General features: G+C 38.3%; 9 protein-coding genes, 1 long non-coding RNA gene and 2 pseudogenes across 22 annotated transcripts; 6 read left to right on the top strand and 6 right to left on the bottom strand.

Moving 5' to 3' along the window:
- Nucleotides 1–336: 336 nt before the first annotated feature.
- On the bottom strand, nt 337–2526 carry LOC122302289 (pentatricopeptide repeat-containing protein At5g66520-like). 2 transcript variants are annotated; one of them, XM_043113479.1, is made up of 2 exons: nt 811–2526; nt 337–728 (listed from the first exon to the last, which is right to left on the bottom strand). In XM_043113479.1, the coding sequence occupies exon 1, from the start codon at nt 2524–2526 to the stop codon at nt 943–945; it is 1584 nt and encodes a 527-aa protein (XP_042969413.1). In that variant the 3' UTR covers nt 337–728; nt 811–942. The 2 variants fall into 2 exon arrangements, with proteins under 2 accessions (XP_042969413.1, XP_042969414.1); XM_043113480.1 differs by having other exon boundaries at nt 337–715.
- A 451-nt stretch (nt 2527–2977) lies between these two features.
- Nucleotides 2978–6033, top strand: LOC122302291 (nascent polypeptide-associated complex subunit beta-like). Of its 2 annotated transcripts, none has more exons than XM_043113484.1 (6): nt 2978–3127; nt 3213–3360; nt 3513–3661; nt 3777–3833; nt 4464–4502; nt 5738–6033. In XM_043113484.1, exons 2-6 carry the CDS (start codon nt 3293–3295, stop codon nt 5896–5898), a joined length of 474 nt encoding a protein of 157 aa, XP_042969418.1. In that variant the 5' UTR covers nt 2978–3127; nt 3213–3292; the 3' UTR covers nt 5899–6033. The 2 variants fall into 2 exon arrangements, with proteins under 2 accessions (XP_042969418.1, XP_042969417.1); XM_043113483.1 differs by having other exon boundaries at nt 3001–3127; nt 3293–3360.
- Nucleotides 6034–6573: 540 nt separating this feature from the next.
- On the bottom strand, nt 6574–23822 carry LOC122302285 (auxin response factor 8-like). 7 transcript variants are annotated; one of them, XM_043113472.1, is made up of 14 exons: nt 23666–23822; nt 23089–23591; nt 22789–22910; nt 22408–22506; nt 22219–22275; nt 21791–22112; nt 18722–18812; nt 18466–18630; nt 18259–18381; nt 17375–17450; nt 9153–9300; nt 7566–8587; nt 7282–7475; nt 6574–7067 (listed from the first exon to the last, which is right to left on the bottom strand). In XM_043113472.1, the coding sequence occupies exons 2-14, from the start codon at nt 23129–23131 to the stop codon at nt 6893–6895; spliced, it is 2637 nt and encodes an 878-aa protein (XP_042969406.1). In that variant the 5' UTR covers nt 23132–23591; nt 23666–23822; the 3' UTR covers nt 6574–6892. The 7 variants fall into 7 exon arrangements, with proteins under 7 accessions (XP_042969406.1, XP_042969408.1, XP_042969410.1 ...); XM_043113474.1 differs by having other exon boundaries at nt 21791–21875; nt 21954–22112; nt 23089–23804; XM_043113476.1 differs by having other exon boundaries at nt 21791–21875; nt 21957–22112; nt 22789–22901; nt 23089–23804.
- Nucleotides 23823–26036: 2214 nt separating this feature from the next.
- On the top strand, nt 26037–29040 carry LOC122302290 (psbQ-like protein 3, chloroplastic). 2 transcript variants are annotated; one of them, XM_043113482.1, is made up of 4 exons: nt 26037–26266; nt 26585–27233; nt 27377–27479; nt 28561–29040. In XM_043113482.1, exons 2-3 carry the CDS (start codon nt 26775–26777, stop codon nt 27470–27472), a joined length of 555 nt encoding a protein of 184 aa, XP_042969416.1. In that variant the 5' UTR covers nt 26037–26266; nt 26585–26774; the 3' UTR covers nt 27473–27479; nt 28561–29040. The 2 variants fall into 2 exon arrangements, with proteins under 2 accessions (XP_042969416.1, XP_042969415.1); XM_043113481.1 differs by having other exon boundaries at nt 26046–26266; nt 28583–29040.
- A 1714-nt stretch (nt 29041–30754) lies between these two features.
- Nucleotides 30755–46482, top strand: LOC122302288 (cold-responsive protein kinase 1-like). The gene is made up of 8 exons (XM_043113478.1): nt 30755–31331; nt 43651–44048; nt 44167–44286; nt 44608–44735; nt 44995–45208; nt 45304–45535; nt 45754–45904; nt 46024–46482. The coding sequence occupies exons 1-8, from the start codon at nt 30961–30963 to the stop codon at nt 46336–46338; spliced, it is 1929 nt and encodes a 642-aa protein (XP_042969412.1). The 5' UTR covers nt 30755–30960; the 3' UTR covers nt 46339–46482.
- A 122-nt stretch (nt 46483–46604) lies between these two features.
- Nucleotides 46605–51691, bottom strand: LOC122302292. Of its 2 annotated transcripts, none has more exons than XR_006240433.1 (5): nt 51557–51691; nt 49782–50001; nt 47846–47883; nt 47638–47721; nt 46605–47323 (listed from the first exon to the last, which is right to left on the bottom strand). It is a non-coding gene; the product is annotated as an uncharacterized LOC122302292 (long non-coding RNA). The 2 variants fall into 2 exon arrangements; XR_006240432.1 differs by lacking the exon at nt 51557–51691 and adding an exon at nt 50143–50482.
- Nucleotides 51692–51894: 203 nt separating this feature from the next.
- On the top strand, nt 51895–55760 carry LOC122302286 (annotated as a pseudogene).
- Nucleotides 55761–62735: 6975 nt separating this feature from the next.
- Nucleotides 62736–63628, bottom strand: LOC122305769 (protein FAR1-RELATED SEQUENCE 7-like). The gene is made up of 2 exons (XM_043118319.1): nt 63064–63628; nt 62736–62866 (listed from the first exon to the last, which is right to left on the bottom strand). The coding sequence occupies exons 1-2, from the start codon at nt 63626–63628 to the stop codon at nt 62736–62738; spliced, it is 696 nt and encodes a 231-aa protein (XP_042974253.1).
- Nucleotides 63629–68343: 4715 nt separating this feature from the next.
- LOC122305766 lies at nt 68344–76337 on the top strand (annotated as a pseudogene).
- A 1172-nt stretch (nt 76338–77509) lies between these two features.
- On the top strand, nt 77510–81889 carry LOC122302283 (cold-responsive protein kinase 1-like). The gene is made up of 8 exons (XM_043113467.1): nt 77510–78042; nt 79087–79484; nt 79601–79720; nt 80035–80162; nt 80418–80631; nt 80727–80958; nt 81156–81306; nt 81426–81889. Exons 1-8 carry the CDS (start codon nt 77672–77674, stop codon nt 81738–81740), a joined length of 1929 nt encoding a protein of 642 aa, XP_042969401.1. The 5' UTR covers nt 77510–77671; the 3' UTR covers nt 81741–81889.
- A 405-nt stretch (nt 81890–82294) lies between these two features.
- Nucleotides 82295–86893, bottom strand: LOC122302284 (beta-catenin-like protein 1). Of its 3 annotated transcripts, none has more exons than XM_043113468.1 (8): nt 85781–86893; nt 85191–85275; nt 84770–84866; nt 84247–84310; nt 84094–84150; nt 83039–83076; nt 82851–82932; nt 82295–82538 (listed from the first exon to the last, which is right to left on the bottom strand). In XM_043113468.1, the coding sequence occupies exons 1-8, from the start codon at nt 86891–86893 to the stop codon at nt 82449–82451; spliced, it is 1626 nt and encodes a 541-aa protein (XP_042969402.1). In that variant the 3' UTR covers nt 82295–82448. The 3 variants fall into 3 exon arrangements, with proteins under 3 accessions (XP_042969402.1, XP_042969403.1, XP_042969404.1); XM_043113469.1 differs by having other exon boundaries at nt 82481–82617; XM_043113470.1 differs by lacking the exons at nt 82295–82538; nt 82851–82932 and having other exon boundaries at nt 83042–83672.
- A 3755-nt stretch (nt 86894–90648) lies between these two features.
- On the bottom strand, nt 90649–92880 carry LOC122302282 (zinc finger protein CONSTANS-LIKE 2-like). Its single transcript, XM_043113466.1, has 2 exons — nt 92028–92880; nt 90649–91248 (listed from the first exon to the last, which is right to left on the bottom strand). The coding sequence occupies exons 1-2, from the start codon at nt 92787–92789 to the stop codon at nt 90889–90891; spliced, it is 1122 nt and encodes a 373-aa protein (XP_042969400.1). The 5' UTR covers nt 92790–92880; the 3' UTR covers nt 90649–90888.
- Between the last annotated feature and the right edge of the window lie 10686 nt (nt 92881–103566).

Here is a 103566-nt window from a genome sequence, read left to right as displayed (position 1 = left end):
CTAACACTCTTTATACAGAAAGCCTGAGGTGAAGAGGAACGGGAAGACCAATTACCATATACCTGAAGAGTGCAGTTTAGTGTTCAGGTTATTGTGTAGAGGGTGCTGAAGCTTATTGCAACAAGCACCTCCAAAGTGGTCTTTCAAATTCTGACTTTAAAGACTTCATCTATGGTTAGAACTTAGCACCAACATCAAGATTCAAAACCAAGCTTAACTAATAGATATTCTCATCTGACAATCATTAAGGTTTTCTTGTTTGGGGTCCAACACCTTCACGTATCAAACCTTCATATTATGCGAGAGAGATTATAATTTTCTGTCCTTTTTCCCCGATGGCCAATAACATTTTTTTTTTATGAATAAACAAATTTTATTCATGAAGGATTAAAACTTACAAGTTTAGCAGAACTCTAATTTTTACAAACGTAACAAAACGATGGGAGGGATAAAGAATATGAAACCTTGTAAAAGGCATTTTCTATATCTCTCAAGACTTCTCTTTTCAAATTTCAGTCAACAAAAATCAAGCCTGCCAAAAACCTGGTTTCCCCATTTACTTCAGGCAAGCAGCATGTCGACAAATTGATTCTTTTTCCCCTTAAAGGGAAATGTGGCAAAAAAGTTGTATGTTTCTTCTTCCCCGCAAATGAAGCAGTTTCTTTCTAAACAAAAATTGACGCACGGGTGTTGTATAGATGCATATCTCTGCATGCTAAAGAGGCATCCTGTCAATGTTGGAACAACGACATCACCGGAAAGAATACACACTATAAATTGAACTTTGAGAAAACACGTAAAAGGGCTTACCTTAAAACTGCAGACTGAACCAAAAGCCAAACAGATGGATAATCCAGAGGAACATAACAGTTCGCTAATAAAGCCAAAGCTTTCCTCCTCAATGGCAGCAGTGTATTCATCAATTCTCAGCTAGAATTCGATTTATTCATTTATCTTATCATCATCGTGATCATGCCGAAGAGACTTTAGGTGCTTGTCAATGCCAAGAGAGAATAAAGTGATCTTCTCCATCAGCAGATGCGACCTATCTCCAGCAACAAATTCACTGACCACCCCATCCACTTCAATCAAGCTACATCCCGGTACCTTTTTTACCTTCTTCTCTTCCATTCCCTTCCTTACCTTTGCCACATCATCCCATTTGTTAGCAGAAGCATACATGTTGGAAAGAAGAACATGAACCCCACCATGGTCTAGACTCTGCTGAACGAAGTGCTCAACCGTTTCTTTACCCAGCTCAAAATCTCCATGAACTCTACAAGCATTGAGCAATGCACCCAACACATACGAGTCTGGTTCCATTGGCATCGCCCTCACCACCTTCTTTGCCTCTTGTAGCATCCCTGCTCTCCCAAACAGATCTACCAAACAGCCATAGTGTTGGACCCCTGGCTCGATCCCATAGAACTGACTCATGCTATTGAATATTCTCATCCCTTCATCCACCAACCCCACTCGACTGCATGCACTTAAGACACATATAAATGTAACTTCATTAGGAATAACTCCTTCACTCTTCATCCTAATAAACAACTCAATCGCACTTGTACTCAAGCCATGATTTGCTAGGCCCGAAATCAAAGAAGTAAAGGCAAAAACATCTCTATTCGGCATCTCATCAAATACACAACGAGCAGTTTCAATACACCCGCATTTTGCATACATGTCAACAAGAGCAGTGCCCAACACTCTATCTAATTCCATCCCATTTCTATCCACGTAGGCGTGTATCCACCTTCCCTGATCCAATGCGCCAAGAAAAGCACACGCAGTGAGTGCTCCCACAATGCTAGCATGATTCGGTCGAAAACCAGAAACTTGCATATCGTTAAAAAGTTCCAAAGCCTCTTTGAACAAACCAACTTGTGCATACCCATTAATCATCGCACTCCAAGAAACAACATTCTTCTCCGGCATTTGATCAAAAAACTCCCGTGCAACCCTAACCAATCCACCCTTCACATAACCGTTAATCAAAGCTGTCCACGTAATGACGTCTCGATTTACGCTCCCATCAAACAATTTACGAGCTGCGCCCATGCAGTTACAAGTCGCAAACAGATGGATCAACCCGTTCTGCACAAAGTCATACGATTCCCAGCCCAATCTGATGACTTGGGAATGGAGAATTAAGCCCAAGGAGACATCAGAGAGGTCAGCACAAGCTCTAAGCAGGAAAGAAAAGGTATAGTTGTTGGGTAAGAAGCCACTCTCGAGCATATCCTTATAGAGAGACAAAGCTTTAAGGGGTTCATTCCTCTCGGAAAAAGCTCTGACCATGGAGTTCCATACCAATGTGGTTCGATGCGGTAGCTGGCGAAAGAGTTGGCAGGCGTGAGTTAAGTCGACGCGGTTGGATACTGCACAAAAGGAGATAATCTTGGTAGCGGCTTGAGGATCCAAGATGGCCCCTGAAACTGTGAGATGGGATTGAACTTGCTTGACGTGCATCATGGTAATGCATTGTTCCAACAGGAAGAGAGCTCTCTGACTACTTGCTTTCATGTATCTGGAGCCAAACCCGCCCGATTTGATGACGCTCGCAAAATGCCTTAAATTGGAACGAGGTCATCGACTCGGCCTTGAAGTGATTGGGCTTCCATGGGCCAGGTCAAAGTATAATATAAATTGAAATATAAAGCTTGTATTGAGATCATGCGGGGCCCACCAATATTTCAATGGGCCTGAATTGGGTTATGCTTTCTAATTAATGTTAAAAATTTAAATAATTCAAGCGAAATTATTTTAATTAGTTTGAAAGTCATTTAAAATATTTTATATCAATAAATATAATTTAAAATTAATAAAATTTGAGATAAAAGGTTTTTATTATCGGTCTTATTTTTTAGAGTGATGCTTTCTATATACCGAAACTTATATCTAATTGAGAATTTATTGATTTCGGATTCAGAATCCGAGATCAAAAGGGTAGGAAAAGTAATTAAAAGTTATAAAATGAGGGTAATAAGGGCATTATGAAAAAGGGCTTTTCTTATATTTTATTTATTGATTTATCCCCAAATTATTTGTTCACCGTTATCGTCATCAGGCAATTGGTGCTCTTCCTGCTCCGTTTCATTTTCAGCAGGACCTCATTTTTTCAAAGGTAATTTCTTGTTTGTTTGTTTGTTTGTTTTTTTTTTTTTTTTTTTTTTTTCTTCCAATTGTATATGATTGTTTCGGATTATTAGGGTTTCTGTCCCCGATTTAGGAAGTATTAAATTTATTGGTGATTTGTGGGGATTGGGAAAAAATATATTTCCCTACTCAGATGGATCGGGAGAGGCTCATGAAGATGGCAAGTGCTGTTCGCACTGGTGGAAAAGGAAGCGTGCGCAGGTCTCATATCAGATTCTCTCTTCATTCCCTCCTAAATATGTTTTGTTCTTTATCATTTTTTTGTGTATATCTTTGGTTTTTCTTTGGATATCTTAAGTTTGATTCCAAAGAAGTTCAGTTTAATTGAGTTTGACCTGTACTTTCGAACTTAGGAAGAAGAAGGCTGTTCACAAAGCCACTACTACTGATGATAAAAGGCTTCAGAGTACCTTGAAGAGGATTGGGGTTAACACCATCCCGGCCATTGAAGAAGTTAACATTTTCAAGGATGACGCTGTCATCCAGTTTCTTAATCCCAAAGGTTGATTTACCTACCTAAAATTTTTGCCTTTTGGACCGTGTAGCCTTTTCCTTTTTTTTGGATTTCGAATTTTGGCAACTAATGACTGATAATGTTGTTTTATCTTGTCTCCCAGTTCAAGCTTCAATTGCTGCCAACACCTGGGTTGTTAGTGGTTCTCCTCAAACAAAAAGTATTTTCTCATTCCTTTCTCGTCCTCCCCATTATATTTTCTAGAATGCTTGTACCTAACCCCAAGGCTTGGCTCAAGCTGTAAAGCCCGTAAAGGCTTGGTTTTAGTGGTATGCTCCCGTTTAAGGTTCGAAACCTAATGGGTGGAAACAATTTCTAGGGACCATTGGACTAGGGGATTGTTCCCTTGAATTTTTTTATAAGTAAACAATTGTATTAATAATGATAGGCACTTGTGGGAAACTCCTTGCCGAGACTAGTGCACTCTTGAGATTAGTCGGGATGTTGTTCTCGGACACTCGGTGCCAATAAAAAAAAAAAAATGCTTATACCTTTTTTCCAATTTTTTTCTCTATATTTACCTCTTTCAGGATGTGGACGAACATGGGCTGCTGAAATAGTAGCTAGTTCATTTAAATGCTTTGATGTTGCTGGTGTCTTCAAAAAAACTTTTTCCCAAGCATTTCCAGATTTCAATCCTTGCCATATAGTTAGCCTGTAATTGGATTCTGTGACTGTTAAAAGAGATGTTTCTTGGCATTATACTTTTGCTGCTGATTGCCACTGTTGCACATCTACTTCAATCAACTTTGATGGACAAGAGCTAAGACTTGTATTTGTTGTGTTTCAGAATTGCAAGATATTCTCCCAGGGATCATTAACCAACTAGGTATGATAGCTGTTTTCCTATTTTCATTGCACTTAAATCATGATTGTTCATCGCTTTTATAGTGCCAAGTTTGTATTCATCAGCAAGCAGTATTACAATTTACCTTTCCATCTTTTGGAAACTGTTACTAAGCCTCTTGTGACTTGGAGTAGAATGAATCTGTAAATCCCTACTCAATGTAATTTATAAAAAAAAAATGTAATTTATCATTTACCTTATATATAAACTACTCCTTAGGCATGGCTAACCTGGGTAAACACACCTTTAGTAGGTGATGGGTCTGCATTTAGTTGAAATTCCAATTTTTCCATCCTTGATGTCTCATTAGCATTAAGTGCTTCTGTTGTAATTAGGTGTTCTTTTGTATACTTCCTGTGTACACGGGTTATGCCTATTTCATTCGTATGAATAAAATCTTCTTATTACTTACGAAAAAAAAAAATGGAAGCATTAAGTGCTCCTGGTTTGGAATTTTGGACATAATGACTTTTTATGTATTCTCTAGTTTCGATAGAGAGTAAAAAATTAGGGCGTCTTTCCAAGATTGTCTTGACCTCTTTCCTTTCTCTAGTTAGGGTTATGTGATGTAGAAATTTGGTCCATTTCTGATCTTATTGTTTGTGTACTACATTATGTGCAAATCCTTGGGAGAAATATGGTATATACCTTGATCATGAATTATAGATACCAAGTTTTTGTAAGCCAAGAAAATAACCCTTGGATGATTCAGGTGTGCATGCAGTGTTGCCCTACATCCTTGGCTTTAGAAGGTCCCAAACAATTTATTTATTTATTTATTTTGAGGGTCCCATTGCCCATTTGTGAGCCAGTATTGAGCAAAGTCATTTAAACAGTATTTGATCAGTTGCTAATTACCAGCGCTCATCAATCTTTATTGTGCTCAGTAGCCCTACCTCCGCTGATGTCAAACACAAGGGAAAATTATATCATGTTAGTTCAAGATTTAGAATGGGAAGTCTCTTTTATTCACTATTCTACACATATGTGATTCAAAGAAAGATTGTAACGCTTGAAAAAGTGTGATGTCGATATTCCAGTGCTGATCTTGTAGTGATTGATAGCTGAAACGTTTTCAGAACCATTTGGCTGGGAATTAAATTTCCAAGTCTCTTGATAGAAAGTGGACTTTTTGAAAAATGAGTTTATTATACGTATGTTTGTTAAAGTCAATCCTAGTGCACTTGCCATTAACACATATGGGCTTCAATTTTCAGGGCCAGATAACTTGGAAAACCTAAGGAAGCTTGCGGAACAGTTTCAAAAGCAGCAACCACCTACCGCTGGACAGCCAACGCAAGATGATGATGATGATGAAGTCCCAGAACTTGTTGCTGGTGAAACCTTTGAAACTGTTGCGGAAGATAGTCATACTTGAGCTGGTTGTTGGAATGTGTCCTAATATCGTATCGCTTGGTCTTTCTATGCCTTTCTTCCCTTTGGCTCTTGTGATATAAACCTCGCACTCATCATGTTGAGATTTTTTTCAAATCCAGTGAAAGAATTGTAGAAAGTATGAGAATCATTTGAATGGCGGATGATTGGATCAGAGTCCCGTCGTCCCTTCCTATACTGCATGATTACTGATTCCTTTCCTTTCAGAGGAATGCCCAAGTACCCTTTGCATGTGATGCCGAAGTCTACTGCCGGATCTTGGTGATGTAAACCTCTAGGAGAAAGATGAGGAATTTCTGGAGAATGGGTTGGGTGGACCATTGTTTGGCGGTTGACATTCGCGGGACTGATGTCAACCGAACTATCAGATTAGGCCATGATATAACTGAAACAGTTATAGGTGCAGACAGATATCAACACATGAATGTTGGGTTGGGGGGGGGGGGGGGGGGGGGGTGGGGGGGCGCTTTTGTGAGAATACGAATAAACCATTTTAAATTTTATGGAGCTTTTAACGGTCGTATTCTCAAATATATAATCTCGGGCTCAACTTTTAATAGGACATCTCCAGTTTGTCACCCGACTGCTTAATCAAAATGCTCGATGGCATCAGGAAATCAATAATTCTGATAATTTCAACATTGATGAACACAGTAAATTGCACTAAACCGTGAGAATCCACTACTACTTTCATAATAACGGTACCATCGATATTGTTTCAGGGCATGAGTTCAGATTTTGATAGAAATTCAGTCCTCGGAGTTTTCTTGAAGGTAGCGAGCTAGCATTTTGTTTTTTTTTTTTTTTCCTCCACAGAAGTCGGGCCCATTAAACTAGTCTTATAGAAAGAGTCGTACAGTATAATTTTGGGACAAATTTAGATAGAATAACGAGTGTCAGGCACCAAACTAATAGATCCAATATTTGGATTAAACTTGGAACGATGTGAGGGAGCTGTCCAAATGCTTTTGTTCACCTCAGTACTCAAGCATGCCAGGAGACGGTAACCCTGGGACAAGGTCTTGAACTTCACCACCGTTGTTCAGCCTCTGAGCCACATGTGGGCTGAAGGATTCAACTGCTTGCTCTCCCATTTTATGGACATCATCAGGTGAAAGTATCTTGATGTACCAAACATTATTGACAAACGCACTGCACAAGACCACGACTATTTAGTCCACAGCTCAGTTCCATTCATTCAAAGGCAAATTCATATACATATGCAGAGATATATAACCAACAGGAGAACCACCCAACATAAACACAAACCACTTTCCAAGCATTCAAATTGATTGAGCCTAAGACATCAGATCGAGACAGAGACTCAAGAAAGTATGGCACATTGATTAATGTCACAAGTACTTACTCCCATGGGTCGTCTCCAAGGAGAAGCACATCATTCTCCCTGTCAACAAATACAAGCTGCCAGCCTGATCTAAGAGGGCCTTCCGACATCCTCCCCTCAATTCCAAACATCTGAGCCAGCTCCTCTCGCAGCTCATTATAGCTGCTGAACCGGGAGATGTCCAGTGAGCGCCCAACGGACCCTGATTTATAAACCTAAACAAAAACAGAGCATCATCGGGACAAGTCCTTCAAACAAGCAATAGTAGGAATAAATTGAAAGACCAACTAACTTGCAGCTCAGACCTTGACAAATGTCCGAGATGGGGTTGGTGGGTCAACTTGCCCTGCACTCCGCAACAACTCAGAAGAGTCTTGCACCGAACCATACAGGGAACTCTGAAATCCGGAATCCCCTAATGGCATAGATGTCACATCAGCATCAACTGAAGTAGCAAAAGTGGGCAAGGTGGTAGGGAGTAGAAGCCCTGATGAATCGATATTAACACCAAAAAGAGTAGGATTCTGGGAATCAGAATTGCAATTCTCTGGCTCTTCATTAGCATCTTTCCCAGGATATGGTGTTTGTGACATTGAATTGGCATAAGCATTAGTCTGTGAATGTGTGTACTTAGAGACCCAGGATTGTTGGGGTAACTGTTCAGCTAGCATAGACTGACCAACTCTGGAGAAGTTCAAAAAATTGCTACTCCCTTCAGGACAGAATGAACCGACCATATTCTGTCTAGGGGGAATAGATGCTGAGAACTTTGTGCTTGGATCCATGAAGTCTGCTTTTGCAAAAGATGAAGAAGGCACATTTGACTGCAGTCTTTGATGCAGCTGATCACTTCGGATGTGAACCGTATTCTGAAAGGCATGTTGCTGCTGTCGTGCCTGTTCTTCTTGTTGGTTGTTAAGAGGTTGCTGTATAAGGTGCTGGGGTATGTTCTCTGTTAAGACTTGGGTTTGTGCCTGCAGGATGTTACGAGGCAAGGTTTGGGTAAATGCCTCCGGTTGTTGTTGTTGTTGTTGCTGCTGCTGCTGCAAGAGTGAAGTATGGCTCTCTCGCTGTTGAAAATACAAGGGCTGCTGAAATTGCATAATTTGTTGCCTCAGGAGATCTCCACTTCCTAGGTTCTGCATTCCAGCAGCCAACATAGCTTGGTACTGCTGATTATGATCATTTCCAAACAAAGTTGGGTCCAGTCTCTGCTGCATCCAGGGAAACAAACCAACACCCTGAAAATTTAGGGAGTTGACTCCATGTTCTCCAGTTCCACCCCTTAACCACATCAACCCATTGTTAGTTCCTTCATCCCTGCTATCTGCAAAAGGCCATAGTGACATCATAACAACAATAAGATTCATAGCATACATGCCAGAGTTTACAATTTACTAAAACACAGAAGCATAATATGTCTGCACCCCAACTAAACATTATTGAGTAATGCTAGATGTTACTGATGAAAAAAGCGACCTAGATATAAGCCCCGGGCGTGCAAGTCTGGGGCAAGCCCATAGAAAAAAAAGAGGGACAAAGAGGGCCCCCCCCCCCAGCAAAAAGTGAATTTTTTCTGATTGGTCTCCATGTTTTTCAAGGGGCTTGCATATCCAAGGCTTGCACAAATCATTTTCCAATCACCAATCATTTAATAATGTAAACAGAGAAGAAAGTAACGAAATAAAGGGTCACAAGAATGAACACTCCAGTCACCTATCCGTAAGACTGACCTGGCAAGAAAAGTAACTTATTCAGATGCTTAGATTTGGCATATCAAATAACTAGACACAAATTTTGCCTAATTCAAATCTTAAAGGAAAGAGAAGAAAGAAATAAAAATGAAAACCTCATCACAAAAGCTGTATAGTTAATATTAAAAGGATAAATACCATGCAAAGATGAGACCCCAGGATGCCAGGGGCGTTTAAGTCTCAGGGGAAACAATGATGGATACATGGGGAAAGTTGTTAAAGGTTCAATTTCCCACAAAGACACCCTCGGCTGCCTCTCACCAGCTGTTGACTCATCCCAACCAACCTATACATAAAGGATGAAAGATGAAAAAACAAATCAAAACTCAGTGAATTACAACAAATGATGGGTAAAAAGCCTTTGTGCTATGCAATGGATATATATAGTTCCTCTATACAATTTTTTTTTTTTTTTTGTAAGTAGTTCCTCCATACAAAATAAACATGAATTTTACTAAGAGTTTAATCATTCAACTGCAGCCTCAAGTGTTTGCAATCTACAAGACAGAATCGATGGAAGTAGCAATGCACAAGACTCGGTGTACAAATTATTCCCTTTTTGCTTTGCACATGATCCACAATATGACAATGTATTACCCCTCACAAAAAGGTGCTTTTAGGTGTTCATAGGTGACTCTTTTTATTCTTTCATGATTAACTTCGCTATGTTTCTCTATGGTCTTCATAAATATTGCAAAAAAGTAGGACCCACACATATAGACCTTCACTAACTAGTAATTTAGAGCAAATTCGAAGGAAAAACTCTTCCCCTAAAAAATATAGGTAAATATACATAATTGCCTGTGACTTACCTAATTCGTGTGATTTGGGTGCATTACACAAGGATTTAGCCCGTTACAAGACAGATTATGTATGCCATCTTTGAAAGGCAAAAAAGTAGGCTGGACAATACCCTCTCAAATTATACAAACAAATTTATTTTATAAAAACCACTGGCACAAAAAAAATAATGAAAAATGGTAAATGTTGGTTGGTTGGAATGCTCTATTCTTTTTTAGTATATACAGAAAACTCATCCAGTTTTCCCAACCAAACATTTTATTTTAGCCAAATTTCTTGTAGGCCACCCATACTTTTTTAATTTAATATGACTTTCATTGTCCATTTACTAATTTCACAATATTCTAGTTGTTGAGAAAATTAGATTAAAAAAAAATAGATTCAAGGCTCCAATTAGTAAACAATAAAGTAGAGAAATGTGGCCAAAATATTTTGGTAGGTATGCTCAAATGATGGTCAATAAGCATCTCAATTCAACATACCAAAAGAAGATCATTTATAAAAAATAAATTCATCAGAGTCCAACCATTCAACAAGCACATCTTTGATCACGGATTCTAGGTTGCCTGTTTCCATGTGCCAACTTTACTTGTACACTAAACTCTATATCCAACAAGGAATTTTGACTTGGCAAAAATCATGTGAATCATGGACTGCTTTTATATGAAGTCTCTATCTCTTTGCATTGGCCATCCATGAGCTTACTATAGGTCAATTCAAATGTGGCCCCATAGCATGTGCTCTTTGCAGATGATATTAAGAGATGACACTACAACAGGAGTTAACTCCAAGTTGGAAGTTTGGAGCATGTTTGGTAAACTTTTTTTTTTTTTTGATAAATAAACAATTTTATTGATCAAAGAAAGGCAAAGCCTGAAATACAACTCTACTGGCCCACTTAGGTAGGCACACTAGAGGCAAGAAAGTTTTGAAGGGCCATGCCATTAAAATCTACAGCTATGGCCCATCTACAAAGAGTTCTAAAAAATAAAAGTTTAAGCTCCTCCAGCGATCTTTCCTGGTTTTCGAAGGTCCGATCATTTCTCTCCTGCCACAAATACCACATAATGCAAATAGGGATCATCTTCCACAAAGCTTTAATCTGTTGTCTGCCTCTTAAGCTTAGCCAACTAGCCAACGCTGCTTCCAAGGTTTTAGGTATCACCCAGGCCATCGCCACACAGGCAAAGACCTCATTACATAGAACCCTTGCTAAGTCACAATGCAATAGAAGATGATCTACCGACTCGCCCCCACCTTTACACATGCAACACCAATTTGCAATGATGATCCTTCTTTTCCTTAGATTGTCAGTGGTGAGGATCTTTCCCAGGGAAGCGGTCCATACGAAGAACGAGGCTTTGGGCGGTGCCTTGTTTTTCCAAATCTTTCTCCAAGGAAACTGATAATTGGCCTCTGGATTGAGGGCCTTATAGAAAGAACGGACTGAAAAAATACCTTTTCTTGCTGGAGTCCACCACATGACATCCTCTTGCTGGCTATCCAGTCTTATGGAGTATATGGCGCTGTAAAAATCTGCAATGCTACTTATCTCCTAGTCCTGAGCCGCCCTACTGAAGTTAATGTTCCAAATAATCTGTCCCCCCGATATTTCCATAACATCCACCACCGAGGCTTCCTTTGCACTTGCCAACTGAAAAAGAGAAGGGTACACATCCTTTAGAGCCCTATTTCCACACCACATGTCGCTCCAGAATTTTATCCTAGACCCTACCCCCACCTGAAGCTTAGCAAAACGGTTAAAAACCCCCCAGCCTCTTCTAATGTGTTTCCATAACCCAACTCCATAGGCGCCTCTAACTTCTTTAGTGCACCAATCCCCCCATAATCCACCATATTTCTTCACAATAACCAACTTCCATAGAGAGTCCGGTTCCCTAGCAAATCTCCATAACCATTTGCCTAGTAATGCCCGATTGAATACCCTTAAATTTCGAACCCCCAAGCCTCCCCCCGAAACAGTGCGGCACACCTGATCCCACTTGACCAAGTGGAATTTGAACTCGTCCCCCAGACCTCCCCACAAGAAATCTCGTTGGAGTTTCTCAATACGGGCTGCCACACTCACTGAAATTGGAAATAGAGATAAAAAATAAGTAGGTAGGTTAGATAATGTACTCTTTATCAAAGTGATCTGTCCAACTTTTGACAAGTACATTCTCTTCCACCCCACCAAACGTCGCTCTATTTTCTCAATCACAGTATCCCACAGCGAGGAAGCCCTCGAGGCACTCCCCAATGGGAGTCCCAAGTAAGTCATAGGAAAAGAAGATGTTTTACATCCCATAATTCTTGCCAACTGGCGAATATTAGAAACTGTCCCAATTGGCACCAATTCAGATTTTTCCAAGTTTACCTTCAAACCGGATACCGCCTCAAAACAAAAAAGTAAGGCCTTTAGGACTTGCACCTAACTTTGGTCCGCTTTGCACATGATCAAGGTGTCATCTGCAAATAGTAAGTGAGAAATATTAAGAATACCCCTATCCGGGGTTCCGATCGGGAAACCTTCTATAAGGCCATTCACAACCAGTGCCGAGAGCATCCTACTGAGAGCCTCCATGACTAGAACGAACAACAAGGGTGACAACGGGTCCCCTTGTCTCAATCCACGTGAGCTTTAGAAGAAGCCCACTGAGGCACCATTTATCAGCACAGAAAATTTTGCCGAGGATATGCACCAATGAATCCAAGCCCTCCACCTCTCCCCAAAACCACACCTCCTAAGTAAATGAAGGAGGAAATCCCAATTGACATGGTCATATGCCTTTTCCATGTCAAGTTTACACATGATTCCTATTTTCCCAGCTTTCAGTTGACTATCAAGGCATTCATTAGCAATTAAGACTGCATCTAGGATTTGTCTTCCCTTAACAAATGCATTTTGAGGTTGCGTCACAATCTTCCCCAACACCTCGCTCATTCTATTCGCAAGTACCTTGGATATTATCTTGTACACCCCATTCACTAGACTAATAGGGCGAAAGTCCTTAATCTCTGTCGCCCCCACCTTCTTAGGAATCAAAGCAAGGAATGTAGTATTAAGACTTTTTTCAAATTTTCCAGCCCTGAAAAATTCCTGAAAGACCTTCATAAGATCATCCTTAATCACCTCCCAACAGTCTTGAAAAAAGCCCATTGAGAAGCCATTTGGTCCTGGTGCCTTGTCCCTAGCCATTTTCCTCACGACTTCATGAACCTCTCTCTCATCGAAATCCCTTTCCAAGCATGACACGTCGCTCACATCAATGGTATCAAAATCCAACCCATTCAATGGAGGCCGCCAACCCACCTGTTCCTCTAATAAGTTCTCATAGAAATCCAAAACATGATTGTGGATAACCTGCTCGTCTCTACACTCCACACCATCCACTTTCAGCGCCTCAATATTATTATTTCTCCTATGCGAGTTAGCAATTCTATGAAAGAAACTTGTGCTCCGATCCCCTTCCCTCAACCACAATGTCCTGGATTTTTGACACCAGGACATCTCTTCTAGTAGGATCAACCTCTCAACTTCTGCTACCAATTCAACCTTCGTCTCTTTCTGTTCCTGAGTGAGTTGTTGTAGTTCTTGTATTCTCTCGATCTCCTGGATTTCTAGCAACTTTATTTTCTTGTTTTCCCCTACATTGCCAAAAGACTCCAAGTTCCAAGTTTTGAGATCTTTCTTGAGAGCTTTCAATTTTGCCGCAAAGATAAAGCTGAGAGTACCTTGGAACTGGTAAGAAGACCACCACTGTTTAATCCTATCCACAAACCCTTCCAACTTCAGCCACATATTCTCAAATTTAAATGGCCGGCGACCCTTGTGAATTCCTCCGCAATCAAGCAAGATAGGCCAATGATCCGATCCAATGCGGGGCATGCGCTTCTGCTAGACCTCCGGGAAATGGCTTTCCCATTTCGGTGAAATTAGGAACGGGTCTAGTCGAGACCATGTCTGATCATTAGACCAAGTAGAGGAGCCCTCTGCTAGCGGCAAATCCACCAAGTTCAAGTCAGATGCATTCCGAGAAAGCCTTCCATTGCACCTCCGGGAAATGGCTTTCCCATTCCGGTGAAATTAGGAACCGGTCTAGTCAAGACCATGTCTGATCATTAGACCAAGTAGAGGAGCCCTCTGCTAGCGGCAAATCCACCAAGTTCAAGTCAAAGATGCACTCCGAGAAAGCCTTCCATTGCTGGCCGCATTCTTCTAATTCCCGAGGTTTCACTAGGGAATCTCACGTCGTTGAAATCTCCGCCTATACACCAAGGGAGTTCCCACCAACTATGAATCCCGGCAAGCTCATCCCATAACAAACTTCTGTCCGTGTCTAAGTTGGGACCATAAACACCTGCAAAAGCCCACAAAAAGTTATCTGCTACTCTTAAAAGAGCATGCCACCGTGTAATTGCCTATGAAATCCTCAACCCTCTCCACCACACGTCTATCCCACATCACCACAATCCCTCCCAACGCCCCATTAGATGCCAAGAAAGCCCAATCTACGCGTACCCCACTCCATAAACTACATACAATTCCCCTATCAATAAATTTCAACTTAGTTTCTAGCAAACACACGATGTCCACCTTCCATTCCCGAATCATGTTTCTAATCCGCAAACGCTTGTCAATAACGTTAAGCCCATGGACGTTCCATGACACTATTTTTGGCTTCATTGAGAAGAGGCCTGCCCCTTCCCTTTCACTCTTCCCCTACTAGCGCTACCCTCCGTGTTCAACGACCACATCAATATCTTGAGTTCCCGATGCTTCTTCGCTTCTCCTTTATTTTTTTGTTTGTCCTCTGCTTCGATTGCTGTAAATAAGGCAAAGAATTGCTCCTCATATCCATCGCTTTTGATCCCCATCAATTTCTGAATTTCTTTTACCTTATGGAAAACCCAATCAGAAACATTGGGTTGAGATGGAAAACAGAAACTCAACGGAGTGGGCTCCTCCATTCTGGTCAGTTGATTTTCGTGGTCCTCCCCTTCCAAAGAGATATCTTCCATACCCACTTTACTACCCTCTTCAGATTCAACCGGATCCATCTCAACCGAAAGCCTCAGATCACCCGAACCTTCCACCTCCCCTTCCTCCACCCCAGTGTTACGAAATGGTTGAACTGAGAAATCCAATCCACCTTCCTCCTCTTGTTCTGTCGAAATCGGCATCTTCTGACCTCCACACTGCGGGAAAAGGCCATCCAAAGATACCAGGGTGAAGAAACTCAGGTTTGACTCTGGGTACTGTACACCCATGGCCGCCGGCACGTCGCCAGAATAACCCTCTCTCTCCGTCGGAATCGTCTGTGGGTTTGCCGGTACCCAGTCTGTCGTCGGGGAGCAAGGCACGATCTCGGGAGTTACCGAGACATCGTTGCTGTGTATCGGGTCAAGAGTTTGGGTCGCCAAGTGCGTGGACGGGCCGGGTATATTTTTAATAGTGGGCTGGATTGGGACAGCCCAGGCCCAGTTCCCACGAGTCCCCCTAAAGAGCCTAACGTGGCCGACTTGGGCCGAGCCTGGCCCCTGGCCTTATTTGAGTATTGAGGTTGGTATCCACCTTGCAACCCAACTTGCGGCCCAACAAACACCTGAGGCCCAGCTCCCAATCTCCCTTCCCTTATATCTTCCTCCTCACTCCCCCTTTTATCCTTTCTGAGCCCGACGAAATTCCTCAGTTCCTCCATTTCCTTCTGCATATTCCTTATTTGGCCTTGCAACTCCAACAAACGCCTGCTGCTCACCCACATTTCTTGCCCGACCATTGGCCTGCCATTTCCTGGACCCCGGACAGGTTAAGGGGCTCGAAGCACCACCCCGTCAGCGTCGTTTACGCCTGGCCTGATCACACCATGGTTCGGTTTCACCGCCGTGAGAGCCTCCATGTACGAATGGTTGGAAGGATTTCCTTCCCTTGCCCGTTTGTTCATCTGAGCCCCTAAAACTCTTCCAACCGGTTCCCTTATCTGAGTCATCTCCACCGCAAGCTCCTTGAGGTATCTCCATCCCCAGCCACCTACACTTCAGGGAAACAGAGTACACACTTTCTTCCTACCTGCCCGTACTCTGCTATCGACAGGTATCTCCCTTGGTTATTAGCACAACGTTGGGCTACAAAGCTCCTATATCCCTCCCTTACCACCGAGTATACCTCCTTTCTTCCCCCTCTCAAACATTCCTCCAGAGTTCTCACAAGCCACAGCGCTGTGTTGCGACACACCACCACCTCATATTTGTCCTTCCAGCCCTGTTCAGTGATGCTTATATTAACTCCCTCTTTCGCAAGCATGATTCTTTTAGACTCTACTATTACTTCTCTAGACAAAGCCATTCGCATCACCGTAGTAGCTACAACGTCGTCAACGATAGTCTGTTAACGATCACCGGAGTTCTACATGTGTACATGTTTGGTAAACTTGAGCATATGAAGTGAGAGTTTAGTAAAATTGGAGGTGGCCCCTAGAAACTAGCACTAAAGGGTTTCAACCTTAGACCTCGAGGAAGCATACTAACAAGACCAATGCCCTCACCACTTGAGCCAATCCCTAGGAGTTTAGTAAAAGTGAAAAACATAATTTAGGGATAGTATAATTTGATGTTCAATATCTATCAAAGAGCAGTCACTTTCAGTATATTGGATCAATAAATAATTCAAGGATGGGAGATCGAGAAAGATGCGACTCATAGAACAAGACTGAGATGGTTACAGTAAAGACAAGGGCCGGGAGTATTGGACGACCATAGAATACCTTTTAAATAGAAGGGTATCTTCTACATAAATCAGCTATACTCTACTGTGGAATATTGGAAGGTTAAGAAGCAACAGTTTTTTTTTTTTTTTTTTATCAGTGGTTAAGAAGCAACAGTTCATGAAATAAATGTAGCTGGAATTGAAATGAGACTCGAGAGAAGGATCAGTGGGAATATCTCAAGGGATAAAAGGCATCCATTCAAAGGCAGTGGTGACTCCTATCATGTGAAAAACAAGGGTCAGCTAAGATAGTCTTGTGTAGTGGTAATTTTTTTTGTTTGATAAGTAAAAGATAGATATTATTGATATGAATGAGATAGGCCAAAGCCGTGTACACCGGAAGTATACAGAAAGTCTTGTGTAGAGGTAATGAAGAGGAATATATTGAATAGGGAAACAAAAGAGCTATAATTTTAGATAAGATAAACTTTGGAAAAGAATTCAAAGCTTACTAGACTTTAATACATTACACAGCTTGATAGAATTTACAAAAAAAAAAAAATGTGAGAAAGTGGAATTATGACATCATACAATACTCGTTAAGAAATAAAAAACAAGCAACAAGTGCAAAAAGCATAGCCAATTAAAGTTGGCATCAACAAAGCTAGAAAGATATATACTGACATACTTCTTTTCAAAAATTAAAAACAGAAAACCTGGAAAGAAATCTGCACAGGATTATTTCCCTCCATAAGCACAAGACAAGAGATGTGCAGCATGGTAATTCAACAACGAATAAATGGTTTAGTGGACAATAACGAATACATGCATGCTATGATTAAAGCTCAATTACCTTGACAGATCTCCAATGAGAATTTGGCCAACGGACAGGATCCAGATCACTTATTCCAGTTATTGTACCCATGTACCTGGAAAAATAAGCCTTACACATCTGGACACAATTTTACAAATAATACAAATAGATGCAGCAGCCTTAGCTGCTACACCCTCAAGAGAGAAACAACATGCATGTTCTGTGGTAAAGCACCTATAACTGCAAGGAAGTCACCACAATCAAACGCCAACATGCAGACAAAATGTTTGTGTTAGTTTACCCAACATTAAAATGTAAGGGTCTTCGTATAATCATATTTGATCTAGTACTCCAACTAGTATTTGGAATTTATATAATGATTTTGAAGATTACTCAGTATGAGCTGCCTACGAGTTATGGCCTCATTAAGTTTGAGACAAAGGAATAAAAAGATTTTACTATTAGTTATTTCCTAAAAAGGGGATTGCAACAAAGTTTCATGGAGCAAAGTCTAGATGGTCTTTAAAAAAACACATTGTTTTGTATGAGCGGTTATGTTTTCCATCTTTAGCATTATTTCAGATTGAAGACATGTATGTCAGGCTTTTGGAAGCAAACACACTCAGTCAACCAAAGCAACTTGCCTAAATTGTGTAGATATGCATGTGCCACCTGAACCAAGATAATGTGTCACAGATATACTAAATCCGCCTCATGACTAAATTTGAGTACCCTCTTAATCTAAGCCACAACAAGAAACAGTATTATGTGGCAGAGTGCCAGCACTGTAACTAAGAAACTCATCAAATGTCTTACCAGATATGAAGGATTCTAGCGCATAAAATGCAAGAAATTGATAGATATGAACAATAACAAAAGAACCATCATCACAAGAAGATGAAATATGTCACGAACAATATCACCTTCTGACACTCGACTCTTCAGTCTCAAAAAGCATCCGGAAACGCATCCCAACTGATACACGTGTGTGATATACAGTTTTAACATACTTTGAAAGGGGTACAACAAACTCAGACGGACTGGCCCTGTACATAATGGAGAAGGCGCAACAAGAATTACAGAAGAAAATGAAAACCAATGAAGAACAAACTTTGAAAACTGTGTTGCACCTTGGGTTATAGAAAATAGTAAAACAGCTATTGGTTGCAGCAGCATGAGCAGCAGCAGCTAGGAGTCCAATGTGCATGCTATCACTCGATAAAACAGATGATGGCATCACAGTTTGTGGTCGAGTGGCACGGCGAATTCCCAAAAGTAGCTGATTTTTTTCATTCCTATTTATAGCAATTAACCAAAACAAAAAACTCAGGATTCCCTAGCACCAACCAAAAATCAATGCGGGAACAAAGTGTAGGAAATATTTACCAGATGAAGAGAACAGAATCCCCTGCAACAAGTCTTTTGGCACTTACAAACACACTCCAGCCTGTAGTAAGAAGATGACGTTTTGGCTGTCCTGCAAGATGAGCAAGAAAAGGGTGTCAACATGTTACACAATCCAACAGACCATCAGTGTACATTCAACAATAAAGTAGGAGCGCAGCTAGCTCATTTAAAGCTTTCTGATGATGGTCAGGAAACCCACCAGCTCTCATTTGTACCAAAAAAGAAAAAGGAACGGTAGCTAAAGCAAAAACCAAATCTCTGTCAGCCCATGGCTAAACAAATATTCTTCAAATTACATCTAGTGCTGCAGTCTTTGTGGAAGTCATAAACACTAGTAAATTTGGATGGTTTCTTCATGCTTGATGTGGTGCATTTGGCAAGAACACAACAGTCGGACTTTTGAAGACCATGAGAGAATGGTGACAAAAATTAAAAGCCCAATTATCTGGCACTCTATAATCAGATGGCTGTTCACAACAGCTACCAACATTGTAGTTTTTTATATTTCAGAAGTTTTTGCTCTTTTTCATCTAATTAATAGTTGGGCATATCCTTTGGTATACTTTTTGTGTACTAGTGTTACTCCCCACTATCTGTTTTAATATAATTGTAATATTTATCAAAATAAATATATAAATGAAAAAACAAACCCTCACGACAGAGTGAAAAAATCCTACACAGATTCCCTTCCACAGGTCCAAAAGTTTTGAAGATGGTCCCCCAAAATTTGATCCTTGAGCTGCTAGATCTCTGTTATCCGTTATCACCCTAATGTTCACACTTACATACCAACAATACGAGTACTACCACGCAACTCACTACACCTCAGAATATGTTCAGCTTGACCACAAATATATCCGATCACTCTCATTCCATCTTCAATATATAAATATATTTTTGAAAAACATATCAAGTTTGAAGTTGGAGTTTGTGATAGAATCCGGTTCTGGTTTGATGAGTGGTGTTGTGAGAGACCTCTTAATGTTGTTTTTCCTGTTGTTTCCAGTTTGGTTGGTAATCAGCAGGTTGCTGTTTCAGAGGTGTTGTGTCGTGTCGATGGGTCAGTACAATGAAATGTTATTTTCACTAGAAATGCACAGGATTGGGAACTTGATGAGATTGCAGGTTTTTTGAGTTTTTTGTATTCTGTAAAGATAGATGCAAATGGGAGAGATCGGTTGCTGTGGAAACACTTGGGGAGCAATAAATTTTCTGTTAAGTCATTTTATAAGGCGGTTGTCTGCTCAACAGCATGTTTTCTTTTTTTAAATGGAAGAGCATTTGGAAGGTTTGTGTGCTGTATAAAGTTTCCTTTTCTCCTTGGACTGCTGCTCTAGGGAAGATCTTGACGATTGATAATCTAGAAAGCGTGGTATGGTTATTACGGAATGGTGCTTCATGTGTAAAAAGGATGGTGAATCAATTGAGCATCTTTTTCTTCATTGTGAGGTGGCTAGGGAGTTACGGATTGGTATTCTTGGTAAAGCTGGGCTGAGTTGGGTTATGCCTAAGAGGGTGGTGGAGGTTTTAGCCTACTGGAACAGAAATCATAATAGCAACCAATTGGATGCAGCTTGGAGGATGATACCATTGTGTTTATTGTGGTGTGTAATGACAGAAAGGAACGACAGATGTTTTAACAACAGGGAAAGAGCAGCAGGGGAAATCTGGAATTTCTTTGTGTCTTCTCTTTTTCAGTGGTTTTCTGCTATTTTATTAAAGGTAGAGAGTGTTCACGAGTTTTTGTTTTCTTTTCAGCTTTTTAGAATGTAATTAGGTGCCTCATCTTGTATACTTTTTCAGTTTTTGTTCTCATCTTGTCTACTTCCTGTGTACATGGGCTCCGCCTAGTTTCATTCATTTCAATAAAGTTTATTACTTATAAAAAATATATATATAAACAAATTAAGTTCAGGATTGCCTCAGAATATGTAGCAGATTTTTCCAGCATTGAATAAAGGATTTTTTTTTTTTTTTCTTTTGCATCTCAATGGTGAAAAAGCCAGGCCAGTTTGTTGCCAGTAAAGTTAAATATCTAGCAAATGCCTCTTCCAAATAAAGTTATCAATCTTTAGCATGCCATATTTAATTTTAACACCCCCCCCCCCCCAAAAAAAAAAAAAAGAACTGATGTAAATTTGACACCCAAAAAAATTGGCACTGCAACCTACATACCCAACTCTATTAATCATGGTTTGTGGAAAGAACAATAGAAAGCATCATACAACTTGAAACATTTTAAAAAATGACTTACACATTCAAATTGATTAGCAAACCTCTCAACATAACTGAGTTTTGGAAATAAATTAAGATATTCGCAGAGATATTCCAGACTTTTTTTTATAGGTAAAATAAGATTTTATTTGATCAAGTAAATAGGCAAAGCCCAATTACACAGAAAGTATACATGGAGAACAATATAAATAAACAAGAACTAATGTATTGTGTTGGGCCAGACGCAAAGATACACTAGGTATGTGAATGCAAATTACTAGATGTTTCAATAGTTTTTTTTTAATAAGTAAGAAGTAAATTATATTGATATGAATGAAGATGTTTCAATAGTCTACCGGCATTTCAAGCAAATAATGCCCAGAAATAAGACAAAATTACCGGACCTAAAATCCTCAGCGCTTCCAAAATTTTATTTTGAAAATTCATGAAAAGCATGCCTCTAGAATATTAGTGACAGAGTTGCACAAATTATTCTAGCACTTCACCGTCAATAGACAATAATTTTTAAAAAGAATCACCATCAAGAGAAAGAAAAGCCACAACAACATTGAAAGCTAACAATCTTACCACATTCTTAGACTGGCCAATTGCAAACATCCTAATTTCCACCAGTTAAAATTCAAAATTATGATAAGAAACTTTTCTTTAGAAGCAGCAGCTAAGTATCACAATATATCATTTCTCTCAGGTTCCACAAATATATAGAAGACTACAAGCTCATGAAATTCCATTAATGGACGGGTCCTCTTTTGTTTTTTTGTTTTTTTTTCATTTTCTCGACAAGTACCACTATGAAAAGAAATCAAAATCTACCTCGAAAAATATGCCTAAACTTCCACTCGACATCATGGAGATCCCTTGCGATAAGTTCCTGAGCTGGTGGCTGTTGTGAGAAATCCTGCAGGACCAAAATAAAAAGAAAATGCAACAACATCCCACTTAGAATCAAAACAAAAAGAAGTGAAGTAACGGACACTACCAGTGGAGGGAAAACTTTCTCAGCAGCACGACGAGGAACGGAGAACCCTCCATGGGTACTTGTGTCACTCGCTGTCAATGTCTTGCAAAAGTAATTGGCAGGCTGCTTGCTTGGAATCCCCAATTCCATAGGGAGGAACGTATCCTTTTGTTCTTCCTATTTGCAGCATGGAGAGGAAAAAAGAGTTCCATTCCATTCAGATGAGTTTCCAATACACTATTAAGGGGAAAAAAAACTTGAACAACAACAAAACCAGGAATACCGGCGTCAAAGGCTGTAATGTCATTTGCGCATATACTTCATCCGTTTCCACATCAGCCTGAAATCCCGTAAATAATCTATAGGTGACTTAAAATTCAAAATTGCTTTTTTGTTTTTAAATTTTAAAGATAATAAGACACATCTCAATTAATGTAATTTTACAGCTGAAAAGAAAAGGAAGAAAACACACATGCATTGTGACATTATGGAGTTGACAAATCAACTGGGCTGGCAAGCTCGGGTAATTGGGAATGTGTCCATCAACTTCTTTGTTAGTAGTGGCAGCAACCTACAAGAACAATAACAATTACTACTTTTCACATTTCATATTAATCGCAAAAAATCGTACAACTGCGCTAGATTATGTACGTAATTCCTAAAAAAAAATCGTTTACGTAACAAAGTGCTGCAAATTTAGTAATGAGAAAATCATAAGTAAATTTTAAACTAGGCTAAAAAAGTGTCTTTTCTGGGGAAAAATAGTCCTAAAAATGGAATTTATTTTGTTCATCGAAAAGGGAAGAAAAAACTAAAAAAATTGTAGGGGAAGCGAATAGAAAAGATAAGCAACCTGCTCGCTATGGCCCTGAGGGAAGTAGACGACACGGGTCCCCGGCGTCGGTAGGGACACCAGCGGTCCAGCACAAGCATGCCACAGCTCCGAATTTAAGCTTTTCTTCTCCCCTGTTCCTCCTCCATATCCAATAACAAAAACGAAAAATATTTAATTACTAGTCCTATTTTAACTTCCAAAGCCAAAAGAGAAGCAAAATAAAGATAATACTAAAATAGGAACATGAAAATGACTTTAAAATAAAATATTAAAATCCAAAGTAGAAGAAGAAGAACAGGAAGGATAGGAGATATATACCTTCATGATCCAGCTGACTCAACCCCGATGTTGAAAGCTTCATATCCACCTTTCCTTTATCTCTTTCTTTTCTTGTTTATTTCTTTTTGACGGGGATTATTTCTGACTATAGAGATATTTATGCAACCCTAGCCCTCATTCATGGGCATACCAACATACCCAGCATAAATAAATTTTAGGGAACAAAAACTCTAAAGCTATGGAGTGCAACAAGAAGCCTAACTAAACAACCTAAAGCCATTGCTCCGCCTCTCTATTTACTAATTAAGGTCATTCCTCACAGTAGGCGATCTTTGAACAGTAGCTCAAAATGAAACCTAAAGGAGTTCACGGGAGAGGCATTTGCGTAAATTCACTCGAACTTGCACCCCAAAAGGAAAAGATCCGAGACTCCACTATCCATAAATAAACACAGCGCGTCGTTCGAGATCAGACCCATGGAGAGAGAGAGAGTGTTGATGCTTGAAGTCACAGACCGTTGAGCTCAACAGTAGGCCCTATCACTATCGATTGAGATTTAGAGTGGCAGAGCATTAGATTCAGGTGAAATATTTGAAATTGAAAGAAAGGAACTTACAGTAGAATAAGAAAGAGAGAGCGACGGAGAGAGGAAAACCAAGAACGCTACTTTCGCTCTCTTTATAAAGTGGGTGGGGAGGGGGTCCCGACCAAGCTGGAGCTGAGAGAGCAGTAGAGAGAGAATGAAAGGGAGAGAGAGGGGGGGGGGAAGAGAGGAGAGAACCGGAGTCGGAGAGAGTGGTGAGAGGAAGTGAAATCGAGGCCGTTGAGAGATCCGTACTAGAGAATCTATGACCGTCCATTTGAGAGAGGTGATATGACAGCAGGCATGTGCCACCATCCTTGCAGTGGTCCTTGTCAGAGTACGGATCATGTTTTAAAAAGGAGATATATTTGTATGTACACGCTGATTCACCGGACTCAGAAGGAGAAAGAGGGTATGAAGTCTCATCTTTTATTATTATCATTATTTTATTTTTTTATCCATGTAATGATTTTTATTTATTATCACATTTTTGTGTGCTGATAGAAAAATTATAAATAAATAATTTCAAAATATATCATATTATATAATTAAAATTTCATAATATATAATATTATATATCAACAAAACCTGATAAATTTCTTATAATTGTTGGGTTAAATTCGATCCCTATGAGATGTAAAACACAAAACTAAACAAGGTTCCTCTATAATCCTAAAAGAGAATACGGTAAAGATGTTTGATATTTCTTTAGGTAATTTAGAAGAGTACGTTGGAGTTCCGGCATAGATAACACTATTTGGATAGTGAGTTAAAATGGACGTTAAAAATTTAATAAAATATTATTATTATTTAAAAATTTAAAAAATTAAATTATTTATTATTATTTCATCTTAACTTTCATTTATAGTATATTAACTTGTTTCGTTATATAAGAGTAATATTGTAGCTTAGCAATCTTAATTTATTTATTTTTTTTCATCCCAAAACGTGGCTTTCCATTCACTCATTTCACTGTTTTATTTCTATCTTTATTTTTTATCCAAACGTTGATTTTATTTAATTTGATTATTTTAATATACAGATTGTTGTTTTTGAAAATAATGAAAATTAAAATGAAGCTATTATTATGATGGATTTAATATTTGCATTAATAAAATAGATTTGAAAACAAATAAAATTGATTATATTTTAGGTAAAATATAATAAAAAATACTTAAAAATAAATAATATTTTATTATTATATAAAGTTTAAAGAGATAATTCAAGGTAGGTTTTGAGTGTGATGGGCAAAAAAAAAATAAAAAGTGCGGGATTAGATAAAATTTGACTAATGGAATAATGAAACCGATGCTAATATTTTTAGAGCATTAGCATTGGTTTCATCAAAATTATTTCTAAAATTTAGCTGAAAGTATAAATTTTGAGTTTTTCATAAATTCAAAACTATTCAAATAATAATTCCATATTGAATTAGTCAAAATAATAATATAATATTAAATTTTTTAATGATAATATTTATAATTTGTTTTTCATATTTTACAACTATGCTAATCATATGTTAATTAATAATTTAATTTTTACTTAAATTATTATTTTTTAATTAATTTTTTTCCTCAACCTAATTTACAAAATTAACTAATTCTTGAAGATTGATTTGTGCACCTGACATGTGAACCTAATATACAGACCAAGTATAATATAGAAACAGATCTTAATATATCAAAACATTTGGGTCTAATATGAGTTGTTGGCTCTGATATTTTAGGTCCTAAAATATCACTCGTAAAGATGTACAATACATACATCTTTAAATATGAAGAAACACTTAAAAGTATTGTAGCTCATTTGAAGTCACTAGTATTTGAATACTCCAATTTAAATGATTTGATCTCTATTTCTTCAAATTTTGAGAATGAACGGATATTTGGCTAAACCAATGCAAGTGCTATTAGGACTAATAAAGTGATCAAATCCAAAAGTTGAATCCATGGACCATGGCCCCTAATTATAAGAGGGAGTAATAAAAACAATTGAGGTGAAAATTAAAGTAAAATTAATCTTTATAAATATTATGGGTTACAATTTAAGGTCTTGTTTGGTTATATAGATGTGATGAAATAAAAATTAAAACTCAAATAAAATATAATTAGAGTATAAATTTTTAATATTGTTTTTATTTTAATATTTGAAAATTTTAAATTATTTATTATATATTATATAAAAATTTAAAAAATTATAATAATTATATGAGATGAAATGTAATGAAACCAGCATCGAATTAAAATGTGTGGCTCTACAGTCACCACAGAGAATTCTCTAGTAATTATTTTTGTATTTTTTTTACATGTATTTTTTAATATTTAAAAATAATAATTTACAATATTATTAAAAAATATTTGTTTAATTATTAAGTAAAAAAGTAATAATAAAAAATAAAAAGAGCTACAAGCGAAAGAGTAGAATTTTCCAATCAAAATTGACTCACCGTAGACATAGACATAATGCGCACAGAAATAATAAAAAATAAGCGACGTAGTGCGCCATTTGAAAGTGCTGTGGATGAGGTGAAAAATCCCCTTTATCAACTAAACGAATCATTCCGCTGCAACAGCTCAAGCGCTCAGCCACCTCCCGTTAGCCGACCGGCTTCCGCCCTCTAAAGCAAACTTTCAGGTACGCGCAAACTCTCTCTCTCTAGGTTCTGATTATTGGCTACTACATCGGAGTTTATACGGTGGTTGTTTGATGTGGGGGCATTCGGAGAGGGGATAAGCTTACTAATCTGAGAGTTCTTTCACGTCGAAATTACCTGATGTCTTGAATTCACTCATTATACGAGCAACTGATTTAAAACAGAGTCAATTTGCGCAAATCTAGCATAATCTTAACTTGATCTATGGGCACCGTGTTTCTCGGTGAAGACAGATGCTATTCGTGAAAACTTCTACTTATTATCATAATGCTCATGTAATTATGTTAATTATTTTGCAGGAGGGTTTTTGAGATAGAGATGATTACAGATTTTGTTTGGAAATTCCTTATCCGATAGTTGATCGTAGGTGCATTTCTTTATTCTATTCTTTATATAAATCCTTGGGCTTCGTTGGGGAAATTGACAACAGAATTTGGAAAGAGAGATAATTACACCGCTGAGCTATATTATTAAGCATTTCGCAAGAGGATGATGGCATTTACAACAACCTTGGTCGTACAACCCAACCTGTCACGTTATCCTCCTCCGCCAACCTTCACCTGCTGTTTTAAACCGTCTTCTAGGTCCAGAGAGATGCCCCAGAAGGTCTTACTCGGTTCTAATTTCCGTAGAAGAATAGCTGGAGTAGCAGCAATAGTGTCAGTACTATTGGCCATTCCGGAGGTTTCTGATGGATTCGAGTTTAATATGGTGGTACCGGGTACATCGTACGAAGAGGCAAAGAGTGGAATCAGAGGCCATGCTCAAGCTTTGCTAGGTATAAAATCTCTGATAGAGTCAGAGTCGTGGGTAGAAGCACAGAAGGTGCTAAGGAAGAACTCGTCCTACCTGAAACAGGACTTTTATACCATAATCCAAGGGAAGCCTAGAAGTGAGAGGCCCGAGCTAAGGAAACTGTATTCCAATCTCTTCAATAATGCTACCAAAGTGAGTGGTGCATATAGTATTGTAATCTGCACTGGAAATGTCATCTTTTGGTGATAATTTTCCTCTTACAGAAAACATGCTCACTCTAGCCAAGTAAATCTTTTAAATTCACAGTACTTGATGATGTTTGATGAACTTTACAGCTAGATTATGCAGCAAGGTATAAAGATGCATCGCTTGTCTGGCAGTGCTACGAGAACATTGTTCTGGCTCTCAATGAGATTTTATCCAGAATATAATCATCAGGTAACTTGCCTAATCCTTTGTTCCCTTTTCTGATTCTTGTCCTGCGAATAATGAAAAGTATATGGGACATTAGGTGGTTTGTCAAAAATGAGCTCATTTTGGCTAGACTTGTTAGATCACCTTGTTGTAAAAGATGAACATGGTATCACCTTGTCATAAAAGCTAGCTGTTTTAAAGAATTAAAAAGAAAATAGTGGAATTTGAAAGTTGCTAACTCTTTTAAAGGTGCTAAAAGGGGTGTAGCGAGTACAAACCTTGGTCTCCTACATCTTACCCTTTTGCCAAGGGAGAAAGGAATGCAAAAAGAAAATAAAAAGTTGTAGAATTGACCGTAAACTAGCTGACCCTGCAGGATCCTGTCTCAAAGGTAGACTTGGGGCACAACTGAAATATGATTTTATTTGGGAACTAACACAAATGATTTTAAAAGAGGAAACTGTTGGAACAGCCTGTAAACTAATAATAATAGCAATAATGAACTTTTTGTTGAGAATATTATTTCGACTCTTTGTCCAAAATGTCATGGTTTTAGCTACATCAATTTATTTGGTTTTTTGAAACAAATAGCAAGGAATTTGTTTGATCACTCATGGGTCTTGCTAGATCATTCACGTGGTTCTTTGAAACAAAACGTAAGGAATTTGTTTGATCACTTGAAACTGTAAAAAAGCTCTTCATTTCTTTTAGGTGTCTCCATTTCACGAAATGAAAGGTCTCTCCCCCCCCCCCCCCCCCCCCCCCCCCCCCCCCCCCCCCCCAAAAAAAAAAAAAGGAGAAAAGAAAAAGTAATGCTTGCAATAGATCTGGTATATTTGTAGTCATCTCTATGCATCAGTCAAATTTTCTTTCTGCCAGCAACGAAAACACTTTATATTCGCACCCAACTAGTTCAAGTTTTCTATAAATTGCTGGTTCAACCAGGCTTGATTTGTTCTCCCACATGCATGGGTCTTATGCAGGAATTATACCAACTACCATGAACATGATCTGGTCCAGTTTTGACATCATTATCTGCCCTCTTTAAATTTTGCTTCTCTGTCTTACTGTTTATTTATTTATTTATTTAATTTATGTTAAGCAGAAAATTACATGTTCATATGTAGAAAAATCAAAGGACTGATCAAGTAATTGCTCTCAAAGTGTGGTGTGCCAAATCAAAACCGGGATAAAAGCAGTATTCTAGCAAAACAACATGCGAATTCCTACTTATCTAGTATGAAGATTGGCTGAGAACCACAGAGTAGTACAACACTTTATGGCCGTCCTTCTTATTCCATAATTTAGCTACTGGAAAGAAGGCAGTGGTTGGGAAGCAGCTGCAATAATAATGTTGGAGGATTCGGACATGGACCATCTGTGGGTCAATCAGGCCCTACATGAAACCCATGCGGACACCACAAGGCATTATTAAGCATATAATGTCTTCGGGGGCACTAACGGATAGGAAGATTTCTGTTGGGCCTCTTACATATATTCTCTAGGGAACATCTTTTTACCCACTTTCTATGTTTTGTGACATTGAAAATAAGTGAATCCGGGTGACTTGAGACCTATTGATGCCGCTCTATATTTTCATTCACTGCGTACCGGATGACATTATCTCACCTACGGTACTCCGATGACTTGAGACCTGCAAAACTGAAAAGAATAAATCATAAAAGCTTGATAGTAGTTTCCAACGGCAGAATGCTCCGATGATTAAATTAGTATTTTTGTTTCTTAAAAGTGCTGTCTTCAAATGCACTAGGTTTATCTTTTCATAGACAAGTGTGCTGGTTCTTTTCAATCCAGAAATTATGCTCTACATTTCCACCTTTTGATTGCATGGCCCTCGCATGCTTTTGATTACAGGCGCATGATCCTCTGATCTAACGGTTTTTTCTTCATCCTTTATGTAATATGGAAAACGTCAGTGTGATTGGACCTCCTAATCTTAATTGTGGACCCATCTAAATCCTAACTGATCAGACTCGGAGGGGTCGTGTTGATGATGGAATGATCACTTTGCTAGAGAAGAAGAGAGTGGAGAAACACTCAATGACCCAAGACTATTGCGCGAGAGGAACAACTCGTTACCAAAATTTAACCTTACTTTGGTGGATGACGGCTGGACATCATTGATATTATCCAACCTTTTGACTTCTTGCTGAAACAACTCGACTTCGAGGCAACTTGTGGCCTTATAATCTTACGTCCTTATCCTTGATACATGCGTGAGGAGCCATGTCATGCTTTTGTTATGGTGAGCACTGAGTTCGCTACTTGGTTAATGATCAATTGAAACTCTTAAGATTTTATTCATACTAATTAAAGAACATATATGCATAAACCAAATATACAAAAAATTATATAAGAGAGAACACCAAGCTAAAGATGATGAAATATGAACAAGGAATAGGATGATGATCGATATGATGGACTAACATACTTAATTTTTGTGTTATAATTATTAGAACTAGAATTATTTGTGTTAATGTAATGACTAATACTAAATATAGTTATGAGTTATACAAATGTCATGTATTCATTTTGGAAAAAAAAAGTGAGATTTAAAAATTGAGAAATGATAGTTATAGTCGTGAATGCGCAAGTACTAAATAATCATTTTAAAAAAAAGTAAATAAATATGAGATTCACATAAAAAAAATTTAATAATGAACTTTACTTTTTTTTTAAAACGACTACATAATATTTGTACACTTTATGACTATGAGTAATGAATTGTATATATCATTACTCAAACTTATATTAGAATCCATTTAAAAGGTACGGGTTAGTTTGAGTGGTAGAGCATTTTCAACGTACTTTATTACTATTTATTATTTTATTAATATTTATTACTTATTTTTTACTATTTTAAAATACTATTTAATATTTTATTATTATTAATTTTTTATTATTTATAAAATATTTCAGATCACATCAGTACCCAAATGTAACCTAATCTCCAATGCACAATAGGGAAAAATGTTGACTTGGACCTCGTGCCTCACGCCATAGACGTGGCAATTAAACTCCTGCCATCCTCTTACTTCGGCTAGACTTGGGGATTGGAATTCTTACTTTATTTTATTATTATATTTTTATTTAAAATATAATAAATTATTTAATTATTTTAAATCTTAATTTAACTTTTTTAAATTTTAAAACATTAATAATATTAAAATATAATATTTTAAACTTTTATTTAAAATTAAAACTTCTCATATTATTCTCCTAACCTAGAGACGTGCCCCACGCGTACTGGTTAGTGGCGGAGTTATATTCTTCATTTTAGTTCCTATGCAAAAGTCGTACGTATTTGCCGTCCATTCTTATGCGGCCTCTTATTTCCCATCACACAAGAATTTATGATTCTATTTTTAGAATAATAATTCGTTGCAATTGTTATTGAAGCGACCCAGTTCGTTCGAAGCCGATATATTGTAATTCAGGCACATCAACGGAAGATATTCTTGTGAACGTCCCACATAGAAAGATCATGCACATGGTATTGATAATTACCGTAACATGGTACTGGTGGTGTTTGAGAGTGGGCGTCGTTGCAGACCCGGAGATCAATCTGTTGAACAGGGGCTGCAGCTCCTACAACGTGTCCAACGTCTCGGGTTTCTATACTAACCTGAACGCGACGTTCTCCGAGCTCAGAGCACAGTTGAACAACGGCAGCAACAAATACTTCGCGACTGCACAACAAGTGAGAGGCTCGAGCCCGGCCTACGCCTTGGTGCAGTGCAGGAACTACCTCTCCACTGCAGACTGCATTGCTTGTTTCACCGCAGCCGAGTCTCAAATCCGCAACTGCTCTGCTGCCAACGGTGCTCGTGTCATCTACGACGGTTGCTTCCTGAGGTACAAACTCTTCTTACCCTTTTTTTTTTTTGGTTGGTAATTATAATTTTTTTTAGTTGATTGAATATTCAACTGGGCGCGCATGATGATTAGGTGTAACTAATGATCAAGAATTTTGTATGTATCTTCTCAGTTGGTAGCATTATTTTAAGGTATGCAGTCCTTAATTGTCAACTAATAGGCCCGAACCTACGGATAAATGCCGGTGTTGACTTTAAACAAGCCGGCAGTCCCTGTAATTAACCATGTGTATTCAGCGCTGCTCAAAATGAATATATATCATGTATATGTGTGTATCCGCTCATGATCAGGCTGTACGTTCTAATTAAGCAGGTCTGGAGTTTTAATATATCATAACAATCCCCATGGTTTTGAGTGGTACTGGGAAATTAAAAACGCACAATATATATATATATATATATATATTATATTACCATATTAATTAATTATAAAATAATAAAATGGATGCCCAATCCAACACGACGCTTTTAAATATTGTTATCAGTAGTAGAGAATTCATTGCTGGCCAACTAGCTTGTAGTTTGAACCAAATGAAACAAATAAAAGAGACAAGTAATAAAGAGTACCACAAGATTGTCATTCTCTCTGATCTTCGCTGGCCTTGGATCTATTTTCTACACATGCCTGCCTAATTATGTCATTAGCGTTTTTAAATGATGTCATTAGTAATAAAATTAATATGAAGTACTCCCTCTTTTGATCGATCCATGTCGGAATCATTTTCCTATTAATTAAAGCACTAATTACCAGCTATCTAACCCATAAACTTCTATCACGAATTTTTTTTGCGTGGTATTACGGCCATGATTGGTAGATTTCTGAAACATGATAACTTGACTAGATGTGCTACCCTCACGGATGGTGCGAGAGTGTGTATTGAAGTGGACGTTATAAAGGATCCGTTGAAAGCATTATAGATTGGAACTCCTCTAAATCCACAGAGTTTCTATCAAGGGATTGAGCTTGAAACTTTACTAGTGCGATGTCATGTGCAAGGGCATAATGCCAAGCCATGCAAGTGGGATGGAAAAAAAGGGGACGCAAATCAAATAGTGTGGAAAGGAAAAGGGAAGGCAGTTCTGGTTTGGATTCGGAAAGAAAAATTGTTGATCAACCTGTGGATGGTTTGCAGGAAGGGGAGACTAGTCAGTTGGGGGAGTTGCCCTTGAAGGAACCTGAAAAGCCATTAGAGGAGGTCCTAGTGTCGGAGGAGAGGGTGAATATTTTGGATGAGAAGGCAAATAACCCAAGTTCGTCTCCTTCAAAGGCGGAAAAAATTATTCAAAATGATGTGAGTCCGTTGGAGAGTGAAAGTGTTCGGATTGAAAAGGAGAGGGATTCGGACGTGGTGGATGATCACTGTGAGCTTGTGTGGCATGAGGGGGGTGAACCAGGAGTGGAGTATGAGGTTGGAATGGATGGGTTGCTGGGAATGGATACCTTTGTCACAGAGGGAGGCTTTCAAGATGATGGGGTTGCTAACCCTTCCGCGGATGACTCGTATGTTCAAGAGCATGGTACTATTGCAGAGTTAATTGCGAGAGAGAGGAGGGTCTTTGATAATGAAGGGGTAGGCACAGAAAGAGAAGAGGATGTTGCAGTGCATACATGCTCGGATTCTGAATCAGATGGGGTGTTAGAGCATTTGACTAAGGAAAAGTCTATACTTTCTGACTCTGAAGTTCAACATGCTATTCAACCGAAGGAAAAAGGCACTAGGTTAAGGGGCATTTCGAGGGTTAAAAGCAAGCCCTCTTAACTTAATTTATAATGTCATCTTATTTATTTTGGAATATGCGGGGCATTGGCACCTCGTTTAGACGTCTAGAAGTTAGTCATAAAGAAACATTTGAAAATTCTTGTAATTGCGGAACCAATGGTGGATCAATCTCGGTTATTGTTATGGAGAGATAGATTGAGATTTGAGAATTGTGGATCTAATGATGATGTAGGAGGTAAGTTGTGTTGTGCCTCTAGCCTGTTTGAAAATCACACAAAACAATTTTAAAGTGGTTCAGCAAATTGCTTACGTCCACTGGAGTCTCTTTTATAGAATTTGTACAAGATTTACAGATAAATCTACAAATTCTCTCTCTCTCTCATGTCCCTCTTTCTCTCTTCACCCACTGCCTACTCTGCAGATCAGAACTCTCCTATTTATAGGAAGAGTTCTCCTCAAAAGGTTGCTAAATTCGGTGCAGCAAATTGCTGCTAAAAATATGGGAGGCGCTTGGTAAAAATAAAGCACTGAATGGTGCCTAACAAAACAATGCACCTTACGGTGTATGTGCAAATCATGGCCACTTGGGTGGCTTTCAACAATCACCCCCTCCACCCAAGTGTGCCATACCAGGCTGTTTGCAAATTGATTCATTTTTCAAATGAATGCACCTCTTTCTTTGACATGAGAGACTTCTGCTATCGAATATGCTCCATTGCACCCGAGGGTGCTCAGCAGTGTACAATACTGATCAAGTCCAAACAGTGTTGGAATTTGATTCTCGTGACGACCTTCGTCAACATATCTGCTGGATTGTCTTCAGTGTCAATCTTTTGAAGTTTGATGTCATCTTCTTCTAATATTTCACGTATAAAGTGAAATCGGACATCTATATGTTTTGTTCGAGAGTGATAAACCTGATTCTTGGCCAAATGGATTGCACTTTGACTGTCACAGTAAACGGTAACCTCTTGCTGCTCAAAGCCCAAATCTGTTACCAATCCCTGTAACCAAATGGCTTCTTTCACGGCTTCTGTTACAGCCATGTATTCAGCCTCAGTTGATGATAGTGCAATTGTTGACTGCAAAGTTGATCGCCAAGTAACTGGTCCTCCAGCCATAGTGAACACATAACCAGTTATCGATCGGCATTTGTCAAGATCACCTGCATAGTCTGAGTCAACATATCCAGTTACTAGACTATCTTCACTCTTCTCGAACCTCAAACCAACATCTACGGTCCCAGCAATATACCGTAGAATCTACTTAGCCGCATGCCAATGAACCTTTCCAGGATTATGCATATAGCGACTAACTAAGCTAACGGCCAGGGAGATATCAGGTCGTGTACACACCATGACATACATTAAGCTTCCAACAACACTTGCATATGGAACATTCTTCATGTAGTCCCGCTCTTCATCAGTTTTAGGAGACTACAATGCACTGAGCTTGAAATATGGGGCCATAGGAGTATTCACCGGCTTTGTCTTCGAGTCGATGTTGAATCGTTGCAGTATTCTCTTCAGATACTGCTTCTGAGTAAGGTGAACTGTACCTTTCACCCTATCTCTGCTGATCTCCATCCCCAGTATTCTTCGTGCTTCTCCTAGATCTTTCATTTCAAACTCATTACTTAACTGAGTTTTTAAATGATCTATCTCCCCCTTACTTTTACATGCAATTAACATATCATCTACATATAAAAGCAAATAAATGAAAGATCCATCTGCAAGTTTTCTGAAATATACACAATGATCGTATTGGCAACGAGTGTATTTCAGATCCATCATAAAGTAATCAAACCGCTTATACCATTGCTGCTTCAAGCCATAGAGAGACTTCTTTAGACTGCATACCCAATTTTCTTTGCCAGCTTCTTTGAATCCTTCTGGTTGAGACAGATAAATCTCCTCTTCCAGATCACCATGTAAAAAAGCTGTCTTTACATCAAGCTGTGCTAACTCAAGATCATATTGTGCAACCAAAGCTAGCAATATCCGAATGGATGAATGCTTCACAACAGGAGAGAACACTTCACTATACTCAATTCCCTCTGTCTGAGCGTAGCCCTTGGCTACCAACCTAGTTTTGTATCGCACTCCATTTTTAGCAGCTTGATCATCTTTCTGATTGAAGATCCACTTACAGCCAATTATCTTCTTTCCTTTTGGAAGCGGCACAAGCTCCCAAGTCTGGTTCTGGTGAAGAGACTGCATCTCTTCATTCATTGCCTTTGTCCATTCAACTTGTTTACTGGACTGTATGGCTTCTCTGTAAGTGGTTGGGATCTCACCTCCTTCAACTGGTAATGCATATGTCACATAGTCTGCATAACGTGTTGGTACACGTTTCTCTCGTCTCGGTCTGTTGGTTGCTATTGATTCGGGTTGACATGAAGGTACTGTGACTGGATTATCAGTCTCATCTTGTCCATACTTTTCCAACTTCTTTGAAGTAATAAACTCCACATTCTGCGAATCATCTGATGTTTCGCCATCACTGCTGCCTTCACTGAAATCTTTATGCTTATGTGACTTAAGCATCTCAGATTCGTTGAATGTAACATATCTACTGATGATTACCTTTTTGGACTCTATGCACCAGAGTCTATACCCTTTTACACCGATACTAAACCCCAAGAATTTTGCTTTCTTGGCTCTAAGATCAAGCTTACTTTCTTTAGCATGATAGTAAGCGGGACATCCGAAAATGTGTAAAAAGTCATAATCAGTAGCATGTTTACCTCTCCACATTTCAATGGGTGTCTTTTCGTCATTGGCAGCTGCAGGTATCGGTTGATGAGGTGGCAGTCATATGTCACAGCTTCAGCCCAAAATTTCTTACTGAGTCCAGCATTCAGCAACATACATCGCACTTTCTCTAATAAAGTACGATTCATTCGTTCTGCCACACCATTCTGCTGTGGTGTACCTCGTACCGTGAAGTGTCTGACAATTCCCTCTCTCTGGCATACTTCCATGAAGGGGTCTGAAGTGTACTCACCTCCATTATCAGATCTGAGCCACTTGATCTTTCTGCCGGTCTGAGTCTCAACCATTTTCTTCCAATCAATGAAGATTTTCAGCACTTCATGTTTATTCTTCATCGTATACACCCACACACGACGAGAATAATCATCAACAAAAGTTACAAACCAATGTTTACCTCCCAAAGATGCATTTTGGGTAGGTCCCCAAATATCGGAGTGCACATAGTCAAGTATTCCCTGTGTATTGTGTACTGCGGTTCCAAACTTGATCCACCTCTGCTTCCCCGATACACAGTGCTCACAGAAAGATAGTTTACCAGTTTTGGCACCTTTGAGTAAGCCTTGCTTCACCAGTGTTTGCAAAGCTTTTTCTCCTGCGTGTCCCATACGCATATGCCAAAGACTGGTGGTGTCAGCATCAGTCTCATCTAGCTTCTCACAGCCTGTGGAAGCTCTTCCATCAACAGTACTTCTCTGCAAGAAGTACAAGTTTCCTCGCATTAAGCCCTTCATTACCACCTGAACTCCCATTAGTACTTTGAGAGTTCCGTCTTCAATGGCGATTCTGAATCCCTTTGAATCCAGAGATCACAGTGAGATGAGATTCTTCCGCAAGTCCGGAACATACCGAACTTCTGTCAGAGTCTTGACGCTGCCATCGTGCAGCTTTAACCGAATGCTACCTATTCCCTGTATCTTACAGGCACTGTCATTGCCCATAAGTACTGCTCCACCCTCGATCTTTGTGAAGTCAGTAAACCAGTCCCGATTGGGACACATATGATAGGTACATCCGGAATCCATAATCCATTCATCGGAATGACAAATGGATGATGAACTTATCAAGGAAAAATCCGAATCATCATCTCTGTCCACGACATTGGCTGTAGAGGGTTGATTCTGCTGTTGTCCCTTTCGGTTTGGACAATCCTTCCTCCAGTGTCCTTTGTTGTGACAAAAGGAACACTCGTCTCTGGTGAGTTTTCTGCCGACTGATGAATCACGTGATGTGGCCCGGGTTTTCGAATGAAAACCTTTCCTCCTTCTGGGATACCTTGACTGTGGTCTCCCTCTTGCTGTTAAAGCTTCACTTGATGTATCTTGCTATACCTGCTTATCCTTTCTCCGGTACTCATTGCTAATTAAAGAACTAGATACATCGTCAAAACTAATACTTTCCTTTCCATACAGTAGAGTAGTAATTAAATGCTCATATGTATCAGGCAAGGAATTTAACAAAAGTAAAACTTTTTCTTCATCTTCGATTTCAACATCCAAATTTAACAAATCAACAAGAATTTGATTGTAACTATTTAGATGTTCAGTCATTGAAATACCTTCACGAAATTGGAATCTGAAGAGTTTCTTCTTCAAGTGCAAACGGCTCTCAATGCTCTTCTTCATGAATTTATCCTCCAATTTCTGCCAAAGTACCCTAGCATTTGTCTCTCTCATGACAAAATACTTTTGTTCTTTGGTAAGGCATAATCGGATTGTACTACAAGCTTGAGTATTAAGCTTCTTCCAATCCTGATCAGTCATATCATCTGACTTTCCTCCCAACGCAATATCCAACTCTTGTTGGATCAAAACGTCCATGACTTCACACTGCCACATGCCAAAATTGCTTGTTCCATTGAACTTCTCAACTTCAAACTTGGCATTAGACACAGTGGACCGACGCCCGAAACTACTGGCATTTTCAGAGCTCATATCTCTTCCAGATCTTTCTATTTGAATTTAGAAATTTTAGACTCAAAATTTCAAAATTCTAACCGTACGGATGAGTCCAGAATGATCCAAATAGTTGGAAAGCACTATTTGATTGTTGAAATCGGACTCCGGATGGCTTAGATCAAGCTCAAAATGGATCTGAAAAACAGACGATTCTGATCTATCTGGTGCGTGGAACGCACGCGCTGCATAGTGCGAGTGGGCAGCGAGTTGGCGCTTGTATTACACGCGCTACAGCACAGTGTGCGCGTGGGGGAGAGTGAGGCGCGTGGAGTACACCCGCTGAACCTCTGTAGGGCGCGTGGGAGCGCGTAGGCGCGTGTCCTTCACGCGTCTTCAACCTCTGGAGCGCGTGGGGGCGCGTGTGGCTCAGTCGTCTTCTTCCTTCGGTGCGCCTGGGGGCGTGTGAATTATAGCAGATGCACGCGCTGACCTTCTAGGGGCGCGTGTGGGCTCCTCCGATCTCCGTTTTCGATTCTGTTTGCACCAACGGATTCGTCTCGACGCGAGGAACACCCTGGAGTTGTCAAAATTGATTTTGAGCAACTTGAATTTTCAGACAGCTCGAACTAGAGCTCTAATACCAATTGTTGTACCTCTAGCCTGTCCGAAAATCACACAAAACAATTTTAAAGTGGTTTAGCAAATTGCTTACGTCTACTGGAGCCTCTTTTATAGAATTTGTACAAGATTTACAGATAAATCTACAAATTCTCTCTCTCTCACGGCCCTCTTTCTCTCTTCACCCACTGCCTACTCTGCAGATCAGAACTCTCCTATTTATAGGATGAGTTCTCCTCAACAGGTTGCTAAATTCGGTGCAGCAAATTGCTGCTAAAAATATGGGAGGCGCCTGATAAAAATAAAGCACCGAATGGTGCCTAACAAAACAATGCACCTTACGGTGCATGTGCAAATCATGGCCACTTGGGTGGCTTTCAACAAGTTGTGGATTTTTTGGTCACAATGTACGGATCTTAAAATGGAGAATATAGGGGATCAATTTTTATCAGTATGAGTAAAGGAAAATATGAAAGAGGTGTCAGTCACTTTTGTTTATGCTAAGTGCTATTATGTGGATCGGAGAAGGCTTTGGAACTCTTTGATAGATTTGAACATTCAAAATTTTCCCTGAATTGTTATGAGTGATTTCAATATAATAAGACAAGATAATGAGAGAAGAGGGGGTAGGCCGAGACCTACGCTGGCCATGGAGGAATTCAACGACTGGGTGGATGCTTGCGGATTGTTAGAGATGAGGTTTAGTCGACAATCTCTTTCTTGGTGCAATGAGCATGCGGGTCTCTCGAGAAGTTGGACAAGATTGGATCGTGTCTTTCTCAATGCGGCTACGCTGGATTCACTTCCTGATGCATACATGAAGTATCTCCCTAGGACTTCTTCAAACCATGCACCAATGCTGATCTTGTTGGAAGCCAAGTTGGAGTCGTGTGAGTTTCCTTCCTTCAAGTTTTGACAGATGTGGGTTTCTCATGACCAGCTCTTTCAGTGTGTCTCTCAGGCTTGGAATGGAGAAATAGGAAGGGGTTCTAGGTTGGACATCCTTATGATGAAGCTTAAACATTTAAGGAGTGTTATGAGATTATGGAATAAGCAGGTTTTTGGAAGAACTAAGTAGCATATTGCGGAATTAGAAGACTGTATTAAGGGTCTGGAGGAGAGTTTGCAAGTCACCCTTTCGGAGGATGTTGAAACTAATCTTGTGGTTTCTCAACTTGAGCTCTCAGTTTGGCTCAATAGAGAAGAGCAATGATTAGCCCAACAAGAAAGCAATCTTGGATGCAAAAGGGTGAAGCAAATTCGGTTTTTTTCTGAGCCATGAATCGCCGTAATCATCACGAAGTGAAGGAAATGAAACTGGAGGATGGTTCAAGGCTGATTTCTCCTGAACAGATTCATGATGGGGCCGTTCAATATTTTAAAACTTTTATGGAGGTTGGAGCAAGGGTGTGCGGAACCGAATTTGGAGGGATTGGTTCAAGAGGTGATACTCTAGGTGGATAATGGGAGGCTATGTAGTACTCCAACGTCGCAGGAAGTTCATAATGCTTTAATATTCATCCCAGTAGATAGTAGCCCGGACCCTGATGATTTTGGTTCAGATTTTTATCGATCCTATTGGCACATTGTTGGTAGTGATGTTGTGGAGGGAATGGCTAAGTTTATTAGAAGATGGCTTTCCCTCGATTTTATACTGCTTCTTTCCTGGTCTTGATTCCGAAAGTGGAAAATTCGACAAGCTTTGACAAGTTTAGGCCGATAAGCTTATGTTCGGTGTTCTGTAAAGTGTGCTAAAAGAATTTGGTGAATCAACTTGCTCCGCTACTAAATAAAATTATTTTTCTTGAACAATGAGCTTTCCTCCTGGACCGAAGTATTTTTGAAAGCATTAGTTTGGTTCAAAAGATGATTCATGCTATTAATAGACTAGCCTGAGGTGGGAATGTAGTTGATTGACATCGCAAAGGCTTATGATAGTGTAATTGGGAGTTTCTTATATTCGTTTTGAGATCATTTGACTTCTCAGAATTTTTCTGTTTACTCATTCGGCAATGTATTACAACTCTATGGTATTTTGTGGTCATGAATGGTATCCCTAAAGGCTTCTTTAAAGGAGGGAGGCGCTTGTGACAAAGGGTTCTAATCTCACCTTATTTGTTTATTTTAGTCGAGGAGATTTTTTCTAAAATGATAAAAAAGCAGGTGGAATTGGACAAGATTGTTCCATTCTACCATCCAAGAGGTACTCCTATTATTTTTCATCCGCTTTATGCCGATGATATTGTATTATTTTCTAATGGTGGTAAGACGTCGTTTGAGGTCTATTAAAAATTTTCTTAAAGATTATGAAGAGTGGTCAGGCCAAATGGTGAAAAAAAGAAAATCCTCCATATTTTTCTCTAATCATATTAATTCTTCTCGTAAGCGTACGCTGCTCCAGGATACTAGCTTTACGAAAGGGAGGTTTCCGTTTCATTATCTGGGCGTTCCAATTGTTTCTGGCAAGCTTTTGAGTGTTCATTTTGAGGATATGGTCAGTAAAATTCATGGTAGGCTTGAGGGATGGCAAGCTAGGTTTTTGTCTAGTGGGGCTCGGCTTCTATTGTTAAAGCATGTTTTGCAAAGTATTCCAGTCCACTGTCTTTCTATTTTGCAGACTCCTAAAACTGTCATTGAGAAGTTAAAAAAATTATGAGCAGCTTTTTTTGGGGTGCAAAGGATGGTAAAGCAAAGAAAAAATGGTGTTCTTGGGAGGCTATTTGTAAGCCAGTCTCTAAAGGTGGTTTGGGCATTCGTAATTTGCAAGAGGTGTAGAATTCCTTACACATGAAATTGGCATAGAATTTACTCCAAGGTTCATCAATATGGTCGACCTTCTTCCTTGCTAAATACGTTGGTGACCAACATATTTTCTTATTGGATTCTTAGAGAGGAACGAAGTTTTGGAAGATGATCATGAAAAACATTCCAGTAGTGCATGCAAACTCGAAATGGAAAATCTGAAAGGGTAATGTCTCTTTTTGGCATGATCGTTGGGTTGGGTGTGAGCCTCTCTGCAGCCAACAACAAGTTACTGAATTGTCGAATTTAACTCTAGAGGATTGTAAGGCTAGCATGGGTTGGAATGTAGATTTGTTTACTCGGCTTATGGGGCAATGAAAAAACAGAGGAAATTATTGAACAGTTGGGGAGGGTGAAATCTGGAACAGACATGTTAATGTGGTTACCAAATTCTGATGGAAAATTCTCTACAAGTAGTGCATGGAGCTATATTCGATCAAATAAACCAGAGTTTCCGTGGGAAAAATGGGTTTGGAATCCTGCTCTTCCAAAAAAAGTGCTAGTCACTATGTGGAAAACCATGCATGAGTGTCTTTCGCTGGATGACCATGTTAGGAGGCTCGACATTCCGTTAGTGTCCAGATGCGATTGTCGTTTAGTTCATGGATATGAAGATCTCAACCATGTATTTGGGAGAGGTGAAGTTGCGGAAGAAATTGTTGCAGATGGAGACAAAGAAGTAAACGGTGCTATCGCATACTATTTTGGCATGTTAGGCACCGAAGGCACCGTTCGGTGCTTTTGTTAGGCACCTCCCCACCTCTTCCTAAAATCATGCAGCAATTTGCTGCATAGTACTGATATGCTCTCCTATAAATAGGAGAGCTTAAGTGAGTATCGTTGGGCAGCAGTGAGTGCAAAAGAGAGAAAGAAGAGAGGAAGAGAGTGGGTGAGCAGAGAGAGAGTTTTATCTGTAAAAATCGTTTTATAGTGAAATTACAGCAGCTGTGGACGTAGGCAGTTGCCGAACCACGTTAAATTTCGTCCCTCCGTTATTTAGAATCGTCTCTGGGTCAGAACAGCTCCCAACAATATGGCGTATTTGTTCTCAGTTAATTGGAATGCTGAGAATGGATGGTAGAACATGGAAAGACATAGTTGAATGTTGGTATAGACGAGCTCGGAGATCATCCCATAGTGGACAGTTGCTTGGTATTTTACCAGCAATTATTACATGGAGGCTCTGGTGGCGTCGGTGCAAGGCTAGAATGGAGGGGGTGGTAGAGTCAGTCCAGACAGTATGGTGCTCAATCCGGTATTGGCTTTCCTAGGCAGCTATAAAATCGAAAGCAGCTAGCAATCTTACTCGAAGGGATGAAGAGGTTTTAAGGTGCCTGAACTTGCCAGTTAAACCAACTAGTAACTCGGTCATCTCGATGGTCTAGTGGAAATGACCCAAGGAGGGATGGGTTAAATTGAATGTGGATGGAAGTTCTCTGGGTAATCTAGGGCTTTCAGGTGCATGAGGAGTTATTCAAAATTCAAAAGGGAGCTACTCTGTGGTTTTGCAGTTCAACAGGCCATAACTCAAATAACTATGCAGAAATGATGGGTTTATTACATGGTCTTTGGCATATTTGCAGCATGGGTTACACAAATATAGAAATTGAACTGGACTTTATAATTTTCATTCACTGGCTTAAGACGAAGAGACGTGGGATTTGGTATATGGAAGATTTATGGGAGGAAATTCAAAGGCGTTTAGTCAGCCTCAATTATTCTTTTTCTCATTCTCTTAGAGAAACTAATACAACAGCGGATGGATTAGCTAAGAAAGGTGCTCAAGGTTTTAATGGGTCATGGTTTTCAGTTTCGGATCTCCCTTCTTTCATTAGAGGTATCATTAGATTGGACAATGGGTTTCCCCTATATTCAGAAAAGTAGGAAATGATGTTTGGTATATGGGCGTTTCATGGTTTTTATTTTCGTTTGTTATTGGTTATTTGTTATTTTTTTGGGAGATGAGGGTTTCATAGTGTCTTGGTTGTTATCATGGTTTTACTCCACCATAAATGATGGTTTCTTTAATAAAACTGGAAGGGGGTCAAGAGACATTTTCTCTTTTTCAAAAAAAAAAAAAAAAAATCTAACCCATAAACTACTTCCAACTTTCTAATCATTAAATCAGTCAAATTATTCACACGTCTGCTTGCATGCGCATTTGCACACTTGTTTTTGTAGAAAATTTACCACTTAAGACAACCGTACTATTGGCATATCCTTGTACTTTCAGTTCAACCATAATCTTTAAAATAAGATGATAAAGGTTTTGTGATCATATAGTCTCTGTGAGAGAGAGAGAGAGAGAGAGAGAGAGAGAACTGATCAGGCTTCCTGTACTTGGTAGTTAAATCAATATCGTTTTTAAAATTCTATGTTAGAGGACACTAGCAAATAGCCAACTTTCATTTCTAGGTAGTAACTAGAAACCATTATGGATTTGGTGCATCAACAGAGAAGTTTGATGTTGGATGCTGCAATATTTTCAGGTACGAGAGCGCCAGCTTCTATGACCAGACCACAACGCCTGGTAGCGAAGGGATTTGTGACAATCAGACGGTATCCCAAGCCACCTATTTTAATACAGCCGTGGATGCATTGTTATTGGATCTCCAAGTGGCAACTCCCAAGATAAATGGTTTCTTTGCTGCGAGTAAGAAGGAAGTGGCAGTTGTTGGTGGTATTGTGTATGGTGTGGCACAGTGTGTGGAAACAGCTAGTGAGATTGCTTGTCTGGATTGCTTGAAACTTGCTTACACCAATGCACAGATATGTCTTCCTGGTAAAAATGCTAGGGCAGTTGATGCTGGGTGTTTCCTTAGGTACTCGGACTCCGCCTTCTTTGCTGATAACCAAACAACTAACATCAGTCCTTTCCTTGGAAATGGTGGGTCTTTGTAATTAGCCAATATATCATTTTTTTTTCTAGCATATTGTTTGGCCATGATGTTATCTTCAAACATCTCGTTGTCGTAATTGTGCATGCCCCTTATTTTCAATCACAGGAAGTTCGAATAAGAAGAAAGCCATTATTGGAGGAGTAGTTGGAGGTGTAGGTGCTTTTCTCATTATAGCTTTGTTAGTCTGGTTTTCACTGTCAAGAAGGCCCAAGGCAACTTTTAGAGGTAAAGCTACCTGAGCACTATGATTTGCCAGTAATATTTTGACATCATATAATGAAGTTATTGACTGTAAGTAAATATTCTTAATACGCAATCGACCATTTTACCATCTAAGTACAATACACTTGGAAGGAATAAAGTGCAATTATTCTGTCTATTTCGAAAACTATGTCTTCTGCTTCTTCACTCTAAGCTTTTGTCATTTTCTTTTCATCTATGATAATAAATTATAATTAATTTTGGATGCACGCTGCTCATTTATCAGTAATTATTACAAGTTTTCTGCATTTATGAGACGATTGTAATTGCTTCCCTCCATAGCAGGTGACATTTTAGGAGCAACTGAACTGCGAGGTCCGATGAATTACAAGTTCAAGGACTTGAAATCGGCAACAAAGAATTTTAGCGGAAAAAACAAACTTGGAGAAGGAGGATTTGGTGACGTATACAAGGTAAAATTAGAGAGAGAACAAAAATCGTACTCATCTTGCATCACTTCTTCTATGAGTTTACTCCCTCTTCCTTTTCTATTCCTTAATCCTGTGAAACGATGGTCTTGCAGTATGAAAAGGCATCGATGTTCTCTTTACACCTCCATTTACCATTTTAATAGTTATCAGATCTTTATCTACATTTAGTATTGCATTTAATCCTCTGCTGGTTGTGCGCTGACGACTTTTCCTTGCTTTTTATCTTTACATCATTGACTAGGGAACCTTGAAAAATGGGAAGATAGTTGCTGTCAAGAAACTAGATATAGGGAAATCCTCGAGGGCAAAGGCAGATTTTGAGAGTGAAGTGAAGCTTATAAGTAATGTTCATCATCGGAATCTGATCCGTCTTCTTGGGTGTTGTAGCAAAGGACCAGAACAACTTCTTGTCTATGAATACATGGCAAATAGTAGTCTGGATAAGTTCTTATTTGGTAACTTCAGCTCAACTCTTTGATCTTTAGAAACCTTGAAACTGTGTTTGAATTTCTTAAAACTTAATCTAGACATTATTAATTATGGGATACAGGGGAAAGGCGAGGATCTCTCAACTGGAAACAGAGAAATGATATAATCCTGGGCACAGCCAAGGGCCTTGCTTATCTACACGAGGAATTCCACGTATGTATCATACATAGAGATATAAAAACCAGCAACATTCTTCTGGATGATGATTTCCAGCCCAAGATTGCAGACTTTGGGTTAGCAAGACTTCTACCAGAGGATCAAAGTCATCTTAGCACCAGATTTGCAGGGACGTTGTAAGTCAGCTCACTCCTATTCCTTCGCAGTTTAGACGACTTTGTATGAATTGTATGATGACTTTATTATGGTTATATGTGTAATGGCCTAGGATAGCCGGTATTCCAAACTCTGTGATCACTTCTTCTTCTTCTTCTTCTTCTTCTTCTTCTTCTTCTTCTTTTTTTTTTTTTTTTTTTTTTTAAATAGTAACTGATATGACCTGAAAATCCATCAGAGGATATACGGCCCCCGAGTATGCACTCCATGGTCAGCTATCAGAAAAGGTTGATACCTACAGCTTTGGTGTCGTCGTCCTTGAAATTATATGCGGCCGAAAAAGCCGCCAACTAAAGAATGAAGATGATGGGGAATACCTCCTTTCACGGGTAATTTCCAAAATCAATTGGGTTCTACTTGCTTGATACGCACACTTCATTTTTTGTTTTTAATTCAAATGCTCAAATTCGCCAATTCATTATTTATTTTGTTTTTATGGTGCAAATAGGCATGGAATCTGCACGAGAATGGCAAGCATTTGGACTTGGTTGACGATACCTTAGACCCAAACGAATATACAGCAGAAGAAGTGAAAAAAATAATAGAGATAGCTCTGATGTGCACTCAGTCATCGGCTGCACAGAGGCCTTCAATGTCTGAAATAGTTGTTTTACTGAAAAGCAAGGGGTCGATGGAGCACCCGCCACCAGCTATGCCAGCCTACATTGATTCTGATAAGAAAATCCGAGGAGACACATCCACTTCAACTGCATCCTCCACATCAAATGCCACCGCCTCTTTCTCTCAGTTCTCAGGTCGCTAATGTATATGACTATCTGAAATTCTCAAGGATGACTTCTATTTTTAAACTTTATTAGTATTCCTTGTTTACAGTATATATAAACTCTTGTGTGCGTTGGACATGGCGCTGTGAAAATAAAGGGGTTACATAATCACATTGCAGTGATGATATATAGTTCCTGTCATCTCACCAACTAATTAGCACCTATTTAGCCAAAGCAAGCTAAAGACCGTACTAAATCATTCAAAACTGATGGAATTATTGCGTACATATACATATCTATAAAAATTTAAAATGTTCATTACATCAAACCATTTAATATAAACATACCAATCCTTACAGGTGTAAAATTAAGAATCAAGAGATCTATGAATAGAAGTAACCTGTGTGCTACCGAGATAAGTCGGGACATTGTTCTTGCACACCTGGTACCAATCAATAAAAAAATGAATAGAAGTAGAGGGCACCTTTTGCTCCCGTCACCTCATAAATTGCTAACGATGTGCGGATAAACAGAAGTACTACTTAAGCATATATCAGCTTCATCGGATCCTAACACAACAACCTCACAAGAAAATCCTAGTAAAACTTATTCCTTTCCCTTCCCTGAATAGATAAGTGTAACTTCTTTCCATGAACCGTGCGATACCTCTATGCCATCCTTTAATCGTTCAAGAGTCATAGAAAATCACGATTTTGGCACCGACTAACTAAAAATATATTCTTGAATCTTGAGAGAAGGAAAAAAAATGTTGTCCCCAGCAAAATTAGCTCCAAAGAATGGAAGTTCATAAAAAGATTACTTTGAATGTAAACGGTGGAACATTTCACAATGAAACAAACATGTCTCTCATAGTCTCATTACCTTCAGCGGAACTACCTTCAGTTTGGCACAAGTTTAGTCTACAACCTTAGAAATCAAAAGGCTGAAATAAACCTATGAATCTTTCCTTGTGCTCGCTCTCTCTTCTCGTCCATCCAAATCACCAATATTGTCATGAAATTCCTGTGAGCCACAAAGGCATTCCAGCATCATAAGACAGGAGTACCAAACATAATCAGGTGAATGCTAAAACACAGAGGACCTAGGGGCAAAAACTGGGTGAAAATGGTGTTATATAATTCTGAAAGCTTTACTCATCAGAATCTTTAATTGGTATACAAAAAGAAAAATTTCAACAAAATCACAATTTTAGATATCATATAGCAACTATCATAGCAAGGATGGCAATTTGAATAAGACCTACAAAGACACTGTCACAGATCTTAGGCTGAACTGACACAGTTGGAGTGAAAAGCAGCCTTAATGAACATACATACCTGAAGTATATCCTTGACGTCCTTCCGAGCAAGCTTTTGCTGTTTTTTAGTAGTAATTCAATTCTGGCTCTCATTTGAGGGTGCCTGCACTTACAGATATTAACTTAACCGATGGAATAAGACCACACAAAAAAAAAAAAAAAAAAAAAACACAAACACACACACACACACAGAGAACAGTATCTAAAACTTGGACACAAATGCTTACTCAGAGCACCAAAGATGACCCAGGATTACGGCAATTAACTGCAGGATCATAGGTAAAGAGGTCAAACCCAAAAATGCAAATGGAGAACTTGAAAGCAGTTTCATGGGGATCGCCTATAGCATTTTGTGGGGAGATTGGAGACAAATATTGTATTGCTGTTGTGTTCAATTCATATTAAGAGGATGATTACTCATTCTTTAACATTAAAAATGGATACAAATAAGTTTACAGAACTGGATATGATTCAAATTGCTGGTCCCAAACAATTCTTAACAACGGCATTAACATTTCCTTTCTATTAGTATTTATTTCAATAAGGTGCATGTGGCGAAACCCTTGTACACATAATATATACAAATAAAAAAAATAAATAAATAACCTCATCAATAATTAAAAGAACAAATTGCATAAATTTAGAAATATTAAAAAAACGAGAGAGATTATGCACCTTACCATGTATAAAGTGACTTGACCAGCACAGTGTTTAGCTTTATCCATATGACCTTCTACAATTCAAATTGCTTAAACATCTATCGAACTGCTCTATAGTAAGCTAAATTTTCTCCTTTTTTTTTCTATTAAATTATCACGGTAAGCCACCTGAACCTAAACCCACCTCTCACCCTCTTCTTCCAGTTAACTCTGATTAATTGGAATAGTATTAGTTGATTGAGAAATTTGCAAGGGGAAACCCAATTCGCCATGGAAATTTCTCATTTGCTAAACAGTCTTTTTTCCTTGTCTAGATAACCCATCCATGGAATTACAATTTAGATTTAATGAACTCAAATCTTTGCCAAACATAATTGGAATCAGGGTCACCATACAATTAAAACTTTTTATTTGAACTAAAAGTACATATTTTCAGACATTTGAATTAATTGCTTTTACACCAATTAATCGAAAAAACATGTCCTCTGTTTTCTCCTCAGTTTTTTTACTGGCAAGCTGGCAATGCTTGATGGATCCCCAAAAAAATAAAAGAAAACCCAGTGATTGAATAAGGTATCACGATTTTGATCATCAAGTTCAAGACTGTCCAGCCAGTCGGTCTCTGTTCTGACTCTTATCAGAATATCTGACAATTCAACATTCTTGAAATGAGAATATAAGCATTTGAATGCAGTTTCCAAATTATTTTTGTTCCTTTTATTGGGCAATCAATCTCTGGAATCGTTCTCATCATAGCAAAAGGATTGGGCTCCAATCAATGATTATCAATAATAAGATTGATGGAATTTGAAGTTAATGGGCCATGGCTCTCAAAGAGGTCTTTCTAACTCATAACAGGGTAGGCAAGCACATGTAACAATCCCAGAAAAACCAACTTATTTTATGAAATGAAAGTTCCACACCCTCAACCACTCTGCTATTCCTTTCCTTCCAAAGCAAAAATAAAAATCATTGGGCATCTATTTGCCATTCTCCTCAATTGATAAAACACATCCACTCAAGGCAGTCACAAAGGTATGCTTCAGAAGGCTTAATTGAAACGTCTTGATAACAAACTGATACTCAGATTACCGGAGGATGAGTTTTTCAGTACTTATGGAACAGAGCACAAGATAGATATAAAATTGAAAAGATTTACCGTTTAATAGGTCAAGTGGCACATATCAAGAATACACGATCCTAAATAATTTGGTGGATATTAATTACATCAACTAAAACATTTAAATCAATTTTCCTCCTCTGACATAGAGATTTCCAAGCTGAGATGATTTTGATATAGGCATATGGTAAATGTAAAAAGCATTTAAATGTTGGAGTTGTCTAGGACATTAAGATCATCATAGCATTAAATTTATTTTATCTTCAAACCATATGCGGTGAGTCATGCCACAGTCACAGTCCACAAGTCAAAAGTAAGCAAAAAAACCCAATGTGACCCCTGTAGCAGCCGCTTGTATGATAACGATATAGAAATTTCTCTTACCGCACGGGCCAATGCAACTCATACAGCCAGGCAAGATGGAACCCATGACTTGCCCTCCACTCTTTATGTAGAAGGGGAGGAGATGCCATTCGGTCTGTAGATCATTAGCAGGTATATACAACTTCCCTTCCTACTTAAATAATGACGCAATCAGTGACACAATGCGCTCTTCTAACTCCTCTTGGTATCGCTCTTTCTTGTTCTTCTTACTCATGGGTATCTAAATAATAAAAGATAAAGCATGTTAATGTTATGACCAAAAAGAAAATGTTAAAGCAAAAAATAAACAGAATGCAGATCTACTGCATCATGAAACCAAAAAGTCCAATCCTTCCACATCACTTGCTCCACAAACACGCACCGTATAGTGGATGCAGACTAGAAATGCATTGTGCAAAATAAGGTCTTAGATTATTTTGGGGCCGCACGAGCGGGATTCATAGAAGCCATAAGAGGATAGGGAAGAGTGGCAGAGTAGACACGGGAAGCTTCAGAAAAGAAATGGACCAAAAGCACTCGCTCGGCGCAAGAAGGAAATGAGGAATGATCTGCTACACGGGAGAAGTTTATGTAAGCCTAAGGGACGGTTCAAATCCCATGATCGTGGAACCTGCACGCTGCACGAAGGCTGCAAATTCGGAGCACGAAGAGGGAATGTGGCAGGAGCCGCCTAAAGCCAACCATGCATGAAGAGAAATGATATTTGCAGTCGTGGTTGTGCAAGCAGCTTGCAGTCGCTTTGAAAAAAATGAATTAATATGAGACTCACAAGAAAAAAAAATTAACTTTTTAATCGTAGACTTCATTCTTTTTCAAAACGATTGTGCAGCGTTTACAATTCTACGACTATATGTAACGTTGCCCATGCGAAAAGGACATAACATGCGCCATCAAGTACCTAAAGGTAACCGCTGAAACGGGTCAAAAAGCAGGAATGAGAACCATTGCACCACACCATGGGAGACAAAGGAGTTAGATAAAGGCCAATCACGGTATGACATGTGGGAAGAGCCAAGGGCGAGCATGGCTCTAACAGTTGTCCAAGGAAGGATGATAATAGTTAGCCATGTGAGGGAACGAGAAGGACTAGGACAAGGAAGAACTCCCACCAAACCAGTTCAGTAGGAATTGGTTAGGGTTTTTACCCTTAGGGGCCTTAGGCCCAGGCACAGGAGGTCCAAGGTGACCAGGTGTATTCGAGCCTATAGGAAAAGGAGCAAGGAGCACTTGGGTTCTAGTCGTGCCATCCAACCTCAAAAGATAGAATCTACTAGTAATCCTCCATGTGGAAGATTCAAAACCCTCTGACAACGAGTAAAAGGGGGCAATTCAACGCATCACACTTGTGACAGATAGATGAAAAATAGGCCACATTATATTAAATGCTCATTGCAAAGGCCACATCATATTAAATGAACATGAATGAGGAACCGTGGGGAGATGCCTTCCCTCCGCTATAGAATATGAGCTCTTGACTCCAGAACCTAGGTCTAAAAATGACTCTCAGGCATTAAGATAAAGATTAACTCTCTTAACTTTCTTTACTCTTATTATTTTCTTGCATCTTTCCTACGAGCATTATTGATTTTGATATTGGAGGTTCTCCGGCTATCACCACGGCTGCCACTTCTTGATGTTCTATCTATATTTACAAATTTAAGATTGAAGACCCGAGCTCTTAAGGATTCGACTAAAAAACCTATGAAACACGATATCAACAAAACCCATTCAAAAGGTTTGACCTCGAATACATAAATACAAAAGAGGGAAAAAACCTTCACAAGATGAGAACGATTGTTGACTTGGTTTCGTACCATAGACTTTCCAAACTCCTGCCAGCCACTTGCAAAGTCTTGTAGAGACGTGCCCACGAGTACTGGTTGGCAGCGGAAATATTTTCTTCAGTTTAGTTCCCAGGTATAAGTCGTATTGGCCGTCCATTTGGACCATATCTTATCCCTCTTATTACCGGTCACACAATAAATGATTCTATTTTTAGACTCGTCATTAGTCGTTTGAATTTATTATTAGTTAAAAGTCAGATTTTAATAAAAATGATGTTAATTTAAATTTTAAATATAAATATAACAATATTTATGAGCAAATCGGTCCGCAAATTCTCGTGTACTTAGCATAACTCTATTGTAATTCAGGCACGTCAACGGAAGATATTCTTGTCTTTAGATATAAAAGGCAAACTTTTAACTACATATTTTTCAGATTCTGTGTTTGATCTTAAAAGGTTGAAGATCATCATGAACGACCCACATAGAAAGATCATGCACATGGTATTGATAATTACCGCAACATGGTACTGGTGGTGTTTGAGAGTGGGCGTCGTTGCAGACCCGGAGATCAATCTGTTGAACAGGGGCTGCAGCCCCTACAACGTGTCCAACGTCTCGGATTTCTATACCAAACTGAACGCGACGTTCTTGGAGCTCAGAGCACAGTTGAACAACGGCAGCAACAAATACTTCGCGACTGCACGACAGGCCTACGCCATGGTGCAGTGCAGGAACTACCTCTCCACTGCAGACTGCATTGCTTGTTTCACCGCAGCCGAGTCTCAAATCCGCTACTGCTCTGCTGCCAACGGTGCTCGTGTCATCAACGATGGCTGCTTCCTCAGGTACAAACTCTTCTTACCTTTTTTTTTTTTTTTTTGCTTGATAATTATATATATATTTTTTAGTTGATTGAGTACCATTGTACTTTCAGTTCAACCATAATCTTTACAATACGATGATAAATGTTTTGTGATCATATAGTGTGTGTGTGTGTGTGTGAGAGAGAGAGAGAGAGAGAGAGAGAGAGAGAGAGAGAGAGAGAGAGAGAGAGAGAGAGAGAGAGAGAAACAACTGATCAGGCTTCCTGCACTTGCTAGCTAGTTAAATCAATATTGTTTTTAAAATTCCATGTTAAAGCACTCTAACAGACAGCCAACTTTCGCTTCGGTGTAGTGAATAGAAACCATTATGGATTTGGTGCATCAACAGAGAAGTTTGATGTTGGATGCTGCAATATTTTCAGGTACGAGAGCGCCAGCTTCTATGACCAGACCACACACCTTGGTAGCGTAGGGATTTGTGACAATCAGACGGCATCCCAAGCCCCTATTTTACTACAGCTGTGGAAGCATTGTTATTGGATCTCCAAGTTGCGACTCCCAAGATAAATGGTTTCTTTGCTGCGAGTAAGAAGGAAGTGGCGGTTGTTGGTGGTACTGTGTATGGTGTGGCACAGTGTGTGGAAACAGCTAGTGAGACTGCTTGTCTGGATTGCTTGAAACTTGCTTACACCAATGCAAAGATATGTCTTCCTGGTAAAAATGCTAGGGCAGTTGATGCTGGGTGTTTCCTTAGGTACTCGGACACCGCCTTCTTTGCTGATAACCAAACAACTAACATCAGTCCTTACCTTGGAAATGGTGGGTCTTTGTAGTCAATATATCATTTTTTTGCTCGCATACTGTTGGGCCATGATGTTATCCTCCAACATCTCGTTGTCGTAATTGTTCATGCCCCCTATTTTCAATCACAGGAAGTTCGAGTAAGAAGAAAGCCATTATTGGAGGACTAGTTGGAGGTGTAGGTGCTCTTCTCATTATAGCTTTGTTAGTCTGGTTTTCACTGTCAAGAAGGCCCAAGGCAGCTTTTAGAGGTAAAGCTACCTGAGCTCACTGTGATTTTCCAGTAATATTTTAGTTATGACGATTTATGTTCTTCTTTTTTCCTTCTTCTTCTAGGTAAATTAGGTATAAAATTTGTGATTTTCTTCATAATTTCCTCTTTCTTCAAATCACGTTTTCAATATTTTGACATCATATAATGAAGTTAATGACTGCAGGTAAATATTCTGAATACGCATTCGACCATTTTACCATCAAAGTACAATACACTTGGAAGGAATAAAGTGCAATTATTCTCTTTTTCTTGGTCCTTAGTCCAATTTCTGTCTATTTCGAAAACCATGTCTTCTGCTTCTTCACTCTAAGCTTTGGTCATTTTCTATGATAATAATTAATTTTGGATGCACGTTGCTCATTTATCAGTAATTATAACAAGTTTTCTACATTTATGAGACGACTGTAATTGCTTCCCTCCATAGCAGGTGACATATTAGGAGCAACTGAACTGCGAGGTCCGGTGAATTACAAGTTCAAGGACTTGAAATCGGCAACAAATAATTTTAGCGAAAAAAACAAACTTGGAGAAGGAGGATTTGGTGACGTATACAAGGTAAAATTAGAGAGAGAACAAAAATCGTGCCCATCTTGCATCACTTCTTCTATGAGTTTACTCCCTCTTCCTTTTCTAATCCTTGATCCTGTGAAACTAAGGTCGTGCAGTATGAAAAGGCATCGATGTTCTCTTTACACCTCCCATTTTAATAGTTATCAGATCTTTATCTACGTTTAGTATTGCATTTAATCCTCTGCTGGTTGTATGCTGACGACGTTTCCTTGCTTTTTATCTCTGCATCATTGACTAGGGAACTCTGAAAAATGGGAAGATAGTTGCTGTCAAGAAACTAGATATAGGGAAATCCTTGAGGGCAAAGGCAGATTTTGAGAGTGAAGTGAAGCTTATAAGTAATGTTCATCATCGGAATCTTATCCGTCTTCTTGGGTGTTGTAGCAAAGGACCAGAGCAACTTCTTGTCTATGAATACATGGCAAACAGTAGTCTGGATAAGTTCTTATTTGGTAACTTCAGCTCAACTCTTTGATCTTTAGAAACCTTGAAACCGTATTTGAATTTCTTAAAACTTAATCTAAGCATTGTTAATTATGGGATACAGGGGAAAGACGAGGATCTCTCAACTGGAAACAGAGAAATGATATAATCCTGGGCACAGCCAAGGGCCTTGCTTATCTACACGAGGAATTCCACGTATGTATCATACATAGAGATATAAAAACCAGCAACATTCTTCTGGATGATGATTTCCAGCCCAAGATTGCAGACTTTGGGTTAGCAAGACTTCTACCAGAGGATCAAAGTCATCTCAGCACCAGATTTGCAGGGACGTTGTAAGTCAGCTCACTCCTATTCCTTCGCAGTTTTGACTGCTTTGTATAAATTGTATGATGACTTTATTATGGTTATATGTGTAATGGCCTAGGATAGCTGGTACTCCAAGCTCTGTGATCACTTCTTCTTTTTCTTGTTCTTTACGATTATTAAATAGTAACTGATATAATATGAAAATCCATCAGAGGATATACGGCCCCCGAGTATGCAATCCATGGTCAGCTATCAGAAAAGGTAGATACCTACAGCTTTGGTGTCGTCGTCCTTGAAATTATATGCGGCCGAAAAAGCCGCGAGCTGAAGAATGGAGATGATGGGGACTACCTTCTTTCACGGGTAAATGTCCAAAATCAATTGGGTTCTACTTGCTTGATACGCACACTTCATGTTTTGCTTTTAATTCAAATTCTCAAATTCGCTACTTCTTTTTTATTATTATTATTATTATTATTATTATTATTTTACGGTGCAAATAGGCATGGAACCTGCACGAGAATGGCAAGCATTTGGACTTGGTTGACGATACCTTAGACCCAAACGATTATACATCAGAAGAAGTGAAAAGAATAATAGAGATAGCTCTGATGTGCACTCAGTCATCGGCTGCACAGAGGCCCTCAATGTCTGAAATAGCTGTTTTACTGAAAAGCAAGGGGTCAATGGAGCACCCGCCACCAGCAATGCCAGCCTACGTTGATTCTGATAAGAAAATCCGAGGAGACACATCCACGTCAACTGCATCCTCCACATCAAATGCCACCGCCTCTTTCTCTCTGTCCTCAGGTCGCTAATGTATATGGGCTATCTGAAATTCTCAAGTGTGACTTCTACGTTTAAACTCTTTATTAGTATTCCTTGTTTAGAGTATATATAAACGCTTGTGTGCGTTGGACATGGCGCTGTGAAAATAAAGGGGTTACATAATCACATTGCAGTGATGATATATAGTTCCTGTCATCTCACCCACTAATTAGCACCTATTTACCCAAAGCAAGCTAAAGACCGTACTAAATCATTCAAAACTGATGGAATTATTACGTACATATACATATCTATAAAAATTTAAAATGCACGGATGAAAGGTACTACTTAAGCATATATCAGCTTTATCTATTCCTTTCTCTTCCCTGAATGGATTAGGTGTAACTTCTTTCCATGAATCGTGCGATAACTCTATGCCATCCTTTAACCGTTCAAGAGTCATAGAAAATCATGATTTTGGCACCAACTAACTAAAAATATATTCTGGAATCTTGAGACAAGGAAAAAAAATGTTGTCCCCAGCAAAATTAGCTCCAAGGAATGGAAGTTCATAAAAAGATTACTTCGAATGTAAACGGTGGAACATTTTACAATGAAACAAACATGTCTCCCATAGTCTCATTACCTTCAGCGGAACTACCTTCAGTTTGGCACAAGTTTAGTCTACAACCTTAGAAATCAAAAGGCTAAAATAAACCTATGAATCTTTCCTTGTGCTCGCTCTCTCTTCCGGTCTATCCAAATCACCAATATTGTCATGAAATTCCTGTGAGCCACAAGGGCATTCCAGCATCATAAAACAGGAGTACCAAACATAATCAGGTGAATGCTAAAACACAGAGGACCTAGGGGCAAAAATTGGGTGAAAATGGTGTTATATAATTCTGAAAGCTTTACTCATCAGAATCTTTAATTGGTATACAAAAAGAAAATTTTCAACAAAGTCACAATTTTAGATATCATATAGCAACTATCATAGCAAGGATGGGAATTTGAATAAGACCTACAAAGACACTGGCACAGATCTTAGGCTGAACTGATACAGATGGAGTGAAAAGCAGCCTTAATGAATATACATACCTGAAGTATATCCTTGACGTCCTTCCGAGCAAGCCTTTGCTGCTTTAGTAGTAATTCAATTCTGGCTCTCATTTGAGGGTGCCTGCAGGATCACGGCAATTAGCTGCAGGATCATAGGTAAAGAGGTCAAACCCAAAAATGCAAATGGAGAACTTGAAAGCAGTTTCATGGGGATCACCTATAGCATTTTGTGGGGAGATTGGAGACAAATATTGTATTGCCGTTGTGTTCAATTCATATTAAGAGGATGATTACTCATTCTTTAACATTAAAAATGGATACAAATAAGTTTACAGAACTGGATATGATTCAAATTGCTGGTCCCAAACAATTCTTAACAACGGCGTGAACAGTTCCTTTCTATTAGTATTTATTTCAATAAAAGTGCATGCAGCGAAACCCTTGTACACAGAATATATACAAAAAAAAATAACCCCATCAATAATTAAAAGAACAAATTGCATAAATTTAGAAATATTAAAAAAACGAGAGAGATTATGCACCTTACCATGTATAAAGTGACTTGACCAGCACAGTGTTTAGCTTTATCCATATGACCTTCTACAATTCAAATTGCTTAAACATCTATCGAACTGCTCTATAGTAAGCTAAATTTTCTCCTTTTTTTTTTTTTTTCTATTAAATTATCACGGTAAGCTACCTGAACCTAAACCCACCTCTCACCCTCTTCTTCCAGTTAACTCTGATTAATTGGAATAGTATTAGTTGATTGAGAAATTTGCAAGGGGAAACCCAATTCGCCATGGAAATTTCTCATTTGCTAAACAGTCTTTTTTCCTTGTCTAGATAACCCATCCATGGAATTACAATTTAGATTTAATGAACTCAAATCTTTGCCAAACATAATTGGAATCAGGGTCACCATACAATTAAAACTTTTTATTTGAACTAAAAGTACATATTTTTAGACATTTGAATTAGGAAAAATCTACTCAAAGGCCGGTCCACCTGCATACACCACACACCGTGACATGGCGAACCCGGTCTGACCGCCATGTCACGGTTTCACTTACACGGGTTGTCTGAAGGCCATCTCCCCATCTCACCTTCCTCCCCCCCATCTCCCGACCCTCCCCGAAAACGTTTCCACCCTCTCAACAAGAACTGCGATACGGCACGGTTCCCTCCTCCCCGAGAACTGATCTTCTGAAAACCGAGCGTCCCTTTCTCCCTTCCCCCCCTCCCCGAAACGGAATAACACGATTCCATCGTTTGGAAGTTGCGTCTCCCTCGAACCCACAGAAAACCCTAGAACTCCTCTGAAAACCAGCGTCTGCAGCACCCCTTCCCCCCCCCCCCCCCTCCCCGAAACCGAGCAATACGATTCCCCCGCACTCTGTTGCGTCTCCCTCAAACCCACAGAAAAACCTAGAAATTTCCAGATCACCGGTAATCGAGATCTTTGAGACCCTTCCTCCGCTCAAGTCCGAATCGGCCGGTCTGTTCATCTCCTTCGTAAGCTTCAAATATCTTCCCGTCCACGATGGTAAGGTTATTCCATTTCTCACTTGGTTGGTTTTTTTTGTTTTAATTTTTTTTAGTTTATTAATGCTTGGAGATATTAATGCTTGGAGATATGGTTTCTAAGGTTGTGTTATACTGCTATAACTCAATGTGTATTAGCCTTTGTGTCTCCAAAGATTACTGCTTTGATGTTGCGATTGTGTGCAAGTTTGTCTTTCTAACAAGCTCTTTTTGTGAATCAAGGCCTCATTCATTGAGAGCCAGAAAAACAATATCCTGTTGTATTAATTTTATTTATCTGGAGCATTAATCACAATACATCAGCCCATGGAAAATGGCCATGCAAGACCTAGTAAATCATCACATGTCCGGCAGTCTTTGTTCCTTGTATCTTCTTTTTAATTGGATCAATGTTTTTGTTTTGAAAGCTAAATTTCATATTTTTTGTTTTTTAGTTTATTAATGCTTGGAGATATTAATGCTTGGAGATATGGTTTCTAAGGTTGTGCTGTACTGCTATAACTCAATGTGTATTAGCCTTTGTGTCTCCAAAGATTACTGCTTTGATGTTGCGGTCGTGTGCAAGTTTGCCTTTCTAACAAGCTCTTTTTGTGATACCTTTTTGAATATAATCTAAAGTCTTCAATTTATAATCAATCTAAAAGTCACTTTCTATTTAATTAATTTTCCTTTGTTTAGGGTATAGCTTTTGCTTAGCGTAATTTGCAATAGAACCAATGTTTTTGTCACATCTTATCTATAGTTTTGTTGAGATTTCTAGCTTTTCTGTGCTGCCTTTGTTAACATGTTTTTATTTATATTTTGTTTTGGATAGGTAAAATAAAATTTTATTGAATCAAGTAAATAGGTTAGAACTAGTTATAGGTTAGTACTAGAAATGGCTACAAGAAATTCATGAAAACTAGCCCCATTGAAAACAACACAGAAGTCCACAAAAATAAGGTATTGAAAAAGAATTCTTCTGAGTTCATCCAAAGAGTGTTATTGACAAAGAATACTTTGAGCTTGTGGGCTAATATCTTTGTAAGGAATGATGAGAATGTTATGAATCTGTTTCTTTTTTAGTTTTAGTTTTTTCTTGTTATGTAGTGTTTGAAAGGCTTAAGTTCTCCATTATATCCGAATTCATTACCATTTGGCCAAATATTGTTTATAGAAAAGAGCAGATTTCTTATGCTCTGAAAGATTGATAAGTGAAATGATAAGTAAGGGCTTGGCTTGACCCTCTGTTCTTCAACTTCTGGGCAGATCATCATGGCTTTCTCATACGCTGTTTTATTGTCTTTTCTCATGGTTTACACTGCAGTACTGTCCATAGTATGATTATTACTACACTTTCTTTTTCCTTGGGAAGGAATATATATATAGGACAGGTAGCATAAATAAAATTGATATTCTCTGTAATGTATTCCCTTTTCATGATCTGCAGGTGTTTATGAGAAAGGGTATAATCTCATCACTTCTCATAAGTAAAAAGAAGATAATGATAATTTGATAACTCATACCTATTTTTTAAGAGTGGTCTATTCAACCTGATATGGAGGAGGGGAGTTAATTAATTTCTTCAGTTATGTTAAGAATTTATTTGAAATTATAAGCTAGGTGAGTAAGTAAAGAAATCAATTCAGATATAGGTGAGTAGGTGGAGATCATTAAGTGATTAAATTTCAGTTGAGATAGATGAACTTCTAGGGAAAGAAATTCTACTTGCTCTAGAGTTCATTGGCTGCAATTGCATGTCAGATTGCTTATCTTGTTGTGGTGTTGAGAATTTTTCAATAAAAATAAACATCACTTATAAATTTGGCAGTTACTAATTTGTTTGGTTGGAGTTCCATTTAAAATCACATTTTAACAACTTGTTGAACATCATAATTGCTCATTCTACTTACTTTCTTGAAATGGTGTAAAATTCTTCTGCATTGTTTGAGATAGATAACCTATGGCATCAAGCGCATCATCATGTGTGGTTGATGATTTTGTCGAATCACCAACCTGTTGGTGTGGCTTGAAAGCCCCATTAAAGACCTCCAAAACTAACAAAAATCCTGGAAGAAGGTTTTTTGCATGCCCGAAATACAACACGGTAAAACATTATTTTTTTGCATGAATCTTGTATTGCTTTTTAACGTGTCATATTCATACTTGGTTCAAATATACATTTTGCACTGCAGGGAGAAGCAAAGTGCCAATTCTTCTTATTGGCAGATATATTTCAATTGGTAGATGAAAAAATTCGTATAAGAGAGAATGCAGTTCGAAAAAGGAAAGATGATGTATTGCTCCGTGAGTATAAAGTTCAGGAAAAGGAAGATAAATTACTTGAGAGAGAAGATGTTCTTTACAAGAAAGAGGAGCATATTTCCAACTTGGTCATACAAAATAGATGTATTCGTATCTCTTTGTGTATGTATTGGGTGGTATCAATTGTAATAATATTTGGTTGGCTTGGACCATAAATGCAAAAGATCGAAGTTAGACGGAAATGGATAGTTCGTATTAGTCATATTTAAGCGTATTTTTCTTTTTGTTGGGAAGGGAGATCATCAAGTTTTAGTAGTTTGTAAACTTTTGGTATGTAAAATGGATAGGTTTCTAGATGTTTAATATGGCTAGATGTTGAATCGGTTGTAAACTTATGATATGTAAAATAGATGGTTCCTGGATGTTGAACATGGCGTATATCTCTTCACCTAATTTGTTGAACATGGCAAAAGATATTCATTGGAGTATAATTCACCTGATATTATACCAAAATGCACAAATAAATCACAACCTACCAAATAACCAAATAATTTTCCAATAAATATGCCAATATACATCACGATATGGCAAACGTGGCACTGGTTCACCTGATAGATATCGCACCATGCATAATCACAACCATAAAAATAACCACTAAATATCACTATATGGCAAACCTTAGTATACTTCACCTGATAGATATCACACCAATTAAATCACAACTTGCCAAGGCATATTTCCAACATTATATTACAAATAAGTTGGTGAATAGATTCAGTAAATACCCATAAATATCTATACATATTTCTTGCCAAACGAACTGATAATGCATTCTCCCATCACAAAAATGAATCTTATAACTTCCATTACATCGATATGACAAATAACGCATCAAAATCTAACCTCGCTTAGTCCAGAATACATCAAAATACACCACAAGCATCACATTATTTTCAATTACATCACAACGACCAAAAGATTTCAAAATACATCAGAACCATAAAAATACATCACGAAACCCTTCTTCTCATCAAAAAGCAAATTTCCAACCATAACGTCATTTCTCATCATTAACTGTTGGCGGTGGCTGTGTGACAGTACTGCATTGTGTTAGAACAACAACATCATCCTGGCAACCACTGAGTACCTAAAAATATCTAAAAAATACAACCCGATTACTAAAAAATTCCGAAAACACAATAAAGCAAAATCATTCCCCAGCACGTAAGGGAAACCTATTACCTTATCAGTTTTTGGAGCTTCCGATACCTCACCCTCCTGTGATGCATCATTAAATATTTTCCTACAAGTCTAAATTAATTAAAAGATAAAAAAAATAATCACATCCATTAGAAACAAATATAGACTGCAATCTTAAGCAATCAATAATTAACACTATAATTAAACTGTGTTTTACCGGTTTCTTCTTTCGCTTCATTGCAGCTTTCTCCACAGGCAGAACCTTTCTTTTCGTTGGTGGCCTCCCTTTCCCTTGAACAATGTGGGGGCTTAAGATTTTCTTACTCTTGTCCGTGACCATAGTCTCTTTTACCTTGCTTGAACCAGACTCAAGTGTTAATCTTTTAAATTTATTTTCAAATTCATCCAAGTAGGAAATGAATGTAGTAACATGGTCATCACTTGGGCAAACACGGGTTGCCCAAGTGAGGCACCGTTTAACTACGAACTCATACCTTCCTGAGTCCGCACTCTGTTGCAAGTCGTCATAGCTACTTTTTACCACTATATATCTCCTCTTTAAGTCCTTCTACCATCGATCCAAGATATACTTATCCGGCAATGCATGAATCTTATTCATTTGGCAAACGTTCAATGCATGCCTACAAAGAATCCCCCTCATCTCAAATAATGCACATGTGCATTTAACATCAATTTTCTCCTGGTTAAAGTAAACTGTGTACTTCGCGCTCTTAACATGGTCATCATCAGTGGTAATTTCATCCAAAACATAATAGGTTGAAATGCAACCATCCTTACTGATAAGTATGCAATTACATAAAATCATTCCCCACACCTCTCTTTTGACTTCTTTAAATTTTGCACTCGTATACAGCGATTGAAATTGCTTCTCAATGTGGAATGCCGATGAACATGGGATGGTTTGGTTGGAGGAATTGAAATCAGCTGTCGTCTCGAGCTCCACCTTTTTCCTGAGCGCATTATCAAATTGATCGACAAATTCTTTTAACGTGGTACCAGAATGCACAAATCCATTGAAAAAAGCATTCATACTTTCAGACCTCTGAGTTGTACTCATGCCAGCCCAAAATACTCCCTTAAGGTACACCAGTACCCAGAACGACCTCTAGTTGTACAACCCTTGCAACCATGCATTATCACCAAGTCCATACTTCTGAATAAGTTGCCCCCATTTCATCTCAAATTCTGTGCATGTCTGTGAATCATATAGGGCACTTTGGATGGAAGTCTTCAACCCTGCATTGTACATTGTATGAGATCCCAATTTTCTGACAATTTTCTCATTATATGCCATAGACAATATCTATGACGTGTGTCTGGGAATACCAAAACAATGGCACTCTTCATTGCTCGATCTTGGTCAATAATGATCGCTTTTAGAGCACGACCATTCATGCATTCTAACCATGCCCGAAACAACCACACGAAAGTACTTGTGTCCTCGTTTGAAAGCAATCCAGCCCCTAATAGTATAGACTGTCCATGGTGATTTACCACAACAAATGGAGCAAATGGCATATCGTATCTATTGGTTAGGTATGTCGTATCGAATGTGATCACATCCCCAAAATACTCATACGTTGCTCGACTACGTGCATCAGCCCAAAACACATTCCTCAATCTCAACTCCTCATCCACATCAATCATATATGTAAAACCATCATTCTGTAACCTCATCCTCTTGAAATACTCAGTAAGTGCTTCTCCACCCCCTTTACCCAACCTTAATTTCCTGGCTTTATCAATAAAATTTCGACAGTTTTTTTCTTGGAAATCAAGATTCTCGAACCCCCCTGCATCAACAACAAGTGCATTAAAATTCTTGTTCATTCTAATACCAGCTCTGTCGTTCAAGTCAAGCATCCTCTGACTGTATTCGTCTAAATGCTTGTGCAATCTAAAGCATCTAGATTTTTGGGGGCTGACAGTGCTGTGATTATGAGCATTCTCAATAGTGATCACCTCCCAAGTACCCTTCACCAAGTTGGCATTTATCATTGCCTTACAATCCGTTTTAATAGTTGGTCGTGGCCTCGAGATATTAGTATGGCTAGGTTGGTACTTGCCACCTCGAGCATACCCAATCGTCAAATACCTCACCCTCTCATCTGTCTCTCTCTTCGTCCGTTGTGTTATAACACCAAACCTTTTTGCTTTGCATATCGCTTATAATAAGCCATAAGCTCATGTTCAGTGGCAAAAACCATACCAGGTTTCGGATCCTCTTCAACTTGGTCATTATCAGAATCTTCTTCATTTATCTCATCGGCTTCTTCATTCTGTTTGTTTAAAACAGATGTATTTCCAACATCTGTTTCACTTTCAGATATAAATGTTGCATTAGTCGATGGATTAGTTGTAGAATTTTCTAAGCTTCTCAACTCCTCTCCAACACTTGATGAAGGGCGTGACGGTGGGAGCTGTAATCAGGTAGATGAACTAATACATTACGGGTAATAATCCACTAAATCACAAAAATGCAATAAAAAGAATGTAGTTACCTGTTTATTTTCTTGAACATGACCGGACTCCTCCATATTAGTTGATGGAGGGTAGATGAAGGTTGTCGAAAAGGGTGGCATTGCAGGAGGCTGAAATCAAGCACGATATTAGAATGCATAACAACGTAAGGGAAAAAAGATTATATGCAAAATTAAGAACCTGGTTCGTTTGTTGAACATGGACCGACTCCGTCGCATGTGTCAAGGAAGGGTAGATGAACGTTGTCGGAAAAGGTAGCACTGGAGGGGGCTGTAATCAAACACGATATTAGAACGGGATCCAAAATTTGTAAACAAAAAAAAATGAGTATAAATTCTAACCTGGTTAGGTTGCTGAACATGGCCCGACTCTTCCGCATTAATCGAGGGAGGGTAGATGAGCTGTACTGTCGGAAGAGGTGGCATTGGTGAGGGCTGTAATAATTAAGATATTAGAACAGGTAATAAATAAACAATTTATTCAAAAAAAATTGAAAGGTAAGGCATATAATTCACCTGGGTTGTTTGTTGAAGACGACCCGAACCCTCTGCATTAGTTGACGGAGGGTAGATTAACATTGTCAAAAAAGGCAGCATTGGTGGGGGTTGTAATTAGGCACGGTGTTAGAATGGGTAAGAATGAACTCAAGGAAGATAAAATTGAAAATTGAAAGTTTCGAAAGATATGTACCTGGCTACCCCATGCGTATGTATATGAATTCGGATATGTATTTGGATGCATCATAAATGGTGGGTAGTAGGCATTTCCTAGACCATAATATCCCTACAATACACAAATAAAAATACATTAACTAATTGAAATCGAATCGAGACACCTTCCTTTTTATGAAAGACATTAATGTATCATACCTGAGTTGGTGGAATTGGTGTAGAAGGCCTGGGTGGCCTTTTATCATCCTCTTTGTCCATCACGCTATTTCTATTGAATTTATAGAATGCAGTAACAAGAAATAAATTGTGTTACTTCAAATTTCTTCAAACTAACTACAATTACATTTGACACTCAAAGTTTAACAAGTTTAAAGAGATGATCACCATAAAGTTCTTATGGCAAAAGCAACATGGATCCTAATTGACTGGTCTGGTAGCTAATCAATATCAGACTGTTGTAGTAGGGAACTACTTAAATGAAAAAACAATTAAAAAAAAATCGTCTGGTACAAAACCCAATCTTTAATTTTGGATCATGTGGTCCAAATGCTTCTTGGTAACAAAAGCTAGCATTATGTTTTGCAATGAACACGCTCCATGTTCTTTGGTGCATGTTGTGTTGCCACACGCGGAAGTTCTTTTTACCACTGGAATTAATAAAAATCTACGAGTCTAATAATTGTGAGTTTTGTCTTTCGAAATTGGAACCCAGGACCCGCGAAATGCTCTAACCCAAGACTCGCAAAATGCTCTAACCCACCTGCTATGGACATCTAAAATAAATAATAAAATGTTTTTCTTTAAATAAAAAAATAATTCTATAGCATATATCAAGAAGAAGCACTAAGAATCAGTGAGAAGATGTTCTTTATGTATACTTTCTCTGGGAATGCTTTCGACAGACCACAGGCCAAAATTTCAGATCTATATACAAAGGGGTATGTACTGTACCTTGTATTTCAACTGTGTCCTTGAACGGAGACGCTGGCTGGACAGGAAGACAAGCGGTGGCCGGACGGCATGGTAGCGGCAGCCGAAGAAAGGAAACCGAGCGGAAGCTCCGGCAAAGTTGGAGGGAGAAACCGGCGAAACGGGCGTTCAAATTCGTAGCTCAGGTTTGGGGGAAATAAAATCAGGATTATACTTGAGTAAAACGCTGTGTTTACTATAGCGATTTAAAAAAAAAAATTCCAGATCACCGGTGTGTGGTGTATGCCACTATAGCAGGCTTAAGTATAGTACTACTCTTTGAATTAATTGCTTTTACACCAATTAATCGAAAAAACATATCCTCTGTTTTCTTCTCAGGTTTTTTACTGGCAAGCTGGCAATGCTTGATGGATCCCCAACAAAATAAAAGAAAACCCAGTAATTGAATAAGGTATCACGATTTTGATCATCAAGTTCAGACTGTCCAGCCAGTCAGTCTCTGTTCTGACTCTATCAAAATATCTGACAATTCAACATTCTTGAAATGAGAATATAAGCCTTTGAATGCAGTTTCCAAATTATTTTTGTTCCTTTTATTGGGCAATCAATCTTTGGAATCGTTCTCACCATAGCAAAAGGATTGGGCTCCAATCAATGATTATCAATAATAAGATTGATGGAATTTGAAGTTAATGGGCCATGGCTCTCAAAGAGGTCTTTCTAACTCATAACAGGGTAGGCAAGTACATGTAACAATCCCAGAAAAACCAACTTATTTTATGAAATGAAAGTTCCACACCCTCAAACATTCTGCTATTCCTTTCCTTCCAAACCAAAAATAAAAATCATTGGGCATCTATTTGCCATTCTCCTCAATTGATAAAACACATCCACTCAAGGCAGCGTCACAAAGGTATGCTTCAGAAGGCTTAATTGAAACTTGTTGATAACAAACTGATACTCAGATTACCGTAGAATGAGTTTTTCAATGCTAATGGACCAGAGCACAAGATAGATATAAAATTGAAAAGATTTACTGTTTAATAGGTCAAGTGGCACATATCAAGAATACATGATCCTGAATAATTTGGTGAATATTAATTACATCAACTAAAAAATTTAAATCAATTTTCCTCCTCTGACATAGAGATTTCCAAGCTGAGCTGATTTTGATATAGGCATATGGTAAATTTAAAAAGCATTTAAATGTTGGAGTTGTCTAGGACATAAAGATCATCATAGCATTAAATTGATTTTATCTTCAAACCATATGCAGTGAGTCATGCCACAGTCACAGTCCACAAGTCAAAGGTATGGAAAAAAACCCAATGTGACCCCTGTAGCAGCCGCTTGTATGATAACTATATAGAAATTTCTCTTACTACACGGGCCAATGCAACTCACACGGCCAGGCAATATGGAACCCATGACTTGCCCTCCATTCTTTATTTAGAAGGGGAGGAGATGCAATTCGGTCTTAAGATCATTAGTAGGTATATACAACTTCACTTCCTACTTAACAAATAATGATGCAATCAGTGACACAATTCGTTCTTCTAACTCCTCTTGGTATCGCTCTTTCTTGTTCTTCTTACTCATGGGTATCTAAATAATAAAAGATAAAGCATGTTAATGTTATGACCAAAAAGAAAATGTTAAAGCAAAAAATAAACAAAATGCAGATCTACTGCATCATGAAACAAAAAAGTCCAATCCTTCCACATCACTTGCTCCACAAACACGCACCGTATAGTGGATGCAGATTAGAAATGCATTGTGCCAAATAAGGTCTTAGATTCTTTTGGGGCCACACGAGCGGGATTCATAGGAGCCATAAGAGGATAGGGAAGAGTGGCAAAGTAAACACGGGAAGCTTCAGAAAAGAAATGGACCAAAAGCACTTGCTCGGAGCAAGAAGGAAATGAGGAACGATCTGCTACACAGGGGAGAAGTTTATATAAGCCTAAGGGACGGTTCAAATCCCGTGATCGTGGGAACCTGCACGCTGCACGAAGGCTGCAAATTTGGAGCACAAAGAGGGAATGTGGCAGGAGCTGCCTAAAGCCATCAATGCAGAAAGGACATAACATGCGCTATCAAATACTTAAAGGTAACCGCTAAAACAGGTCAGAAAAGCGGGACTGGGAACCATTGCACCACACCATGGGAGACAAAGGGGCTAGATAAAGGCCAATCGCGGTATGACATGTAGGAAGAGCCAAGGGCAAGCATGACCACAGTTCTCCAAAGGAAGGATGATAACAGTCAGCCATGCGAGGGGACGAGAAGGACTAGGACAAGGAAGAACTCCCACCGAACCAGTCCAGTAGGAATTGGCAGGGTAATTATTATAGTTTTTTCCCTTAGGGGCCTTCGGCCCAGGCATAGGAGGCCCAAGCTGACCAGGTGTATCCTGGCCCATAGAAAAAGGGACAAAGAGCACTCGGGTTCTAGCCATGCCATACGACCTCAAAAGCTAAAATCTACTAGTAGTCCTCCAAGTGGAAGATTCATAACCCTCTGACAACAAGCAAGAAGGAGGGGCAATTTGACGCATTACACTTGCGACAGGCAAATGGGACAGAGGCGACACTGTATTAAATGCTCATCGCAAAGGTCATGTCGCATTAAATGGACATCAATGAGGAAACTGTGGGGGGACGCCTCCCCTTCGCTACAGGGTATGAGCTCCTGATCCCAAAACTTAGTAATAAAAATGACTCTCAGGTATTAAGATAAAGATTAACTCTCTTTACTCCTACTACTCTCCTGCATCTTTCCTACGAGTAGTATTGACTTTGGCATAAGAGGTTTTTTGACCATCCCAATGGCTGCCACTTCTCAGTATTCTATCTGTATTTTCATATTCAAGATTAAAGATCCGAGCTACTGAGGATTCGCTAAAAAACTTACAAAACACAATGTCAACAAAACGGATTCAAAAGGTTTAACCTCAATACAAAAGAGGGAAAAAAAACTTCACAAGATGAGAACAATTGTTGACTTGGTTTCGTACCATAGACTTTCCAAACTCCTGCCAGCCACTTGCGAAGTCTTGTAGAGACGTGCCCCATGCGTACTGGTTGGCAGCGGAAATATTTTCTTCATTTTAGTTCCCAGGCATAAGTCGTATTTGCCGTCCATTTGGACCATATCTTATCCCTCTTATTTCTGGTCACACAATAAATGATTCTATTTTTAGACTCATCGTTAGTCGTTTGAATTTATTATTAGTCAGAAAGTCAGATTTTAATAAAAATGATACTAATTTAAATTTTGAATATGAAGACAATAATATTTATACGCAAATCGGTCCGCAAATTCTCGTGTACTTAGCATAACTCTATGGTAATTCAGGCACATCAACGGAAGATATTCTTGTCTTTAGATATAAAAGGCAAACTTTTAACTACATATTTTTCAGATTCTGTGTTCGATCTTAAAAGGTTGAAGATCATCATGAACAACCCACATAGAAAGATCATGCACATGGTATTGATAATTACCACAACATGGTACTGGTGGTGTTTGAGAGTGGGAGTCGTTGCAGACCCGGAGATCAATCTGTTGAACAGGGGCTGCAGTCCCTACAACGTGTCCAACGTCTCGGATTTCTCTACCAAACTGAACGCGACGTTCTTGGAGCTCAGAGCACAGTTGAACAACGGCAGCAACAAATACTTTGCGACTGCACGACAGGCCTATGCTAGGTGCAGTGCAGGAACTACCTCTCCACTGCAGACTGCATTGCTTGTTTCACTGCAGCCAAGTCTCAAATCCGCTACTGCTCTGTTGCCAACGGTGCTCGTTATAAGGTTTACGCAAGAGATTGCCGTAATGCTTGTTACCATTCTCATTACAACTGATCAATATATAATACAGGGCTATAGTTAAATAAAGAATGTAAAGCTATAAACAGAAACTATAAACAGAATGATTACAAATCAATTTACATAAAGTAAAATCCGGAAGAACCATGAATCAAGGGATTGACGTGAATCATACGGATTCCCTTATACGACCCCTCAAAATTAAGGTGACATCGGCGACGTTAATTTTGCTACGTAGAAGATGAAACCGAGAACGTGCCAAAGGCTTGGTGAGAAGGTCAGCAAGCTGGTCATCAGTGTGGACATGGGCAACTCGTAGCTGACCGCGACGAACATAGTCTCATACAAAATGAAGGTCAATGGCAATGTGCTTCATCCGAGAGTGCATAAAGGGATTGAGACTGAGTTGAGTGGCACCAACATTGTCGCACAGAAGCAGAGGAGTGTCCCGAAGCTGGATACCAAGTTCACGGAGAAGGGAATGGATCCAGGCCATGTCCAAGGCAGCGGTGGCAAGCGCTCGATACTCAACTTCGGTGGATGAACAAGCGACAGACTTTTGCTTCCGAGTACGCCAACTGATGGGGTTGTTGCCGAGAAAAATAATGTAGACAGTTGTGGGCGTACGATCATCAAGATTCCCCCCCCCCCCAATCGGCATCAGAAAAACCACGAAGAACAAGGTTGGTTTGGCGATGTAAAAGAAGACCAAAATGAATGGTATTTTTGACATACCGTAGGAGTCGTTTGACGTGTTGCCAGTGGGAGACAGTGGGTTGATGCATGTACTGAGCAAGACGATTGACGGAAAAACCAATGTTGGGACGTGTAAGAGATAGATATTGGAGAGAACCAATAGTGCGACGATATTCAGTGGCATCACATTTGGCAGTACCATCATCGAGAAGAAGCTTGGCTGAGACGGCCGTAAGTGATTGAACTTCTTTAGCACCAGTCATCTGTAACCGAGTGAGGAGGTCATGGACATAACGATTCTGAGATAGAAAGAGACCCTGCTTGACAGGGATAACTTCCACTCCTAGGAAGTAATGCAAGTCACTCAGTTCTTTTAGAGAGAATTGGTCGCCCAGAGACTTAACAACATGCTGCTGAAATTGAGGATTATTGCCAGTTAGAATTAAATCGTCGACGTAAACAAGGACATAGAAGAGGATGCCATGCAGATTGTAAATGAACAGAGAGGTGTCGGACTTGGAATTAAAAAATCCCAGGGCCAAGAGCCCAGACCGCAAAGCATTATACCAAGCTCTAGGGGCCTGCTTGAGACCGTATATGGACTTCTGAAGTGCATAGACGTGATGAGGATAAGTCTAATCAATGAAGCCGGCGGGTTGATGCATGAAGACTTGCTTAGTGAGTTGGCCATGTAGGAACGCGTTATTAACGTCAAGTTGATAGAGTGACCAGCCATTGGAGAGAGCCAAAGAGAGAATGAGCCGAATGGTGGTCTATTTAATAACGGGGCTGAAGGTCTCACTGTAGTCCACGCCGGGACGTTGATTAAATCCTTTGGCGATGAGGCGCGCTTTGAATCTGTCCACAGTTCCATCGGGGTGTCGCTTAACACGAAACACCCATTTACAGCCAACTAAGTTAGATGCAGGGGGTTTAGGAACAAGTTTCTAGGTGCCATGAGAAACGAGTGCAGTAAATTCAGCAGCCATGGCTTGACGCCATTGAGAGTCCTTGAGAGCTTGAGAGACACACGTCGGTTCCAAGGAGGAGACAAGCGGATGCTTGGTGGTGACCGAGAGTTGCTTAGGACAAAAGATATTGTTCTGAGCTCTAGTAACCATAGGATAAGTGCGACGAGGAGGTGAAGCTGCTGCCAAGGGAGACTCAGTGCTAGAGGAAGAAGAAAAAGAAGAAGAAGGAGACATACCTGGAGGAGGAATCGGAGCGTCGGGAGCAGAGGACACAACTGCAGGTGGGGGAAGTGGCAGACTATTCGAGGCAGGAAGAGTTATGGGAGGCACGGGTAAAGGATCAGCAACGCATGCAGGGGAAGGGACCGGAACAGGGGAAGGGAACACTAGCAGGAGCAATTTGGAAGGAAAACACATGCTCATCAAAGGTGACATGGCGAGAAAGATACAACCGGCCCGTGTGAAGGTCCAGACACTTAAATGCATGTTGAGTGAGGAAGTAACCCAGGAAAACACAAGGGTGAGACTTGGGTTGAAGTTTATTGGTGCGGTAAGGGACTAGCCAAGGATAACATTGGCAACCAAACGTACGGAGTTTGTGATAGTCTGGAACCCGATTAAAGAGAGCTTCAAAGGGACTTTTACGCTAGAGTAAGAGTGTAGGAAGTTGATTAATAAGGTAAACCGCAGTAGCGAGAGCATAGGTCTAGTAAATGGAGGGAGCCGAAGCATGATGAAGGAGGGTTATGCCGGTTTCGACGATATGGCGATGATGGCGTTCAGCCGTGCCATTCTGTTGAGGAGTGTGGGGGGCCACTAAGAAAGGAGCGTAGTTTGAGAAACTCCCCACCATTGTCGGAGTAGAGATTTTTAATTTTGCATGAAAACTGAGTTTCAACCAAGGTGGTAAATTGCATAAAAGTAGCACTGACATCAGACTTATGCCGTAAGGGGTAGAACCAACAATACTTAGTAAAGTGATCAACAATTAACAAATAATAACGATATCCATCAATGGAAGGAACCGGAGAGGGCGGCATACAAAAATTCGAGAGGGACAGTGCTCTTGAGAGAAGTAGAACTAAAGGGGAGTTTATGAGACTTATTGCATTAACAGGAAGTACAAGATAAGAGAGATGGAGAGGATGAAACAGGTAAATCATGACTGCGAATCAGAGAGGACAGGATCTTTGGAGTGGGATGCCCCAACCGGTGATGCCAACGAGCGAAGGAGACACGGGTTCCAGCTAACTGAAGGTGATTGGCCTGAGGAAAAGAGGAACTGAAGGCCACCGGATAGACCCCATCTTCACACCTGCCGCGCATGAGAACTGCCCCCGTCTTCCGATCCTTCACAAGGTAAAACAGAGGATGAAACTCTATAATAACATTATTGTCATGAGTAAATTTGTGAACGGAGATCAAGTTTTTATGAAGGAGAGGCACATGTAAGGTATTTTTTAAGGTGAGGGATCGGGAAGAAGAAGAAAGAGTAGTAGAACCGATGTGAGAAATTGGGCAAACCTGTACCATCACCGAGAACCACCTCATCCTAGCCTTCATATTCGGAGTGAATGGAGAGATTGGCGAGGTCGGAGGTGATGTTATGAGACGCCGCAGAGTCGAGAAGCCATTTTCCAGTTGGTGGGGCTGTTGAAGTGGTGCAATTCACAGCAGGGCGGGACTGAAGTTTAAAACATGTTTTAGCTGTATGGCCAGTCTGATCACAGATTTGGCAAACAACAGGAGGCTTCTTGGACCCGAATTTAGTGGTAGAAGGCTGTTTGGTGCGAGATTTGTTGTTTTTGAATCGGCCATTTGACTGTTTCCGTTGGGAAGAGTTGGCTGTGACAACAAGAGTGGAAGTATTGCCATCCAGACGTTTAAGATAGTGCTCATGACCAATGAGCAAGTCATGTAGTTCAGCAAAGGAGAGAGCTGTTTCGCGTGTGCGAATGGGAGCCACCATGTCTCTGAACTCAGAGCCAAGACCATTAAGAACATAGAGCGTCAAATCATCATCTGAAACAGGTGCATCAATAAGGGAGAGTTCATCAGCGATCACCTTGACCTCATGAAGAAAATCTGACACCGTGCGAGAACCCCGTTGGATAAGAGTTAAATCCTCCTTCAACTGCATGATCCGAGCTCGAGATTTGCTAGCAAACAAACGAGCAAGATGCTGCCAAGCATCGCGACTGGTAGTGGTCATGGCGATGAGAGGCATGACGGTTTCAGAAACCGAAGAGAAGATCGCATTGAGCAGCAACTAGTCTTGGCGATACCAATGTGCATAGCGAGCCAAAGCAGAGGAAGAGGACTTCTCGGTGGGTGTAGAAGGACACGGAAGAGTGCCATCTAAATAGCCCATTAGATCATAGCCAAATAAGATGGTTATGAAGGTTGCACGCCAGGAGGGATAATTTGAGGCAGTAAGCTTATAAGGTAGTTGACTAGAAGTGTTGATGGTAACCAAAGGGAGGTCGATGGAAGGATCGGAGCCTCCTAAGATAGAGTGGGGAGAAGAATGAATGCTGGACGACATAGTGCAAAGGAGGATCGTTATTCTCGTGAGAGAAGAAAACCTACTGATACCATATAAGGTTTACGCAAGAGATTGCCGTAATGCTTGTTACCATTCTCATTACAACTGATCAATATATAATACAGGGCTATAGCTAAATAAGGAATGTAAAGCTATAAACAGAAACTATAAACAGAATGATTACAAATCAATTTACATAAAGTAAAATCCGGAAGAACCATGAATCAAGGGATTGACGTGAATCATACGGATTCCCTTATACTCGTGTCATCTATGATGGCTGCTTCCTCAGGTACAAACTCTTCTTACCTTTTTTATTTTTTTTGGTAGATAATTATAATTTTTTTAGTTGATTGAGTACCATTGTACTTTCAGTTCAACCATAATCTTTACAATAAGATGATAAATGTTTTGTGATCATATAGTGTGTGTGTGTGTGTGAGAGAGAGAGAGAGAGAGAGAGAGAACTGATCAGGCTTCCTATACTTGGTAGCTAGTTAAATCAATATTGTTTTTAAAATTCTATGTTAGAGCACTCTAACAGACAGCCAACTTTCGCTTCGAGGTAGTAACTAGAAATCATTATGGATTTGGTGCATCAACAGAGAAGTTTGATGTTGGATGCTGCAATATTTTGAGGTACGAGAGCGCCAGCTTCTATGACCAGACCACACACCCTGGTTGCGAAGGGATTTGTGACAATCAGACGACATCCCAAGCCACCTATTTTACTATAGCTGTGGAAGCATTGTTATTGGATCTCCAAGTTGCAACTCCCAAGATAAATGGTTTTTTCGCTGCAAGTAAGAAGGAAGTGGCGGTTGGTGGTGGTACTGTATATGGTGTGGCACAGGGTGTGGAAACAACTAGTGAGACTGCTTGTCTGGATTGCTTGAAACTTGCTTACACTAATGCAAAGATATGTCTTCCTGGTAAAGAAGGTAGGGCAGTTGATGCTGGGTGTTTCCTTGGGTACTCCGACACCGCCTTCTTGCTGATAACCAAACAACTAACATCAGTCCTTACCTTGGAAATGGTGGCCCGGTGGGTCTTTGTAATTAGCCCATATATCATTTTTTTTCTCGCATATTGTTGGGCCATGATGTTATTTTCCAACATCTCGTTGTCGTAATTGTTCATGCCCCCTATTTTCAATCACAGGAAGTTCAAGTAAGAAGAAAGCCATTATTGGAGGAGTAGTTGGAGGTGTAGGTGCTCTTCTCATTATAGCTTTGTTAGTCTGGTTTTCACCGTCAAGAAGGCCCAAGGCAGCTTTTAGAGGTAAAGCTACCTGAGCGATGTGATTTTCTAGTAATATTTTAGTTATGACGATTTATGTTTTTCTTTTTTTCTTCTTCTTCTTGGTAAATTAGCTATAAAATTTGTGATTTTCTTTGTATTTTCCTCTTTCTTCAAATCACATTTTCAATATTTTGACATCATATAATGAAGTTAATGACTGTAAGTAAATATTCTGAATACGCAATCGACCATTTTACCATCAAATTACAATACACTTGGAAGGAATAAAGTGCAATTATTCTCTTTTTCTTGATCCTGAGTCCAATTTCTGTCTATTTCGAAAACCATGTCTTCTGCTTCTTCGCTCTAAGCTTTGGTCAATTTCTATGATAATAATTAATTTTGGATGCACGTTGCTGATCATGTATCAGTAATTATAACAAGTTTTCTACATTTATGAGACAATTATTGTAATTGCTTAATTCCCTCCATAGCAGGTGACATATTAGGAGCAATGGAACTGCGAGGTCCGGTGAATTACAAGTTCAAGGACTTGAAATCGGCAACAAAGAATTTTAGCGAAAAAAACAAACTTGGAGAAGGAGGATTTGGTGACGTATACAAGGTAAAATTAGAGAGAGAGAATAAAAATCGTGCGCATCTTGCATCACTTCTTTTATGAGTTTACTCCCTCTTCCTTTTCTATTCCTTAATCCCGTGAAACTAAGGTCGTGCAGTATGAAAAGGCATCGATGTTCTCTTTACACCTCCCATTTTAATAGTTATCAGATCTTTATCTACGTTTAGTATTGCATTTAATCCTCTGCTGGTTGTATGCTGACGACGTTTCCTTGCTTTTTATCTCTGCATCATTGACTAGGGAATTCTAAAAAATGGGAAGATAGTTGCTGTCAAGAAACTAGATATAGGGAAATCCTCGAGGGCAAAGGCAGATTTTGAGACTGAAGTGAAGGTTATAAGTAATGTTCATCCTTTATGTAATATGGAAAACGTCAATGTGATTGGACCTCCTAATCTTAATTGTGGACCCATTAACTCCTAACAGATCAGACTCGGAGGGGTCGTGTTGATGATGGAATGATCACTTTGCCAGAGAAGAAGAGAGTGGAGAAACACTCAATGACCCAAGACTATTGCGCGAGAGGAACAACTCGTTACCAAAATTTGACCTTACTTGGGTGGATGACCGCTGGAAATCATTAATATTACCCAACCTTTTGACGTCTTGCTGAAACAACTCGACTTCAAGGCAACTTGTGGTCTTATAATCTTACGTCCTTGATACATGAGTGAGGAGCTATGTCATGCTTTTGTCATGGTGAGCACTGAGATCGCTACTTGGTTAATGATCAATTGAAACTCTTTAAGATTTTATTCATCTTAATTAAAGAACATATATGCATAATCCAAATATACAAAAAAGTATATAAGAGAAAACACCTAGCTAAGAGCATTGTCATTGAATTATGCAAATATAAATCTAATGAGAAATTTAGCTAATAGAACTTAAAAATGCTCTACATTGGATTATCTAACTTCAAAATTTTTTATTTTTAGCTATAATAAAGTTAAGGTTTGCAACCAAATTTAATTGTTACTATTTCACATCCAAATGAATAAAAAATAATATCTTTATACACTCTCTCTCTCCCTCTATATATTCTCCCTCCTCATTCTCATTCTTCCTCCTACATTATTAATTTCTCTATATTATTTAATAAAAAATAATAATGTATTACCATATAAGATCTTAATTTAGAAAAAAAAATAAAAAAAAATAATTAAATTTATAATATTTTATTATTATTTTGACTAATAGATGGATAATCTAATGTGGAAATAAATTTTAAATGGAATAACCAAATGTAAAATCATGTCATATTATGTAAATTTTATATTTACATTTAGATAATCCAATAAAAATATGATGAAATATGAACAAGGAATAGGTTGATGATCGATATGCATAACATACTTTATTTTTGTGTTATAACTATTATAATATAAGTAAAACTGGATATAGTCATAAATTATGCAAGTGTCACACATTCATTTTGAAAGAGAGTGGAACTCATTATTAAAAAATTAATTTTTTTATATAAATTTTATATTTATTTAATTTGTTTTAAAATAAATATGCGACACTTATATAATTTATAACTGTATCTAATATTATTTATATAATACATTAAAAATTATGGAACGATGACTTTGAATTTTGAAATTTTGTAATTTCTATGTTGACTAATGTACCAGTGAACTTATATTAGAACCCATTCAAAAGGTTTAATTAATATCGAATACAAAAGTGGAAAAAAAAATTCAGAAGAGGAGAGCAGTAGTTGTGGACTTGGACCTGGTCCTACAGACTTGCCGAACTCATGCAGCGACTTACGAAGTCTTGTAGAGACGTGGCCCACGCGTACTGGTTCGTGGAGGAGTTATTTTATTCATTTTAGTTCCCATCAGTCGCATTTGAAGTCCGATTGAACTTATCCATCCTATTTCCCGCCCACAGAATTAATGATTCTATTTTTAGACTAATAATTCGTTTCAACTATTATTAAAGCGACCCAGTTCGTTCGAAGCCGATATATTATAATTCAGGCACATCAACGGAAGATATTCTTGTGAACGTCCCACATAGAAAGACCATGCACTTGGTATTGATAATTACCGCAACATGGTACTGGTGGTGTTTGAGAGTGGGCGTCGTTGCAGACCCGGAGATCAATCTGTTGAACAAGGGCTGCAGCTCCTACAACGTGTCCAACGTCTCGGGTTTCAATACTAACCTGAACGCGACGTTCTCGGAGCTAAGAGCACAGTTGAACAACGGCAGCAACAAATACTTCGCGACTGCACAACAAGTGAGAGGCTCGAGCCCGGCCTACGCCATGGTGCAGTGCAGGAACTACCTCTCCACTGCAGACTGCATTGCTTGTTTCACCGCAGCCGAGTCTCAAATCCGCAACTGCTCTGCTGCCAACGGTGCTCGTGTCATCTACGACGGTTGCTTCCTCAGGTACGAACTCTACTTACCTTATTCAACTGGGCGCGCATGATGATTAGGTGTCCGTGTAACTAATGAATAATGATCAAGAATTTTGTATGTATCTTCTCAGTTGGTAGCATTATTTTAAGGTATGCAGTCCTTAATTGTCAACCAATAGGCCCGAACCTACAGATAAATATTCCACCGTGCCGCCGGTGTTGACTTTAAACAAGCCGGCTGTCCCTGTAATTAACCATGTGCAAATTATATATATATGTAAATTATATTACCATATTAATTAATTATAAACTAAAAAAATGGATGCCCAATCCAACACGACGCTTTTAATTATTGTTATCAGTAGCAGAGAATTCATTGCTGGCCAACTAGCTTGTAGTTTGAACCAAATGAAACAAATAAAAGAGACAAGTAATAAAGAGTACCACAAGATTGTCATTCTCTGATCTTCGCTGGCCTTGGATCTATTTTCTACACATGCCTGCCTAATTTTGTCATTAGCGTTTTTAAATGATTTCATTAGTAATAAAATTAATATGAAGTACTCCCTCTTTTGATCGATCCATGTCGGAATCATTTCCCTATTAATTAAAGCACTAATTACCATGTAACCCATAAACTACTTCCAACTTCCTGATCATTAAATCAGTCAAATTATTCACACACGTCTGCATGCATGCCCATTTGCACACTTGTTTTTGTAGAAAATTTACCACTTAAGACATCAGTCCTATTGGCATATCTTTGCACTTTCAGTTTAACCTTAATATTTAGAATAAGCTGATAAAGGTTTTGTGATGGTCATATTGTGTGTGTACCGTGTACGTGTGTGTGTGTGTGTGTGTGTGTGTGTGTGTGTGAGAGAGAGAGAGAGAGAGAGAGAGAGAGAGAGAGAGAACTGATCAGGCTTCCTGTACTTGGTAGTTAAACCAATATTGTTTTTAAAATCCTATGTTAACACACAGCCAACTTTCGCTTCGGGGTAGTAGCTAGAAACCATTATGGAGTTGGTGCATCAACAGAGATGTTTGATGTTCGATGCTACAATATTTTCAGGTACGAGAGCGCCAGCTTCTATGACCAGACCACAACGCCTGGTAGCGAAGGGATTTGTGACAATCAGACGGCATCCCAAGCCACCTATTTTACTACAGCTGTGGAAGCATTGTTATTGGATCTCCAAGTTGCAACTCCCAAGATAAATGGTTTCTTTGCTGCGAGTAAGAAGGAAGTGGCGGTTGTTGGTGGTACTGTGTATGGTGTGGCACAGTGTGTGGAAACAGCTAGTGAGACAACTTGCCTGGATTGCTTGAAACTTGCTTACACCAATGCACAGATATGTCTTCCTGGTAAAAATGCTAGGGCAGTTGATGCTGGGTGTTTCCTTAGGTACTCGGACTCCGCCTTCTTTGCTGAGAACCAAACAACTAACATCAGTCCTTTCCTTGGAAATGGTGGGTCTTTGTAATTAGCCAATATATCATTTTTTTCTCGCATATTGTTGGGCCATGATGTTATCTTCAAACATCTCGTTGTCGTAATTGTTCATGCCCCTTATTTTCAATCACAGGAAGTTCGAGTAAGAAGAAAGTCATTATTGGAGGAGTAGTTGGAGGTGTAGGTGCTCTTCTCATTATAGCTTTGTTAGTCTGGTTTTCACTGTCAAGAAGGCCCAAGGCAGCTTTTAGAGGTAAAGCTACCTGAGCACTGTGATTTGCAAGTAATATTTTGACATCATACAATGAAGTTATTGACTGTAAGTAAATATTCTTAATACGCAATCGACCATTTTACCATCAAAGTACGATACACTTGGAAGGAATAAAGTGCAATTATTCTGTCTATTTCGAAAACCATGTCTTCTGCTTCTTCACTCTAAGCTTTTGTCATTTTCTTTTCATCTATGATAATAATTAATTTTGGATGCACGCTGCTCATTTATCAGTAATTATTACAAGTTTTCTGCATTTACGAGACGATTGTAATTGCTTCCCTCCATAGCAGGTGACATATTAGGAGCAACTGAACTGCGAGGTCCGATGAATTACAAGTTCAAGGACTTGAAATCGGCAACAAAGAATTTTAGTGAAAAAAACAAACTTGGAGAAGGAGGATTTGGTGACGTATACAAGGTAAAATTAAGAAAACAAAAATCGTACTCATCTTGCATCACTCTTCTATGAGTTTACTCCCTCTTCCTCATCTATTTCTTAATCTTGTGAAACTATGGTCGTGCATTATGAAAAGGCATCGATGTTCTCTTTACACCTCCATTTACTATTTTAATAGTTATCAGATCTTTATCTACATTTAGTATTGCATTTAATCCTCTACTAGTTGTATGCTGACGACTTTTCCTTGCTTTTTACCTTTACATCATTGACTAGGGAACTCTGAAAAATGGGAAGATAGTTGCTGTCAAGAAACTAGATATAGGGAAATCCTCGAGGGCAAAGGCAGATTTCGAGAGTGAAGTGAAGCTTATAAGTAATGTTCATCATCGAAATCTGATCCGTCTTCTTGGGTGTTGTAGCAAAGGACCAGAACAACTTCTTGTCTATGAATACATGGCAAACAGTAGTCTGGATAAGTTCTTATTTGGTAACTTCTGCTCAACTCTTTGATCTTTAGAAACCTTGAAACTGTGATTGAATTTCTTAGAACTTAATCTCGACATTGTTAACTGTGGGATACAGGGGAAAGACGAGGATCTCTCAATTGGAAACAGAGACATGATATAATCCTGGGCACAGCCAGGGGTCTTGCTTATCTACACGAGGAATTTCACGTATGTATCATACATAGAGATATAAAAACCAGCAACATTCTTCTGGATGATGATTTCCAGCCCAAGATTGCAGACTTTGGGTTAGCAAGACTTCTACCAGAGGATCAAAGTCATCTCAGCACCAGATTTGCAGGGACGTTGTAAGTCAGCTCACTCCTATTCCTTCGCAGTTTAGACAACTTTGTATGAATTGTATGATGACTTTATTATGGTTATAAGTGTAATGGCCTAGGATAGCTGGTATTCCAAACTCTGCGATCACTTCTTGCTTTTTTTTTTTTTTTTTCGTTCTTTACGATTACTAAATAGTAACTGATATGATCTGAAAATCCATCAGAGGATATACGGCCCCCGAGTATGCAATCCATGGTCAGCTATCAGAAAAGGTAGATACCTACAGCTTTGGCGTCGTCGTCCTTGAAATTATATGCGGCCGAAAAAGCAGCGAAATAAAGAAAGAAAATGATGGGGAATACCTCCTTTCACGGGTAATGTCCAAAATCAATTGGGTTCTACTTGCTTGATACGCACACTTCACTTTTTGTTTTCAATTCAAATGCTCAAATTCACCAATTCATTATTTATTTTGTTTTCACGGTGCAAATAGGCATGGAATCTGCACGAGAATGGCAAGCATTTGGACTTGGTTGACGATTCCTTAGACCCAAACGATTATACAGCAGAAGAAGTGAAAAAAATAATAGAGATAGCCCTGATGTGCACTCAGTCATCGGCTGCACAGAGGCCCTCAATGTCTGAAATAGTTGTTTTACTGAAAAGCAAGGGGTCAATGGAGCACCCGCCACCAGCTATGCCTGCCTACGTTGATTCTGATAAGAAAATCCGAGGAGACACATCCACTTCAACTGCATCCTCCACAACAAATGCCACCGCCTCTTTCTCTCAGTTCTCAGGTCGCTAATGTATATGGCTATCTGAAATTCTCAAGTGTGACTTCTATGTTTAGACTTTATTAGTATTCCTTGTTTACAGTATATATAAACTCTTCTGTGCGTTGGACATGGCCCTTTCAAAATAAAGGGGTTACATAATCACATTGCAGTTATGATATATGGTTCCTGTCATCTCACCAACTAATTAGCACCTATTTACCCAAAGCAAGCTAAACACGGTACTAAATCATTCAAAGCGGATGGAATTATTACGCACATATACATATCTATAAAAATTTAAAATATTCATTACATTAAACGATTTAATATAATCAAAATTCTATTTATAATCATTTTTGTATACTCTTATATGCACTCTATTGATATAATTGACTGCGTATTAAAAATAATTGATACAGCCAATCATATATCAATGGAGTGCAAAAGGAGTACGCAAAATTGACTGTACGTAGCATTACTCCTGGTCAAGAGTCATAGAAAATCACGATTTTGGCACCAACTAAAAATATATTCTTGAATCTTGAGAGAAGGAAAAAAAAATGTTGTCCCCAACAAAATTAGCTTCAGAGAATAGAAGTTCATAAAAATATTACCTTGAATGTAAACGGTGGAACATTTTACAATGAAACAAACATGTCTCTCAATCTCTCATAGTCTCATTACCTTCGGCAGAACTACCTTCAGTTTGGCACAAGTTTAGCCTACAACCTTAGAAATCAAAAGGCTGAAATAAACCTTTGAATTTTTCCTTGTGCTCGTTCTTTCTCTTCTGGTCCATCCAAATCACCAATATTGTCATGAAATTCCTGGAAGCCCACAAGGCATGCCAGCATCATAAGACAGGAGTACCAAACATAATCAGGTGAATGCTAAAACACAGAGGACCTAGGGGCAAAAATTGGTTGAAAATGGTGTTATATAATTCTGAAAGCTTACTCATTTGAATCTTTAATTGGTATACAAAAAGAAAAATTTCAACAAAATCACAATTTTACATATCATATATCAACTATCATAGCAAAAATGGGAATTTGAATAGGACCTACAAAGACAGTGTCACAAATCTTAGGCCGAACTGACACAGTTGGAGTGAAAAGCAGCCTGAATGATATACACACCTGAAGTATATCCTTGACGTCCTTCCGAGCAAGCTTTTGCTGCTTTAGTAGTAATTCAATTCTGGCTCTCATTTGAGGGTGCCTGCACTTACAGATATTAACTTAACTGATGGAATAAGACCACACAAAAAAAAAAAAAAAAAAAGGAATAAACACACAGTATCTAAATCTAGGACACAAATGCTTACTCAGAGCACCAAAGATGACCCAGGATTACGGCAATTAACTGCAGAATCATAGGTAAAGAGGTCAAACCAAAAAATGCAAATGAAGAACTTGAAAGCAATTTCATGGGGATCACCTGTAGCATTTTATGGGGAGATTGGTGACAAATATTGTATTGCCATTGTGTTCAATTCATATTAAGAGGATCCTTGCTCATTCTTTAACATTAAAAATGGATACAAATAAGTTTACAGAACTGGAAATGATTCAAATTGCCGGTCCCAAACAATTCTTAGTATTTATTTCAATAAAAGTGCATGCAGCGAAACCCTTGTACACAGAATATATACAAAAAAAATAAACCCATCAATAATTAGAAGAACAAATTCCATAAATTTAGAAATATTAGAAAAACGAGAGATTATGCAACTTTAACATGTATAAAGTGACTTGACCAGCACAGTGTTTAGCTTTATCCATATGATCTTCTACAATTCAAATTGCTTAAACATCTAACAAACTGCTCTACAGCAAGCTAAATTTTCTCCTTTTTTCTATTAAATTATCATGGTAACCTACCTGAACCTAAACCCACCTCTCACCCTCTTCTTCCAGGTAACTCTGATTAATTGGAATAGTATTAGTTGATTGAGAAATCTGCAAGGGGAAACCAATTGGCCTTGGAAATTTCTCATTTGCTAAACAGTCTTTTCTCCTTATCCTGATAACCCATCCATGGAATTACAGTTTAGATTTAATGGACTCAAATATTTGCCAAACATAATTGGAATCAGGGTCACCATACAATTAAAACTTTTGTTTGAACTAAAAGTACCTATTTTCAGACATTTGAATTAATTGCCTTTACAGCTATTAATGGAAAAAACATGTCCTCTGTTTTCTCCTCAGTGTTTTTTACTGGCAACCTGGCAATGCTTGATGGATCCCCAACAAAATAAAAGAAAACCCAGTGATTGAATAAGGTATCACGATTTTGATCGTTACGTTAGCCTATACTTGAGTCCAAAAAACCTGTTTTGATGGTTAAAACTGACAGGTAATCAAAACAAAACCTAACCTGAAGGGTATAAAGTCCAGATTCTAGCCTTCGATTGTACTTCTCTTCTTCATTCATCTGCAAATGGAAGAAAAATGAACCTTAATTCTTATGGAAAGTGAAGTTATTCCAAATGGCATACAGAAATCAAAAACAGAGCAGATAGAAAATAACCTCTAAATCATCAAGTTCAAGACTGTCCAGCCGGTCAGTCTCTGTTCTGACTCTATCAGAATATCTGACAATTCAACATTCTTGAAATGAGAATATAAGCCTTTGAATGCAGTTTCCAAATTATTTTTGTTCCTTTTATTGGGCAATCAATCTCTGGAATCATTCTCATCATAGCAAAAGGATTGGGCTCCAATTAATGATTATCAATAATAAGATTGATGGAATTTGAAGATAATGGCTCTCAAAGAGGTCTTTCTAACTTATAACAAGGCAAGTACAGCGTTATGCCATTCCACATATGAAGTGTGTCACAATTGATAGAAAACACCAATGCTACGAACTCCATGGTATTAGTTGGCATTGGTTGTGAAGGTCGGGGTGGATGCATAAGCAGTCACTAATTTTTTATGAAAATTATCAGTTTAAAGGTCCTTATTGAGAGCCTGATCATCAAATTCCATACAATCCCAGGTCTATTCCTGATCATTTAATAGGAGAAGGGAAAAAAAATGAGCCAGCCCACCTCATATAGAGTTCCATAAGCCGGTCTATTTTTTCACACTCACTTTCCACAAACTTACTTAACAATCTTTCCCTTCTAGAACCCCTCAAGATTCCACCTGGAATGGCAAGATAGAGCAAGGTCAGATGACATTTATCATCACTAACATTGCAGTATCGGCCAGTAAAAAGGATGAATATGAAAAGTAGGATCCTAGCATATTTCAATATTGTGAGCTTATGCAGATCCCATTCAAAGGGGAAAAAAACGTTATGTAGATCCAAGAAGCATGTATCCCAAAAGGGTATGTAACTGATAAAAACGTATGTCCAAGAAAATGTCTAACCAATAAATATCTCGTCGCCAATTATTTAGAAGGGAAGGAGATGCCATTCGGTCTGAAGATCATTAGCAGGTATATACAACTTCACTTCCTACTTACCAAATAATGATGCAATCAGTGACACAATGCGCTCTTCTAACTCTTCTTGGTATCGCTCTTTCTTGTTCTTCTTACTCATGGGTATCTAAATAATAAAAGATAAAGCATGTTAATGTTATGACCAAAAAGAAAATGTTAAAGCAAAAACTAAACAGAATGCAGATCTACTGCATCATGAAACAAAAAAGCCCAATCCCTCCACATCACTTGCTCCACAAACACGAACCGTATAGTGGATGCAGATTAGAAATGCATTGTGCAAAATAAGGTCTAAAGTGGATGTCTTAGCGTGGAAGAGACAATAGGATGTCCTAGTGCTTCATGGGAAGCATAACGCTTTGCTTGGAAGAGACAAGAAGCAAGTAACCATGCCTAATGAAGATTGGGAAGAGACTTGGATTGAGTACCTCAAGTCCAGGGTAAAATGCTTTATTATAAAAATCGCTTAGTGTAAACACAATGTCCAAAATAAAATCATAATATAAAAGATACCATGTTGGTATACCAACTTCAGCCAAAATACTTAATTCTTTTCTGGTTGAGAAAAGGGATAAAAGTATAAAAACTAAATAGTTGTAAGAATGCTTTACCTTACCCATAAAAGCAGCAAACGCAGTCTTCAAGCCCAGAACATCCACAAAACGTTCACAGGCAGGCGGGTACTTGGTCATTGCAAAATCGAGTGCCCTTATGGCCGACCCATAAGCCGACTTCTTCTGCTTCATAATGATAATCATCAATTCCACACCTTCAGCCTTAACAAACCTCTCCTTGTTTTCCAACGGCATCAGCAAACAACACAAACAATCGAACAAGTTTTCTAGCATCTCCTCCTCGTCAGAAGTTTTGGGGTCCTTGGACTTGTACATAGCTACCGCCTGAAGCACCACATCCACACCGTTCATCTGCCCCACTCTCTTCTGGTTGGCCGTGCTGCTCTGCAACAGAATCGCCAATATTTCCGAGGCGTACTGCTTGTTGGAATCGAACTCCCTTACCTTGATCCTCCCCAGCAGCCACTTGAGCAGCTTCGTCCTCTCGCAGACCAACTCCGCCACCGGTGGTTTCACCTCAATCAGGTTCTCTATGGTGGCGAGAGTGCTGTAGACGGCGGCCATCTCGTCGGGATCCGCGGCTTCGCCAGTATCGGACAACCTGTGCAGATTCTGGACGAGAAGCTCGAGCACGTTGTTCTCAACGAGCGCGTCGACGAGGATCCGCGCGTGCTCTTCGTTGTTCTCGTCGTCGTCATCGTTGTCGGGATCGGTCAAGTCCTGGAGCAATTGGACGACGTCGATGGCGATATCGGTGTTGTCGTGGGCAAGGAGGTTGAGAATGGAGGGAATGGCGTTGAGATTGACGAGGTCTGGGTAGAGCTCGGGGCCACCGGCGAGGATCTTGAGCTTGTGGAGCTCCTCGTGGAGTTCGAGCTCGGAGTCGGCGAAGCGATCGGGCTGGTTGGGGTACTTGAGGCGGGCCTCGATGTTTTCCTTGAGGCGGCGCTCGAAGGAGAGAACCAGTCGCTTCACGGTCCTTAGGTCGAGCACTTCGACTGCGTGTTGAGATTTCTCCAGTGCCTCGAGGAGAGAGAGGTCCAGGTTGCTGCTGACGCCATTGGAGGAACCCGGAGGAGGTAATAAGACGTCGTTTTCGTCGGTTCGTTGGCGTTTGGAGGACGGCCTCGAAGCGTTAGCAACTTCCATTTTCGCGTATTTGCCTTCTCCACTCTTGTTCAGTTTAAAACCCTTTTATCACCCCATCCCCTTTTTCCTCCTCCACTCTGTCCAGTTCGCATATGCGGGTTTATTACAAGGCACGTTGGGTCTACTTTACGAAAGGTCTTAAGAGACTCTAAAAGGAATGAATAAAGGGCCCATTGGAATTTGCCATTAGCTGTATAATAGGTATGGGAACATGGGTGGACCTGATTCATGCCGGCCCAGTTTCTTACCTAATGCTGTAAAGCCTGGTTGAGAAAAGTAGTGAGCCGGACACTCTCTCAGCGACAAATAAACCAAGTTATAGCTACTAGCTTCCTTCTTCCTCAAAGGCTAAGCCCTCTTGATCTGTTGTTATATTTTTCGAATAATGTTACATAAAATTTTTGATATTATTAAGAAAGCTTTTTCTTTTTTTTTTTTTGGCCTAAGCTAGGGGAGCTTTGTTTCACCAGCTGATGCACCAATTCTTGCACTTTTTTAATATCGTCAATATATATATATATTTCATGCTCATTCACTGCATAAACAAACCATTTTCATTTTTATCGAGTTTGATAATTAGACATATTAATATCTTCAATTTAAGCATAATAGAAAATTTGTAACATATTTCTCCTTCCTGACTTTTGAGCTCTTTTAAGTTCGTGTATATATTCTTTTTCATTTTTTTAAGATTCTGGAGGCAAAATGTCGACACTTTTTAAGTTGATTAATTTTTTTCATATTTTCGTGAGCACTCAAGACTTTGAGAGCCTTCATATTCCATAGGTTTATCAAGTTTTTGTAAGAAAATAATTTGTTTTTTTTTTTATTTTTTTTTTTTAAGTTGGAGATAAGTAAAATTTCTTATTTGAAAAATGATAGTTACAGTCATACAAGTGTCGTGCAATCATAGTTGTATAAGCGTCGTGCAATCATATCGAAAAAAATGAATAAATAATATATTTAAAAAGAAATTAATTTTTTAATATGGATTCTTCTGGACGTAGCTTACTTTCATTGTTTTTGAGGTCGGGGGCCGTGACGTCTCTGGTTTCTAGAAAATTCTTCTTGTCATCCTCACACTTCACACACCACACTTATTTTAATTTTTTTTCATTTTTTCTATAATAAATATGTAGTGTGTGGATGATAAATAGAATAATTTAATTAGTTTAATAAAAATAAAATGAAATAAAAAATAAAAAAATAAAAAATAATATTTTAATATATAAAGTGTGTGGTGTGGGATGTTGTGTAGCATTCCTCGTTTCCATGCGACTCTGCCACTGATCTATAGACTAAAGTTTATGTTTTAGCAACGAGTGTTTGTGGTCGATCGATGGGACTAGAGGCCATTACGAAGAATATATGAAAGTTCATCTCTGTTGGCGTTAATGCCTTTGAAATAAGAATCTGTCCAAAAGATTGAAGGAAAAAGCACCGATGCTCAACCTATGACAAAGCAGAAATTGATGTTTTGAGGGCCCCGGCGGGATCAGATTGGAGCTCATGTGGAAGGCATTACCATTCTTGGATGATATTCTGCAGCAAAATAGAGGATGTCAAGCTCTGGCGCTACCCAACAACAATAACCTGGAAGAATATCTCCACTTTCCATGGTTGAACCTTGTTCTCCCATATCCTTACCTCCATAAAAAGTGCAAAGTGAAGTTCACTTTTCTCAGAAAGTGCAAAGTGAATCACTCTACTTTGAGAACCTACCTTTCACACTTGAATACCTCCATGATCTTTGCTTCTCTTTCCACTAGATTCCAAAATAGTCTTCTTCTACTCAAGACACCAATTGCAATTGGTAAACAGACAAAACCTTGACAGATCATCTATTCTCATCTGTTCATGACCATGTCGGAAACGTGTCCATCATTCAATATCAGATGAAATCGTGGCATTTAGAATGATGTTAAAACTTTTTTTTATTTAATTAGTGAATAAAGATTATCATGGAACCAATACTGTAGATAGAAAGAACTACCGGACGTATTATATTCTCAACTCTGTTTTAGGGCTAGGGGTCCTTGCCATGAAAATACATTATATATGTATATATAATGTTGTAAAAGAAACGATTTTATCTAATATTGAATGATGGACCTTCACTCATGAGTATAAGTAGCATTTAGCTCTTTTGTAAATGCGCAAGTACCTTCACTCATGAGATGTGACAATGGCACTGGACCCTTTGTTTGAGCTTTTAGCTCTTTTGTAAATGCGCAAGTTCTTTCATCTCGAAAACGAGCATTCAGATGAAGAATATGGAGACCAATCTCAGTCCTCTGCTGAGTACATCCAAAAACTGGAGGCATAATTTCACATTCAATAAATGAGAATCCCAGTCTCGATGCTTCCTGAGTGGAGAAAGAGAACCGATTCCTGTACCTGACAAATGATTTTGCAGAATGGACATTCCTACGATCAGTGAGGTGTAAAGTGAACATGCTCCGCTGGATTTTGTTGACGTGAATTTGCATGCAACAGGAGTCAAGTGTTTGAGCCACGAACTGATAATCTCCACGAAATCACCGTCTTTAATCCTTTGTAGGCTTTAACTTTCCTCTCCTTTCATCACAGGTTTGCTCGCTTGATTGCGAAAATGTGATCTCATTTCCTAAGAGCTCTTGATGTATCATACGAAATATGTTCTCTAAGAGGAGGGTGGGAAATCTCTCTCTCTCTCTCTCTCTCTCTCTCTCTCTGGTAGGTAAAAGAGCAGCCGATCATTCTGCTGGATGAAGCTCGCATTATGGAGATGAATATATATGAATTAGCCCGTCTTCAAGAAAGAATGTATATTTTGCTCAGAGGCTCAGCAAAAGAGCAATGACTTTCTATATATTCTATCCTACCTAACTATTAGGCAAGGCAACTGCAAAGAAGAAAGTAAGTATTTTGAAAAACCCGTGTCAATTTAAGAAGGCATGATGATTCCCAAGTCCAACGAGAAAATAAAGAAATTGAAGTAGATAATTCACTTGCGCCAATGAAAAAGATGAAAGATTATCGTGTATTAAAATGGTATCATGTCCTTAGAATGATGACAAAGTTCGCTTAAAAAGTTAGGTCAGTTCACTATATGGCGTCGTATGATTGAAGAATCTTAAGCAGAATTTCACAGCAGGCAGGATGTTCTCATAGAGGCTGATGAGACAATCTCCTTAAACCTAATTTGCCTTGTAGACATAGCACCACACATACTTCTTGTCTTTGACCTAGTATTTAATTTTTGGTTATCCCACTTTTGTAGCTGACATGGATGAGTTGTTCAAAGCTGAGAGTTGAACTTTTGTTTTCTTATTTTTTAAGCAATATGTGATTATGTTCCATGATTCGCTCACTATGATTAGTACCTTCTCCTAATCCACCAACTTTCTAACAGCTGAAAACTCTTGACAGTTTCTACCTCCATTTGGTTCTTTCTGTTTTTTCATGAGACTATGATTTCCACCATAACCTATCATAGATCAGGAATCTTCAGCCACTAGAGCACAAAAATAGCTGGAGCCAATTGATAGCACAGAGATGGTAAAAGTGCCACGGGCCCATTGAAAGCCAGCAAGCTCTCCAAAGCTTGAATAAACATTGTAGCATACAAGCAGCTATGGAGAGTATTAGTTACATTCAAGCATGTGGATGAAATCTGTATAAACCCCTGTTTTCTTATAGTTACCTCTTAGGATTATGCTTTCTTCTTCCCTCAAAGTACAAATATGAAGTCCAATAAAAAGATAAGAAAGAAATTGAAGGGGGAATCTTGACTGCAAGGAATTCATTGTGAAATGAGAAATTTACATGCATTTACAAGACAGGGTGCCATGAGGAGGAGAAGTATACAAAATGACTGTATCTCATTAACTTAGACCAATTAGATTAGGAGAATACATATCAGTACAAGAGCTTTAGTAAATAAGTGGTACAACTCTCATCTGAAGAGGTTTTTTTTTTTTGTTCTTTTTCTTTTTCTTCTTCTCTCACTAGTCTCAGAATGATGGCACAATTCCATATCCAGTTTCTGCCATTAGTGTGGTGGAGAACATCCGGTCCACTTCAACTTCTATATCCGTCCTCTTAGCAAAACGGCCCTTGATCCGGGGTCTGGTCTCTGCGTATGCCTTCCTAGAAGCATACCGGATTGTTTTCTCAAACTTCCTTGTCTTCTTTTTCTCTCTGTATCTTAGGACCCTTGCTTCCCTGTCCAGTGGGGTAAGTTGGTGTGTCATCAGGAGAGGAGGTCCAGAGAAAAGGTCAATTGTCCCTTTGGGAGTTCTTGGGTGTGAGATTGAGATATCGATCATCGTTGATTCTGGTACAACGCCAACATCCATAGATGAAACAGAGACCTGTTTACATAATCACAGAATTACCAGTTAGCATGGGGTGATAAAGTGAAAGAATAACTTTGAAACGTCCGTTAGAGTTTAATTGTTTAAGTCATTCGTAAGTGAGCCAAGAAGAATTTTGAGTGCAATTTACTCGTCAAATTCGACATATAAACTAAGCTCCCACCCAACTTTATGACTTGGAACGAAAGGGAAAGAGAACAAAAAGTACCGAAACGTTTATGCTACCAGATTCCATCCTTTAAAGGATAAATGTCAAGAAAAGAGCAAAAGAGCCAATAAAGAGAAAATCTGAAAAGATTCCTCTAAGATTTTAACTTGTAGAAGCAGGGCACATAGCCATTCGTATACTACCCTCTAGCTCAGCAAGTCGACATGAGAGTTGCTCTGTCCAGCTCAGTAACCCAATTCCGAACTCATAGTAGAGCCGTCAAATTATATTAGAAAACATACGAAAACTTTGTTCATGAAGAGGAGAACTTGATGTGATTGGACTTTATTATAGATCTTCAAATGTTAAAAATGAAAAAAACTCGAAAAAATGACTTAGAAAAGGTGGACGACATGAAACCCAAGACTCTAAAGCTGTATAAGAATGGTTACAGGAGCATGTTGTCATACACAGACTCGTCAGAACCAAATATATATTTATATATAAATATATATATATTATTATATTCAATTAATGGACCTAAAATGATCGGACTTCATGGAAATTCAGAAGCTGCAGAACAAAAAAAGTTTGCACCGACTTATATACGTGGCAAAGAGAACCTTACACTGTGACTACTGGAACCATGGTAACTGTATGTAGATTTTGAGGACTCAAAATCCAGTCCCAACTGAAAATCCTGTTGTTGCGGCTGGTGATGCAGCTGAGCCTTCATATCTCCATTCTGAACGGGCACAACACTGTCACCCCCATAGCTCTTCTGGGGAACAGCGTAATGTTGTTGCTGGTGGTGGTTGTACTGATCTTCGAACTGATTCTGATCAGCACACGAGTTGTACTCCACAAAGTCCACATACTCGTCAACTTCCCCACCAAACAGGAACCCATTGTTCTGATTGTAGTTATTCTTCACGGGATTGAGCAACAACCACGATGCTGCCTCATCTTCATCCTCTTCGTCAATGGTCTCGTCCCCATCATCATGGGCTAAAAACCCGTCTACGGGGTCAGCAGCAGGTGGGCCGGGTAAGCACCCGGAGATGGGGAGGATTGGGACACGGTGGTGGCGGCCTGCGAGTGGGTTCGCGGAGTGGATGTCGGCATCGCAGGCGGTGCAGAGAGACGCGGCGTCGGCTTTGCATATGAAAGCCGCCGGGGCGCGCTCGCACGCCTCGCAGACCCACACACGCTCGTGGCGGGACGCAACGAGGTTCGCGGCGTGGATGCGGGCGTCGCACCCGGTGCACAGGTAGGCCGAGTCGGCCCGGCAATACACTGTGCACGCCGCCGACCTGCACGTGTCGCATACACGTGCCCAGTTGTTGCCACCACCGCCATCACCACCATTACTAATCTCCTCCTTCATCATATCTCTCTCTTATCTTTTTTCTCTCAGTGGCTCTCAGTTTTTGAGCATTTGTGAGTGAACTGTGAAGTGTGAACAGAGTGAATGAAGTGGGTGCGGTACCAACTTACCGTAGGCAAAGGGAAGGACCAAGTGGGAGGGAGAAGCGAATAGGATCGACACGTGGCATCAATTTGGTGGTGGAAAAAAGTTGTTACGTCATCTATGTGATTGGGTTTGCTTTAAGTGGGCCCAAAGTAGAGTCAGAGGTTCCTCTGGGTCCCACAACTTTGGCAATGGCAGTGGCTTGTGAGATCACGAGACGAAAGCGCCTGCATCCCGATAATCTGACTGTACCTCTGTTTTTTATTAAAAAATACTGAACTTATTATAAAGTTATGTTTAATAAATATTATTATAATTTAAACTTTTATTTGACATATAATACCTTTAACAGTGCATTACATTCCAATTTCCACGCGTTGATGTAGCATAAAAAAAAATTAAAAAAAAATTTGTACAGTTATAAACTATCTTAAATTATATGATCACATTTATCTAGTCGTCAGTGTATAGTGCCAGCATAGTACTGCATAGTAACTAGTATAGTGAATGGTCGACATATGCACAGTACATAATACCAGCATAGTACTGCATAGTAACTGGCATAGTGAATGGCCGACATATGCATAATGCATAGTGCCAGCATAGTACTACATAGTAACTAGCATAGTGAATGGCCGACATATGCACAGTACATAATGCCAGCATAGTAAGCTAGCATAGTCCCCTTTGTACGCCTATATATATCGTTGAATTCTTTAAGAAATTCATAAATTTTATAACCTTTCTGACCTCTATCTCTTTCTCTCTCATTTTAAAAGTTTTATAATACTTTATGGTTCTCTCTTTTCTATAATTTCATAACACGTTATCAGCACGAAAATTCTGACGATTTTGAAGCTAGTAGTCCTCTACTTCAAGTAAGTTTTTCAATATATTTTTATATTCCTGATTTATATATGTAAAAAATGTCAAATCTTACAAAATTGAAATTCGTTGCTCTTGACATTTCTGGAAAAAATTATTTATCTTGGATCCTTGATGCTAAGATCCATCTGGATGCGATGAACCTGGGAGATACAATTAAAGAAGGAAATCAAGGATCCCTGCAGGATCGTGCTAAGGCAATGATTTTCCTTCGGCACCATCTTCATGAAGAATTAAAAACTGAGTATCTAACGGTGAAAGATCCACTTATTTTGTGGAATGATTTAAGGGAGAGATATGAACACCAAAAAACTGTAATCCTCCCAAAAGCTCATCATGATTGGATGCACCTGAGGTTGCAAGACTTCAAGAGTATTAGTGAGTATAACTCTGCACTCTTTAAAATTAGCTCGCTATTGAAATTATGTGGTGAAAAAGTCACTGATGATGACTTGTTAGAGAAGACATATACTACTTTTCATGCCTCGAATGTGCTCCTGCAGCAGCAGGATCGAGAGCGAAAGTTCAAAAAATATTCTGAACTTATATCTTGTCTTCTATTAACTGAGCAAAATAATGAGCTTTTGTTAAGAAATCACCAGCCACATCCTACTGGTTCTATATCATTCCCTGAAGTGAATGGTACTAGATTTACATCATTCCCAGAAGCGAATGGTGCATCTTTTCAAAGAAAACGAGGGCGTGGACGTGGTAGGAAAAACTATGGAAGTGGAGGTCCTAGAAGTGACCACACTAAAAGGGATAATAATATATATACACTATACCACCAGAAGTGGTTTAACTCAGAGAAGGGCAAAGGTCCCCAAAACAAATTTTTAAAGAAAGATGAAGATGGATGCCATAGATGTGATATGACTGGACATTGGGCTCGTATCTGTCGTACAGATAAGCACTTGGTTGACTTATACCAATCTTCTATAAAAGAAAAAACAAAGAAATTTGAAACAAATTTTACTGAACCATCATATGCTTTAGATTCTATAGATGAAGAAGATATTACAAGCCTTGATGTTTTTTGATTTCTTTGAGGATTCTAGTGGTAGAGTTGATCATGAAAGTGTTCATTTTTAATTAATGTATTTCCTTTATCTTATTATAAAATATTTTTATATTCTGCAATATTTTGTAGTAATGAAAGTTTTATTTATTCTTTTATACTTGTTATAAATTATTGATGATATGATTTATTTGAGAATGGAAATGGAGCATCCCTGAAGAATCGCCCTAAATCAATAATTTTATTGAGTATCTCATATGAGTGATACTTATACCAAAAACTCATTAGGATTTATGCACCTGAAGTTGCATAATTGAAATTGTGAAAAGAATATATATTTGAATGAACGTCTCGAATGTGCTCCTGAAGTAGCAATATCGAGTATGCTCCTGAAGTAGCAATATGAAATGCAAACGTTCACAATATATTCTAAATCTGTATCAGTAACTGAGCAAAATAATGAGCTTTTGATAAGAATCATTATTCACGTCTTACTAAATCTACATCATTCCCTGAAGTGAATGATAGTGAATTTATATCATTCTATTTCCTGAAGTGAAAATAATGATGTGTTTCATTCAAAGAAACTAAGAAATTAGACGTGATAATGAATATCTTTTTGGGCCAGAAGCTTGTATTGGAAAAGCTGTAAGCTTTCTCTTTGATATGATATTATACAAATTATTGAATCAAATATTATGATGCATCAAAAGGTGATATGATTCAAAATATTTGTATCTTTTTATGGTTATCTTGATCATCCAAAATCAATTACGATAAGTCGAATGATTTTCATATGGACGTCCATAAAAGAACCAGAAGATTCTTCTACTATAAAGTTTTACCACCAGAAATGAAAAGAAAAAAAAAATTTGCTTGAAGCAAATAAGATGAAATTATTCGACGTTATCTTGATTATCATATGTGAACCAGAAGTTCAGATGGTAATTAAATTTTGGATACAATAAGATAAAAATGTCTCATATTCTAGCTGTTAAAATCCCAGTAAGGATTGAAATCCCTGTAGGACAATTAAGAAATTTAGCAGTCTAAAGACATGTATAAAGGCATGTGAGACTTATCGATACAAAAGATATAGTATCTCAAAAGAGAAAGGCACAAATAATTTGGTGCTCCTGAAGAGGCCATACCCACAAAACAAGCAATAAAGTCCATCCAAATTCTCTGTATAAAATTCTCCTATATAAACTCTTGAAGAGTACCTCCTGAAGAGGTTTTTCATGAAAATGTCTTCCCTTGAAGAGGGACAGGTACCTGAAAATAACGAGATCTCGTTACATTTCATGAATAATGGAGAAATTATGGATAGAAATAAAATTGTTGTCGACAATGTATTTCCATATGAGATGGCAATTGACATTACCAGAAGTAATGATGAAAGTGAATCAAGAATCGTCAAAGAATACGACGTAAAATATTGGCCAAATTTGAAAGAAACAATTCCTGCAGAATTGATTCACTAGTAAAATATGATGCATCGGGACTTATAATCCAAACACCTAAAGAGGTGATGCTTGTTGAATGTCAGTGGGTATTTATGGAAAGGAAATAAAAATGTGATATATAAATCACGAGTCAGTTTCTCAATTCCTGCAGAATTGATATCACTAAGTAAAATGTGATAAATATGGACTTGAAGTCCAAATACCTAAAGAGGTGATTTTTGTTAAATATCAGTGGATATTTATCTATATGATATAAAAAGCATGAAACTTTTAATATGAAAATGTGATATAGAAATCACAAGTTAGTTTCTCGAAGAAACAATATTGATATGATTTTAAAGTGGTTGAAATCATATTGAGATTTTTATTAGCTTGAAAGTTACCGAGAGTTTGGATATGCATGATTAACTGCATATTTATATGGATCATTGGATCATGATATATATATGAAAATCCCTGAAGGATAGAAAATGTCTGAAGCTTCTAATATGAATACATCTGGAAATATGTATTCTATCAAGTTTCAAAGATCCTTATATGATCTAAAGCAATCCAAACGCAAATGAAAACAAGCTATTATTGCAATTTATATATATGATTTAAATGTCATTGAGGCTCCAAAAGAGCTCATAAAAACTGCACATATTTGAAATATAAATCTGAAACCCTTGCGGCTTCAAGGGGAAGATGGATGATGTTATTAGTCATGAAATACCATATTTTAATACAATTAGTATTTCAGATTCATATTATGGGTTTGATATGAAGTGTGCATTATTAAAGAAGAAATAAAAGGGAGCACATAGAACATCTACCAAAAGATAGAAACACAAATATGAATATTTGTGAAATATTATTTTATTATCTTGAAGCAAGCATTATAAAAATTTGAGACACTTTGCCTCATTCTTCAAACGCTCTTGTTCTTCAAGAATCTGCATAGCATCCCTATCTAAAGGGGTGGACAATCGAAAAGAAGATTTAAGCAAGGATTTTAAATTCCTATTCTCTTTCTTTATTGATTCTATCTTCATGTTGGACTCCATAAGAAGTCGCTGAAGTATAGCAATATTCTCGTGGAGATTGTCAACTCCACAAGTTCTGGATTGCAGTCGCTGAGAAAATGCGACAATGGATGATGAGTATTGGGTACCGAGACTCACAAGCTCATAGATAGCTTCATTATCTGACCTACGAGTCAGATCATTATATTGCATGATAGCACCTGTGGTAGAAGCAGGAACAACTGATGAACGAGGTGCAGAATACCTCATATATTGACCCTGCGAAGATTGCTGAGTCATTGCAGATAGAGATTGCAGGATAAGAATGCAGAAAGAGATTGCAGAGTAAAAATGCAGTATGATTACAGAAAAGTGAAGAGGATGAGATGCGAATGAAGATGAGCTGAATATCTCTTTTATAGAGAAAATTATGATACAGCATCTCTCGTGAAGCAAGAGAAAAGAGATGGAATATAGCTTCATAGCTCTGCGGCGTCTGACAGCACGCTTGACAGCTGCGGTGCCTGACAGCACGTCTGACACCTACAAAGGAGTTGAAAATCCGCGGTGCTTGTCTGATCTTAAAAGGCTGGCCACCGTTTTTATTAAAAAAAAATGAGGTTAGCGGTTTAATATTGATGAATTCTCCACTAACTGTGTTATTTACAAGAACTCCAGAAGAGTAGTGATGAGCAGAAAGATTCAGTTGTGATTATTTTATCAACATGGATCAAGTCCACAGTTAGTTAGATGTACAGATGCAAGTTATCTTTCAGATACACATAAGAAGATCATTGCAATTCATGAGAAGAAAGTTGAAATTGATATCAAAAAGGTACAGTCAAGTAAAAATCTGACAGATTTATTCACTAAAACATTACCAACTGCAACATTTAAGAAGATTATGCAGAACATTGGAATGCGGAAGTTTGAAGACCTGTTATCATGCACTACCAACTGCAACATTTAAGAAGATTATGCAGAACATTGGAATGCGGAGGTTTGAAGACATGTTATCATACACTTTTCAGGGGAAGTAATGTCTTGAAGACTTGTGCTGATTGTACTCTTTTTCCTTCGCTAAGGTTTTATTCCACTGGATTTTCCTTTGCAAGGTTTTAATGAGGCAATCCTAAAGCACTCGGCGATACACATGAATATTGTACTCTTTTTCCTTCGCCATTGGTTTTTTCCCACAGGGTTTTTTCTTGACAAGGTTTTAACGAGACATATTCTTTAAATATGGTCATCCAAAGGGGAAGTGTTATAAACTATCTTGAATTGTATGACCACATTTATCTAGTCGTTAGTGCATAGTGCCAGCATAATACTGCATAGTAACTAGCATAGTGAATGGTCGACATATGCACAATGCATAGTTCTAGCATAGTACTGCATAGTAATTGGCATCGTGAATGGCCGATATATGCACAGTGCATAATGTCAGCATAGTAACTGGCATAGTGAATGGCCGACATATGCACAGTGCATAGTGCCAACATAGTACTGCATAGTAAGCTAGCATAGTCCCCTTTGTACGCCTATATATATCGTTGAATTCTTTAAGAAATTCATAAGTTTCATAACCTTTCTGACCTCTATCTCTTTCTCTCTCATTTTAAAAGTTTTATAATACGTTATGGTTCTCTCTTTTCTATAATTTCATAACATGTACTATATTCTTATTTTAGTTTTATTTTATTGTGTTGATGAAGCAGTGTTATACCGGATTTTTAAATTGATTCTTCTTTAAAAAATAATAAATAATAAATCATATCACATAAATACAATGAAATAAACATATAAAAGAAAACACTTTCCGTATTCAGTTTCTTATTCAAAAATATAAGAAAATAAAATAAAATAAATAAATAGAAAAAAAATTTATATAAATATATGACATGCAAATTTCGTGCAGATCTTTCGAGAATTATTAGATTCATTTGAAAATGACTAAATTTATATATATGCAGCAATATTTAAATAAATAAAATACTCAATAATAACAGTGGACCTAAGGGTCGTAATGGGGCCAATATGGGTTGCCAAGGATTTTGCATCTACACGTGTCATACACTGAGGACATATTTAAAGGGCCATTTTCCAAGTAGGGAATAAAAATACTATTTATTATTTATTTATTTTATTATTTCATTACATAATATTAAATAATTTAAAATTATTTATTATATTTTATTTATGAACTTTTCATTTAATGCTACGAAATAATAAAAAAATGATGACTAGATTTTTTTAAGTACAAAAATAAAATAAGAGAATATTATAACCCTTTTTTTGGGATGAAAAAAATTTTATTTTTTAGGTAAAATTATTATTTAGTTTTTCTTCAAAAAAAAATCATAACGTAAATTACATATATTCGTATTTTAGTAAAGATGGTATAAAATACATATATACATAATGTTATGACGTACCTAATCGAATCCAAGAATTTAAGAAACGCATATGAAATCAGCGCACATCAAGATATTTAAATCCAATTGTATTAAGCAACAATTAAAACAAATTGAACAACATAATTCAAAAGGATAGAGATTCATTTTGGGAATTTTAAAAAACAAAAATAAAAATATATCTCATTCTATACATTAAATTGATTTTTTTTCTATACATAGTTTATAAAAATAAATATACTATAGGATAAACATGTTGAATTTTTTAACAATGTATAATAGACACTATTATTTTTAAAAACGACTATATAATATTTGTGTATTCTAAAATTATATCTAGAATTATTATTTATATATATATATATTTAAGTAAGGGTAGCACTATAGCCCCGTCAGTACCTCCCAATAGTTATTTTGGTGTTTATTTTTAACATATTTTTTTTAATACTTTTAAATTTTTTTAAAACTAAAATAAAATTTCATTAAAATATACTTAAATAATCACAAAGTAAAAATAATGAAAAATGATACACAATCTTCTACTATTTACACAATCTCTACACACCATATTTTTTTTAATTTTTTTTATATTAAATATTTGAGATATGGATAATAAATATAAAGATTTAATTAGTTTAAAAAAAATAAATTTAAAAAAATATTTTAAAAAAATATTAAAAGATTAGAAAAATATAATACGTAGACGTTGGAAGGTTGTATAACATTTCTCGCGACAAAATATTTCTTTGCACTACTAGCTCCAGCGATGACACTAGCATTATAGAAATTAACAAAAAAGCAGGGGAAGCCTTGCCCTGGGGGCCCTCCTAGTTCTATCTCTCACGTGGTGTTGTGTCAGGTTTGGGCTGCCTGCAGATAGATGGATCAGAGTTAGGGTCGAGTTCATGTTCTTTCCCTTCCCGTGATGTAATACGCCGCCCGTGATATAAGAGGAAAGTTGAACCAAAAAGCATCAACTTTTACCAACATTCTCATGTCAGTATATCGTATTATCCTACCTCCCTATATACTTACATTAAAAAAAAAAAAAAAAAAAAAAAAAAAAACACACACACACACGCATTTGACAGTGTTCTTGCTGGTTCCAAATAGTAGGGTGGATCCCTTGGCTTACATCATATTTAAGGGTGCATTTGGTTAAATAATATTATTTATTATTTAAATATTATTTTCTCAATACTTCTCAACATCCAAACTCATCCTTATTTAATCAAATGCATTCAAATCTCATCCTACAACCGAACATCAATCGTAATTATGGACCAAAAACATCCTTCTCAGTATCGAGAAGAGATAATTAATGCAAAACCATATCGATTACCTACTGATACAGTGTAAATTAAGATTTGAGTTGAATATATATCTTCTATATATAAAAAGTGTGTATGAAACGGAAAATATTGTTTTAACGGTTTTTCTTGTTTTTCCGTTAAAGTTAACACCGTTTGTTTTAACGGTTTGACATATAAAATGAAGACATAAATATTGAGAGAGATAGCATTTAATGTTGTTATATGATTTATTAATCACAATAATAATAATACTTAATAGTTTATATAATAATAAGTAATTAAAGATTAGTTATTATATTTTTCTCATTTTCCTTAACATATACACGTGTATTAGGTGCATAAGACGTAAATCCTTAAATATAATATACGTGTATTATACGTTTTATTAACTCAGATTATTGAATATTTCAAATTTAAAAATCTCATATAATATATAATACAAGTGTGTTTAATCAAAGTGTTTTTTCTTTTCCCATGGTAGTAAGATGTAACTTCCGCTAAATCATATTCCACACGTAGGCTTGCTATGATGGGTACGTGACAAAGGCCGTGATCCTTGAGCTAATCAAGAAAGAGTAAATTCGGCCAACAATTTCAAAATATATTTTAGGATTTATATATATGCTATATATAGAAAATATTATACCACAAATTTTATAAAAAGATTATGTTTTAACTTTATGTTGTCCCTGATCGACTCAACCAACAGCAAAATAAGAATTTCAATGTTGTCTTTATTGATCGTTTACAAGATGACATAAATTGATGAATAATAATATAAATATCAAACGACACATATTTTGAACTACCGTTTATGTTAGACTTTTATTAAATTTTTCGTATACATATTTGCTAAAATTATAGATGTTATAAACATGTATTGGATTATATGATATTTTGAACTAATTTTTTTATTTTCTCTAATATGCCTTAAATTATTAAGTGACATCAATAATTTTTATAAAATACATATTATTTTTTACAAATAATTATTTCATAAAATTAGACAAACGTGCTTTGCACGTTGCTCCTACCTAGTATATATATATATATATATATATATATATAATAGGGAAGGCATCGTTCTCAGCATTAACACGATAGAGGGTGATGCATGCATGCGATCATAAAGATGAAAAAAGTATACAATATATATGGTGTAATTGTAAAACACGTTTTCTTCCACCCACGGATGTAAGGGTAACGCAGATGATTTCCAGCCAAACAAAACTGACTTCGCAGCCCAGCCACAAACAACATGACAATCTATCCAATTAATTATCCAATCCAGGCTGACATGTATCGCTAGCTCACGTGGAAATAATCAGTCCACAACCAAAATATAGTCGAAAGAGCTAGCTGACTCAGACAAACCCTTGTTGGAAATTCTTATAGCCAGCAGAAAAGCGCCACGTGAGAAGTGATCAGATTAGGATGCAGCTCCACCACAAGTTGGTGATGATAACCACGTACATAGCAGGGGAAGGATGGAGGGAAGTAGTTAGCTAGCTTCATGCTGCGTTCTGCTTCCTGACCCCGTCTCGTATGGGGCCGCCTCTGGTCCCATGCCATGCAGCCTGCCCCCATCAAGGCCATCCTTGTCCCTTGTCAGTAATACAAACGCTTTTAACATTTGTACAACGACATCAACATCACCGGCAACTTCCATCATTCACACCAAAGGTACTCTCTTTTCCCTAAGACGGATCATTTGAAAGGGGAATTATGAATTCATTTACGTACTAGCTAGTAGACCCTATCTAATTTTTGTAGGGCTTTTGTACATCAAATTCGTTGCGGATTGATGGCACGACTTATATATAGGAAATTAATTCTGATATCATTAATAACAACTCAATAAAAAGTACGTGCATGAAGTTGTACTAATTCATGAGACGTTTATATGTAAAAATTAATGACTGACTAGCTAGCTAGCTACTTAATTATGATTCAAATTAATTAAAAGGAAAAAAAAATTAATGACCTAAAAAGTAAAAACACGATTCAGTACCACACTTCAATAATAAGCAATATTTAACATAACAATTAACAATACATTATACATTCACATCCCGGTTTTGGCGTGCATGAGAGAGCAATCTACACATGAGAACCGACTTTTTGCGGGTGTTTAGACTCGCAATACTGAATTAATTGCCGTTGGAGAATTAAGAGGCACGCTTTGAAAATTAATATTGTGTTGAATAATGCTGTATACAATGATAAAGTGTGTAAATGCACACTTTGACAAAGAGTAAAATCTACTATTAAAAAGTTAATTTTTTTTATGTAAATTCCGTACTTATTTACTTTTTTTTAAAGTGATTGAACGGCACTTATGCACTTTGTGTTTAGGGTAATTCGTATGAGAGTGAGAAGCTAGCAAAGGAAAAATGGAATATGTCTGCTCACAAAAAGCCAGTCCAAACTTCTCAAAAAAAAAAAAAACTACTATTGGTTCACTGAAAACATTCATTTGATGGAATAACTCAAAAATTGTGCAGTAATTATTATTCCATATATATATATATTTTATTTTTTTTCCAATAGGAAGGAGGGATAAGTTTTAAGAAGAAGGCTGCAGCACCAAATGCAA

The sequence above is a fragment of the Carya illinoinensis genome, chromosome 3 (assembly GCF_018687715.1).
Source record: "Carya illinoinensis cultivar Pawnee chromosome 3, C.illinoinensisPawnee_v1, whole genome shotgun sequence".
Lineage (NCBI taxonomy): Eukaryota > Viridiplantae > Streptophyta > Magnoliopsida > Fagales > Juglandaceae > Carya > Carya illinoinensis.
Note: the sequence above shows the minus strand (reverse complement) of the source record. Positions and strands in the feature narration are given on the sequence as shown.

Excerpts from the sequence above, each read along its gene's own strand:
- LOC122302289 (XM_043113479.1), bottom strand. The coding sequence starts at position 2,526 with ATGAAAGCAAGTAGTCAGAGAGCTCTCTTCCTGTTGGAACAATGCATT.
- LOC122302291 (XM_043113484.1), top strand. The coding sequence starts at position 3,293 with ATGGATCGGGAGAGGCTCATGAAGATGGCAAGTGCTGTTCGCACTGGT. Across the intron at positions 3,662-3,776 it reads CCAGTTTCTTAATCCCAAAG|TTCAAGCTTCAATTGCTGCC; the intron begins GTTGATTTACCT and ends CTTGTCTCCCAG. Across the intron at positions 3,834-4,463 it reads TGGTTCTCCTCAAACAAAAA|AATTGCAAGATATTCTCCCA; the intron begins GTATTTTCTCAT and ends GTTGTGTTTCAG.
- LOC122302285 (XM_043113472.1), bottom strand. The coding sequence starts at position 23,131 with ATGAAGCTTTCAACATCGGGGTTGAGTCAGCTGGATCATGAAG. Across the intron at positions 17,451-18,258 it reads GAAGAGTCGAGTGTCAGAAG|GTACATGGGTACAATAACTG; the intron begins GTGATATTGTTC and ends TTATTTTTCCAG. Across the intron at positions 7,476-7,565 it reads CATCTCGGACATTTGTCAAG|GTTTATAAATCAGGGTCCGT; the intron begins GTCTGAGCTGCA and ends GTTTTTGTTTAG.
- LOC122302290 (XM_043113482.1), top strand. The coding sequence starts at position 26,775 with ATGATGGCATTTACAACAACCTTGGTCGTACAACCCAACCTGTCACGT. Across the intron at positions 27,234-27,376 it reads TCTTCAATAATGCTACCAAA|CTAGATTATGCAGCAAGGTA; the intron begins GTGAGTGGTGCA and ends TGAACTTTACAG.
- LOC122302288 (XM_043113478.1), top strand. The coding sequence starts at position 30,961 with ATGCACATGGTATTGATAATTACCGTAACATGGTACTGGTGGTGTTTG. Across the intron at positions 44,049-44,166 it reads CAGTCCTTTCCTTGGAAATG|GAAGTTCGAATAAGAAGAAA; the intron begins GTGGGTCTTTGT and ends TTTCAATCACAG. Across the intron at positions 44,287-44,607 it reads GCCCAAGGCAACTTTTAGAG|GTGACATTTTAGGAGCAACT; the intron begins GTAAAGCTACCT and ends CCTCCATAGCAG.
- LOC122305769 (XM_043118319.1), bottom strand. The coding sequence starts at position 63,628 with ATGATAAATGCCAACTTGGTGAAGGGTACTTGGGAGGTGATCACTATT. Across the intron at positions 62,867-63,063 it reads GCTTTCAAACGAGGACACAA|GGTTGAAGACTTCCATCCAA; the intron begins GTACTTTCGTGT and ends TGTACAATGCAG.
- LOC122302283 (XM_043113467.1), top strand. The coding sequence starts at position 77,672 with ATGCACTTGGTATTGATAATTACCGCAACATGGTACTGGTGGTGTTTG. Across the intron at positions 79,721-80,034 it reads GCCCAAGGCAGCTTTTAGAG|GTGACATATTAGGAGCAACT; the intron begins GTAAAGCTACCT and ends CCTCCATAGCAG. Across the intron at positions 80,632-80,726 it reads TCTGGATAAGTTCTTATTTG|GGGAAAGACGAGGATCTCTC; the intron begins GTAACTTCTGCT and ends TGTGGGATACAG.
- LOC122302284 (XM_043113468.1), bottom strand. The coding sequence starts at position 86,893 with ATGGAAGTTGCTAACGCTTCGAGGCCGTCCTCCAAACGCCAACGAACC. Across the intron at positions 84,311-84,769 it reads CTTATGGAACTCTATATGAG|ATATTCTGATAGAGTCAGAA; the intron begins GTGGGCTGGCTC and ends TTGAATTGTCAG. Across the intron at positions 84,151-84,246 it reads TTGAACTTGATGATTTAGAG|ATGAATGAAGAAGAGAAGTA; the intron begins GTTATTTTCTAT and ends TTCCATTTGCAG.
- LOC122302282 (XM_043113466.1), bottom strand. The coding sequence starts at position 92,789 with ATGATGAAGGAGGAGATTAGTAATGGTGGTGATGGCGGTGGTGGCAAC. Across the intron at positions 91,249-92,027 it reads ATGGTTCCAGTAGTCACAGT|GTCTCTGTTTCATCTATGGA; the intron begins GTAAGGTTCTCT and ends TTATGTAAACAG.